A 141834-nucleotide genomic window follows, 5' to 3' on the forward strand; every position below is an offset into this window, starting at 1 on the left:
CTGTGACAATGAGTTCCACAGGTTAGTTATGCATTGTGTAAAAAAAGTATGACCTTTTATCAGTTCTATACTTGTTGCCATTCAATTTCATTGGATCTCTCTTGCTCTCATATTATTAGAGGATAAATAGGAGCCCCTTTCATTATTTTGTATGTTTTCTATCTCCTCTCTAACTAAACTTGCGTCATATGGAAGTTTTTCCATGATTTTGATTTAGGCCAGCATTTGTCTATGGACCCCTTTTTATTTCTGTAATTGTCTTTTTTGGATAGGGTGACCAGACCTGAATACAGTATTCCAGATGAGGGTGTACCATTGATTTATATAATATTTTCAGTATGTTATAATCTATTCCTTATGCATATCAACATCCCTTGCTTGTTTGACTTCAGATGTACATTGAGTAGAGGTTTGCATCGAGGCACGCACATATTACAATGATGAGGGCCATGTAAGTACATAGATAGAACACACTCAGGTCTTTCTCATGAGTTGTTACAGTTAATACCTGCTGTGGTTTATGCTCCTTTCTATTGGCTTCACTAGGGATGGATTCCCATTTTTTTTTTTTAAAAACACCTGTGTGGCTCAAATAATATCTTGAACTTTGCCATTTAGCCACATTTTTTTTTTTTTTTTTTTTTTTGCTGTTTCTTGTTTTCCTGATTCTGGTTTTCTTTAGGGCCATGCATGACTTTGTGATGCTGTTCTCATATCCTCTAGGTAGCCTCCATTCTGAGTCTAAGGATTTTAATTTCCTTACTTGTGACTTAGAGGATGATTTTTAACTAGCTGCCTCATTTTTAGAGTGCTTTGGTCTTGTGGAAATTGAGGGAAAATGGCAGCTCCTCATCTGTACCTTAAAACTTGACATTGAGAAGGTCTGTCTGCTCCCCTCCATTTCTCCCTTTAGATATTCTGAGCCACTAGAGACCATCCCTAAAGATTATGGACCTACACAGAGATACAAAAGTGACAAATGGGAAGTATCCAAATGAGAAGGAAAATCAAATCCATGGAGCTATCACTATTCCTGTTTAACTTGGTGTCTATACCTTGCCCCCATCTCTTCTCTGGACCACTGAATACTACACAGAGATAGCAGAGAAAGATGCTCTGATGTAGGTACTCTAATCACTAACCTCACACTTGGGAATGCGTCAACATGGAACAAAGTATTTTCACATGCTTTATAGGAGATTTTGTTACCCTTTTACTTTACATTTCCCAAATTGTTTGTAGATTAAATGAGGCCTCTTTCTTAGATAAAGGAGAATAGAGGAAGGAAGTGTAGTGGAGTTGATTTTAGTGTGGAGCAATGGATTTTGCAGCTGCATTTGTTGATAGTAAACTAAAAAAAAAAAAATCCTGGCTTGATGCCCCTGTTTGGCTACTTTCTTGGTGTCCAGCATAGTTTAACCCATTTCCCAGTGATCCATCTGTGTAAGACAGAATTGCAGTAACAATGCTCAATACACAAGCATCAGTAAAGACAGACAGAGGAAGAGCTTTACTCTCAATGGCTGAGCACAGTAAGAGACTGAGAAATTCATTCAAATCAGTTGACACATGTTGCAAAGCAAAAGGACATTTAGGAGTAAAAGCTAAACACTTCATAAAACACACATCTGCACGTTACTGTCATTGATAATGTGCAGCTTGATGAATAAAGATGTGTGGGTAACAAAGTATTTTGAAAGGGAGGTAGAAAATTATTTTGATGGCTGACTGCAAAGGAAAAAGCTTTTGTTTACACGTATCAAATGATAATGCTATGATGATAGGATTGGAAGACAGAGAAATTATCTTGAAACATTGGAAGGACAATGCTGCCCTGATGGAAACGGAGCAGTTAACAAGCATGTCCTAAACAGCTTTCAATGGGAAGATTTTAAATTTTATCCAGGTATCTTGGATAAGATGATTATCCTCCATATTGAAAAAGATACAGATTCTGATTCATAAAACAACATGTAGAATGCTGTTTTTAAATATCTACAATATAAGGGATCTTTGGTTAGGATATTATATTCGCCTTGATATTAGATGAAATAAATCTTTGAAGTAATTGACCACTAGTTAATTCTCACAATCCTTTTTAAAGAAGATGAACTAAAAATTTTCTGGTCCGTTACACAGTCCCACCCCTTAATCACACACTAATTTCCATCCATCTCTGTACATCCTGGTAACAGATGTGAGTGGAAAAAAAGGAAATACAGCAAGAAAATTGTAAGCATGGTATTTGCAGCCCATCTAGAAGCAGGAAGTACTAGAAATCTCACCAGAGCCACACACAAAATTTACAGCTCAGTTGTGAAGACCCAAGAGGTTTCAGTAGGTCAGGTAAAGTTCTGATAGGCCTGCAAATTTTTACTAGTTTTTATGCTTATGATATGGTGCTAATGAAGACATGATATGTCATAAGAGTGATATTTCAGCACAAACATTTTCAAAAAAGAGTTGCCACAGAAATCTTCTTTGACCATTTTATTTCTTCTAAAATACTATCCACACTGAGATCAGAACTGTGTAGCCACATGTTTAAACTGAGCTAGAGCTCAGTTAACAGAGTTCTGATCCCTTTGTGGACAAAGCCTAATATTCCTTTCCTACAGAAAGTCCACACTAAAAGCATGATAGGAGATCTCAATTATCATAAATAAAAAGTCAGATTAATTCTCTTGTGTAGTATGCATTTTACTGTTACCTGGAAGTGACAGGGTCTTGGCAAGATACTTGCAACCCGATAAGGGAGAAAACCATGAAAGAGCACTGTATATTAGTGTATTAACTCCAGTGGCCATTAAAATGAAAAGATGGTGAGTAGTTTACAGTCTCTTGCTAAAAAACATATAAAGAAGAAAAAGCAACAGAAAGCATTTTCTGCACAGTAAAGTCTTTGCATGATATCAGAATGCTCAGACTGATATGGTTATTGTTGATAAGAGCTAGTCAGATAAAGAGGCTTGGGGCTTGATCAAAAACTGCCTGTCACAATCTCTGAAGCTACCATATCCCTTATAACCTTGATATAAGGTGACCAGATGTCCCAATTTTATAGGGACAGTCCCGATTTTGGGGTCTTTTTCTTATGTAGGCTCCTATTACCCCCCACCTCCATCCCGATTTTTCACATTTGCTGTCTGGTCACCTTACCTTGATAGAACTTTTTCCCTCTGGGTTTTTTCTACCTTTTCCATTTCTTTTCTCCTTTAGGTCATTCCATCCTTCCAGCAATTAAAACTAATACTTCATAAAGATATTTTACCAATATAGCATTAATGATGTAATATTGGCTTTATGATCATACCATAAATTGTTACTCAATTCATGTTGACCTCACCCCTTTTCCAGTGCAGTTTGTCTGTATAGGTGATATCCCTGCTCCCTGACTTGTGTCTAAGGGCTTGTCTACATGGATCAGTAATACAAACTACGGGGGTGTGATTTCTAAAGTGAACCAATGTATTGTGTGCTAATTGGTCCCTGTAGTCCCTGCAGATTTGTGTATGCTTTGTTGTTGATTTTTGTTGTTGTTAAAAAAGAAGCTATATATTGAAATGTCCATTAGTCACTCTCTGCATGCCTGGAAATTCTCCAGAGACTTAGAGGAAAAGAGATCCTCCTTTTCGTTTTAAATTTTATTTACTAGTATTTAAAGTGGTTAACAAGACCATATGAATGTATTACAATTATTCCATGTGCATTGCAGGACTTCAGTGAATTTAGTGTTCCACAGGACTACTACTAATACTTCAAAGGACAAAACTGGCTTAAATTAGACAGATGCAACTGACAGTACTTCCTTGTACGTATCAGACAGGCAGTAAGTGCAGGTACAACTCTCTCATCAAAACTGCCAAGAACATTAAAAGCACACTGCAGTGAAAGTAATTTGACTGGAAATACTAAACAAAGTATTGTACAGTATCATATGGCCTCTATCTATTTACCTTTTCTTAAACAAGCCCTCCATATGATCACATCAAGCTATCATTAGAGACATGTTTGTCAATGAAGAGGTCACAGCAGAATGTCAATATAATGACAAATGGCATGTAGGCAACACTATCATTAGACTGAGCATTTGCTCTGATTTCTTCACTGACAAACATGACTGTAGGGATAGGCACTAGACCAGTGGTTCTCAGACTTTGGTACTGGTGACCCCTTTCATAGCAAGCCTCTGGATGCGACCCCTCCTTATAAATTAAAAACACATTTTTACATATTTAACGCCATTATAAATGGTGGAGGCAAAGTAGGGTTTGGGGTGGAGGCTGACAGCTTGCGACCCCCCGGAGGGGTCCTGACCCCCGGTTTGAGAATCCCTGCACTAGGCAGAGGAGGTGGAGATAATGTACACTGCATGCCATTTATCACCTCAACTAACCTGCTTCTGAAAAATAGCACAACCCATTAAAATGACACCTCTGAGCAAACATATAGTATACTCTTTTTGATAGAGTCAATTAACTTACCACTTCTTTTTCAGTTATTTCTCAATGTAGAAATCTTCATATTCTAAGGCCTGGTCTACACTATGAGTTTAGGTCGAATTTAGCAGCGTTAAATCAAATTAACCCTGCACCCGTCCACACAACGAAGCCATTTACTTCGACATAAAGGGCTCTTAAAATCGATTTCTGTACTCCTCTCCGATGAGGGGAGTAGTGCCGAAATCGACACTGCCGGTTCGAATTAGGGTTAGTGTGGACGAAATTCGACGGTATTAGCCTCCGGGAGCTATCCCACAGTGCACCATTGTGACCGCTCTGGACAGCAATCTGAACTCGGATGCACTGGCCAGGTAGACAGGAAAAGCCCCCGAACTTTTGCATTTCATTTCCTGTTGGCCCAGCGTGGAGAGCACAGGTGACCACAGATAGCTCATCAGCACAGGTAACCATGCAGTCCGAGAATCGAAAAAGAGCACCGGCATGGACCGTACGGGAGGTACTGGATCTGATCGCTATATGAGGAGAGGATTCTGTGCTAGCAGAACTACGTTCCAAAAGACGAAATGCCAAAACATTTGAAAAAATCTCCAAGGGCATGATGGAGAGAGGCCACAATAGGGACTCACTACAGTGCCGCATGAAAGTTAAGGAGCTCAGACAAGCCTACCAGAAAACCAAAGAAGCAAACAGAAGGTCCGGGTCAAAGCCACAGACATGCCACTTCTACGCTGAGCTGCATGCAATTCTAGGGGGAGCCGCCACCACTACCCCACCTCTGACCGTGGATTCCGAGGAGGGGGTAATCTCAGCCATGCCTGAGGATTCTGCGGACAGGGAAGATCAGGAGGAGGACGAGCTTGCGGAGAGCACACAGCACTCCATTCTGCCCAACAGCCAGGATCTTTTTCTCAGCCTGACTGAAGTGCCCTCCCAACCCTCCCAAGGCGGTATCCCAGACAATGAGGCCATGGAAGGGACCTCTGGTGAATGTACCTTTGTAAATATAAAACATGGTTTAAAAGCAAGCATTTTTTAATGATTACTTTGCCCTGAGGACTTGGGATGGATTCACACCCAGTGCAGCTACTGGAAAAGTCTGTTAACGTGTCTGGGGATGGAGCAGACATCCTCCAGGAACATCTCCATGAAGCTCTCCTGGAGGTACTCCAAAAGCCTTTGCAGAAGGTTTCTGGGCAGTGCAGCCTTATTCCATCCTCCATGGTAGGACACTTGACCATGCCATGCTAGTAGCAAGTAATCTGGTATCATTGCATGACAAAGCCTGGCATTGTATGGTCCCGGTGTTTGCTGGCATTCAAGCAACATCCGTTCTTTATCTCGCTGTGTTATCCTCAGGAGAGTGATATCGTTCATGGTAACCTGGTTGAAATACGGGAATTTAATGAAGAGGACAGAGGTGGCTGTTCCTACTGGGCTGTTTGCCTGTGGCTGAAAATAAATCCTTCTCTGCAGTTAGCCAAGCGGGGGTGGGAGGGGGGGGGCATTGGCGATGAGCTTTTCGCGTTTGGCTAGCAGGGATCTTCCCTGATACCAGCCATGCAGTGGGGGAGGGGTAAAGCGATCATCCCAGAAAATTGGATGGGGGGGGGGGGTTAGTTTGGTTTCTGCAGGGATCTTCCCTGATACCAGCCACGTGGTATGGGGAGGGATAAAGCAATCATCCCAGAGAATTGGATGCGGGGGGGGGGGGGAGGTTTAGTTTGGTTTCTGCTACTGCACGTTAACAGGAAAACCACAGCACTCAACGGGCTTTGCTTGTATGTGGGAAAGGAGGACGCTGCTTTTAGGAAGGTTGCAGAAGCCGAAAGACAATGGCTTACCATGGCCACATGCTAGCCGAATTCTGTTGCTCGGACCTGCGTCTGTGATCTCTAACACCAAAGCTGCAGGCACTCAATATTAAGATACAAAATGCGACCTTGTACCGAAATAACATGTGCTATGTAATGTGAATAGTGTTTTTCACCGTGAAAGAGTATAAGCATTGTTCTGTAAAATGTATCTTTTAAAATACTTCTCTCCCTTTTTTCCCTCCCTCCCACAGCTGAGAGGTGTCAGGCTGAAACGCTGGGGCTGCTGCATGATCAAACGGACATGCTCCGGCGTCTGGTGGAGCTTCAGGAATGGCAGCAGGATCACAGAGTGCCACTGCAGCCCCTGTATAACAGCCCTCCCCCCTCACCATGTTCCATAGCCTCCTCACCCAGACACCCAAGAACGCGGGGGGGCTCCGTGCACCCTCCCACTCCACCCGAGTGGACAGCCCAAGCAAAAGGCTGTCATTATTTTGAACTTTTGAAGTGGCCTTTTCCTTCCCTCCTATCCTCCCAAACCCCACCCAGGCTACCTTGTCAGTTCTCTCCCTATGTTTATATTCAATTAATAAAGAATACATGATTTTTAAATGGTAGTGATTTTATTTCCTTTGAAAGCAAGCTGTGATCGAAGGGGGGAGGGTGGTTTGGTTACAGGGAATGAGTCAATCAAGGGGGTGGGTTTTCATCAAGGAGAAACAAACAAAACTTGCACACTGTAGCCTGGCCAGTCATGAAACTTGTTTTCAAAGCTTCTCTGATGCGCAGTGCTTCCTGGTGTGCTCTTCTAATCACCATGGTGTCTGGCTGCACGTAATCAACAGCCAGGCGATTTGCCTCAACCTTCCACCCTGCCATAAACATCTCCCCCTTACTCTCACAGAGATTGTGGAGCACACAGCAAGCAGCAATCACAATGGGAATATTGGTTTGGCTGAAGTCTGAGCGAGTCAGTAACGTGCGCCAGCGACCCTTTAAATGTCCAAAGGCACATTCTACCACCATTCTGCACTTGCTCAGCCTGTAGTTGAACAGCTCCTGACTACTGTCCAGGCTGCCTATATATGGCTTCATGAGCCATGGCATTAAGGGGTAGGCTGGGTCCCCAAGGATAACTATAGGCATCTTAACATCCCCAACAGTTATTTTCTGGTCTGGGAAGTAAATCCCTTGCTGCAGCCGTTTAAACAGATTAGTGTTCCTGAAGATGCAAGCGTCATGAACCCTTCCCGGCCATCCCAAGTTGATGTTGGTGAAACGTCCCTTGTGATCCACAAGTGCTTGCAGCACCATTGAAAAGTACCCCTTGCAGTTTGTGTACTGGCTGCCCTGGTGCTCCGGTGCCAAGATAGGGATATGGGTTCCATCTATCGCCCCACCACAGTTAGGGAATCCCATTGCAGCAAAGCCATCCACTATGATCTGCACATTTCCCAGAGTTACTACCTTTGGTAGCAGCAGCTCAGCGATTACTTTGGCTACTTGCATCACAGCAGCCCCCACAGTAGATTTGCCCACTCCAAATTGATTCCCGACTGACTGGTAGCTGTCTGGCGTTGCAAGCTTCCACAGGGCTATCACCCCTCGCTTCTCAACTGTGAGGGCTGCTCTCATGTTGGTATTCTGGCATTTCAGGGCAGGGGAAAGCAAGTCACAAAGTTCCATGAATGTGCCCTTACGCATGCGAAAATTTTGCAGCCACTGGTAATCATCCCACACCTGCAAAACTCTGCGGTCCCACCAATCTGTGCTTGTTTCCCGGGCCCAGAATCGGCATTCCACGGCTAGAACCTGCCCCATTAACAACATGATCTCCAAAGCAGCGGGGCCCATGGTTTGAGAGAATTCTGTGTCCATGTCCTCATCACTCTCGTCGCCGCGCTGCAGTCGCCGCCTCCTCCTTGCCTGGTTTTGCAGGTTCTGCTTCAGCATAAACTGCACGATAATGTGCGAGGTGTTTACAATGTTCATGACTGCTGTCTTGAGCTGAGCGGGCTCCATGCTTGCCGTGGTATGGCGTCTGCACAGTTCACCCAGGAAAAAAGGCGCGAAACGGTTGTCTGCCATTGCTTTCCCGGAGGGAGGGGGAGAATGTACCCAGAACCACCCGCGACAATGTTTTTGGCCACATCAGGCATTGGGATCTCAACCCAGAATTCCAATGGGCGGGGGAGACTGCGGGAACTATGGGATAGCTATGGGATATCTACCCACAGTGCAATGCTCTGGAAGTCGACGCTAGCTTCGGTACATGGACGCACAACGCTGAATTAATGTGCTTAGTGTGGCCGCATACTCTTGACTTTATACAATCGCTTGCCAAAAATCGAATTCTGTAAATTCGGAGTAATCCCGTAGCGTAGACATACCCTAAGCATACTATTCTAGAATCTCTCTAAACAAAAGCTTTGTTCTTCATAGTCTGCAAGACTCCCTCTTCTGCTTTCTTTTCTCATGCACTGATTGAATCTGTAAGGCATAATCCTTATGATACCATAATTTAGCATGAAGCAAACTTTGGAGACAGAATAAAGAAAACCCACTGGGGCTGGCAGTAATTCAATAAATAGTGAGAAAGATATATTCTGAAAACAAAGTTTGACAGATTTGAGACACAATGAAATAAAACCACAAAAAGAAAAGCAATGGCTAGAAGGAGCATGTCCAAAGTGTTTCACTCAGCTCATATTGCACATCACAACAGCAATAACAACATCTTTCCCCAAAGTCTCACATCATCCAGTGACATTTGGATAAGACCCTAAAGTCAATGGAAAGACTCACCTCAACTTCAGTGGCATTGGATCAGGCCTTTAAGCCTCAGTGAACCTATTTAGGATTAGTTGACTAAAGAATGGTTAACATCGGTAGACAAATATTAGGATGGTTAGAAGCTAAGCTAACCTCTGCATTAATAGTAGAATGTTGATGGATGATGGCCGTGACATTCTGTACCTCGGGGGAACTCCCAGCACCCACATGTTCATCCTTGTAATATGATTGTGTGGTAGCCAATGCAAAGTTTGTCATGTCATGTATCTTCAGAAGGCTCATGATGCACTGAGCCTTGTTGTTATAGTGATGTTATAGTAATTGTTGTTACAGTAATGTTATAGGTTATAATTTCATGTATATAGTTATGAGGCTGAATATGTGCCCTCATGGCTTAAAACAAGCCCAGGCAAAAACTCGCCAAGAGCAGAGGGGCAGTTCATACCTCATCTGGGACAAACCCAGCCCAGCCTCACAGGAACAAAGGACACTGGCCTAGGCAGCAACAACGGATCTGTTGGACTCTCATGTGAGTCACCCCCCTTCCTTTGGTCAGTTTGGGACTACCAGGAGGTAATGCTCACCTGACTCTGAAGTGGGGGGGGCAAAGCCAAAAGGGAAGAAAGAACATGATAAAAGGGAAAGATGTTTGCCTTGCTCTTCCTCTCTCTTCCACCTCCATCTACAGACATCATCACCAAGTGACTGAAGCGCTGCTCTAAGGGGAGAGCTTGGTTGAAGGGCAACCAGCCAACCTGTGGTGATAAGCATCTAAGTTTGTAAGGGTACTGAAAGTGTTAAGATCAGCTTAGAATGCATTTTGCTTTTATTTCATTTGACCAAATCTGACTTGTTGTGCTTTGACTTATAATCACTTAAAATCTATCTTTGTCATTAATAAATGTGTTTGTTTATTCTTCCTGAAGCGGTGCGTTTGGTTTGAAGCATGTCAGAGACTCACCCTTGGTATAACAAGCCTGGTGCATATCAATTTCTTTGTTAAATTGACGAACTCATATAAGCTTGCAGTCCAGTGGGCATAACTGGACACTGCAAGACAGAGGTTCCTAGGGTTGTGTCTGGGACCGGAGATATTGGCTAGTGTCATTCAGTCACACAATCCAAGGAGCAGCTTATATGCCAGAGGCTGTGTGGGAACAACCCGGGAGTAGGGGTTTTCACAGCAGAGCAGGGTAAGGCTGGCTCCCAGAATCGAGGATTGGAGTGACCTAGCAGATCACCGGTCCAGATAACGCCAGAGGAACATCACAGTAAGCCTCAGTGAATCTATTCAGGATTAGTTGACTAAAGAATGGTTAACATTGGTAGACAAATATTAGGTTAGAAGCTAAGCTAAACTTTGCGTTAATAGTAGAATGTTGATGGATGATACGTTTATACTGTAAAGCTACACTTGTTACAGAATGAAACAGTGTAATAAAAAAGACACTGAAAAACCTATTGTTTTCACAAGGAAAGTAATTTGATTTGCATTAACTCAACGGAAGAGACTGCTGTGGAAGAAAAGAGTAGCAAATCAATAACTATGCTTCTCTACAAATAGTTTTCAATGATATAGCATTTCATGCATAAATATTATGTAAACAGACATTAAATTATAGCAGGAAACAAAAATGAGCAGATGCAAGAAAAAACCCTATATTTTGCATTATAATTCTACTTTTATATTGTTGCAACTGAATTACATGACTAAAGTAACAAACATTTCTCTTTAAGAGAGAGAATATGAAGCAATAGCTAAAATTACAAGAATTTGTGGACTCATCCAAAGAATATATTCCTTTGTGGGTAAACAGCAGGGCTGGCTGAAAGTTTTCTGTTGAAATTTGTTTATGATGGTGTGGCGAGGCGATGACTCACTGGCACGGCGTGTCCTGCTGGTTGTCTCGGGAATTAGCTCTTCCAACCCCGGAGTGCCCTTTGCAGGCCGGTGTCTCGCCTGTCACTTGCCCTCATGTCCCTCCCGGACCCCGGTGCCTCTTTGCCTTGGGGTGCTCCCCCTGGCAGTGTCACCACACTTTGGGTCTCCCCTCCCAGGGGAACCCCCAACCCCCTATCCCCATCCTCGCCTCAGTGACTACTGCCAGTCACCATCTAGCCCCCACTCACTGGGGCAGACTGCAGTCTGTAAGCCACTCATCATCAGCAAGGGGGGTTTGGACCTGCTGCCTTTCCTAACCCTGGGCTGCACTTCTGCAACCCTAGTACCTGCTTTAGGCCTTTACCAAGGCCTGCAGCCTGGGGAGTTGCCAGGCTAGAGCTCCCCAGCCACTCTTGCCTTTCCCCAGCACTACTCTACCTCAGGTACCCTTCACTCCCAGGCAGCCAAGTCCTTCTCTCTCCACTGCTAGAGAGAGACTGACCTAGCTCCCGGCTCACAGCCCTTTTATAGGGCCTGCTGTGGCCTGATTGGGGCATGGCCCCAGCTGTAGCTGCTTCCCCAATCAGCCTAGCCTTTTTCAGGAGCGGGGCAACTGTCTCGCTACAGATGGAAAGTTGGATTTTTGACTGAACAAAATTCCCAATCAAGACCTCATCCAGCTAAAGAAACATTCCTAGCTCCTTTATATTCTGTAGGTAATTGGACCCAATAAGTATTCTGAATCACAATGCAGAGTTTCAATGTCTGAACTTAGCATAACTTAACAGAAGAGCCCTTTATTCCTGTACAGTGTCTTAGGTCATGTCTGTACTATGGAAATTATACTAGCATCGCTATGCGCACCACCAGAAGGAGTTTTTCTGTTGGTGTAGAAATACCACCTCCCCATATGAAGTTAGCTATGTCGACAGAAGCACATTCCCAGTGACATAGCTGTGTCTACACTGGGGATTTTGTCAGCATAGTTGCAGCAGGCGGGTTTTGCATGGATGGTTCATACCCCTGACTGGTACAGCAATGCTGATGTAACTTCTCTGTATAGACCAAGAATTGCATTGGCATATCTACGCTGATATAGCAACCCTGAAATTTAGCCCCATTTTACACCCATGTGGTACCTCTGTGGTACAGTTACATCAGTACAAATTTCACTAGCGTGCACAGGCCCATAGTCTGCCATCCCACAAAAAACCTCACTCTTTCTGCCTGTTCTTTTAGTTCAGAAATATTGGATCTGATTTTGATCTCCATCACCTTCACCAGCTCTACAATGGTCTAAGACAACTGATGTCACTGGAGTCACTCCTGATTAATACCATCATGAGATCCAAACCAAGTCCATCGTGCCCTTTCTTTCTGGAGAGGTGGCAGAATCCTAACCCTATCGTGCAGGGAGGGAGAATTACAGCTCAGGTTCCATTCTCATGTGATCTCACTATTCAGGTCCTCCAAAGGTTTTGCTTTGGTCCTTCAGTAAGGAGAGAAAGAGAGGAAGACAAGCTTCACCTGACATTTCTAGTGTAAGAAAAACTTAAAAAGAAAAAGGAAAGTCAATGAGATTATCCATCATTTGCATAAAACACAGCAGTAAAAGGCAAAACCAAATTTTGGGGTTTTCCTTTGCACTTTCCTTTTAACAAAGGTCTGGTACTTAATGACCAAACAACATTGCAAATTTATGGAAAACACATTTTGATTATTTTGATGGCAACATACAACTTACTGCAAGATATCACTGTCATTGTGGTTGCCTTTGAAAAAAGCCTCTTCTTTTGATTACACATAAAATGTAAAGTCTAATTATTCAAACTGACATCCCACAGGAACCTTTATGAAAATGTGGCTTGGTCTGCAGATGGGCACAAGCACATCAGATAATCATTTGCAAGATTAGGGCCTGATCCTGTCCTGCTGAGTGCAGTGCTTGTTACCAGTGGTCTTATTGACTTCCGTGAATACTGGGCTTGTCTATGCAGTGACACTGTGCAGCAAGCTGGGGTGAAGATCTATAGCACGCTAGCATGCCATATGCTGCCTGGCTGTGTAGATCCTTCTACTGCATGGTAATGTTCCAAACAGGAGTACGTCAAAGCACACTAGAGAAATTGCTCTGAAGGGAAATTGTGACCATAAATAAAATAAATATGTCCCTGACCACACCACTTCAATTATTCTCTTTTTCTACTATGTAAGTTTAAACATTGCTATTTAAATTTGTGGCTGGGAGTGAATGTAAACCATCATCCCTGCAAATCAGGATAATTTGAGTTCTATAGTTACTCTCCATAGGTAACCCTGGATTTCATGGGCTTCTCAAATTTGGGGGGGGGTTGATTTTTTTAAAATCTTTCACCCAGGTGTCACCGCAAAAGTCAACATTTCCTCCTTCGCTACCCTGGCAAGCACACCAGTGCCTTGGGGATCTTAAAGCTAGCTACAGTCATAGACTGTTTTTCCCCTCTATGTGTACTGGCTCAAAGTCACACTGATAATGTAACTTTGACTGTCTTATGTCAGAGCAGTGTCACTCCAGTAATGTTGTAGAAAATAACTGAAATTGCCCGGGGGAAGATCAGCAACATGCAAACTTTTATTTAACAAATTTACCCCATTTACTATAAGTGGTCAAATGTATATTATAGCTTCAGTTATAGGTCCTGAAAAGGCTTAGTCCAATCCTGCAGTCTTTATTCAGGCAAATCTATCCACTCTCTAGTGATGACTGAACTCTTCAGTGCAAATAATACTTGTTACAAGCGCCCCACTTTAAATGAATGAATAGTTTATAAACAAAGCCTAATTTGATTTGACTGCATTTTTATTTGTAAATATTTGCCGGATAGCTTGGGCAAATACTTTCTAGGCTTTGGGTCCTTCGAGAATTGTTCCCTTCGAAAACTCTTATATGCATCCGAAGAAGTGGGCTGTAGTCCACGAAAGCTTATGCTCTAATAAATTTGTTAGTCTCTAAGGTGCCACAAGTACTCCTGTTCTTCTTATTGTCTGAACAGCCAAGTCATACGATATTGTTTCTGGGGCCTGAATTGCTGATTGAAACAATTTAAATATGAAACTAGTGAATAGCAAACACCACAGTCCCAGTGTGAATTTTCAAACAATTGAAACAGCCAATAATTGTGAAACATTCAGGTTAAGCGAATAGTTTCACAGACACTTGGTCACTGACTGAAGAACAAGCCCCTACAGATCATAATTAAGGTTAGGATTTAGTCATGGGTATTTTTAATAAAAATCATGGACAGGTCATGGGCAATGAACAGAAATTCACGGCCTGTGACCTGTCCATGTCTTGTACTATAAATACCCTCAACTAAATCTTAGCTGGGGGGGCTGCTGCTCTGGGGAGCCCTCAGGGGGCTACTACTGGGGAGAGTCTGGGGCACTGCTACTCAGGAGTGCCCCCCAGGGGGTCGCTGCTCTGGGGGGAGGGCCCCAGGGCCAGCAGCACTAGCTGCCAGGGGCCGCTGAGCCTCCCTCACCACTGCTTTGGCCACTGCTGGGACCGCTGCTCAGGCAATCCCCGGGACCAGCCGCTCTGGCCGCTGCTTGGGCAGTCCCTGGGGCCAATTGCTTGGGTGGCCCTGGGGTCAGCCACACTAGCTGCTGCAGAAGTCATGGATGTCATGGAAAATCATGGAATCTGTGACTTCTGTGACCTCCATGACAGACAAGGAGCTCTAATCATAATGCAGAAAACTATACTATGTCTATCCACGGCAAATATTCAGAAATCATGGTTTATAGTATTTGACCAGCTCTGCTAATTCCTGCAGGCTTTTACTGGGGGGCAATAAATGGATAGTTGAGCAAGTGAAACTACATAAGAGGAACAGTCTCAGTTTAGCTGGGTTAGTGGTGGTGGAGAGACAGGAGAATTTGATCCACGCTGCATTTGTTTGACCTACACTAGGAATTTGCTTCAGTAGAGCTACGTCTGAACATCTCCCAAGGGTATGAAAAATCCACACCCCTGAGAGATGTAGCTATACTGACCTTACCCCCAGGATACACCAGTGGTAGGTTGTCAGAATTCTGTCGACCTAGCTACCGCCTCCCGGGGAAGTGGATTACCTTTGCTGACGGGAGAAGCCCTCCCATTGGCATATACAGCATCTACACTGAAGCGATACAGCAGCGCAGCTGCAGCATTTTAAGCATAGACAAGCCCTTTACCTTTTTATGTGTGCCTCAAACAATGTATAGACAATACGTGATAAAAAATATGTCCTAGTTAAATCAGCATTGCTTGAGGTATCTATCGAACTTTTAATGACACACTGTAGAAAAAACAAAGCCCATTGAGATAGTTCTCTGAATATTATTTCCAAATGTAAAGGTCTTGCAGGTTCTCTGCCTTTTTACATGCACTGTAAATCATTTGGGTTTTGGTAGGCACTCTTATTTTTATTAAACGATATTTTGCATTCCACAACTTCCCCTTTCCTGTAAAGGGCAATGATCTTAAAATACACGCCTAAACCACTAAGCCACAAGTTGAAAAGTAAATAAGATAATACACATAAAGTCTCCAACTATATTGGTGAGACAAAACAATTAAAAAGATACAAACAGCGATTTCCCTACCCCCCCCCCCGAATTTCCCCAACACCCCCCTCACCCCCCAATTTTGTGAATTAGTTACATGCAGTGTTGCCAATTTAGTGATTGTTTGGAAATTTGAATTGAAATTGAAACATTAATACACACTTTAAAAGCATATACAGTGTATGATAAAATACGTGTATCTGAAAAAGTATAATAGATTTGAAAAATATGAACATAGACTAGCTGCCTTATACAGCTGTGGTTTTTTATGACAATGTCAGTGCATTCATTTGGGTGATGTTGGCCAACCTAATCATTTCAAATGATGATTTGTAAGCAAAGTCTAAATGAGCTCTCCCTGACAGCTAGTGATGAGCTGGGGTGGGGGAAAAGGCTTCAGGACCAGATTGTATTTACATTCACACCTAATCTACCTAGGTATCCAGCAAACAGAGTTATGTCACCCAAGTGATATATTTTGGCTGGGGTTGGGTTACAAATCACTTGAATGTGGGGGTAATGAAATGTTGTTATTCTTATTGTCTGAGTAAAAGGCAGTAGAACTGTACTTAGCCTGTGCTGATTGAGGGCATCAAGAGAGAGGGTGGGAACAGGTGTTTTGCTTGATGATCTGCCTGAGACACAAGTACTATTTGACCTGCCCCTCTCTACTGTTTAAAAACAGAGATGATTAGGCTCCATAGATAGTCTTTTGTTTTGTTAAGTGATCACTCCAGCTGAAATCACTGATAATCAGGTCTAAGTGCTTAGACCTGCTGTGGGACAGTGTTTCTGTGGAAGAGATGGCCCAGCCTGCACTAGCAGCGAGGTTCTCCCACTGAGAGATCAGCTGAAATCACTGAGAGCTGGGTGGAACCTCAAGAGACCAACTCGCACAGGTCGCAGTGGGAGATGGCAGCAGAAGGTGATGGTGCAAGGCCATTGGCAACAGAGTGATGGAGTGAACGGTGGCACAATGAACAACAGTGGCCAGAATGAATGGTGAGCAGCTGGAGGAACGAGCAAGGTGCCTTTTTGCCCCCCACCTGGGAGTTGAACTCACGTGAAAGCACCTCTGAACTCTGAGTCTCCACTGACCAAGTGGGGTGCAGTGGAGGGAAAAGTGAGGGGCACGTTAAATAAACATTTGTTTGTTGCACTATATTTTAGTGACTTTGCTCCAGAATGCTAGATTTGTGACTGGGAATGGAAACTTTTAAAAATATGTTTCCTAGTAGTCCAAGGTTTTTAAAATGTATTATTTGCCAAGGTTGTTTTCTCACATCGTTGCTAGCTTGAGAGGTCATTATATTGGGGAGTTTCTGTACTAAACATTTTTATTATTATAATTAATTTTTACATAAGAATGGCCATACTGGGTCAGACCAATGGTCTTCCGACAGTGGTCAAGGCCAGGTGCTTCAGAGGGAATGAACAGAACAGGTTATCATCAAGTGATCCATCCCCTGTCTCCTATTCCCAGCTTCTGGCAAACAGGCTAGGACACTCAGAGCATGGTGTTGCATCCCTCCCCATCCTGGCTAATAGCCACTGATGGACCTATTGTCCAGGAACTTATCTAGTTCTTTTTTTATCCTGTTATAGTTTTGGTTTTCACAGCATCCTCTGGCAAGGAGTTCCACGGGTTGACTTTATGTTGTGTGAAGAAGTACTTCCTTTTGTTTTTTTTAAAACCTGCTGCCTATTAATTTCATTGGGTGACTGCTAGTTCTTGTGTTTTGTGAAGGATTAAAAAACATTTCCTTATTCACTTTCTTCACACCAGTCAAGATTTTATAGATCTCTATCATATCCCCCCTTAGTCATCTCTTTTCTAAGCTGAAAAGTCCCAGTCATTTTAATCTCTCCTCCTGTTTCATACCCCTAATCTTTTTCGCTGCCCATCTCTGTACCTTTTCCAGTTCCAATATATCTTTTTTGGGATGGGGTGACCAGATCTTCACACAGTATTCAAGGTGTGCATGTACCATGGATTTATACAGAGGCAATATGATATTTTCTGACTTATTATCTATCCCTTTCTTAATGACTCCCAACATTCTGTTTGCTTTTTTGACTGCCGCTGCACATTGAGTGGATATTTTCAGAGAACCATCTACAATGACTCCAACATCTCTTTCTTGAGTGTTAACAGCTAATTTAGACCCCATCATTTTGTATGTATAGTTGAGATTATGTTTTCCAATGTGCATTGCTTTGCATTTATCAACATTGAATTTCATCTGCCATTTTGTTGCCTAGTCACCCAGTTTTGTGAGATCCCTTTGTAACTCTTTGCAGTCTGCTTTGGACTTAACTATCTTGAATAGTTTTGGATCATCTGCAAATTTTCACCGTTTACCCATTTTTCCAGATCATTTATGAATATGTTGAACAGTAATGGTCCCAGTACGACCCTCAGAGATACCACTATTTATCTCTCTCCATTTTGAAAACTGTTAATTTATTCCTACCCTTTGTTTCCCATCTTTTAACCACTTACTGGTCCATGAGAGAACTTCCCTCTTATCCCATGATGGCTTACTTTTCAAAAGTCAATTTAAATTAAATACATTTTTAACAAATTTTTATATTTGTTTTAGAAGTCTAGAACTTTTATGTGTAATTTGCATTATCCTTATGTTATATTTGCATTATCCTAACAAAACATTTAATTTATTCATGACTCAGTTTTTACCAGCCAAGCCACGTTCCTGGGAAGGCTCAGATGTGGATTGGCATCTTCAAGTTCATTGTTGTCTTAAGTGGTTTTTGACTGGGCACTTAATTTGCTCTTTTCTCAAGAAGCTGACCAAATGCTCTACTAGGCTAGTTAAAATCAAGCAAGCATACAGCCAATATTCCTACTTCAAGTACAAAAATGATGCACGCATACAAATAGGATTAATGGATTCAGTGGAACATAACCTTTACAGAGATATGTTACATGGCATATGCAGGACAAAACATATTCTAGTTATGTCATATATACATTCATAAGCATCTTCCATAAAGCCTTATGGGGGGAACCATCACAGACTTGAGTCTTAAAAATCTACAACAGCAACTTCTAGATTCCACTCAACCTCTATGTAGCGTTTACAGATCCCTGTCCTATAAAACACCGACAATTGAGTGGAGGAAGGCACTACCAGCAATGGGGCTGCCATGTGCTCAGGACAGAATAGAGAATTTAAACACAGAGTGGAATATCATACGACAAATGAATGAAGTTTTGACTTCAACTTCTTTTTTATCATCACTAGTGGATTGACCAGATCTTTGTGCTATGTTTCCTGGGATGAAAGAGGTAGGAATTCATCTCTTGCTACACTCAGTCACAACAGCTACAGCTGAGCGTTCTTTTTCATCATTGAATAGAATTTTGTGTTCTTAAAGAAGTCGCCTTCTGCCTGATCATGTGAATGAACTAATGAGCATATTGATTAAAGGAATGAAAGTACCGGACATATGAGAAGCCACCAAAGATGAATGCATTGCATTCAAGAAGTTCATTAACAGAGTTGTGTAAAATTATAACAAGAAACCAAGAAGGATGTAGATGTAGTGCTTCATAGAAGGCTTGAGTAGCCAACTTTAATTTGTGAGATGATTTTAAAACATGAGTTAAATCTAATAAAATGGTCATGAAACATTTTTCAGTTTTTACTATGGTGCCATACAGCCCACCTTCACCCTCATGGTTTCACCCCTCATCGGCCCTGACCCCTCCCCCAGCCACCTATAAATTCAAACACCCCCCTAATTTCAATTCCTTGGGAAAACACTGGATACAAAGCTATAGTTAAAACAAGAAAGAGCCTGCTTGGCTAAATTTCTTATTTAATTTTCCAATTCCAAGTGTCAAAAGGTGCACAATTTATACATTTCTGGGCTATTCACACTTGTTAGAAATACTCTTGTTCCTCATATAGCTTTCCCACTCAAGCACCAAAAGAATTGCTATGGAAAAGCTGTGTTCTTTGCTGAGTAGGTGCTTTCCCCTCTGCCCCCACACACTTGCTCTAATCGGAGAACATTTACCCGTAGTGGTGGTTCAAATGGAGGAATGTGACCCTTCCCTATTCCAGGCCTGCTTAATATAATTTCTTCATTTGTAGACATATGGTGCAAGTGCTTCACTGCTTCATAATTTGTAATTCAGAGGGAAGTAAAATATACAGATTGTTAAAAGTTTAACTATAAAAGACAAAGTAGGCAGGGAGATAGACAGATGGCCTGGAGCTTTTATGCAAAAAGGGCTCCCTGGCAAAACACTGTGACACACAGAGAAGATGCAAATGGCACACTACCGGTTTATAGCTCTTAGGAAGCTATGTGCAAAATCCTGTGGGAGTACCCTGGGGCTGACAGGGAAAAGAAGAGCACATAGGGGGAATCTCTTTTGCCCTCAGCACATCTGTGGGTCAGGATTCCAGTGCAATCTTCTTTGGAGTGCTAGACTAGATGTGCACCCAGCCAGTGCACCGCAGCTGCAAGGGGTTTGCTCTGATAACTTCTAGTTAGGCCCTTGGTGCTTATATCTAGGGTTACCATATTTCAGCAAGCAAAAAAGAGGACAGGAGGAGCCCCGCCCCTGTCCTGCACTAGCCCCGCCCCCATCCTGCCCTAGCCCTGCCCTAGCCCCGCCCCTGCCCCTCCCACTTCCCCCCCTCAGAACCCCCAACCCTCCCCCTGCTCCTTGTCGCCTGACTGCCCCCTCCTGGGACCCTTGCCCCTAACTGCCCCCCAGGACTCCACCCCTTACCTAAGCCTCCCTGCCTCTTGTCCCCTGACTGCCCCCTCCTGAGACCCTCCTCCCATCCTAACTGGCCCCCTAGGACCCTACCCCCTACCTGTACCCTGACTGCCCCAACCCTTATCCACACTCCCACCCCCAGACAGACCCCTGGGACTCCCACGCCCCATCCAACCACTCTCCACCCCCTGACAGCCCCCCCCAGAACTCCTGACCCATCTAAACCCCTCTGCTCCATCCCCTGACTGCTCCGATCCCTCTCCCCACTCCTGCCCCCTGACAGCCCCCCCAGAACTCCCAAACACCCCCCCCCTGCTCCTTGTCCCCTAACTGCCCCCTCCTGGGACCCCTGCTCCTAACTGCCCCCCAGGACCCTACCCCCTACCTGTACCCTGACTGCCCAAAACCTTATCCACCCCCCCCCCCAGAAACCCCCCCCTGAACTCCCGACCCCCCCGTCTCTTGACTGCCCCATCCAAAACCTCCCTGCCCCTTCTCCGACCCCCTGGCCCCCTTGTTGTTGGCCTTCGCCTAATGTCTCTGTGAACTTGCTCGGGAACGGCCTGAGCCGTTCGTCCCAGCAGGCTGGGCAGCAGTGGAGAAGGAGCAGGGGAGGAGCTCCAGACTGCCGGAGGCGATCTGCAAATGCAGAGAGGGAGAGAGAGATCTCTGCTGCGGGGGAAGAGGAGGAGGGGCTCTCTCTGGCTGTCGGAGCCCCATGTAAGTGGCACCATCCGGCCAGCTGCCCTGTTAGCCGCGCGCTCTGCATGGGGGGGAGGGGGAAGTCCGGACATTTACAAATTCCCCCCAGACGCTATTTTTAGCTCAAAAAACTGGACATGTCCGGGGGAATCCGGACGAATGGTAACCCTATTATATCGCTTTTTGAAGCAGGCTTGTTACAGGGCTACATGTTGCTCCTTTTTACCAGGACGGGGCAGTAAAGTCAACCTCAGAGTGTATCCCCCACCCCAGCGCCTCAGACCAAATGTCTTGTGTCTTCACTCACCAAAACAAGTGTGTTTTTACCACAGAAGAACTAACTACCCTGCTGTAAAAGCACCATGGAGACAAGGCGAAGGGAAACTAAGTGAGGTCAACCACAGGTGGGGGAACACGGCTGACCTTACCTAGCTAGTTCTCAATAAACCCTACAGTGCTTTCTCTCTCTGTTAAATCCTAAGTGGAGACAACTGTTGTGCATTAGCTTGCTGTAAAACTAGGCTTTGTTTTCACTGACACAAAGATAAGTCATCCTCCCGCTCTGTGTTGGCAAGATGGCTCAGAGCCCTCTGTGTGACAGACCTGGTTCTGCTGCCATCCCACCTGCATGGCTCGGTATTGTACACTGTCGTATAGGTTTTAAGACTTATACAAGCATGTGGTACAGTGATGCCTGTAATAAAGCCCCTACTTAATGGAGCTCAGATGAGAATATCAGCAGTCTACTGATCTTCCTCATACAAGTTGTCAGTCATGGTATGGCCCTGAGTGTTAGAGGTGTGTAGCATAAGAAGAAAGACAGACATTTTGCTCTTGGGAAAACTGGTGAAAAATCATGTTTTCAGCCATGTGTGGAAAAATAAAATGTTTGTGCGTTGGCTACAGTGAGGCACATGGCTTACATACCAAAGAGTTACTTCAGAGTATGGAGCATAAGCTTTATCTATAGCTGGTTTAGGCCATATACAATGTAATCTACAATGTGTCAGTAAACTGGCTAAAATCATGACTTTACATCTCAGTTCAGCGTACCACTTCCAGATATCACTGGCCTGCTCTGTGAACAGCTATTAGGGCTACACTACTAGTTACATCAGTGAAAATCCCTGGTGTAAACATACGGCACTGATGCAAAACAGGGTTTGCCCGATACAATGTATGCCAGAGTATGTTGCACAGTGCAAGCCTTGTATTCTACCAATGCAGCGGATCTTTACTGGGGATTTGCACCAGTGTAGCTACATCAATAAAAATAAAAGAGAAAACAGACTAGATAAGACCATAATGTTACTGAAAAGTGATAGATTGACCACCTTGCAAACTGAAGACCTCGAAGACTGAAGAGGCACAGAACCTGAACAGCACAGACAATGGCAATGTAATCTCTTCATTCACCCTACCTACCCATAGAATCAAAGGGTTGAAAGGGACCACAAGGGTCATCTAGTCTAACCCTCTGCCAAGATGCAGGATTTGTTGGGTCTAAACCATCCAAGACAGAGGGCTCTCCAGCTTCCTTTTGAAAACCTTCAGTGAAGGAGCTTCCACAACCTCCCGAGGCAGTCTGTTGCATTGTCCTACTGTTCTTACAGTTAGGAAATTTTTCCTGAGATTTAATCTAAACCTGCTATGTTATAGATTGAGCCCACTGCCTCTGTGGCAAAAGAGAACAATATTTCTCCATCATATCCCCCATTAACCGCCTCTTTTCCGATCTAAACATACCCATTTCCTTCAACCTTTGCTCATAGGGCTTGCATTCCATCCCTTTGTCTCTGGCCTCTGGATCCTTTCCAGTTTTGCTACATCCTTTTTATACATTGGTGACCAAAACTGGACACAACACTCCAGCTGAAGCCTAACTAGTGCTGAGTAGAGTGGTACTATTGCCTCCCATGACTTGCTTACTATGCCTCTGCTAATGCAACCTAAAATCACATTTTTTTTTTTTGCAACAGCATCGCATTGCTGATTCATGTTGAGGTTGTGATTCACCACAACTCCCAGATCCTTCTCAGCAGTGCTGCTGCCAAGTCAGTTTCCCCCCATTCTGTATTTGTTTTTTCTTCCCTAAGTGTAGCACTTTGTTCCAAAGTGCCTGAAGCCTGACCAACAGGGAGTACTTGGGTAAGGGTGAGAGTATTCAGTGTCTTTGGGCTCTCTGTTGATACTACCATTTTTTATGGTAGATTTTGTCCACTAGGAACTAAATGCATTTAACAAAGCCACCAAATATCCATCATATGATAATGACTTGACTTCACTACCAACCAGGAGCGGCGCCAGGGTTTTTGCCACCCTAGGCGGCAGCACTCCTCCACAGTAATCGGTGGCAGCTCCTCGTCTGAAGCTGCGTTCTCGGCAGCGGGGGTCCTTCCACTCCGGGTCTTTGGGGCACTTTGGCAGCGGGTCCCGGAGCGAGTGAAGGACCCACCACCGAATTTCCGATGACGACCCGGAGCAGAAGCAGCCCCTCGCCACCGAAATTCCGCAGAGGGCGGCGAAATGCCAACCCCCAAATCCTGCCGCCCTAGGCAACCGCCTAGGGTCGCCTAGTGGAAGCGCCAGCCCTGCTACCAACCCCGGTTGGAATCAAAGTTATATTCAATGACTCATACTTTTAATCCTTCTGCAAAACTCTAGTAACTGCTCATGATCAACGTTTGAAATATTTCTGCTGACTCTGCTTGTGTTCTGGGTTTAATAATCTTGGATTTAGAAAGTCCGTACAATGTTGGGTCTAGAGTACATCAGACACCTCCTCTCTCTTTGTGGCTGTCCAAGATAATCATGCTTATCCGCAACATGGTAACTAGCAGCACCCAGGTATATAGATTCTGTTAATAGCCATGATGACGTATGATATTATGAGTGCTAGATTCTAAGCTATAGAACACTATGACTGGAGATTGGAGACTATGGGGGGAAAAGTCCAAGAACAAGCAAGTGAATCCTAGGAAAAAAGAATAAAGTCTAGTTTTGTTTGTTGTGTTCTGTTTAGTGTTATGCCTCCTATCTATGTTATTTGACTTTCTATAAACACTTGAGAGACATAGTCATATCTATCTTCCGTATATTCATATTTGCCCTGTCTGTTGATTTGTCAAAAGAATGTCAATGAAATGTTTTCCTTCCTTTTTTTTTTTCAGTAATTTTTTTGTCCAGGATTATCACTGTTCTTCCAGATCTTCCCTCTTGTCATCTTTGTTCTTTTCATGATGCATATATTTATACACGTGGTGTCAGATTCTCCATAGCCATGCACACTACGTAATCATTTGTACCATTGCAAAGTAGATAGAAAACATTCATATTGTGAGTAGTATTTTACACTCATTGTGCATTCACTTTTCTCTGGTGTAAGTGACTATACAAGGTGCAGGTAGCAAAAATTCCAGTCCTTTAAATCAGTGGGAGCTTTGCTTTGACTTCATTAGCAGCAAGATTAGTCCCTTGATGTTTCTGCATGTAGTTCTTGCTTTCTCTTCCTTCCCAGTCTTTTTCTCTATCACTCCTTAAATTTCCTGAGTTATAACCTTGAATTTGTCAGGCTGAGGTAACCTAAAAAACTTTTTCTGTATGACTGATGATTCTTACATTCTGGGTGTCTTTGCTTCTTAGCTATAGACCTTTGAGCTGGTTTTGGATCTGTGCAATATTCTTATTTCCTCATAAAAATGTTCAGATCCATTCAATCACTTGAAGTGAATTTATCCATTTATTTTTTGTAACTCAGTGCAGGATGGGCTCTCCCCACGCTGTAACAGTGTCTTCTCTGCTTCATAATAGCAGTGTGACAAAACCAGAGTGTCAGTATGTCATAAAGCAGTGGAATATAACAATAAAGCTTTCGCATCAACTGGACATACAAGTAGGTGTTGTTGGTAGGGTCCCTTTGTACCTCGATATTGTGGAAGGTATCTGTTTTACACCCTTAACAGGATTACAGATTGTGTGAAGGAGCAGGAGAATGGCAAACTAGTTTATATGAAACTTGGAACATTACTGCTCCGCTGAGAATTTTACACCTCAATTCATCCAATGCCCGCCAAAGTCAATGGAAAGACTAACTGACAGCGGGCTTTAGCTCAGATTCTATATTGGCTGCCTGCTTAAGTACTTGTGAGAAACAAGCAGTTCAAAGTGTCAATGCACAAGCCATAGTTCATTTTGTAGTCTGCATACAAAAATTGGTGTGATGCAATTTTTTTTATGTAAAAAAATTTATTCTGCCGTGGGAACAGTTCACTTAAACTGTCTTTAACAGAAGGTTTTTCCAACTTCAAATATTTATATGAACAGGAATACTGTACTATATCAAACATTTTAGTAGCCCGAAGACATGTGTAAAGATCTATGTATCTGCTCTCTTAAAGGATTTGATGAGATGTGTGGAACTAGTTTATATAAAAAATAGCTAACCTGAATGACAGTACCAGCATTTGTTAGTTTTGAGTCTACAGTGCATGACCTTAACTTACCAAAATGACAGAAGAGGATGTATATTTCACATAACATGATCTGGTTTATATCTTTTAGATTTTTTTATTTTAATCCTATTACTCTCTTAGCCAAGCAAGTGAACGTCAAGTTTAACCATTGTTGTGAAAGGGAGAAAAATATCCTGTCTTATCTTTCAAAAGAGGTATAGATTTAATCTTTATAATTTCTTATATTTAATAATTCTACCTAGAAACTACATAAGTCATATTTTTTCAGCTCATATCACTAGTGAAACACCATGAAGAAAAACGAAATTTTGTTCTCTATTGCATATTATTGGTTAATTCTAAAAGTCCACTTCTGCTCTAAAAATGGAGTTCCTCATGCATTCTCTCTCTCAGTGATTTTCATACCATTTCAAGTAAAACAAAGGGTTTTTTCCTTCCTGCCATGTAAACTCAACCTGTGACCGGAGAGTCAAGTTGGATTCTTTCCTTCTCACACATCACCAGTAATAAAAGCTCTGTAGTCCCAATGCCAGTGACTCCTGTGCAGTCCAGTTGTGTTAAGGGAAAGGAAGAGTGTGTAAATGTGGCTCCTGAGGTACTGAAGGACCTTATGCAAAACAACTTGTGCAGATTCCCATTCAATGTATTGCTCACTTCTCATGATGACCTTTCAAACTATTGAGAAATACCCTTCTAATCTATTTGTGAAGTTATGGGGGCTTGGAGGGGCCACCATCCCTGAACCAGGAGTTAGAGCTGAAACATACTTTCCAAGTAATGGAGAGCAGTTAGAGTTAATTCTTTGCTGCGACCCATTGGCACCAAAGCTGGACATGACTGATATGGAGGAAATAGTGATACCACTGACTAGAAGAGCTGCATAGGTTAAATCATCCTAGAGTTGCCACTGAATCCCAGATGACGAAGCTGAAGTCCTAGGGAAATAAGTTCCTTCCCTCCACCCTCAAGAATTACTTCCAAAATCTTAAAGCAGGCCCTGATGTCCAGGTTGTATGAACCATTCCTCCCTGTTGTATCATTAGCTATTGTGGTGCAAACTGAGAAGGGGTCTTACTCCTACTCTGGGAGAAGTAAGGATAGTTGATTTAAGATGATTGTGCCTCTACCACATATACAGGCCAGGATATTGTAGAAGTCAATTTCCACCAAGAGACACTCGTTTCCTTGACTAACATATCCCCCTTTTTTATTCTGTGCTCATGGAAGAAAAGCCAGGAAGCACAGAGGACAAGGACAAGAAAAATGCATGGTAAACAGGTCTGTGCAGGATGTGGAGCCTCTGCTGAGCTACCTTAAATTTGACTCTGAAATGGGGCTCTGTAAAACTGGCAACCTGAGCTGCCATTATTATGGAATCCCACTGATATGATCTACTTGTGACAATGTACTCAGCTTCCTTTTACAAGTCACAAAGCATGGACAATGAAACTGAACTGGTCGGTTTCAATTTCTATTTATAGTCAGCTTTACTTCCTGGTTCTCTGGCACCTGCACAAGGTTGCAATATTTGAGTTGAGATCTAAAGAAAAGAAAATAATGAAAACATTATTAATACAGTTTGTAAAAAGTTTTTTTAAAAAGCCTGACTTTTTTGCCTAAACTACTTGATACTATTCCTTAGACCTTATCTACACTTGTGGCAGCATGTAAAGTACATGTAGTTACAAGCCGCAGTGAAAGGCAGAATCACTGAAACCAGTTCAGGCTCAGTCTCTGGATCTGAATTAAGAGAGAAAGAGAGCTCCACGTGTCTGAATCAGCAGTGCTTACTCAGGCAAAGCTCTGGCTGAAGTTGCTGGGAGCTGAGCATGAGTGAGGATTCACAGGTCAAACCTTTAACAGAAGCCAACTTAAGAAATATAAATTTGATGCAGAACCCAGTTAGAGATTTTTAAAATGTTGAACAATACTCCTGATGCTATTGGCCTAGGACAAATTTGATATTTAGAGTGCTGCCAGCAAAAACATTTAATCCCTGTAGTGGGCTTTGTTGAGTGAGTTTCCTAGATGTTAGTAGCAGCAAATAAGGCAACTCGGTTCAATAAACCTATAAATATATTGAGAATTATGTCCTATTTTGTATTAAAATGTAGAGGCGAATAGAATAGAGAAAACTCATAGAATTTGGTCTCACTTTATATGAAGGGAGCAGTTATAAATAGTTAATTACTTATTAACAGATGGTGAATAAATGGATAATCAGTGTCTGTAGACTCCAAGTTGTCAATACCCATCTATAACACTTTCTGTTGATGTGCTTATAGGCTTTTGTACCACAGACCACTCATCATTGTAAAATGCTCATAACGTTTTTAATTGTCTAAACCCTTTATAAACTAAGTGTACCCTTTATATAAAGTGTGACTTTTGGTTACCTCTCCAGCAAATATCTGAAAATACAGGCAAGTCTCCACAGTGATTCTTTTTATCCGTTCTGGTTCATGACAGTTTACTTGTGAGTTCACTTTCATGTTACTTTACACACAACATAGTCAAATGTTTATAAAGTCCTGCAAAGCTAAGGAAGACTTTTGAAAATTTCCCTCTCTTTATTCTCACTCCTTGGCTCTCTGATGCTCCCAGTTCTATTCTGTGCTTTGTGATCTCTGATACTTGTGGTATATGCACTAGCAGTACTTGAAGAACTGATAAGCAGTACAGGAAGCTTTGAAGGAGATGGAATTTATATTGATTATAAGACTTCTGGCCATTTAAGATATAGTTGCATAATCTTACAGGAAGTCTGAACTGACTTTTTTCTCTGTTGTTGGAAATACTTTCCAGTCCACATTACTGTGCTGTTTTCAGTCTTATTTAATCTTTAGGATGATTTATGATCTTTGTTGTATTCAACATGATGAGCTCAACTGATATGAGTACCCACGGGAAGGGTCTTTTAAAGAGATAGATGATTACAGTTGGTGACTTGTGACAAAAATCTGAAGCCAATTATTCTCTTGAGAACAACTTCTCTTTTAAATGACACATGTGGAACTTTTTATGAAAAGTAATAGACTAGATGAAAATGCAGTCTGAGGAATTTATCATCCTAATCACTCTAAGACATATTGGTGATGATATGAATATATGGTAGTAATGAATTTTTCATAGTTCTATAAATGCTGTTTGTTAGAATATTATGCATACATATTGAAAGTAAAACTGGAAATCCAGTGTTATTTGTTTTTTATTCTCCTGCCACCACAGACATGGTTTATAAATATTTAGAATGAGTGGATCAACTGCTACATTAATTCTACCATGACTCATATTTCTCTGGATATTTTGGCAGAGCCTCAAAATCCCCTATATACACTATATGTCTATGACATGCCTCAGTCTGATAAGTCAAGCGTAAGATGCAAGTCTGAGATGCTAAAGGTCCAATCATATATTCCTGAGTTAGATTACAATGAAAAGCTCAAAGTAAATTGCATAGAGTCTTATTCAGCATGATGTGCAACATAGATTCAGAGCGTCCAAGAAAGGACCATTATGATCATCTAGTCTGACCACCTATATAACACAGGCCATACAACTTCCCCAAAATAATTCCTAAAGCATATTTTTAAGAAGACATCCAATCTTGATTTAAAAATTATCAGTAATGGAGAATCCACCATGACCCTGGGTCAATTGTTCCAATGCTTGATTACTCATTGTTAAAAATGTATGCCTTATTTCCAGTCTGAATTTGTGTAGCTTCACCTTCCAGACACTGGAACATGTTATAAATTTCTCTGCTAGATTGAAAGGCCCATTATTGAATATTTGTTCCCCATGTAGGTTCTTATAGGCTGTAATCAAGTCCCTAACCTTCCCTTTGTTAAACTAACTAGATTGAGGTTCTTGAGTCTATCACTATAAGGCATGTTTTCTAATCCTTGTGCATTCTCATGGCTCTTCTCTGTACCCTCTCCAATGTATCAACAGCCTTCTTGGGCTGTGGGCACCAGGATTGGACACATTATTCCAGTAGTCATCATGTGGTATCAAGAAATCCCTCAAACATGTGTTTGATTGGGGTTGTAGGAGAGGGAGACAAAACTGAGATAAATAAAGTTAGGATACAGGAAAAAAAGAAAAATAAGACTGTTGAACCTTTAATTACTCGCCAGCATAGTCTCTCTTTTCATATCCTGCTTATAAAAAGGATGAGATGAGACAACATTTCTGATGAAAGATCATGGGACTGATGAATTACATAGCAAATATATATTATGGGATGTAATGCCAAAACAGCACATAACAAGGAAACTATGAAAATAGTTTTAACATATTCCAAGCTTCCTGAAGGTGTTTATATCTCTCTTCAGACTGATGAAAAGCCTTTCGTTATATACTCATGTGAAATATGTTCAGGGGTAAAAGTAACTTAAAGAACTTACTGGTACACAGGGCGACTGGGGTCCTGGGCAAAGGGTGGGGGAGGCTCTGGCCCCCGGAAGAGGCAGGGCCTTGGGCAGAAGGGGTGGGCTGGGGACAGATTCCCCCAGCCAGCCCTTCAGCACTGCCCAGCCTGCACCGCCCAGGGCTCTGGCACCGATTTAAAGGGCCCGGGGCTCCAGTCGCTGCTGGGAGCCCTGGGCCCTTTTAAATCGCTGGGCCCCGGGGCAGCTGCCCCCCAACCCCCCGGTCAGAGGCCCTTCTGGTCCAGTCGGCTGGGTACCAGTGGCCACCTTCTTACCAGTATGCCATATTGGCTTACTTTCACTTCTGAATATCTTTCAGCCAATGCTTAGTCTGCAAAGGATTATGGGTAAAACCAAAATCTTGTTGCCTGGGCCTAGAAGAATTACTTTTTATAGCCCAACAGAATATTGAGATTTTGGTTTTATCCAAACATGACTTTCCTCATATAAATTAATGGAACTAGTAGGAATTCTGATGTTACTTTAGATTAGTTTTATTGTGCAGTGTCTCTGCAGAAATAGTTCAACAACTTTTTATAAGCTACTGGATAGCTCCAGGGACTGGTGATGAAATGTGGAGCCTTTCACCTGTAAGAATCTCATTTGAATACAAAATAGGGCCATATTCACCCTGGCATCACTGCAGTATTTATGTGAATGTAACTCCCATTGACCTGGCCTAAAAATAGAATAATGCAGTTGTGAATAAGACTCAAAGTGATTAGACACTGGTTACTAACGAATGGCTATATTTGGTGAGCCATATGAAATGAGCTGGTATTTCAGTGTAGATCCTAGAAGAGATGCCCACATCTGAGACGTCACTTCAACACTTGGCATCCTCCAACAAGAGAAAGAGGAGTTAAAAGAACACCGTCAACTTCAAAAATCACATTTGTCTGAAATACACCTGCTGTAGCCTGAGAGATTTGGGGAAAGAGACTGTCTTTTTCCTTACTTATTTCTATGAGAAAGCATAATGATGCCCTGACCATGAGTGAGGGGGATGCGGGTGTCTGTTAAAAACACTGAAGATAAAATAAATGTAAGTATTATATTAATTTTAATTATTATTATTATTAACTGAAAGATTAGAGAAAGGACACTTTTCAGTTTATTTTCTTCGGCAGTTGACAGGTGTTTTGGCACTAATTCAGCAGTGTACTCAAGCATATGCTTAATGTTATGCTCATGAGTAGTCCCGTTGCTGAATCAGGGCCTTTGTACGCTGTCAATGCCACTGTTTCATGATAGTCAGTTTCCCCTGTTTGAAGGGCCTGCACAGACAGCAGCACTAAAAAAGAGACAGGAAACTGATGGTTAGACCGCAAACTCTTGAACAAAACAAATTAAAAGTAAGTGGATTTCAAGCTGATAGCATCTTTTCAATGGACATGGAGACTCCAACTCTACGAGGTGGTACCTCTGGCACAGGACTAGGCTACATTGGTGAAACAACGTGGGGAAGCTTCTGCTGCCCTATTTGGTGGGTACATAGAGGACGTCGAGTTCTTCAGTAGCAATGAAGACCAAGTTAATGTTTTAAGTTAATTTTCAGGGCCTTTATATCATTTTAAATTCAATCTGTATAGCGATATGAACAGGGGGAAATCAGCTAGTAGTGGCCCTTGGTTTCATTTTTGCTGCTGCAACATCTATCCTTGCCTCTACTGCTGTTATTTCTTTATCTCTAGCTGCTTCTTAGTCAGAAACTTTGGATCCATTTTAGGTAGGGATAGGTTGCTTTTGGTATCTCTCATCTACCCTTCTTCTGACACCTTCTCTTTTCTGGAATGGGTCTGTGCTTCTCTTTTCATGCTCTCCCTTCAGTATTCCCACAACTCCCATCTCTCCTCAGTCACCTATTCCTCTTTTCCTTTCAAGCAAGGAAGAGTGAATATCTAAAGCCTAAGAAGTATGAGAATTTAAAACAAAAGATGATTTGTGTTTTAGAAAGACATCAGGGTTATTTCCTCTGACTTTTCTCACACTCCCCTGCTATTCATCACTTCATGCAGGATCTCTTTATTATGTCACTGTATGCTTTCACTCAGGTAGATGAGCTACTAGGGAGAGAAATAGAACAAGAACTCCAACAAGCTAAATTGGAACATTGATGCTCCTACAGTCCTGCTATGGAGTTCAGGGGCAGCAGTTAAGAGGGACAGACCTTAGAGGAGAAGAGAGAAGCACTTATCCTTCCAAAGGATGGAGGAAATGAAAGAAGGAATATAAAACCAAATTATCAAAGATGGATTGTAAAGTTACACCTGCAATGGTGCATGCAGGGGATGGAAGGAATGAAGTAATAGCTCTTATTGGACCAACTTCTGTTGGTGAGAGAGACAAGCTCTGGGAAATACATTTCCCAGACATGAAGAGCTCTGCGTAAGCTTGAAAACTTATCTCTTATGACCAATTTCTGTTGGTGAGAGAGACAATACCTCACCCACCTTGACTCCATAAAGCTGGGTGTAAGTTTGGAAGCTGGCTTGAAGCCCCTGACAATTTGGCCCATAAAATAAAAGATTAAGAAGGGTAAGTTAAGCAAACTGTGGTTAAAACATTGCTTTTATAGACAAGAAAGTTTAAATCTGGAGGCAGCACTAATGGCTCCTAGAAGATGTAATCCACTGTACTTGAATCCATTCCGTTTTGTTCACACCACTGCTTGGGTGACATACAGTGCAACATTTTATCAATGATGTGTTCAGCAATGGCTCCTGGGGATCCCATGCTAAAAGCCTTGCCACCAAGTGAAGGGATCATTTTCTTGCCACTGATGGCGTACAGCCTTCTCTGGCTATTGCGAAGTAATCTCTGCCAGAGACGACATATCCCTGAACAGGAAGCATGCTTCTGATGAACTAGGTTTTTTGTATTTGGAATTGGCTGGATGGATTCCACCAAATGCAGTGTTTTCAACTCTTGTGATTTGATCATGACTTTGCAATATTCAGTGTTGTTCTTAAAGCTCCAGGTTGTGGAATCAAGAGATTGCATGAGCATCTCAGTTTTCAGATAAAAAAAGTTTCTAGTGCTCCTGGTTGCAGAAGAAAACTTGATAACATGAAGTGAGTGCTCCCTACAGGCTCAGAAACCAGCAGGCAACTAAAACCCACAGTGTATTTTTACCAGTCCTTACTCATGATTTTTGAATGCTTAGGGTTGGCATTCCTGAAAATAGCAGGCTCTGTCAAATATTTTCTGAAGGAGGAAACCCCTCTGCCCTCTACAAGGCCATCATCCCCAATAATAATTACCCAAATAGGCTATCCACTTTGTGGGACACACACACACAGGGCAAGCATGTTATGCAAGTGCACACACCCCAGGAGCCTGCTCCAAAGCCCATTTAAGTCAATGGGAATCTTTCCAATGGCTTCAATGAGTTTTGGACCAGGTCCTGAAACAGGTGATTTATCACAAGTGAAGGCAGGAGTCGGGGGTTGTTAGACTCACTTGCTAAGATATTAGATCACATCACTAAATGGACCCTACTAATCAGCCAGCGATGGGATAGCCACCTGGAGAACATGTTCAGATCTGGAGATGGCATAAGACACCAGATTAAGTTATTTGCTTGTTCTTTTAAATTTATCTGCACCTCACAGCTTTGGGTTTGAAAAAGCTTTGGACTTGCATGAGGTGTATATTGATTGGGAGGATTTAGAGATAATAAGCAGTTTTTGCCTGATGTATATCCCTAGTCTAAGGGACTGTCCCTTAAACCAAGACAGTTTCAGGGGGTTGTTTTTGTTTTAAAAGCAACATTATGCCCTTGGATATTCATACAAAACAAACTGCCATTGAAACCAATGGGAGTTAAACATGAGGGCAAACTGGGACTCAGAGCAGCTGTGTCCTTCAGAGCAGCATTTAGGAGAGTGAGTCATTGCACCTGCAGGGAGGGAAGGGTGAGTCAAACCAATTTTCTATAGTCCTGACCACAGACAGAAAAGGGGGAAGAGATGGCCCTTGGGCAGGGGCAAGGACAAGGAAGGAGGATTGCATTGCTTTTTTGTGCCTCCCCTAATGACAGGCACTTATAAAATTAGGAAGAACATACAGTCATCAGCTGCCACTTTCTGGCTACTTCAGTTTAAAGGGACCAACCTTCTGCCAGTCATTTAAGAAGATTATAGCTTATTGGATGTTAAACTAAAGGGTTTTAGTTCCTATAAGCCCAGAGACCCTGGAGACAGTGCAAAGTCATAGGGCCTTCATGTAGATACAGCCCTTGCCTCCTGTAGGAGGTCTGCCAATGGACCTGACTTCTGACCTGCAATATCTTCACTATGCCAGCCCTGAGCACATGAAGTGGAGAATGAGAACTGTGCCAGACTGCATAGTGAAATAATAGACAGATATCCACCAGGACAAGACCATTGAACTTGTGATCTATCCTAACTTGAATCAAGGTCTCCTCCGGTAAAGAGCTAGGTAAGCTCTCTTACTGTTCATCACTGCATGTAGTATAAGGCAGAACGCTCTGAAATAGTCATATCGATGTTTTCAAAAAATTAACTTATATCAGGGGTTCTCAAACTGTAGGTTGTGAGGTTATTACATGGGGAGTTGCGAGCTGTCAGCCTCCACCCCAAACTCAGCTTTGCTTCCAGCATTTATAATGATATTAAATATATTTTAAAGTGTTTTTAATTTATATGGGGGGGGGGTCACACTCAGAGGCTTGCTCTGTGAAAGGGGTCACCAGTACAAAAGTTTGAAAACCACTGCCTTAGACATTAATGTTTTTGCAAGATTATTTAAGTCTATAGTTATATAACTTAGGCCCCAGTTTTGCAAGGACTTAAATTTACACACACACGCATTTCTATTTACTTAAATGACATTTACATGTGTGAAGTTATGCAAATGCTTAAGTCTTTGCAAGATCAGAGACTTAGGCCTGGTCTACGAGTTTAGGTCGACTTTAGCAGCGTTAAATCGAATTAAGCCTGGACACATTCACACGACGAAGCCCTTTCTTTCGACTTAAGGGGCCCTTTAAACCGGTTTCTTTACTCCACCTTCGAGGGGATTAGCGATAAAATCGGCCTTAGCGGGTCGGAATTGTGGACGGAATTCGATGTTATTGGCCTCTGGGAGCTATCCCACAGTGCTTCATTGTGACTGCTCTGGACAGCACTCTCAACTCAGGTGCACTGACCAGGTAGACAGGAAAAGCCCCGCGAACGTTTGAATTTCATTTCCTGTTTGCCCAGTGTGGAGAGCACAGGTGACCACGCAGAGCTCATCAGCACAGGTAACCGTGATGGAGTCCCAGGATCGCAAAAGAGCTCCAGCATGGACCGAACGGGAGGTACGGGATCTGCTCGCCATATTGGGAGATGAATCAGTGCTAGTTGAACTCCGTAGCAGTAAACGAAATGGCAAAATATTAGAAAAGGTCTCCAAGGCCATGAAGGACAGAGGCCATAACAGGGACGCACAGCAGTGCCGTGTGAAAATTAAGGAGCTAAGGCAAGCCTACCACAAAGCCAGAGAGGCAAACGGAAGGTCCGGGGCAGAGCCGCAAACATGCCGCTTCTACGCAGAGCTGCATGCCATGCTAGGGGGTGCAGCCACCACTACCCCAACCGTGTGCTATGACTCCATCACTGGAGAAACACACAGGGAAGAGGGTTCGGGGTACGAGGAAGATGAAGATGAAGATAATGTAGATAGCTCACAGCAGCAAGGAAGCAGAGAAACCGGTTTCCCCAACAGCCAGGATATGTTTATCACCCTGAACCTGGAGCCAGTAACCCCCGAACTCACCAAAGGCGTGCTCCCAGACCCTGAGGGCACACAGGGGACCTCCGGTGAGTGTACCTTTGTAAATATTACACATGGTTTAAAAGCAAGCGTGTTTAATGATTAATTTGCCCTGGCAATCGCGGCCAGTACAGCTACTGTAAAAGTCTGTTAACGTGTATGAGGATGGAGCAGAAATCCTCCAGGGACATCTCCAGAAAGCTCTCCTTCATGTACTCCCAAAGCCTTTGCAAAAGGTTTCTGGGGAAGGCTGCCTTATCCCGTCCGCTATGGTAGGACACTTTACCACGCCAGGCCAGTAGCACGTAGTCTGGAATCATTGCATAACAAAGCATGGCAGCGTATGGTCCCGGTGTTTGCTGGCATGCAGACAACATCCATTCCTTATCGCTCTTTGTTATCCTCAGGAGAGTGATATCATTCACGGTCACCTGGTTGAAATGGGGTGATTTTATTAAGGGGACATTCAGAGGTGCCCGTTCCTGCTCGGATGAACAGAAATGTTCCCCTCTTTTAGCCACGCGGTGGGGGGAGGGGTGAAGTGATCATCCCCGATAATTGGGTGTGGGGGTCGGAGGGGGGTTAGTTGGGTTTGTGCTGCATGTTAACCTGGGAACTGCAGCCCCTCCTTTTACATTGCAAACCCATTTTAAATGGCCAACCCAATGGGTGCTTGGTATGGGAAATGAGGGCGCTACTGTTTGAAACCATTCCCACATGTTAAGAAGGTTAAAAAAGCCAAAAGACTGTGGCTTACCATGGCTGCCTGCAAGCCGAAATCTGTTGCCTGGCACTGCATGAGTGATCTCTCACACCAAACCGGCAGGCCCTCAATATAAGAGGAAAAATGCGACCTTGTAACGAAAACACATGTGCTGTGTAATGTGAACAGCAAAATTTAACGTGAAAGAGTGTACCCATTGTTCTCTAAAATGTGTCTTTTTTAACCACCTCTCCCTTCTCCTCCACCAGCTGCAAATGTTTCTCCTTCACAGAGGCTAGTGAAGATTAGAAAGAGAAAATGGCGGACTCGGGATGACATGTTCATGGAGCTCCAGATGTCCTCCCAAGCTGAAAGAGCGCAGCAGAATGCGTGGAGGCAGTCAATGTCAGACTACAGAAAAGCACAGTATGAACCAGAGGACAGGTGGCGGGCTGAATTGCGGGATGAACAGAGCAAGTGGCGGGCTGAAGATGATAGGTGGCGTCAGCTTGCAGACAGAAGGCAAGAGTCGATGCTCCGGCTGCTGGAGCATCAAACTGATATGCTCCAGCGTATGGTTGAGCTGCAGGAAAGGCAGCAGGAGCAGAGACCACCACTACAGCCCCTGTGTAACCAACAGCCCTCCTCCCCAAGTCCCATTGCCTCCTCACCCAGACGCCCAAGAACACGGTGGGGGGGCCTCCAGCCACCCAGTCACTCCACCCCAGATGATTGCCCGAGCATCAGAAGGCTGGCCTTCAATAAGAGTTAAAGTTTTAAACTGCAGTGTGTCCTTTTCCTTCCCTCCTCCCCCACCCATCCCGGGCTACCTTGGCAATTATCCCCCTAGTTGTGTGATGAATTAATAAAGAATGCATGAATGTGAAGTAACAATGACTTTATTGCCTCTGCAAGCGGTGCTCGAAGTTGGGAGGAGAGGGTGGGGTGGTTGGTTTACAGGGAAGTAGAGTGAACCGGGTGGGGCGGAGGGTTCATCAAGGAGAAACAAACAGAAGTTTCACACTGTAGCCTGGCCAGTCACAAAACTCGTTTTCAAAGCTTCTGATGCGCACCGCGCCCTGCTGTGCTCTTCTAACCGCCCTGGTGTCTGGCTGCACGTAATCAGCGGCCAGGCAATGTGCCTCAACCTCCCACCCCACCATAAATGTCACCCCCTTACTCTCAGAGATATTGTGGAGCACACAGCAATAACAATGGGGATATTCTTTTCGCTGAGGTCTGAGCGAGTCAGTAAGCTGCGCCAGCGCACTTTTAAATGTCCAAATGCACATTCCACCACCATTCGGCACTTGCTCAGCCTGTAGTTGAACAGGTCCTGACTACTGTCCAGGCTGCCTGTGTACGACTTCATGAGCCATGGCATTAAGGGGTAAGCTGGGTCCCCAAGGATAACTATAGGCATTTCAACATCCCCAACGGTTATTTTCTGGTCCGGAAAGAAAGTCCCTTCCTCCAGCTTTCGAAACAGACCAGAGTGCCTGAAGACGCGAGCATCATGTACCTTTCCCGGCCATCCCACGTTGATGTTGGTGAAACGTCCCTTGTGATCCACCAGGGCTTGCAGCCGCATTGAAAAGTACCCCTTGCGGTTTATGTACTCGGTGGCTTGGTGCTCCGGTGCCAAGATAGGGATATGGGTTCCGTCTATCGCCCCACCACAGTTTGGGAATCCCATTGCAGCAAAGCCATCCACTATGGCCTGCACGTTTCCCAGAATCACTACCCTTGATATCACCAGGTCTTTCATTGCCCTGGCAACTTGGATCACAGCAGCCCCCACAGTAGATTTGCCCACTCCAAATTGATTCCCGACTGACCGGTAGCTGTCTGGCGTTGCAAGCTTCCACAGGGCTATCGCCACTCACTTCTCAACTGTGAGGGCTGCTCTCATCCTGGTATTCTGGTGCTTCAGGGCAGGGGAAAGCAAGTCACAAAGTTCCATGAAAGTGCCCTTATGCATGCGAAGGTTTCGCAGCCACTGGGAATCATCCCACACCTGCAGCACGATGCGGTCCCACCAGTCTGTGCTTGTTTCCTGGGCCCAGAATCGGCGTTCCACGGCATGAACCTGCCCCAGTAACACCATGATTTGCACATTGCTGGGGCCTGTACTTTGTGAGAGGTCTATGTCCATATCAATTTCCTCATCACTCTCGTCGCCGCGCTGCAATCGCCTCCTCAGCTGGTCCTGGTTTTGCTTTGGCATGTCCTGGCTCTGAATGTACTCCAGGACAATGCGCGTGGTGTTCATAGTGCTCATAATTGCCGCGGTGATCTGAGCGGGCTCCATGATCCCAGTGCTATGGCGTCTGGTCTGAAAAAAGGTGCGAAACTAGTATCTGACGGATGGAGGGAGGGAGGGGCGACTGACGACATGGCGTACAGGTACAGGGAATTAAAATCAAAGGTGGCTGTGCATCAGGGAGAAACACAAACAACTGTCACACAGAATGCCCCCCCCCCCCCCAAGATTGAACTCAAAACCCTGGGTTTAGCAGGCCATTGATTTCACGGAGGGAGGGGGAAGCAAATGAATACAGAACAAATCTATTTTTTACATCTTAAGCTGGCAGACAACGGTGCAGCATGACTGATAGCCCTCGGCATCTTCTGGGTGCTTGGCAGAAAATACTGGGCTCTTGGCAGAAAACAGCATACTACGACTGATAGCCATCATTGTCGAGACTGCCCAGGTGCCCATGATTGACAGCCACTGCAGTACGACGACAACAGATACCAGTCGTAATATACCATCTTCTACCAAAAGGCAAGGGGCTGCTGTTGTGTGAAATGCAGCCCCATGTCTGCCAGCACCCAGATAGCCGATGAAGGCTACCAGTCATACTGCACCGTCTACTGCCAAAAGGCAATTAGCTGCTGCTGTGTAGCAATACAGTACCATGTCTGCCGGCACCCAGAGGGCATATGGTGACGGTGAGCTGAGCTGAGCGGGCTCCATGCTTGGCCTGGTATGTTGTCTGCACAGGTAACCCAGGTAAAAAGGCGCGAATCGATTGTCTGCCGTTGCTCTGACGGAGGGGGGGGTGCCTGACGACATGTACCCAGAACCCCCCGCGACACTGTTTTGCATCATTCAGGCTTTGGGATCTCAACCCAGAATTCCAATGGGCAGCGGAGACTGCGGGAACTGTGGGATAGCTACCCACAGTGCAACACTCCGAAAGTCGACGCTAGCCTCGGTACTATGGACGCGGTCCGCCGACTTCATGCACTTAGAGCATTTTATATGGGGACACACACAATCGGCTGTATACAACCGATTTCTATAAAACCGGTTTCTATAAATTCGATCTAATTTCGTAGTGTAGACATACCTTAGATTTTTAGACTGCACATAAAGTGTTCTGATGTAGTCATGTGAAAGCCTAAAGAATTTGGGATAAGTGTACATTTGCAGTAAACTACTAAGTGAGTTGATATATTACCTACCGTGTCCAATCCTATAGTCTTTCCATGTACAGAACTACTACTGACGTCAGTGTAAGTTCTGCAGTTAGATTGCAGATTCACATACAAGGAATACAACTGGTCATACATATTTTTTACTTCATCTTGACTTAAACTCTGAAATTTTGTTGCTGAAACATTTTCACACCATGGCTTTTGAACTGAAAATTAACACTTTCATTTTGGTCAAAATTTTCCAGTCTTCAGTTTTCTAATTTCAAAGAAGCTACAGGTTTCCTGCCCTCCCCAACCCCCCCCCCCCATCTCTCTTTTTCCTCACCCTAACTTTTCCTGGGGAGTGAGGCAAAGCTGTAAGGGGGAAGAGACCCAAACATTTAAAACAAAAACAAACAAACACACACACACAAGTTAACGCTATCTGTTTTTCTTCATGTCATTCAAAAGTTTTCCACAAAAAGTATATAGCATCTTTCATCCAGCTCTATTTAAGGTAGATGGAAATTAAAAGAGAACAGAAGATGCAGACTTGGGCCAACCAAGCATTTCATTGGATTGCAGTCTCTAAAATCCTATGTTGTTATTGTTAACCCTACTTAAACATATTCTCTGCTTCTCACTTGAGTCCAGTTGTTCTGAAGAAGGGCAAATCATCCTAACCCATGTATTTTAGGCGACTTTCATCTCACCACATCAGTTTGAATAATGTATGAAAATATCATGAATTCATAATTTGTCAATATTTTAGCAACCGTGTGGCATGTTGAAATAAAAGAGTAACTAAATGGAGAACTGGATGGCTGTAGGGGTTGATAAGAGGACATATAACTTGTCAGCTGCTCAAATCCAGCCCAGGTTGCTAATGAAAACAATAGCAATGGAAAGTCTTTACCATCTGACAGCTGTTTGGCTGTGTGTGAAGTGAGTCAGTGACTACTCAGATATTTTTAGAGCACCCACTATAGTTTCTAAACAGTAATATCTGTATCCCAGCCCAATTTCTCATGGACAGGTGTCCATGTCATGGAACTCACTAATGGCACCCAACAATCTCTGCTGGCACCACAGAAGAAATAAGTTTAGTATGGTGACTGAACTTCCCTCTCACTCCTAGAGTAAGTCACTGCAAGCCAGGGTTGGGACACCCAGGCAGTGGAAGGCAGTGTGATGAACCATGTTGTACCAGTCCCATAGATACTTCTAGAACATTCTTCAGGGCTGCTATTTCAAAACCTTTCACAAGCCCTGCATTTACTCAAATATATTTGAGGAAAACTTTGAGCCCTTATAACTCCATAAAATTATGAATGAGCATGTGCTCTGAATTCCCATCTTCCCAATTAGGCTCCTCTTTTGTTTTTTCCTGTAAAATATTATCAGCTTTTAGGACCTACATCTTAGTAGCAAGGCAGCAAGTTATTCATTTGTTATTCCTGGGGTCTTACTCAAAGAGCCTCATGAGCATATGGTAGCGTCTATATGCAGAGATGATGCTATATTAAATGCTTGTGATTTATTGTGTCCCAGATGTTCGCCTGCAGCTGTCACTCATACAATCCCCCTGCAATCTAATGTTCAAGGGTATAGGAGGAATAATGTGGGATCTTTCATGATCCCACCTACTGAACATTTTCCCCTCTCTCCTGGTTGTTTTTGTGCTGTAGCACAGGAAGAAAGGCATCTTCAGACTCAGTCACAATTTCTTGGAACCTGCCACTATGTCCAACACAAATTGTTACAACATTAATAAATACCCCACTGCCATTAGAGAGACAACCTGAACTAACTTTCTCACAATACAAATGTGTATTTTTTATTCTGAACATAGTTCATGTTATGAAGTTTCCTCCTCAGACATTCTCCAGCCCTTGGCTAGAGTGAGTAGGAAACATAACAATGCAATGTTTGAGTGTCAAAAGAGGATTCACTCAGAGCTTGTTAAGATTTTTGAAATTGAAAAGTGTTTGTCTACGTTTTCCATGGAGAACTTAGCCATTTTCAGCAGAAGTTTGAATATAAAGTTTTTTGGTCTAAAACTATTTAGGTTTTTACTGGGGGGAAAAGGGGGACAGCAGGGGGAGAGGTGGACAATAAAACTCAAAAGGTTCCTCGAGGAAGCAGGTACTTTTCCACAAAAAATAAAAACTTTAAAAAAAAAAAAATCTTTTGTTGAAAGCCCAGTTTTCCCATCAGATGCAGTTAGCAGAATTTTTTCTGCCAGTCCTATTTGCATTATTCAATTTGGAAGGCTTCTCTCTGGCTTAATCATAGAACTGGAAGGGGCCTCGAGAGGTCATCTAGTCCAGTCCCCTGCACTCATGGCAGGACTAAGTATTATCTAGACCATCCCTGACAGGTGTTTGTCTAACCTGCTCTTAAAAATCCCCTATGATGGAGATTCCAGAACCTCCTTAGGCAATTTATTCCAGTGCTTAACCACTCTGACAGTTAGGAATTTTTACCTAATGTCCAGCCTAAACCACCCTTGCTGCAATTTAAGCCCATTGCTTCTTGTCCTATCCTCAGAGGTTAAGAACAACAATTTTCCTCCCGCCTCCTTATAACAACCTTTTATGTACTTTGTATCAGAGGGGTAGCGGTGTTGATTTGTTTGGGCATAAGCTTTCGTGGGTAAAAAAAAACCCACTTCTTCAGATGCATGGAGACACAGATGCAGGTTTTTTACCCACAAAAGCTTATGTCCAAATAAATCTGTTAGACTTTAAAGTGCCACCAGGCTCCTCGTTTTTATGTACTTGAAAACTTATGTCCACTCTCAGGCTTCTCTTCTCCAGACTAAACAAACCCATTTTTTTTTCAATCTTCCCTCATAGGTCATGTTTTCTAGACCTTTAATCATTTTTGTTGCTCTTCTGTGGACTTTCTCCAGTCTGTCCACATCTTTCTTGAAATGTAGTGCCCAGAACTGGACACAATACTCCAGTTGAGGCCTAATCAGCGTGGAGCAGAGCAGAAGAATTACTTCTCATATCTTGCTTACAATACTCCTGCTAATATATCCCAGAATGATGTTTGGGGTTTTTGCAACAGTGTTACACTGTTGATTCATATTTAGCTTGTGATCCACTATGACCCCCAGATCCCTTTCCGCAGTACTCCTTCCTAGGCAGTTTTTTTTTTTTTTTTTTTTTGGTATGTGTGCAATGATTGTTCCTTCCTAAGTGTAGTACTTTGCATTTGTCCTTATTGAATTTCATTCTATTTACTTCAGACCATTTCTCCAGTTTGTCTAGATAATTTTGGATTTTAATCCTATCCTCCAAAGCACTTGCAACCCTTCCCAGCTTGGTATTGTCCACAAACTTTATAAGTGTACTCTCGATGCCATTACCTAAATCATTGATTAAGATATTGAACAGAACCAGACCTAGAACTGATCCCTGCAGGACCCCACACATTATGCCCTTCCAGCATGACTGTGACGAACTGATAACTACTCTATGGGAACAATTTTCCAACTAGTTATGCACCCACCTTATAATAGCTCCATCTAGCTTGTATTTCCCTAGTTTGTTTATGAGAAGGTCATAATGTTTCATCTTGTCTTCTCCCTGGACACAAGAGACTCACAATACTTGTCTCAGAATTAAAGTTTAAGAAGCCAAACTCTTGTTCTGTTGCTATGGACCCTACAACTGTTGCTACTGTCCCTTCTCTCCATAAGAGTTGGCTATTAATGGAATTACTGAGCCTCAGAAAGTTAGAGGAAGGTTAGTCCCCCCCATCCCCCTCCAAAAAAAACAAAACAACCAAAAAAAAAAAAAACACACCACACACCACCAAAAAACCCACACCAATGGCCCTGCAAGTGCAGCTCCTCATTTATTCACCTACATGAAAATGGGAGAGAAAAAACACACTCTATACTCTACGTTGTGCCTACCTACCCCATGCAGTGGTCCAAAAAGTAGCAAGTCAGCAGGAATCTTCTGTGAAGGGGAAGGGGAGCAGGCATCTGAGTCCATGCAGGGGGGTCTGCATCTGCAAACTGCAGATGTGTGCTCCAGAGGCTCAATCCATGGTAGCAAAGGCTGGCTTCAGGTGTGGGAGGGAGTTCCTTTATCGCTGCAACCAGCAACCAAAACTCCTTGTGAACAGGAGGAAGTGTGATGCATTGTTTCAGTGCTACTATATCTTAATAGAGTGGATTCTCCCCCTCCCCCCCAGTTCTTAGCCCCACAGAGAAGTTCTACACAAAGCCTACTTATTTGGGCTTTCTATAAAGATGAAAAATTTGTGTTGTATTCTTAAGGCCACTTGTGTAAATACATTGAGCATAAGAACTTCCTTGAGTGAGTGGTGGACACATTAAAATGTTCATTGAGTCAACGATGTTTTGCATGGAGCATTGTCTTCTGAGCCTGGAGCACAGAAGACAAGGAAAGGTCAAGAATAAAGGCCCCCCTCTCAGCCATGAAGAGCCAGCACAGTAGCATGAAGGGGGAGCATAGACAAGTCCACTCCGTTACTGAACAATGTAAGAAGCAGAAAAACAAACCAAAACCCAGAACCAGCAGGCCCCAGTCTGTCCCAATAGACGAGCACTACTGATGTTGCAGTATTAATTACTTAGCACAGTAACCTTGATGTGGTGTGGAAAGTTGTAGAAATACAATCAAAACAGTGCTCTTTGTATTGTGCGCTTCACTGCTGATTGCAGCCAGAGACAATGGCTGTAAGGCCACTTTGGGACCCAGTTGTGCCTGGCCCAGATATGGCTGGACAGTGGTTGGGAATGGTCTTCTCCTCCCTTTGCTGGGCCCAAACAACAGCCAGGCACAATTGCATTCTCTGTAGTCAGGAGAGCACGGGAACAGTTGCTCTCTCCATACTCCACGGCGGGGGGAGGGTGGGAAAAGGAACACTTCCCCCAAGGGATAGAGGCAGAGAGGACATAGCTCCACCTTCCCTCTGCACTGGCACATGAAGCAGGGATGGAGGAATCACAGAGCAAAAGTAGTCTACACCCCATAAAAGGGTGCAGGATTGGGTATGCTCCTTTTACATGACAGGAAGTTCTAGAAGGCATTCTAGTTACCTGATACAGAATGTCCATATGCTCTAGCTCAAGCAGAAGTTATAAACTTACAATAGGAACAACTGGGTGAAAGTCTATGGCCTTTGTTATGCAGGATGTCAGACTGAAAGATGATGATGGTTCCTTGGGGGCCTTAAAAAAAAAAATCCCCTGGCGCTCAGACTGGGGTGTTGGTGCTATACACTAGCCCCCACACAAGGCTGTGCTTTCAGGCACAAATAGGTTCTTGGAGAGTAAACGTCATCTGAGATGGGGAATAGAAAGACAATTGGAGAAGCAAAGCTATGGCTCAGAAGCACTTAAGGAATTCTCTCAGGAGATGGAGAGAAGAGTGAATATTTAAATTGAATTCACTTCTTTTCTTCCAGGCTATAACCCTAGTACTTGCACTGATGGTCACTTAAAGAGTCTGTCATCGCATCATGCATACTAGCGCTGAGTGAGAAATGTGCACAGCAGAGCATCAGAATATTGTAGGCTGGTAAATTCTCATATCCGTTTTGGTTTAACTGAAACTAGTTGAAATATGGTGATGAAATCCAACTGCTGTCCCACTCACCCAGCTGATCAACCTAGAAATAATGGCTGATGGCTCTCCAAGTCCTTCTAAGCATACATTGAGAGAAATGGGCATGACTAGCGTGTAGAATTAACAATATTTGCTCCACATTAAGTAGTTGCAAAAGCTGATATTTATACAATTTACAGATCTGAGGCAAGAATGTGGGTGGGGTGGGTTTTGTTTTGTTTTGTTTTGAAGAGCACATCTTTTAATAGGAATTAATTGAGGGAAGTCCTATGGCCTGTGCTATACAGGAAGTCAAACTAGGCAATCACAATGGTCCCTTCTGGTCTTGGAATCTGAAGTGTCACCATTTTTACAGTGAAAACAGACTTTAACCTAAAACTGAAATTCACTGTGTGTGTAAAATAAAGAATAAAAAATAGTCATGCTTTTTTGCAAAGTAACAAGAAAGTATTTATAAATATATACCACACCCACCCACCCACCCACCCATATATTTGCTAGTGGTGAGTTTTTCCTGCAGGGCTGTTACTAGTATGTCTATACTGAAAGATATATACTTGGAGATTTCATTCATCTTGTGGAAAATAAACTAAATCTAGGAATAGTACTTGAGGGTTACTTAGGGTATGTCCACACTGCAATTAAACTCCTAGGGCTGACCTGTGTCAGCTGACTCAGGCTTGCGAGGATGTAAAAATTGCAGCATAGACATTGGGCCTCAGGCTGAGTCTGGGCTCTGGGACCCCATGAGGGTAGGGGGAGAAGGGGAGTTTACACACACACAAAAAATACCTTCCACAATTGAACAGCCCCACAGCCTGAGTCAGTTGCCATGGGATTTTAATTGCAGTATAAATGTACCTCTACAGTGCTCAAGCATCTGAGTAGGATGCAGCATGCTGTTGCTAACAGCGCAGCAGTTATGCACAGTCAAGCCATGGTGCAACCACACAGAATCATAGAAGATATGGGTTGGATGGGACCTCAAGAGGTCATCTAGTCCAACCCCCTACTCAAAGCAGGACCAACCCCAACTTATCATCCCAGCCAGGGCTTTGTCAAGCCGGGCCTTACAAACCTCTAAGGATGGAGGTTTCACCACCTCCCTAGGTAACCCAATCCAGTGCTTCGCCACCCTCCTAATGAAATAGTTTTTCCTAATATCCAACCTAAACCTCCCCCACTGCAACTTGAGTCCTTTGCTCCTTGTTCTGTCATCTGCCACCACCACCAACAGCCTAACTCCATCCTCTTTGGAACCCTCCCCCCAAATCAGGTAGTTGAAGGCTGCTATCAAATCCCCCCTCACTCTTCTCTTCTGCAGACTAAATAAGCCCAGTTCCCTCAGCCTCTCCTCATAAGTCATGTGCCCCAACCCCCTAATCATTTTCGTTGCCCTCCGCTGGACTCTCTCCAATTTGTCTACATCCTTTCTGTAGTGGGGGGCGGGGGGACGCAATAATCCAGATGTGGCCTCACCAATGCCTAATAGAGGGGAATAATCACTTCCCTCGATCTGCTGGCAATGCTCTTACTAATGCAGCCCAATATGTTGTTAGCCTTCTTGGCAACAAGGGCAAACTGTTGACTCATATCCAGCTTCTCATTCACTGTAATCCCCAGGTCCTTTTCTGCAAGAACTGCCGCTTAGCCAGTTGGTCCCCAGCCTGTCGCAGTGCATGGTATTCTTCTGTCCTAAGTGCAGGACTCTGCACTTGTCCTTGTTGAACCTCAGATTTATTTTAGTCCAATCCTCCAATTTGTCTAGGTCACTCTGGACCCTATCCCCACCCTCCAGTATCTACCACTCCCCCCAGCTTAGTGTCATCTGCGAACTTGCTGAGGGTACAATCCATCCTATCATCCAGATCATAAATGAAGATGTTGATCAAAACCAGTCCCAGGACAGACCCCTGGGGCACACCGCTTGATACCAGCTGCCAACTAGACAGAGCTGATCATCACTAGCCGTTGAGCCCAACACTCTAGCCAGCTTTCTATCCATTTTATAGTCCATTAATTCAATCCATACTCAACTTGCTGGCAAGAATCTGTCCAAGTTTCCACTTCTTGTAAACTTCCTTTTTGTGTTTAAGCTCACCAAAGATTTCCCTGTTAAGCCAACCTGGTCGCTGCCATATTTGCTATTCTCTTTCTGCACATCACAATGGTTTGTTCCTGTGCCCTCAATAAGGCTTCTTTAAAATACAGCCAGCTCTCCTGGACTCCGTCCCCCCCACCCCCTACATATTAGACTCCCAGGTGATCCTGCCCATCAGTTCCCTGCGGGAGTCAAAGTCTGCTTTTCTGAAGTTCAGGGTCTGTATTCTGCTGCTCTCCTTTCTTCCATGTGTCAGCATCCTGAACTCGACTAGGATTGTAGATTGCATTGCAGACAACTTTTTATTTCAGAAGGTTGAAAAAGCTACTGGGGGGAAGTTGTTCTAGACTTGATTTTAACAAATAGGGAGGAACTCGTTGAGAATTTGAAAGTAGAAGGCAGCTTGGGTGAAAGTGATCATGAAATCATAGAGTTTGCAATTCTAAGGAAGGGTAGAAGGGAGAACAGCAAAATAGAGACAATGGATTTCAGGAAGGCGGATTTTGGTAAACTCAGACAGCTGATAGGTAAGGTTCCATGGGAATCAAGACTGAGGGGAAAAACAACTGAGGAGAGTTGGCAGTTTTTCAAAGGGACACTATTAAGCACGGCCGGCTCTAGGCACCAGCAAAACAAGTTGGTGCTTGGGGCGGCACATTTTTAGGGGCGGCATGGCCGGCGCCAGAATGCCGCCCCTAAAAATGTGCCCCAGCCACCCTAGCTCACCTCCGCTGCTGCTGCCATGGCGTGCGAAACAGCTGATTTGCACACCGCTACTCGCCCTCCCTCCCAGGCTCTCAAACCTGGGAGGGAGGGGGAGATCCCGAGCGGCCGCGGCGCGCAAAACAGACATTTCGCGTGCCGCTGCTCCCCCTCCCTCCCAGACTTGAGAGCCTGGGAGGGAGGGGGGAGAAGCGGCGCCCGCGCTGCGGCCACTCACAGTCTTCCCCTCCCTCCCAGGCTCTCAAACCTGGGGGGGGGGGGGGGGAGACTCCGAGTGGCCGCGGAGCGGGTGCCACTTCTCCCCCTCCCTCCCTCCTAGGCTTCAGAGCCTGGGGGGGGGGGGGGAGGAGGCAGGGCTGGGGATTTGGGGAAGGGGCGGAGTTGAGGAGGGGCCGGGGTAATTAAAGAAGGGGGGGGCGACCAAAATTGTTTTTGCTTTGGGCAGCAAAAATCCTAGAGCCGGCCCTGCTATTAAAGGCCCAAAAGCAAGCTATTCCACTGGTTAGGAAAGATAGAAAATGTGGCAAAAGACCGCCTTGGCTTAACCACGAGATCTTGCATGATCTAAAAAAAAAAAAAAAAAAAAAGTCATATAAAAAATGGAAACTAGTACAGATTACAAAGGATGAATATAGGCAAACAACACAGGAATGCAGGGGCAAGATTAGAAAGGCAAAGGCACAAAATGAACTCAAACTAGCTACAGGAATAAAGGGAAACAAGAAGACTTTTTTATCAATACATTAGAAGCAAGGGGAAGACCGAAGACAGGGTAGGCCCACTGGAGGGAGAAACAGTAACAGGAAACTTGGAAATGGCAGAGATGCTTAATGACTTCTTTGTTTCGGTCTTCACCGAGTAGTCTGAAGGAATGCCTAACATAGTGAATGCTAATGGGAAGGAGGTAGGTTTAGCTGATAAAATAAAAAAAGAACAAGTTAAAAATCACTTAGAAAAGTTAGATGCCTGCAAGTCACCAGGGCATGATGAAATGCAGCCTAGAATACTCAAGGAGCTAATAGAGGAGGTATCTGAGCCTCTAGCTATTATCTTTGGAAAATCATGGGAGACGGGAGAGATTCCAGAAGACTGGAAAAGGGCAAATATAGCGCCCATCTATAAAAAGGGAAATAAAAACAACCCAGGAAACTACAGACCAGTTAGTTTAACTTCTGTGCCAGGGAAGATAATGGAGCAAGTAATTAAGGAAATCATCTGCAAACACTTGGAAGGTGGTAAGGTGATAGGGAATAGCCAGCATGGATTTGTAAAGAACAAATCGTGTCAAACCAATCTGATAGCTTTCTTTGATAGGATAACTAGTCTTGTGGATAAGGGAGAAGCTGTGGATGTGGTATACCTAGACTTTAGTAAGGCATTTGATATGGTCTCGCATGATATTCTTATCGATAAACTAGGCAAATACAACTTAGATGGGGCTACTATAAGGTGGGTGCATAACTGGCTGGATAACCGTACTCAGAGTTGTTATTAATGGTTCCCAATCCTGCTGGAAAGGCATAACAAGTGGGGTTCTGCAGGAGTCTGTTTTGGGACCGGCTCTGTTCAATATCTTCATTAACGACTTAGATATTGGCATAGAAAGTAAGCTTATTAAGTTTGTGGATGATACCAAACTGGGAGGGATTGCAACTACTTTGGAGGACAGGGTCATAATTCAAAATGATCTGGACAAATTGGAGAAATGGTCCGAGTTAAACAGGGTGAAGTTTAACAAAGACAAATGCAAAGTGCTCCACTTAGGAAGAAAAAATCAGTTTCACACATACAGAATGGGAAGAGACTGTGTAGGAAGGAGTATGGCAGAAAGAGATCTAGGGGTTATAGTGGACCACAAGCTAAATATGAGTCAACAGTGTGATGCTGTTGCAAAAAAAGCAAACATGATTCTGGGATGTATTAACAGGTGTGTTGTGAGCAAGACACGAGAAGTCATTCTTCCGCTCTACTCAGGCCTCAACTGGAGTATTGTGTCCAGTTCTGGGCACTGCATTTCAAGAAAGATGTGGAGAAATTGGAGAGGGTCCAGAGAAGAGCAACAAGAATGATTAAAGGTCTTGAGATCATGACCTATGAAGGAAGGCTGAAAGAATTGGGTTTCTTTAGTTTGGAAAAGAGAAGACTGAGAGGGGACATGATAGCAGTTTTCAGGTATCTAAAAGGGTGTCATAAAGAGGAGGGAGAAAACTTGTTCACCTTAGCCTCTAAGGATAGAACAAGAAGCAATGGGCTTAAACTGCAGCAAGGGAGGTCTAGAGTGGACATTAGGAAAAAGTTCCTAACTGTCAGGGTGGTTAAACACTGGAATAAATTGCCTAGGGAGGTTGTGGAATTGCCATCTCTGGAGATATTTAAGAGTAGGTTAGATAAATGTCTATCAGGGATGGTCTAGACAGTATTTGGTCCTGCCATGCGGGCAGGGGACTGGACTCGATGACCTCTTGAGGTCCCTTCCAGTCCTAGAATTTATGAATCTATGACATGGTCACTGCTGCCCAGGTTGCCACCCACTTCTACTTCCCCTACCAATTCTTCCCTGTTTGTGAGCAGCAAGTCAAGAGGAGCATGGCCCCTAGTTGGTTCCTCCAGCACTTGCACCAGGAAGTTGTCCCCAACATTCTGCAAAAACTTCCTGGATTGTCTATGTACTGCTATATTGCTCTCCCAGCAGATATCAGGGTGATTGAAGTCCCCCCTGAGAACCAGGGCCTATGATCTGGAAACTTGTTAGTTGTCAAAAGAAAGCCTTGTCTACCTCATCCTCCTGGTCTGGTGGTCTATAGCAGACACCCACCACGACATCACCCTTGTTGCTCTCACCTCTAAACTTAACCCGAAGACTCACAACAGGCTTTTCTCCAGTTTCATACTGGAGCTCTGAGCAATCATACTGCTCCCTTACATACAATACAACTCCTCCACCTTTTCTCCCCGCTTGTCCTTCCTGAACAGTTTATACCCATCCATGACAGTGCTCCAGTCATGTGAGTTACCCCACCAAGACTCTGTTATTCCAATCACATCATAGCTCCTTGACTGTGCCAGGACTTCTAATTCTTCCTGCTTGTTTCCCAGGCTTATTGAGTTCTTGTAGAGGTGTAACGCCGACAGACCCCGGTTGTCGGTGGGCAGGATCTAACTGGGAACCTCTGGAGCTTAGTGCATGACCTAAAGGCCAACTGGCTGTTTGCTAAGGCTGTAGAGAAGACTCATTTTATCTCTAAGTGGTCTCAGTGCCACTAGATGGGACAGAGCACCATACCCAGAAGGTGTGTGGGTTATACAGGTACCTAAGATAACTAACCGATTGCCCTACTTTCTCAGTATGAATCAGGAGGCCTCCCCTGTTGTACCCTCCTCCTTGTGTTTCCTCCCAGTATCTCACTTCCCCATTTACCTCCGCGCTTGGATCACCATCCCCCGGTGAACCTAGTTTAAAGCCTTCCTCACTAGGTTAGCAAGCTTGCCTGCAAAGATGCTCTTCCCTCTCTTCATGAGGTGGATTCCATCTCTTCCTAGTAATCCTTCTTCCTGCAACAACATCCCATGGTCGAAGAATCCAAAGCCCTCTCTCCAACACCACCTGCATAATTACGCATTTACCTCCACAATTCAACGGTCCCTACTTGGGCCTTTTCCTTCAACAGGGAGGATGGACAAGAACACGACTTGCACTTCAAACTCCTTTATCCATCTTCCCAGAGCCACATAGTCTGCAGTGACCCGCTCAAGGTCATTCTTGGCAGCATCATTGGTGCCCATGTGGAGAAGTAGGAAGGGGTAGTGGTCCATATTATATGAAATATCTACAGGCAGAGTGCAATAGCACTAATACAAAGGGGATATTGGGGCATTCAGTGCATTAGTTAGAGATGGGACCCCTTGTGACGTTGCACTCCATATGTTTTATAGCAATATGTTTATAAGTGTGAATATGATGTAACTGGAATATGCTTCATGCAAAAGGTCTCTTGTAAGGTATCATTACAAAGCTTATGATCTACTGAGTATGTTCATCCTATTTGTTTGCATGTATTATTTCTATGTCTGGAGTTAGGAGAATAAGATATAAACTTGTATTACTGATGTAAACATGTTAAGTGGAAGCCATTAAGGGTGTTTCAGAATCTATGAACTGTGAATGGGTTTGTTTACCTGCAAGCCTTTCTATGTACATGTCTTCCAGCTACTAGGTAGTGACATGTGATCATGTCACCCGAACTGGAATCAGTCTTAAGCCTGGGTTTTTTCCATTTAGAAGGAGGGGTGGGGATCCAGAGAGATAAAAGATTCCCGCCTTGTGCCAAAGCTATAAAAAGGGGTGGAACAGAACAAAGGGGGTTGCCAGTCATCAGAATCCCCTAATTACCACCTGAATTGGAACTAACAAGGATTGTACCAGGGGAAAGGATTGGGCCCAAACTAGGAAGGAACCTAGTCTGTGAAAGAAGCTTATTGGAACATTTCTGAGCTATTACCTGTATCAGTTTCTTAATGTATTAGGCTTAGACTTGCGTGTTTTTGCTTTATTTTGCTTGGCAACTTACTTTGTTCTGTCCATTATTACTTGAAACCACTTAAATCCTACTTTTTATACTTAATAAAATCACTTTTGTTAAATCACCCAAAGTAATACCTGGGGGAGCAAACAGCTGTGCATCTCTCTCTATCAGTGTTATAGAGGGCGGACAATTTATGAGTTTACCCTGTATAAGCTTTATACAGAGTAAAATGGATTTATTTGGGTTTTGGATCCCATTGGGAGCTGGGTGTCTGGGTGCTGGAGACAGGAGTACTTGCTGAGCTGTTTTCAGTTAAGTCTGCAGCTTCAGAGGCGTGGTTCAGACCCTGGGTCTGTGTTGCAGCAGGCTAGCATGTCTGGATCAACAAGACCGGGTTCTGGAGTCCCAAGCCATCAGAGAAAACAAGCTCAGAGGTAGTTTCAGAACATTAGTTTCAGAACAGTCCCAAGGGAGTCTCTGTGACTGAACCCGTCACACCCCTACTCACAGGTTTGAGATTATCCCAACTTGTTCAAAGCATATGAAGGCAGTTCTTGAGGGTGTTCAGATTCAGGGTTTTGGTTCAGCACATTATAAGGTTAGGTGTCAGCAGTAAGTTTTGCAAATGAAATTCTGAACCACCAGGCATCAAGAGTATTTGACTCCAGCCCTTTAATATTAGAATAATACTAACATGATTGGAAAATAAGGTTGGTAAATATTACAGGTTTTCTTAGATGCAATGGAAACTAATCTCAGCTGAATTTGAGATTTTAGGCCCCAAGCCCCAGAGAGACTTAAGTGCTTAATTCTAAATTCCATTAACTTCAGAGGGACTACTCGGGTGCTTAACCTAAAGTCTGTGTAGTATCAGTGCTTGATATTGCAACATGAATTGCAATAACTAAAAATTAATAATGTTGCACAAGATTCTGGTGTAAATATTGAGTGACTCATTGACCTTGGTGGAGTTACTCCAGTTTCCTCTTGGTTAAGAGCAGAATTTGGTCATTTGTTTTATCTCTTTCAGAAGCGTACCCATCATAGTTTGAGTTGTATGGAAAATCATGGATACCATGTACAGATTCAAAATACTTCCCAACAAAGCATTTGGACATGAAGGACAATCTCTTGTCACTTACTTCCAAAATTTGTGAAGGCTCTCAACTGCTTCAGAAGAATTCACTGTCTGAGGTGGTGCTGTGAACAAAACAAAACAGAGGAAAATATAGTGTTATTGTACTGATTTTTGTGTGATGCTTCCATCTTGTGGCCAATGAGAGAAGCTTCTCTTTTATCATGGATTAAGAAATGCCTTAAAAATGAGGGATTTTTGTAAAGTTACACTACTGAACCAAATATGATATACTTGTGCTAGTGACTAAAATTAATAATAAATTTAAGAAATTATTAGAACATTGAGAGTTTGTAAGTAGAGCAGTGTAGAAGAGTGGACTCACCACTGGAGTGCCCCATTGAGGCTGGGTATGGTGTAGTAGCTCTTTTCCCTACCAGTATAGGGTGACCAGATGTCCCAATTTTATAGGGACAGTCCCAATTTTTGGGTCTCTTTTATATAGGCTCCTATTACCCTCCACCCCCTGTCCCAGTTTTTCACATTTGCTTACTGGTCACCCTATGCCAGTACCCCCTGGCAACAGTCACTCCAGTCCTGTGGTGGTCTCTCTTCCTGAGAGTCATTACTCAGCTCTCCAGCCAGGTCATACTTTAGTTCCACCCCTATTGGGGTAACAGAGTCCGACAAATATACACTCCAATGTCCATACAACAGGCTTGACTCTGGGCCCCAAGGTCCTCACACCCTTTTGGCTCAGAGCTGCAAGTGTCCTTATCCCTTTATATCTGGGGGGAGGCCAGGAAGGGGCTTCACACACTACCTTTTTCCAGCAGTGGATGGGGGAACCCATTACTGCTCTCTACTCTGGGTTCCAGTCCAGGGATCCTGTAGCAAGCAGGCAAGGTCTGTCTAGTCAAACCAAGCTTTGTGCTGCCTCTCTGGGCTTCTTTCCACCATAGCCTTTTACTAGGCTGTCTCCACACTACCTCTCTAGGTTCACACTTTTCTTAGAGTTCCCAAGGTTCTCCCAAATCCCCCAGTAAATCTCAAACCCCAAAGGTACAGCTTAACCCAGATTCAACCTTCTTCAAGCAAGATCTGTCACTATCCCTCTGGCTCACTCCCTGGAATGCCTCATCCTGTCCTCAGTGGCTGCTCTATGTCACTCCTGACAGACTTGCCCACCCCTGAGAGGATTTCAGGGCCAACTAGCCTTCCTCCTTTATCCTGCCAGCTGCTCCACCCTCAAGTACTAAGACAGGGACTGCACAGTTCATTCTTTGCAGCAGCCTTCTGGTCCACACTTTGTGTTTAAACTAATCACCCAGTTCCTCTCCCACCTGGGACTCATCTTTAATTAAGCCCAGCTGGCCAGCTCACTCTCCAGGTGCATTCAGGTAGCATAATTGGCCTTGCAGAGACACATTAACCCCTTTAGAGCCTGTGTGGAGTACACATACCATCACAACAATTTTCCTTTAAAACTTGGTTGGGGGGGGGAGAGTGGAAAATTATATTTTGAACTAAATGAAAATTTTCACTTTCCTTGAAATGTTTAATTTTTTTGTCAGAAAACCAAAAGTGTTTGTTTCAGTTTTTGGCAATATTTGGGGGTTTCAAATTTGTGGGTGTTTTCTCCCCAATAAAAAGCCAGATTTCTGTTGAAGAAACCCTCCATTTTCCAACTCCACATGGGGAAGAAGGATTTCTGGTGGAGCCCATTCAGGGGTTGGATCCCTGTAAGTTGTGACAGCCAGCTGTATCCACATGTGGAAGGAGTTGGGAACAGAGATAAGATAATTTGGTGGGGGTGGGAGTTGAGATAGGGCCAATGAATCTGCAGCCAATGACTCCCACAGAGGCAGGCGGTACATCAACATCAGGGATAATGGCAACTTCCGGGCTCTGTTTCCAGTTGCCAACTCCAGGAGCCATCCAGTTCCCCAAAGGGCCTTTATTGGTCAAAAAGCATACACAAGCCAAGCAGCTTTTTTCATTTTTGCCCTAATGCAGTAGGTTGATGTTGCATCTGGCTAGGGCAGCCCAGCACACAGCTTCCATAGGCAAACAATTTCAACAGCATAAGGCCATTAGAAGGGTCATCTCACCCATCCTGTCACCAGGGTGACAGATCTCAGCTTCCCTCAGTCTCTCTGGCAGGTTGGATGAATTAAGTGCTTTGGTCCTCTGTCTAGAGCTGGTGGGATAAACTTTGGTACCATGTTCCATCAGAATATATGGTTCGGTCAAAAATCAAAATGCTGTGAAAAATCAGATTGTGCCAGAATTTTGTTCAAAAAAAGTTCCAACAATGTAAAAGCCTCCTGTTTGACATTATCAGAACAAATGGTTTCAATTCTGCATTTTTGAAGTGATATTTTTGTATCAATGTTTTTCTTGTGCATTATATTTTATATAGCATAATATCATACAACATTTTAAAAACTGAAATAAAAATGAAATATTGGATTTTAGTGGAACAATATGTTTTGAATGAACCAAAAAGAAATTTGGGACTTTTCAGAATTTTTAAGTGTCTGGTTTTAAGTGTGAATGAAGTCAAATTTTAAAATCTCAAAATCATTCACGAAACAGAACTTCCATCCTCCACGCACAGTTCCATTTCTGGCCCACCCTAGCAGGACAAATAAAAGTCCAGCTACATAGTAACAAACCTTTTTGCCTTCCTGTGCTATCACCCACTGCATATGGCACATATGACCATCAAGTCCTTCAACAGATTGCAGGGGGTTCCTTCTTTCCATATAGCAGGGCCTGACCACAGTACCCGTTTAAATTAAAAAAAAAATTAAATTTAAAAATTAATGGTGATATCCCATCTCCTAGAACTGGAAGGGAGCTTGAAAGGTCATTGAGTCCAGCCCCCTGCCTTCACTACTAGGACCAAGTACTGATTCTGCCCTAGATCCCTAAGTGGCCCCCTCAAGGATTGAACTCATATCTCTGGGTTTAGCAGGCCAATGCTCAAACCACTGAGCTATCCCTCCCTCATTTGCCCTTTGGGAAAAGGTCTACTGGCTCTGTGTGCTAGGAGCAAGAGTCTCAAAAAGGAGAAAGTGGTGCTGAGCTAAAGAAGGAAGGAATGTCTGTTGATGGGGAATGACTGGGAGACGGTGTATTTGGGGCTCCAAATTTTGGTGGATCTGGGTTATAGTTAGCCGTAGCCCACCCCCACATGCTGCAGAGAGGAATTATTAAGTCAATGATATAGTAAAGTAGCACTTCTCATAACAGGTTAGAGCTTTAGTAAATAAATATCAATGACCACATACTAACCAGAGCAGGGAACAAGCTTGTATCCCATAACATGAAATATCATCTCATATCTCTGATACATTTATCATTATGTATTTAAACACCAACTGAAGAGAGCACCATGATTAATTGCAGTTAACTCATGTGATTGATTTTTTTAATTGCAATTAACAAAAAAATTAATCATGATTAATCACAGTTTTAATCACACTGTTAAACAATAGAATCCCAATTGAAATGTATTAAATATTTTTGCATTCTTTTACATTTTCAAATATATTGACTTCAATTACAACACAGAATACAAAGTGTACTGTGCTTATTTTTATTTTTTTTATTACAAATATTTGCATTGTAAAAATGATAAACAAAAGAAATAGTAGTTTTCAATTCACCTCATACAAGTACAGTAGTACAATCTCTTTATTGTGAAAGTGCAACTTACAAATGTAGATTTCTTTTGTTACATAACTGCACTCAAAAACAAAACAGTGTAAAACTTCAGAGCCTACAAGTCCACTCAGTCCTACTTCTTGTGCAGCCGATCGCTAAGAGAAACAAGTTTGTTTACATTTATGGGAAATAATGCTGCCCGCTTCTTATTTACAATGTCACTTGAAAGTGAGAACAGGAGTTCACATGGCACTTTCTAGCCGGCACTGTAAGGTATTTACGTGCCAGATATGCTAAACATTTGTCTGCCCCTTCATTTCTTCGGCCACCATTCCAGAGGACATACTTCCATGCTGATGACACTCGTTAAAAAAATGCATTAATTAAATTTGTGACTGAACTCCTTGGGGGAGAATTGTATGCCTCCTGCTCTGTTTTACCCTCATTCTGCCATATAGTTCATGTTATAGCAGTCTCATATGATGACCTAGCACATATTGTTCATTTTAAGAACACTTTCACTGCAGATTTGACAAAATGCAAAGAAGGTACCAATGTGAGATTTCTAAAGATAGCTACAGCACTCGACCCAAAGTTTAAGAATCTGAAGTGTCTTCCAAAATCTGAGAGGGACGAGGTGTGGCGCATGCTTTCAGATGTCTTAAAAGAGCAACACTCTAATGTGGAAACTGCAGAACTTGAACCACCAAAAAAGAAAATCCACCTTCTGCTGGTGGCATCTAACTCAGATAATGATAATGAACATGCGTCGGTCCACACTGCTTTGAGTCGCTATCGAGCATGGACGCATTTCCTCTGGAATGATGGTTGAAGCATGATGGGGCATATGAATCTGGCACGTAAATATCTTGCGATGCCGGCTACGACAGTACTGTGAGAATGTCTGTTCTCACTTTCGGGTGACATTGTAAACAAGTAGGCAGCATTATCTCCTGTAAATGTAAACAAACTTGTTTGTCTGAGTGATTGGCTGAACAAGAAATAGGACTGAGTGGACTGTAGGCTCTAAAGTTTTACATTGTTTTATTTCTGAATGCAAGGTTTTTTGTACATAATTCTACATTTGTAATTTCAACTTCCATGAAAAAGAGATTGAACTACAGTACTTGTAATGGGGGAATTTAAAAATACTATTTCTTTTTTTTACGGTGCAAATATTTGTAATCAAAAATAAATTGAGCACTGTACATTGTGTTCTGTGTTGTAATTAAAATCAATATATTTGAAAATGTAGAAAACATCCAAAAATATTTAAATAAATGGTATTCTATTACTGTTTAACAGCACGATTAATCGTGATTAATTTTTTTAATCGTTTGACAGCCCTAATAATTACTGAAGGAAAAGTCTATGGTACAACAATCAAATCACAATGCTTATGAGTGTCTGAAGTTGATTAATGCTGCGAAGTGTGGTCTGATTTTAAGCTTTAATTTTACGGGCTAGTGGCAACAGATGTGTGTACTGTGCTTATTAAATCTAGAGCAAATAGTCTCTTATACTTATTTCTTTTTGGCAGTTGAGATGATTTTACTCTGATTAAGCATCAGTTTATACTCTTTAAAGCATAAATCCCTGCTACAAACTGAGAGCCTGACCATGCAAAGCTTTACTCAAGTGAGTCATGAAACTCACATAAGGAAGTATTTAGGCTATGGTGCAGATCCCTTTCTGCCAACCGACTTCTGTGCAGTTCTAGCCAACTTTTACTGAAGTTCAAGAGGGAAGAAAATTCTGGTTTTTAATGTGTATTTGCTGAATTTCCAGAGAGGTGAAAATAGAACTGGGAGGGGTAGCAGCAAAGACATAAATTGCAGGATGAATACATAGTGAACCCATCTTCTTCACAGTTGGGCCCAAGCAGCAGTCTGTTTAAGACAAGCCCCCTTGTGGCAAGAGCAAAGTAAGTGAGGCCCACTGCTACTTGTACCATCAAATTAGGCCCTAGGGGATGCCTGAAACATTTTCGGGGATGTCTATGCACTGTTTGAAGCTAAATAAAGTGTTCTCTTGCTCTATGAGAATCTGATTCAACAGATAGTTGATATGGTACTCAGAGTTCATCTAATATGGGCAGAAGCAACAAACAGGAGGTTGCTAGTCTGAAATCCTGTAACTGATATTTTTCCACGCCTGGGCCCTAGCTAGCTTCCATTGAAATCTATGGCAAACTGCAACAGACTTTACTGAAAGAAGGAGCAAATCTGACAGCTGTAATGCTGGAGTCTGGAGATTCCTCTCAAGAAACGCACACAATTATATCAGTTGTACTAAGTTACGTCGTGTGGGACTATAGGCGCATGCGAGGCATTTGTTTGGTTCTAAATGAAACTGAACTTGAGACAAGCTCAAAAAGTTAGTCATCGTCAGAGAAAGTGCCAATACAGCCTTCTAAACGTAGTATCTAAAGCCCCGTATTCATCAAGAATGCTAGTGGGAAACCTCCACCTTGCAGTTTTCAGTACTATATTTTTGTTGGTTTTTAAACTTGAGGTAAAATCTTTTCCTGTGTTATGCAGCTGCCCTTGTGGAGAGAAAAGGAGAGCACAGGAAGCATCTTATCTTCTTCAGCAGCACATTCACAGATGAGCAGGCCAGGATCCCAATATAGCATTCGCTTGGGACCTAAACTGGATGAGCAGCTACCATACTGGCCAGTGCTCCACAGAACCGCTTGGTGGAGACGTTTTGCCAGCTTGGAAGAACAGCTTGGCCTCCACCTTTTTATCTGCATTCTGTAGTTGGCTAGGGTTACCATATTTTGTGCCTCTGAAAGGAGGACACTCCACGGGGCCCCGGCCCCGCCCCAGCCCCGCCCACGGCCCCGCCCCAACTCCGCCCCCTCCCCAAAGTCTCCGCCCCCTCCCCTGCTTCCCGCGAACATTTGAGTCGTGGGAAGCCTGAAGCAGGTAAGGGGGAGTGTGGGGGGAGGAGGCGCGGCCCAGGCTGTCCCCGGCCCTGGGGTGCCGGCCCTGGGCCCGGCCCCCAGGCCGACCACCCCCGGCCCGTCCAGCACTGCGGTCCCCGGCCCGGCCCGGCCCCCGGCCGAGCACCCCCGGCCCCCGGCACCGCACCGCCGGTCCCCAGCCCGGCCCCCGGCACCGCACCGCCGGTCCCAGCCCGGCCTCCGGCACCGCCGGCCCGGCCTCCGAGCCCCCGGCCCGGCCCCGGCGGAGCCCCCGAGCCCCCGGCCCGGCCCCGCCCTGGAGCCCCCGGCCAGGCACCGCACCGCGGGCCCGGCCCCGGAGCCCCCGGCCCGGCCTGGCACCGCCGGCCCGGCCCCCGAGTCCCCGGCCCGGCCCCCGAGTCCCCAGCCCCGCCCCGCCCCACCGGCGCCCCTGAGCCCCCGGCCCCGCCGGCCCCGGCCCGGCACCGCCGGCCCGGCCCCGGAGCCCCCGGCCAGGCACCGCACCGCGGGCCCGGCCCCGGAGCCTCCGGCCCGACCCCCGAGCACCCACACCGCCGGCCCGGCATGTCCCGATTTTCCCGGACACGTCCGGCTTTTTGGGCTTTCCCCCCGGATGGGGATTTGGAGCCCAAAAAGCCGGACATGTCCGGGAAAATCCGGACGTATGGTAACCCTATAGTTGGCAGGCAGGTGCTGGAATAGAGCACCTGCTACATTTTAAAGGGGAGCACTGCGTACTTCAAATGTCATGTGACACTCAAGCCCCTTGCCCTACACTCACCTGTGGGGCTCAAAATACTTTTTGTCCCTGCTGTTTCATGGCATGCAGAAAACTCAATTAAGGAAATGTCATTGACAAACTGAGCAAGTCTGATTCATTATCAAGTGATCATCTTTAAATAAGTGAGTATAGACCTCTACATAGCCTTAAATTATATATAATTTATTGAAATATAGAGATCTTAATTTACAGGATTTAAGACAAAATACGAACAGGGGCATATGTAATACATGTTGTACCTTCGGTCACGCATATCAGTTAGCCCTTCTTCAAACACTTCACAACACCACCACTTTGGAAACACTTACTTTTTTTTATTATTCTAAAATATAATTTTTGGACATTCAAAAGTGCAACAGTTAACGTGCCTGTGGATTATATCACAGTTAAAAAAATATAAAGAAAGGCAGTGATACAGCTTGTCATAAATGTTTTGGCGGTATCCTAGAAGTCTATATAAAAATACATATATACATATTGATGTATAACATCACCATATCTTACGTCCTTCATCATATAATAGGACCATTTTGTACAAGTTGCAGCCCAAATTTTAAGATTTGATTGGCCATTCAAAATAAGAAATTGTGTTTCATAGGAAAGTTTTGATTGTCATTATACAGAAGGAATTGGGAATTTCTCTTCTGGTGGCTTCTCAAAATTAAGCCATAAAAGAAAAAAAATCTGCAATGCTGAAAACATAAAACAAAACAACTCCCCATTATACTACAATCCAAATAATTTTTTCCAGGCGAGTATCTCCGGCCCCAATCCTGCAATGAGCTGTGGTTGGACAGACCCCTTCACCGGCACTGAGCTCTGCTTTCTTCAATGGGGTTCTGCAAAACAGGCTTCCATCTACATGCAACTCATCGCAGGACTGAGGGGCTTAAGCTTGCAATGGGACTAGATAGCCAGTAAATGTTTTGGTGCCGATTTAAAGCATAGGTCCAGTCCCAAGATGTGTTGTGAGATTCAGCATGAAACCAAGAAGAGGAAGGGAGACAATATAAGAATGTTACGTGATCTATCTTTTGGTATCACTGAACCTACACAACCTGATTTTCAAACACGATGAAACGTGGGTCATATACAAAAATGCTTGCCTAATTTGAACATGAAGTTATGTGACTGTACACACAAATTTGTGGTCTCAATTGGCCAGTCCTTAATTTGTAATTAAAGAGGTGCTGGGGCTCCAGCAATTAGGTACCGGGGCTCAAGCATTGTTTTTTAACTTTCATAACTGACATAGCAAGCCCAGAGGTGCCAGGGAGAAGTGCAAATGACCCTTCAGCCATCTAATACGCCATTTGTGTTTCATAGATTCAAAGAGTTTAAGGCTAGATGGGAAAATTAGGTCATCTAGTTTGACTTTCGGTATGTCCCAGGCTCTTAAATTTCATCCAGTTACCCCTGTGTTGAGCCCACTCACTTGTGTTTGACTAAAGAATAGTTTGAGTTTACCACAAGCATATCTTCCAGAAAGACATCCAGACTTGATCTGAAGCCATCAAGAGCTTGAGAATCTATCATTTCCCTTCATAGTTTTTTCCAGTGGTTAATCACCCTCCTTGGTAAAAATTTGTGCCTTACTTCCAATTTGAATTTATCTGGCTTTTGTTTGCAAATGCCTCATTTGCATCCATAACTGCATGCATGCATAGTTTGGCATGTAGCCTTAGCTATGTGAAATGCTGAAATTCAAACCTACACTGATTTATCTGTAATAATGGCAGTACTACATTTGGGACCAAATTTTGCTCTCCTCTGCGCACCCACAACTCTCCGTAATAAGTAAAGTCAAGAGGAGGTGCACAGCATTTCTGAGGGCTTAACTGGTCCTTCAAGTTTAGTTTTAATTGGTTATTCAGAATCCAGTCACTTTGTTCTGTTTAGTCACTCACTGGTGGTCCCATTTCCACATGTAATAGAAAAAAAATCCCACACAAGCTTTGAGTTTGGATCTCATTTGTGTTGATTGTGTCATCTCCGGTATTGAGCACTTTCTGTGAGGTGCTCAGTGCACTCAACTTCTACTGAGTTTAAAAGCTGAGCACCAAACAGGATTTGGCCCATAGTTGGCATGTATCTTATTTTCATCTGTAAGACTTCCAAAGCATCACGTATCAATAACACATCATATAGTGACAGCAGCAATCATAGCACATTCTACATACATATGATGTCAACAAACAAGTATTGTAGAACCAAGAGTGGATTAAATTTTTGTACTCCCTCTTTTCTAAGTGAAGGAGTCAGACCAAAATAACCAACACACTTGAAAGCAATTACTTGTCTTAGTTAGGGTTGGTAAAGATAACAGAGCCAGCTTCCTCTGTGTCTACTGAAACCTGAAAACTAAGATAATAACATGTGTTGCAAAATGATGACTGCACATTTAATCCGGAGTCTCAGGCTAAGAAACAAGGCTACCTTGTTTGCTTCCAGAACAGTTCAAATATCAAATCAGTTATTCACATTTGACCCCAAAATAAGCTCTCTTTTGAATAGATGCGCAAAATATTATTTAAACACTAACAATGATGTTGCTATTGATTAGTCATACTTCCCTTTTACAGTAACTTGGGAAACAAGGTGTAAATTAATGAAAGGTTTAAAAATAGCTTTAAATTTAAAAAAACCTCAGTAAATCAAAGGGTGCTTAATTGTTTTTAGAACATCTTATTAGGAAAGCCACTCATCCGATGCTGGAAAACTAACTCTTCACGTTTTAGAAGACACAAAGTTCTTTTCTACATGTGAAACTAGTTTTAGCTCACCAGAGCCATTATCATATTGTATACAGTCAAATACAATTGTTTCATATAAACATTTTGAATCTTAAATCTCTTTACCTACTTAAAGTTTCTTAAAACTGTGCTTTTGCTGAAGGACAATGAGTTATAAACTATACAGTTAGTGTTACTGACAGTACTAGTAGTATTATGAAAACAGCTATCTTCTATAAAGACTCACTAGGCTTCTAATACCTATTATAGAAGGCTTTTTAATTAATTAATTAATTATTATTATTCCCTTTTATTTGCATTAACTGTAAAAAGTAAAATGTTATGTAGTTCCAGTACCTTTAAGTTTCAAAAGTGGTTTTTGCGTGTACTTCATTCACGATAGTTCAGCAGCAGCTGATATTGAGATTAAGTGGCAAAGTACACAGAAATCTTGAGTGATCTCTTCTAAGTCCACAGAATATATTCAATGCACATCTCAAAAGATCCTTGAGCAGACAGTTATTTACATAATTACAATGATGACATTTTGCTGCAGTGGAAATTCTATCCATCAGAGTCATGAATGCCCTTGAAACACAAAACCGGTCTGTTTATGGCCTTTGTCCTTCCACCTATTCAAACTGCAAATACCACTGAGATGCTACTGAAGTACTACAAAAAGCAACACTGAAAAGCTGACTTCAGCATGTCTCACTCTTTCATATTCAGGATGACCTCTGTGCGCTGGAAACAAATCTCTACTTTCCTTCCATCCTTTGCATTGAAATAAAGTGGTTTTCTCTACAGAGTAAAAAGTCCTTAGATCACATGGCGAGCTTCTCTTGTGACATAGCTCAAAGATGTCCATTAATTCCATGTGAATTACAGAAAGCTGTCTTCAACCAGGTCTGAGGAATCTATTCCAATGTCATCCATCATGTCAATGTCCTCAATGGTCTCATCCTCTCGTTTGATAAAGGTAGAGCTGCTTGAACCAGTCTCAATAGCACTTTCTTCAGATGTCTGGGAACTGTAAGAGGCAAAGAAACTAGGAGCTATAATACATAGTGAAATAAACATGATATTTGAATTTCTACAGTTGATCCATTGACATGGAAGTGGATCTATGCACCGACCTTCTGGCACCTTGGGTTATCTTAGGTGATCTCTAACTACCTTTTTCTTAGAGTGATTGACATCTGGTATGAGGAAGTCACCAGAGGGTAATGAATAATTTTGGAATTCAAGACAGCAAGTTGACCACACTTTTCTGAGAATGCCTCCTGACAACTCATCCATTCAGTATTCATGAGTGAAACATTAGACTTGAAAGAAGTCCCCACCAACTAATATAGGATACTGCTATGGCAAATGGCTAATTAGAAAAATCTGGGAAAGAGAGGGAATGAGAAGCTTAAGGAAAAGATGATACAATAGAGACCATAGGTGCTTAGATCAGGCCTGGAAACTCCTGCCCCATGGTTAAAAATGACCTCATTCTAGTTTCTCTTGATAATAGTCTAAAGATACAAAAACTTGTCTCCTAGGATCTTAACTTTATAATAAACAGAGTATAAAATGAATGTAGTTAAAAACACTGCTAGCCACATTGTGCTAGATTCAGCTATCCTCATTCACATTAGGTATTTTATTTATGTATCTATTTATATTGATAAGAATCCATTGATAAGAATCCCATCCAAAGGCTCTGTCACCAATTAAAAATCACAAAAAAACTCTCTGAAATAGCCTAACCCCATTACAAGAACCAGCAGTTCTGAAATAAAATAAATCAATCCCTCACATACCTCAAACCCTGTTCCAACTCGCTCATTCTTGGAAAAACAAAGGCCAGTCAATTTTATTACGTTGGAGCAAGCTGGAAGTTAATTCCAAAGGTGAGGGGCCTCAGGGGTAACATCCTGCCAGACCCCTTCTTCTCTATGGCAGTACAGTACAAGAAAAGAGGAGGTCTCTTGTGTAGGCGATCCCAGGCCTTAATGAGTACTGGGCTCCATGGACTGCCCCATTGAAATCACTGGGGCTAGTCACAGAGAGCTGCACTCTATACCCTGACTCATAATGAATAGTACCTAACTCTACAAGTAGCCCCACTGAAGTCAGTGGGCTAGCTTTCTAGTAAGGTGCTACTCAAGAAGAGTAAGAGTATCAGAATCTGGACCAGACTAAGGTGCTATAGAAGGGTAAGTGAGGATGGCAGAATCTGGCCCATAATGTACTGTAAGCAGCAACTACCTGTGCCTGTTTCTTTTGCCAAGTTCATCTTCGGAGACGGGATCAATGTCGGGCAGGGGGATGATGTAGCCACTGTCAGCGCTCAACCTCTGCTCATCAAATCCACTCTCCCTGTCCTTTAGCTTGTCTTCATTCTTATAAGTGACACCGATGTAGGTGTTGTCACAGTCCACTCTCATGCGTGTGACCGCTGGGTGGTCGCTTTTCAGGAAGTCCAGATGAATCCTTTCATAGCTCTGAAAAGATTAATTTTAAAATGGTCTTTGATGCTGTACAAGAAGGTGTCCGCTCCTCAGCAACCTGCTGCAACTAGCTGTGCTGCGTAACTAAACCAAACCAGTAGGCACTCTGTCTTGATGTGAGCTGGTGTGGCTCTATTGCCCTAAGCTGAGCTGTGCAGGCTTATTTGAGGTGTTTTACAAGGCTTCTTTGGACAAGTGCCTCTGGCCTGATAATACACATAGGTACTAATATTTAAAAGATGGTTGGGTAGGTTTCATTTTAAAATAGTGCTTGTACACCTCTATGTGCACACCTTGGTGCACTAACATCTCTGCAGGCAAGTGATGGCATCTTTCAGATGCAACTCTGGATCCAAACAGGGAGTTGTTAGTTTAATTATTCAGTGGTGCATGTATGCCATGAGACTGGTTACCAATATTAGTGCTGGTATCAGTGGGGATCAGGGAGTACTGACGCTGCATGATCTCTCTCCCTTCTATTTTCTGTGTGCAGAGCTCTTCCACTTGCTCTCCTTCCTCTAAGTTAATGAGGAGTGACAATGAAGATCCCCATTGGTTCCCTCCCCTCCCCTGGGCAGGGAGCAGGAGTAAATTCCTCTGGCTCCTGGCAGCTACCCTTCCCCTGAGTCTACTGACCAGATCTGGCACCTTCTCCAAGGAAGGAATGAGAGAATATTCCTGAAGGCGAGATGATGAATTCCTCTCCTCTCTCACTCCATTGGTTGGGGCCCAGGAAGTGTGGTTGTATGCAAATGGGGCCAAAGATGGAGTGTGTGTGTGTGTTGAGGAGGGGCAGAAATAATGAAGAGCTCTGTGAAGAGGAAGAAGAGGGACTCAGCCATCCGTGAGTTTGCAGGGGCCCGGGAATGAGGGGCCGGGAAGTATACAGAGAAGCATGGATGATGTATGGGGTGGTAGAGGCCCAACAATAAGGGATGAATGTTGTGGGGCAAGAGGCCCAATAGTGAAAAATGAATGGATAGAAGAAGTGAGGAGCAGAGGCACAGGAGTGAGGGTGAACAGCAGAAACGAATGGAGGGGTAAGAGTGAGTGATGGCTATGGGGGAAGCAGGAGTATGTACATGTGGGGGAACCCACTAATAAATGATGGGTGCATGGAAGCAGGAGTGAGTGATAAGAGTGTGTGTGTGTGTGTGTGTGTGTGTGTGTGTGTGTGTGTGTGTGTGTGTGTGTGTGTGTGTGAGAGAGAGAGAGAAAAGGGGTCATTAGTGCCTGGGCATCAGGGTTCAAGCTGAGGGGAAGGGGTTGATGGAGGCTGAGGGAGATTATACACACAGGGGAATTGGTGCCTTTCTTAGGATTTTTAAATTTTCTGAAAAAAGCGTATGCAAATATATAGGACCAGCTCTGTGATTAACAGAAGGATTAAGATGATAATGGGCCTACAGGAAATGAAAAGTGCTGTCCCTTATGTACAGCAGGGGGGATAGCTCAGGGGTTTGAGCATTGGCCTGCTAAACCCAGGATTGTGAGCTCAATCCTTGAGGGGCCCATTTAAGGTACTGAGGTAAATATCTGTCTGGGGAGTGGTCCTGCTTTGAGCAGGGGGTTGGACTAGATGACCTCCTGAGGTCCCTTCTAATCCTGATATTCTATGATTTAAAAAGAAAAAAAATTGGTTCCCACCAGCAACCTTAGTTTTATAACCTTATAGTCTCTTATACACTGCAACAGCATATCTGAAACATTTCATTCACATGGCTTAATGACATGCTTACTGCACAGATGATCTGAGCAGCTGAGTTACAACTCCTCTGGGAACAGATACAAAATACAATGGAAATTCCAGAGAACAAACCTTCTTGTATTCGCCAGGCAACAGATTCTCCACAATTTCACTCAAATGGTAAAAAGAAGGTCTTTTCTCCGGTTCGCTGTTCCAACATTTCACCATAATCTCATACCTGCAAATAAGACAGAAACCAGTTTCATCAGCTGGAAGTTGAAAATCAACAGCCAGAGAGACAAAAACAAAATCAAGTGGAGGTAGATTTTGGTATAGGAGAAACAAAAAAGAGCATACGTACACTTCACTGGTAGCATGGTCAGGTTTTGCCATTCGGTAGCCACTTTTTATCTTGTTGTAGAAAGAAGAATCAACCATCATGCCAGGGTATGGTGTGCCACCTTAATGGTAAAAGGCAACAAAAGTGGCTCTTTTATGTTGTTTGAATACTAATAAACCACAACTAAATATATGAAAAACCAAACACCCAGCAGGCCCTCATTAAACCACAAATCTCTTCTGCTGGGTATTTGATGAGCTCAGGAGCGGCTCTATGTTTTTTGTCACCCCGAGCACGGCTTTCGGCAACGCGCCTGCGGGCGGTCTGCTGGGCATGCAGATTCGGCGGCATACCTGTGGGAGGTCCGCAGGCTGTGCCTTCGGAATCCCCACCACCGAATTGCCACTGAAACCACGGGACCAGGGGACCTCCCATAGGCATGCCGCCAAAGGCAGCTTGACTGCCACCCTCGCAGCGACCGGCAGGCCGCCCCCCACGGCTTGCTGCCCCAGGCTCGCGCTTGGTGCGCTGGTGTCTGGAGCCGCCCCTGGATGAGCTGGAAATGGAGATTGGAGTCAGGGTTTAGGATGATGCTCAATTCATGTGTCTAGTTAATATTTTCTGCATTAGATGCTATCTGAAATTTTGGAAAGCGCTAAGAGTGTGAGCTAGATTTCGGGGGGGAGTTGAGCTGGCTTTTCTAAGTCTCTTTAATCAATGTACTGGATTTCTGTACTGGATGTTGTTCTTTTTAAATCTTGTGATATGTCAGGAGTTAGGGATTGATGCTCTAAATCTGAAAATTAAATAAAAAATAATCCATAATCTCTGCTGTCTCTCCATCTCTCGACAGAGATGTAATAGCAGGACACAGTAGTGAGGTTTCATTATTACTGTGATTATTGATTGCTTGTAATGCCCCAAGGCCCCAACTGAGATTAGAGATCCATTTTGCCAGGTGCTGTAAAAACATATGTTAACGTACTGGGAAGGTTTTGTTATTTATACAGCGTATGCTACAGTATATTTTACTAGTACAATACCTATTTTTTTTATTGGCTTTTACTTGTCAGCGGATGTTTTATATGTTTTTTATTGTAAATGTATATGCTGGGCGAAAGCTCTGCCTGTGAAAAAAATTGGATTAGTATTGTTATGCTAGAAGTTATCAATATCAAGTGGGTGTTGGCCCTGAATATTGGTTTACCGCTCAGGCCCAAAAGGGGTAACACTGTATTATGAAATGTTATCAGAATTAAAGCCAAACTACAGTTGACAAAATGAATGAACAAAGTACGTTTCATGATGCATTATCCTTGATTATTTTTATTTCATTTGTTCACTTTGGGCAATATTCTGCCACTTTTACTGACATTGAACAGCACATTACTCCAGGTGGAGTCCCATTGGAATCGATGGGCCAGTCAACAGCTCAGCACTCAATAGAATCCACTCCACGTGTGTTAGTCTGGCAGAATCTGGCCCTTTATAAAATTCAGTTATTCACAATGGCTCTCCTCAGGACTGGCGTGAGTTGTTGAGGTTCTAATGTACATCTTTGGAACCTGTTCTTCCATAGAACCATAGCATGACTTTAATGCTCTGTGTTTGTACAGCACCTAGCACAAAGGGGCCCATGACTGAGGTTCCTAGGGGCTTCTGTAATACAAATAAATAAATACACATGCCAGAGCTCACATTACTGTCCTGCAGAAAGAGAGCTTAATATGGTCAACAGTTTATGTGAAATGTCTTTTAGGAACAATTGTAACAGGCCCTACCTACAGAAAAATCAATCTGCAATATTTGTGAAGCTTATTATGCTAGGAGAGAGAAAAGAAAGACAGTGCAGTGGTCCAGGTACTAGCCTGGGGTTGGGTGGCCCAGGTTCACTTCCCTGTTCTGCCACAGACTTTCTGGGTGACTTTCGGCAAGTCTCTTAGGGCTTCTCTACACTGCCACACAGTTCAGACTATGGGGGTGTGAATAGCACTGCTCACCAAAGTGCTGCGCTGTAACTCCCATGTGTGGATGCTGCAGGTGCAAACTAAAAAGTTCCTATTTCGTATTAATAATTAATGTAAGCATATATAGTGATGGTGCTTGGATACTATAGATATGGATGAGTTAGGACTACCTGAGAGAGAAATTATACTGCAATGATCTGATTGTATTTGAACACCACTATCCTCAGAACTGCCCCACTATGTGTCTTAGGCCCTCCGCTGCAGGATTACATTAATGCAACCTAGGAACCTTTTAGTTTGCACCTGCAGCATTCCTGTAGGGGAGTTACAGTGCAGCACTTTGGTACATTGCAGTGCAGTGTAGACATAGCATTAGTCTCCCTGGCCCAGATCAAAGGTATTTAGGGCCCCAACTCCCACTGATTTAAAAAGAATTTAGGCACTTAAATACATTTGAGGATCAGGGCATCAGTTGCCCATCTGCAAAATGGGGGTTATAATACATTCCTACCTAGGGTGACCAGACGTCCCGATTTTATTCGGACTGTCCCGATATTTCCTTGTTTGTCCCGCGTCCCGACCGATGTGCGGTCGGGACACTGGACAAACAAGCAAAGGCTCCAGAGCTCAGAAGTGCTCGCGCGCCCCCTCCCACCCCCGGCCCTGACTCCACCCCATCCTTCCCCCATTGGCTCCCTCCCCAAATCCCCGCCTCTTCCCCAGGCTCACCATTCCTCCTCCCTCCACAAGCGCTGGAGGGAGGCCCCGGAGACGCAGGGGGAGCGCGGGGCCGGGGTGAGTGAGAGTCCGGCCTGGCCCCGAGCAGGCAGGACTCAGTCGGGTGGTAGGGAGAGGAGGGGGGCGGCCCACGGGGCCAGGCGGCAGCTGTTCTCCCCCCCCCCCCCCGGGCAGCGGGACTCGGAAGCAGCCGCTGCTGCAGCTCCCACTGCCGCAGGGGGGAGAAAGCAGCTGATGGCCAAGCTCGGCGGCTGTGGCTGCAGCTCTGGTACCCAGGCCTGACCTCTCCCTCCCCCCCGAGCCCGGGCCTGCTGCGGGGACCCAGCAGCGCGCACGCTGAGCCCAGCCCCTGGCCAGTCGCATCTGGGCTGCTGCCCAGCTGGTGCAATCCCGCGGCGGCCCCGGGGCGGAGGCATCGGCAGCCCAGGCCCGTTCGTTCCCCTGCAGGACCCGAGCGGGACGGGGGGGCTGGGGCCTGCTGCCCCCACTCCGGGGCCGCCGCGGGATTGCACCAGCTGGGCAGCCAGCCCAGACGTGACTGGCCAGGGGCTGGGCGCAGCGTGCGCACTGCTGGGTCCTTGCAGCAGGCCCAGGCTCGGGGGGTTCGGGCCCGGGCGTCAGAGCCACAGCCGCCGAGCTTGGCCATCAGCCGCTTCCTCCCCCCGCGGCAGTGGGAGCTGCAGCAGCGGCTGCTCCCAAGTCCCACTGCCCAGGGTGGGAAAACAGCCGTCGCCTGGCCCCGCGGGCCGCCCCGCTACTCTCCCTACCGCCCCATTGAGTCCTGCCTGCTTGGGGCCAGGCTGGATTCTCACTCACCCCGGCCCCGCGCTTCCCCTACGTCTCCAGGGCCTCCCTCCAGCGCTTGTGGAGGAAGGGTGTGTTTTTTTGTTTTTTGCCCCGCCCCCCCGCCCCGCGCCGTGTCCCGATATTTGGCTTGGGTGATCTGGTCACCCTATTCCTACCTCACAGCAGTGCTGGGAAATTTTAAAAGATTGTGAGAAGCTCAGGTACTAAGGTGCTGGGACTGTATAAACACAGTTGATAGATGTGCATCTGTTGCTGTTTTAAGAAGTATTTATGTGACAAGCCATTCTAAAGCTTAACAGTCTCTGCTCATTTTAAGGGATATTGTCATGTGGTGAGCCTGGGGCTGTTTAATAGGGATTACGCAGTTATAGTCTGCTCTCATCATTGTAATCTCAGGCAGACTCACCTCAGCCAGTCTCTTCCTACCAGACCGGAATGGAGTCACTGGAATGCCTGGGGCAGCTGTGCTTTGTGCTACGCTGCCCCACCTAATGGCTTCTGCTGCTTGGAACTGCCAGTGCAAACAGCCAGCTCCAGTAGCCCGGCTGCCCAGAGCATGTTTGCTTTGAGCCTCCCTCAGCCTAGGAAAGTTTCCCAGAGCCCAGCATGCAGTCTGCCCTTCTCCGTTGGTCCAGTAAATGGAAGTAAATGAGACGAGGATGGCTTTCAGCTCACTAGCAGCCAACTCAAAAGTCAGCAGTAATCAACAGCACCAGCCTTCAACCTGCCCACCTTGTCATAAACCAGTATTGTCAGTTCTTTGGGACAGGGACTTTCTTTTTACTTCATGTCTGCATAGCACCTTACACAATTCACCCCTGTAGTTTGTTGTCACAATAATATTTATAGTTCTTATTTTAATGTAGCATGAACTCAACCAGCTTAAGTACTGCATGTAACGAAGTGCTCATAGTACATACCAAGAGAAAATATCTCCCACAGCAGAATGCCATAAGACCAGACATCACTTAATGTTGTGTACAGATTGTCAAAAATGCTTTCAGGTGCCATCCATTTCACTGGGAGAAAAGTCTGCAACAAAATAAACATATCAATCATTACAGAAATCCTGCTCAATACAGCAGATGTATCATTTGACAGTAGGAAGAAGGTTTGCCTTAATAAATGCACATTTGATAAAGTAGTTAGTAATATTTTTTATTCAAGGAAATATGAAGAGGTTACAGGATTATGAGCAAAGTTTCTACTTACTCCTCAAAATAACGAATCCAGGAATACCTGAATTGCTAAATTATTAGCAAGTGACTCAGTTGATTTGTGGACATGATATGGGAGGTACACCGGTGATATGCTTATGCAAATGTGTCATTGACTGCTATATTATGCTACATCACAATGACATTCCCTTAGTAATTCATCCAGTCACAAAACTTGCCAGTTAAAATCTCACCCTGCAAAATACTAGTTCTGGCCAAGGACTTTTCATCTTTCAAACAAACTTTGTGAAGTCATGTGAATTAATTGAAAAAAAAATTGTTTCTCTTTTTTTATCCAACTGTCCATTAGTGTAACCAAACACTGACTAGAAGAACTTTAACGAGAGTATTATACTGACACTTATCATCTCAATTAAATACTGAAATAAAAAGATTAAGCAAGTACATACGCTGCCTTTGGAGACATAGTTGGAATCATGCATGATGTCTCTAGCCAGACCAAAGTCACAGATCTTCACAATTTTTCCTTGAGCCAGAAGGACATTACGAGCTGCCAAGTCACGGTGCACACACTGCATGGAGAGATCATAAGTCATTTAAAGAGATACCAATTCCCACGAAGGCCCATTTCCTTTGGAATGCACTATCCCCTCCCTGAAAAAAACCCAAAATGTGTTGACCTTGCAAGCGCAGTTACAATTGGACCACCTATTGAGTCAGCATTCAAGAAGGGCAGTTGTGGGATGGGGTGGGTCTTGTCAGCTGGGACAGCGTGGTGTGAGAAAGCTCTGCTTTGCAGTCGATATTCTGACTGGTGGCTGACATGGTGTAGGGGAAGAAAAATGCTGCTGCTTTGGTTTTGTAATCACTTTTGTCTTGTGTTTCTAGTTAATGGAGAGGGTGCTTAGACCCCTAAAAGGACATTCTTTCATGTTGTGGTTTTTAAATCCAAAGAAGACTAGGCCATTTCTGTTTAGTTCCTCATGGCACTCACATTTTTAGAAGCCAAGAACTCCATCCCCCGTGCAACTTGGTACATGAAGCTTAGTAAATCCAGCAAACTGAGGCTGTCAGAATTGTCGTCAGAAAGCAGGTTTTTGACTTCTGGTTCTGTTGAAAAAGGCGGAGGGAAAATATGCTTGTGTTATAAAAGTGTATTCAGGTCATGAAACCAGTGCCCAGTTCTTTCTACCTTCTATGCTTCCGAGGTGATGACTTTAGCAGAGGATCATGGCCCAAAACCATCTTTTCAGAATAAATAATCCCTTTGCATGTTTGCATCAGTCACTAATACAGACTGCATTCCTTAAAAAAAGAAAAAAATATCCAATACTAAATATAGTTTTTGTTTGTCTTCTGTATATAGACTTTTTTTTTTACAGAGGATTGTAGAAATCTAAGTTAGAAAGGGCTACCTACATTATGTGGATTGTTCTTACTATTCGACATGTGGTTAGAAACAAGACATTGGTTTAGAGATGGTAACGCCATTAAAACTTTTGTACATTTTTGACCATTTCAGTTTTGCTGAGCACTGTTATGTTTCTCAGCAAGTATGCATTAGGACATGTCCAGTACTGTCACTGGAGGATCAGGAATTCTATGGCAATCATTCTTTTTTTAATAATAAAAAATAATGACAGCAAAGAGCAGACTGGGCTATTCATTTACCCCTGGTGGCCCTGAGCAAAGCAGCAGTGCACTCATCTGCCAACTAACTCTGGGTCTGCAAATGACTCAAGACCTCAGGCCTAGAGCCAGAAGTGAGCAAGCCTCTTTTGGAAGCAATGCGTTGAGTTTCTGAGAAAAGGGGAAAGGAATGGGATGCGTTGCCCTTCATCACCATCGTTACATAATCCAGAAAAGCATCTGGAATTTTTTTCCTTTTCATAAGTGTCAGTCAATGAAAGTGGAAACAGAGAAAGAAAAATTATTAATTATGAATTATTATTAATTATTACTGTCACATTGCTCAGAATCTTGCAAAACATACAAAAGTAACACTCGACCTACACTGCGCAACTCCAGCTACGTCAATAAGGCCCGGCTTTACTAAGCCCTGGCTGGGATGATTTAGTTGGTGTTTGTCCTGCCTTGAGCAGGGGGTTGGACTAGATGACCTCCTGAGGTCTCTTCCAACCCTAATATTTCATGAACGTATCTTAGGTCGAGTTACCATGGGGTCTACACCGTGGGGCGTTGACAGGAGAAACTCTCCCGGCGACTTCCCTTACTCTTCTTGTCAGGGGTAGAGTACAGGGGTCAACTGGAGAGCGAACTGCTGTCGATTTGGCGGGTCTTCACTAGAACCGCTAAATCGACCACCGGTGGATCAATCTCAGAGCATCGATCCTGGCTGTAGTGTAGACCTGCCCTGAATGTCACCATGTTATACACCATGGCTGCTGAGAACTTCACAGCAGAAGCAGCAAAGATAAAACTCCATTCTTCTTGCTCCACAAGCATAGGTACCTATCACTTGAGCTAAAGGAGAATCTTTCTCCCTGGTAAGCTGTAGGAGGCTTGCCACAGATATTGGAGTAGTTCTAATTCCTTCCACTGGAGGGCAGATGTAACACATGCATTTCTGAAAGAATGGTTTTTAACAACAATGAATGCAGTTACCTGACACAGATTTTTTCTTATATGAAGCAGGCCGATCATACATTGATCTCTGGATATCCGAATACTTAGAACCCTCCTTCCGTTCCAGCATTGGCACATACTGAGTCGTATCAGCTTGTTTCATGTCCATGTATTCGCCATTGTTTTCAAAGGATAAAATGACATAACTGAAATAATAAACAAAGACAATATTGCCCAGTGATTTGGTTCATATTTCACATGGCATCTTCATGGTTCTGCATCTGGGTCATAATTCATTGTGATATAGTTCATGTCACTCTGATGTACAGAAGTATAAAAAATTACTTCTCATGGTAATAAATAAAACCATGCCCAACATTTTCAAAGCTGAGTGCCAAAATTAGATGTCTGAATATGGATATAGGAGTCTAAATATAAGTTACTTGATTTCCACAAATGCTGAGCACTCACACATCCCACTGAACTCAATGGGAGTTGCAGGAACTCAGCTAATATTACTTCCTGTGACATTTATTTTAAATATTACAGTTGATCAAAGTATACCATTCATTCAGACAATTTTCATAGGGCCCAGTCCTGCCAAGAAAACCCATATAGTGAAGCCAATGGGGCTATTTGCCTAAATGAAGATTTTCATTGTAACATCATGCCCTTAATTGGCAAACTATAATCCTTTTTGTCCTTTCCCACCTTCTTGTGCTTTCATCAGCTGGGTTCATCCCAAAAATGTCCAAGTCCTTCTTTGGCTTTTCTGGATGTTGACTCAGGAAATTATCCCTGTTTTTATGCAGGTAGTTTACCAAATCCCCATAAAAGCAGTATTCAGTAATGATGTAAATTGGACCTAATGAAAGAAGGCAAAATAATACCTTGATGATAAAAATATATATATCACTGAAAAGATAATGGAAAACCAAATATACAGGGGACCGAGTGTTAAGGATTATGCATGCCAGTATGTTGAACTGGGAGTATAACTACTAGCATGTATAGGCAGTTTTATCAGGCATCCATTTACTCACATTTATTTTAAAAAGCACTTGCTCAACATATAGACTATGCTAAATACTAAATTTTAGTTGCTTGGAACGCTCTAATTTGGGGTGGTTACAGGCTCGATTTTAGTTGCTTGGCAAACACTGATTTTGTGTTAGACAAACCTACCTGATTTAGTACAAGCTCCTAAGAGATTCACAATGTTCAAATGAGGCCCAAGATGTGTCATTATCTTCAGTTCAGACATTAGTGCCTGTTTTTCACTGGATCTAGCTGTGGCTGTCAGAAAAATAAATAGTTCAGTTAATGGTCAATGATCCTTGTTCTTGCAAATGTTAATATCATTCAGTTAATACAAATATTGAATATGAGATATTGCTTGGTTGGTTTAAACATTTACACAGAGGCCTCTTAAGGAAGCCTTGGCACTTTATCTGGTGATAGCATTTCTGAAGGTCTAATGAGAATTACTGGTCACTAATAAAGACTCACTTGACTCAATTCACTAGTGGGCCCAATCAATTTGCCCTTCTTTGTGGTACAAAGCAGTCATAATCCCAGGTTAGCTGACCCTTTGGGGATTCATCCATGGGTGGGCAAACCTCCAAGTGGCACAGAGACCAGTGCTTAATTTGTAATGAAAGAGGTGCCAGGCTCAAGCAATTAGGAGCTGGGGCTCAATAATGGTTTTTTTACTTTCATAACTGACATAGCAAGCCCAGAGGTGCCAGGGCTATGGACTACCAAGCCTAGAGGTGCCAGGGCTATGGACTACCAAGCCCAGAAGTGCTGGGGCTTAGCCCTGGCAAGCCCTGGCACAAATTAAGCACTGACAGAGCCTCTTTGGAAGCTCCCTACTGAGCATCCCTACTCCCTGACAGCACCCACTGGCTGGAATAGCCCTTAGGGGCATTGGGCAGCTGGAACAAAGTAGGCAGTCCTGCGGCAAGTCTATTTTATGCAGGTTCAGATTGGCAGCCAGACAGCCGTAAAATCAGGGGCCCACAATCCTTTTGTCCAATCCCTCCAATCTTGCACCAATCAATCTGGCTTGTAAGATTTATATCTGCTAACACCAGACCACTATGCTCATGTCAGAACACCACTATGAGAAATACTTACAAAAATAGAGATATTAGATTCCAAAAGTTTATTGCACTTTTTACCACTAATGTAGCTCTTTCCTGTGTGAAGAATGACCATTACCACATTTATGCTGTAGACATTAATTTTAAATTTCTTTTAAAGTCATTGGGTCAGCTCCTCAGCTAGCATAAGCTGATTTAGTTTCAAGTGATCTACACTACCTGAGAACCTGACTGAGTCTACTTAGTTGCACCATGGTACCATTTTAATCTGTTCAAAAAGGTTATGATTATTTATCCTTTTCCGAACTTTCTGAGTTATCATGATGTCTAAGCCAATGCAATTAAAATATAACCTTCTAATATGTAGGGAGAAATTAAGACAATGCTAATAATCCTGCATCAGCTTGAACCAGCTGGCTTGGACACTGACACCATGAAGATCACTTACGTTTCAGCATTTTCACAGCTACCTTCATCACTGGTTGAGAGCGACTTAATCCATATGCAGTTCCTTCAACTACTTTCCCAAACGCGCCCGAACCAAGGATTCGACCTGCAGACAATAGAGTTTGTTATTCAATGAACAGTTGCTGATTGCTTATCTCAGTTTCTGCTGCCATTGCTCTTTATGTAATGCTGCTGGTATGTGTTCCTATTTATGCAGAATGAGCATACTTGTTCATCCAAAACGATTTATTATTACTGTCTACTCCTATCACCAACAAAAAAATCAGTTAAGCAGAAGAGGACAAGAAATGAAAAAGAATTGCTTGAATTAAATAATATTCCTAAAGAAAGACAAGTAAACAAGAGGACAAAAGCACATTATTAATCAGCTAGTAGGGCAGGAGATGACATCACTGAAACTCTGTTTCATTCAGAGTTGTCCACTACCCTAATCCTTCGTCTGAACACTTTTAACTATAGAACACTGATTTCCTAATGTCTAATCTGAATTCTCTGTTCCAAATTCTGCTGTGGTGTAACTGACTTCAGTTGAGTTGTGCCTGCTTACCCCAGGACTGAATTTGACTCTCCATCACTAGTTTGATGCCATTACTGTCATTAGATACCATGTCATACAGAACTATCAATCTAAAGGATAATCCAGCAGAGTGCCTTAGACCCTTATGTCCACACTAGCGATACGATAGATTTGATGGTGATACCAGCTCAGTTTAAGAATACAAAAGCAGGGACTAGCAACAATCTGAGAGAATTTAAAATACATGTTGATTACACCTGAGGGGAAAGTCCTCTGAAGTTTAATATACAAATGTGTTTCATATGCAGGAATAGATTTTGTGGCAGTTTCCAAGTGCTGTATTAACACATCCCATGTTTAACCCACTTTATTCTGCCCACAGATCAGTTCAGACAAAAATTGTTGATTAGCATATTCTGTCTTCTGTTGTGGATTCAGTATGGGGAAGAATTGTGTATGGAACTGATATGAAGGCTTGAGGCAAACTTTTAATGAAATATGCAATATGCAAAAAATACACCCAAATTAGTACATTCCATGTATTTCATAAATTCCAGATGTCAGTATGTGATCACATTCCTGATGCACATTTTTTTTTTACTACCAGTACAAATAAAAGGTCATCCGGTTTCCGTTCTTGTCAGGAAATACAATATTACAACTTTTAATGTTCATGCGATCTATACATATCTGTCATATGTTGCACCTGCCCTCTCCTGCGCTTCTGGAGATGATGCGTCTGGAGAAGCTACTGTTTATCTTAACCATAATACACAGTACATGGCCTATCTATAATTAATAGACCAACTCCTATATGAAAATTCCAGCCAAAAAAATGCATGTATCACCAAGATAGACAGGAAAGATGGGATTTTCAAAACTGGTCAGTGCTGGCCTAACTATATTCCTTCCTAAGGTCTCTCACAACTTGGTTACAAAACAATATGAGAATTTTTTTCTCTCAGCTTCTTGTGCACCAATAGGTTCCCTTACCAGTCAGGATGTGAGAATCTTCCTACAAAATTTCCACCATCCTGAGTGTGTAATTTAGCCATGAAACATTTTCAGATTGCAGATCTGTGAACCACATGGCAGGATGCAGCCCCTTAAAACATGTTGCTGATGCGGTTTCATCTTGTCATCTGCACTCTCCAATTCCGCCCACAATCCTATCGTAAAGTGAGCATGAGAAGTGCTTCCCCCTCATTGGCATCTCAGCTAAATCTGGGGGTTTGTGGAGAATGGTGAGAGCACTTCCTGAATGTCAGGGATGCATTATTTCCCCTTTTCACCCCCTCTTCACATATTTTTTAAAGTCCTGCCCCCTATGTCTTTTACACTTGCATTTTGATATCAAGTGGGAATTAATTGCTTAGAGCTGGATGTTGCATCTGCCACAGAGCAAAGCTCCTTATGCTCTTGGTACAGAGACATTGACTGGCAGCCCCCCATTAGACTATACATTTTCTTTTATTTTTACTATAAAGGTGCCAGAGGAACACCCCTAGAGAGTGAATTCTTCTATTTCTCTACATGGACAGACAGCAGGGATAACAAGCTTCTTCATACTGAAAGAGAGGGCCATATCAACGGATGAGAAAATGCCTCAGTTCAGCCTCCATCCCCATTTGCTCCTCCGCTTCTCTGGTGAGATTGCTGAAGAGAGGGGCCATTTTTTGGCAATTCTAGGCCAATTTCTGCTCTATGGGGCACAAGTATAAATCTGGTAAGTTACTGAACTCAGCAGAGCTGCTCCAGACGTAGACCTGTGAAATGGAGACTATTCACTTCAATCTGGACTGTGACAATTAACTCATTTCAAATCCAACCTCCAAATGGTAACACAGTCACTGGCATAAGATGTTAGTCTGTGATATTGCCTAATAAGTGATAGACTCTGTAAGCCATATCCAGTCTTTTGAGCTATTTAGGGTCATTGATTTCAATGGAGTTTTGTGCATGAAGCAGCTACATAATTGAGTTATTAGGCTGTTTTTTAAATAGGACTGTCAATTAATCACAGTTAACTCACGTGATTAACTCAAAAAAGTTAATTGCAATTAAAAATTAATCACAATTAATTGCAGTTTTAATCACACTTTAAGCAATAGAATACCAACTGAAATGTATTAAATATTTTTGGATATTTGTCTACATTTCCAAATATATTGATTTCAATTACAACACAGAATATACTGTACAGTGCTCACTTTATATTATTTCTTATTCAAAATATTTGCACTGTAAAAGTGATGAACAAAAGAAATTGCATTTTTCAATTCAACTCATAAAAGTACTGTAGTGCAATCTCTTTATCATGAAAGTGCAACTTACAAATGTAGATTTTTTGTTACATAACTGCACTCAAAAACAAAACACTGTAACACTTTAGAGCCTACAAGTTCACTCAGTCCTACTTCTTGTTCAGTCAATCACTAAGACAAACAAGTTTGTTTACATTTACGGGAGATAATGCTGCCCGCTTTTTTACAATGTCACCTGAAAGTGAGAACAGATGTTCACATGGCACTTCTGTAGCAGGCATTGTAGGGTATTTACATGCCAGATATGCTAAACATTCGTATGCCCCTTCATGCTTCAACCACCTTTCCAGAGGACACTTCCACGCTGATGACACTCGTTAAAAAAAACATCATGCATTAATGAAATTTGTGACTGAACTCCTTGGGGGAGAATGGTATGTCTCCTGCTCTGTTTTACCCTCATTCTGCCATATATTTCATGTTTTAGCAGTCTCAGATGATGACCCAGCACATGTTATTCATTTCAAGAACACTTTCACTGCAGATTTGACAAAACGCAAAGAAGGTACCAATGTGAGATTTCTAAAAATAGCTACAGCACTTGACCCAAGGTTTAAGAATCTGAGGTGCCTTCCAAAATCTGAGAGGGACAAGGTGTGGAGCATGCTTTCAGAAGTCTTAAAAGAGCAACGTCTCCAACGCAGAAACTACAGAACCCGAACCACACAAAAAAAAAATCAACCTTCTGCTGGTGGCATCTGACTCAGATGATGAAAATGAACATGTGTCAGTCCGCACTGCTTTGGATTGTTATTGAGCAGAAACCATCATCAGCATGGACACATGTCCACTGGAATGGTGGTTGAAGCATGAAGGGTCACATGAATCTTTAGTGCATCTGGCACATAAATATCTTGTGATACCAGCTACAACAATGAACGCCTGTTCTCTCTTTCAGGTGGCGTTGTAAACAAGAAGCAGGCAGCATTATCAGGCAGACTTGTTTGTCTGAGCGATTGGCTGAACAAGAAGTAGGACTGAGTGGACTTGTAGGCTCTAAAGTTTTACATTGTTTTAATTTTGAGTGTAATTTTTTTTGTACATAATTCTACATTTGTAAGTTCAACTTGCATGATAAAGAGATTGCACTACAGAACTTGTATTAGATGAATTGAAAAATACTATTTCTTTTGTTTTTTAGAGTGCAAATATTTGTAATCAAAAATAAATATAAAATGAGCACTATGCACTTGTATTCTGTGTTGTAATTGAAATGAATATATTTTAAAATGTAGGAAAACATCCAAAAATATTTAAATAAATGGCATTCTATTATTAAGAGCACGTTTAATTTTTTTAATCGCTTGACAGCCCTATTTTTAAATCTTGTTGATAGTCTGGGAATGAGAGCAAAGCCATTAATAATGTGTCTGTCTGGCTTCAGCAGTCAGAGTAGCACTGGATTTTTAATAAGACTATTGTGGCAAATCAGTGGCCATCTAGGAGATCATGGGTGTCACTATGTCACACACTATGGCCATTCAGAAATCCACAGCAACAGCAGGGATAGAACTCAAATCCTGGTACTCAAAAACACTATTCCCTACCACTTCAGGGAAAGAAGAATGTCAGTTAGCGATTAGCAGTGGAAGGCCTATGACACATAGCAGGGCAGTTCTGATTATATCCAGCAGAGGATAGTGGTGTTCAAACACATTGATCAGATCATTGCAATATAATTTCTCTCTCTCAGGTAGTCCTAACTCATCATGTCTATAGTATCTAAGCAACATCACTATATGTTATTTTCACAGGACAGGGTTCCCTCCCCTTGGATTTTTATTGCAAACAGTCCTCACACACACCAGTGGCAAATTCAACACCCAGTGCTTTATTTACAATGTGCTCTATAAATGTTTGTTCCCCACAGCATAACTTCTCCCCAAGTCTTCATCTACTACCAAGGCACAGGGCAAGGGAGAGCTCTCATCTCTCTGAAATCTTAGGCTTCTTTAGCTTGAAGGCACAGCCTTCTACCTTGGGCTCTTCCTGTCTCTCTCTTTTAAGGGTAAATTCCAGCTGACAAGCTGAATCACCCAGCTAATTAGTTAATCTCTGAGAATTTAAATTATTACCTCCTCAATTTACCCCAGGTGGGAATGCTTCCAAAGAGCAGGGAGTGGTGAGTCAGCTTGGGCTACTCACACTCTGTCACTGTAATACATTGCGGGAACAAGAACAAAGCAAAATTGTCAGTGTGACCTCAATTTATTGAATTCCAGTCAACTGAAACTCCAGTAACCTAAAGCAGACTATGGTCACCTAGCATGGTATTGCACTCCAGATACCACAAGCCTGAAAGCAGGTAGAAGGATGCTGGCTGGCTTACACAGCTAGAAGAGGAAATATACACATTAAAGGAACAACACCAGTTAAGCCACATCCCCAAATTTTCCTAAAGGCTTTGGATAACTTTTAAGATCTTCAGTAACTTACTCCATTTGGGGTGGGGGGGAGATCCCATCATACCAGTAAAATCAATGGGGTTCACTGGCATAAATGAGGGCAGAATATGGCCCATATGATGAAACTGCCTCATAAGAAAGATATATATGCTGAATGTATATTCAGCATATCAAGAAAAATACTTGTGCTATCCAGATTGCTGTAAGAACAAGCAGTGCCATTTTCTAAAGTTAACCTTCCGGAATTTACTCATAAACAAGAATGCATTGAAGTAAACTGATGCTGATGAGTCAAAGAGAGACAAAAATTACTGTGGTGGACTGTTAACAACCCAATTCCAATAATTGTTTTATACACATAATTAAAGCCAGGGATGTAGTCAAATAATTCCCATAAGTATCCACCAGGGTTTGGTCTGCAGTTAGCAGAGCAAATTTAATTAAATGAATTTATTTCTGAATCAGAAATTCCTTGTGATACATTCACTTGAGAATGAACAGAAATCCTCTCTCTGGCAAGAACTGCTTTTGATTATATTGACTCACACAACAGGAAATAGAAATAGAACATGTTTTGTAAAGTGTATAAAAAAATACCTTTCATGGTTTTCTTCACTTAGACTCATAGACTTTAAGGTCAGAAGGGACCATTATGATCATCTGGTCTGACCCCCTGCATGCTGCAGGCCATAAAACCGTCCCTACCCCTTCCCTGGACTCTGCTGTTGAAGTCCCCAATCCTGTTTTTAGTGACTTCAATCGGCAGAGACCCTCCTGCTAGAGATCCCTGCCCCATGCTGCAGAGGAAGGTGAAAAACCTCCAGAGGCTCAGCCAATCTGCCCTGGAGGAAAATTCCTTCCCGACCCCAAATATGGCGATCAGTAAGACCCCGAGCATATAGGCAAGAGTCTCCAGCCTGACCCCTGTTAGCCATTATACTATTTACCTACCATTGCTTGGTTTTCCTTGACTACTATGTTTTACCATTAAACCATTCCCTCCATAAACTTATCTAACTTAATACACTTGTTTGTGTATTATTTGGTGCATAAATACCTCCATAATGGGGATGTTAGAAATGCTTAAGATGCTATAGATAGACAGGAGAGAAAGAGAAAGAGGCAGGCAGGCAGACAGACAATTATTTATTATATCACGCTACCCAGAATTGTGCTGGGTATTTACAGGTCATCTATAATGATATGAGAGCCTTGCCCTGAAGAGCTTATAATTGAATTCCACATGAGACATGACAAAGAGACAACAAAACAGTAAAGCAGGGGTGGAAAGAAGAAAAGCAGTGTTCACAGAAAGAAGTTTATGTGACAATGGCATTTGACATCATGGATTTATAGTTTTAAAATATTTTAATAAAACTGCATAACTACTTCCAGATTACATTGGGTCTCTACACATAGAACTATAAATGTCTTATAAAATAAAAATGTCATTGCTGACTCACTTCTTGTGGGCATCTCAGCAGAAGTATCGTAAGGCGGGAATTTAGGGAGGGAAGGAGAGGCTAATGGCCTGACAAACCTTTTGGGGAAGGCACTATGTGTGAAGCAGTGTGGAAACAGGGTGGAAGAGGGATATAGGAGACACTAAAGTATGGGGCTCAAGGCAGACATCTCTGGTAGAGAAGAGTGGTCAATGGGTAGTGTGAGGAGAGAGACAGGCAGATAAGTAGGCAGGGACAGTTCCACAGACCCTTGAAGGCAAGGACAAGGAGCTTGAACTTGAGGCAGTGAAGCAGGGATAGCTAAAGGAAAGAGTGAAAGAGACAGTGACAGTTTTGTAGGGTCTTGAGGGGAGCCATGTGGAGAGAAGGAAGGCCAGAGACAAAGAGATTACAGTAATCAAAAAAGGAGAGAGCTTTGCTGTCTGGAAAGAGAAAAATTTGGATCCTCGAAATATTATGGAATAAGCTTGGATGTGAAAGGTGAAGGAGAGGTAGAAGTCAAACGTGTTCCCAGATTTCAAGCCTGGGTGTCAGGGAAGATGGTGATGTGACAGAAAAAGGAGAAAGAAGAGGATTTCGGAGGAAAGTCAAGGATCTAAGATAGGTAGGTAGATAGATGTATTTTTGTTGTATTCAGAATAATTTTCCATGAAAAATCTGTTTGTTTGTTTGTTTGTTTGTTTGTTTGTTTGTTTGTTTGTTTGTTTGTTTGTTTGTTTGTTTGTTTGTTTGTTTGTTTGTAAAGATTCTGCAGCAGCACAGAACATAATGGTCATCAGCTATATTGCCAACCATGGCCAAAGAGATTCACAGTTGTCCTTGGACTTTCTGTTCCCAAATCCAAAGCTCCTACCAATGCCACTAAAGGAGAATTTCCATTAACTTTAGTAGTATTAGGGTTTATATGGTCTGTGGTCCAGACACTAGAGGGTGACATAATCAAGCACACTTGGGCATGTCTGAGCTTCTGTCCAGTACAGGGCAGTGGTACTTATATAGTTGCCAGGGCATTCTGATTTCTAGATGTTTTGCAAGACTTTTCTGGTTTTGTTTATATACCAGCTTAAGAATTCTATTAATACTGGATGGCATAGAATTGTCGTGGTCTGATCATTCCATTTAGCAATATAGAAAGTTCTTTCTATATAAACAGACTTTATCTGCAACAGTTTGGCTCTTCACAGAGCTCACTCAATGGGTGCAGGTCAAGAGCTCTGATTCCCCACATGCATTAAATCAACGTCTTATCTCTACAAAAGAAGAGGATCTCAAAGTTCTTACCAAGTACTAATCCATCTCTAGGAAACTCCCATCTTGAGTCATAGGGCAGTTGCATTGGGTCCACATAAATGTACTCATGGCCATCAGGGCTGATAGACTCAATTACTCTCCATCTTATCTCATACTTTGGTTTCTGCCATACACAATAAATGAAACATAAATTGTCAGGCTCATGCCTGATTTAAGAATGGGTCAGATCACTAATTCAATTCAGTATAGAAATTACATATTTTAAGTTACCTGTTTCCATATGATGACCAGGACAATCAGTGAAATAATCACAATCACTATTAACACTAGGACTGCTGCAGCCACAGTTAATTCTGATCGCAATGCTGTAGTAAAAGAAAAGGCCTCAATTTAGATTTGCCTTCTGAATGCAGAGGGATGTGACAGAGGCCGGAGTTTGTAGGTGACTGTAAGACTCCCATCTCCTTTGCCATCAAAGTTCTTGTGCACTGCAGATGTGAAAAGTGCAGTCTCCAGAGGCAGGGGGCATTAAGTCATTCACTGCCTATAATAACCCTGCCTTCCTATTTCAGGAACAACAGTGGTTGCCTGGAAGAGACTTCCATGGCCATTAGTAACTAAAATGAAGAGCTGGATCATGGAACCACATAATATGGGAAAGATGGATTCAGAATTAAGACCTGGAGAATAGCTCTTGCTCAAATGTCTGGGGAAGAGCTGCCAAATCTGTTTTCATCATTATTTACTTTCAAAGAGCTGGTGTTTTACCTATTAGACATTCACACTGCATAATAATTTCCAGATTTGATTGGGTTTATTTGAGGGGGAGTTTGAAATGGCTATTTAAATCTCTCAGGAGTGACAAAGTTAACTCACTAGGAGCCACAAGCTTCAGTTCCCGAGTAACGGCACCAAGAGTGTTCCTCGCCATGCACCGTACTACCAGGGTTTCTTCTACCTTTTGGAAGGTCACCTGGCTTTTCACCTGGTCCTTATCAACCCGATAAGCCTCCATGTGTATATTTGAGATGTTGTTAGTCAGAAGTATCCATGAGGTATCATTACTGCATCTGCAGAAATAGAATATCCATAAATATAGACATCAGATTTATGGATGGATAAGCAAGTGTAAACAAAATGAGGATCACCCTAAGCACCCTTTCCCTACTCCCTTTCTCTGGTAAGAATTATTTTAAGGACCAAAGATGTGTAAGTATATACCCACTTCCTAACAATCCTCTGGCTCCCCTCCTCCTAGAGCCAATGAATTTCTGATCCCTACCAGCACTACCACCTTTGAAGCGCTAGTAATGGAGCCCCGCAGGCCTGGCAGCTCACTGTTGCTTAGTCCAAACTTTGCATTGCTCTGGGGCTTTCTCATTACACCCCAGAATTCATGGCTGGCCTCTGAAGCCCCAGTGCTCCACAAATCTCTTTGGGACAGAAGAGAGGGGGAAATCCCATACAGTAGCATGAAATGTGGGTATAACGACAACAGAAAGTATCTGAGGTTACCAGGGCTGCTGGGCCCCACCAGGCTTGTTGTCTCTCTGTGCGATTGTCTCCAGAGGAGGGGGAGAAGGGGTGACCCCGAAACTAGATCAACAAATGTGAGGGGATTAATTAGTTAACATTTCTATAGCACTTTGAATGTAAAAAATATTATTATCTGCGGTAGGCTCAGTTGCAGGAAGAAGGTGGATGGGGGAGTGTGAAAGGGTTATGGGATAGGTTAGTCTGCTCAGGAGATGGCAGGAAAGCCTCAAAAGATATGTGGATAAGCATCTGACTTACTCATCTAAACTTCCCTGCGGCTCACTCATCACTAATTAGGTACCACATTTTAGAGAAACCTGTTAAATAGGTACAGCATATGTGTTCTACAGGACAAAATCAGTAGGAATGATATTAACCCCCACCCCATCCATATGCTGATGAAGCATAAACAACTTGTCACTTTGGCAAGACAAACCAGAATCATAGTTTCCAGAGGACTGATAAGGAATGTGTGTCACGAGCTTAAATTATGTTGGTCAAGAAAAAACGTTCACATATGGAGATAAAGGCACATCTGTTTTTCTTACTTTTTAATGTCCTTGCAAATCAGCCATTCCACGTCAGGGAAAGGCGTCCCTTTTGCCAAGCATTGGACCGTCTGTCCCCCTCCAGAGCCGTGGTGATCCACCAGTTTTAGAATTGAAGCTGAAACTAGAAGTGAATTGAAAAGCGCATGTTAGAATTTCCCCCCTTTATTTGGGTTAGAATTACAAATGGCACAGGACAGACGTTTACAATTGCTGTCATTTGTCTGACCAGCCTATTGCTCTGCTCCTCAGGGAATCCAAGTCTGGGTCCTAAGCTCTTGGCTTGCTCTCCAGACTTTGATTTTCCCCGGAAGGATATGACTAACTCAGATTGACTTTGATGAAAGTTACTTATATCCTGCGGGGCAGAACGGGGCTCAAGCTACAGCACAGTCACAGAAGGGGGCGCTGTGGAAGGGGTGTGCTTGGTCCTGGGGCACAGAGGGAGCATGAGAGCCTCACACTGCTCCTGAGAGACACCAGCTGAGTGGCAATTTGGATGTCTCTGACTGGATGCAGAGAAAGCCTTATCCTTCCCTACTCAGCCTCATTTGAGAGCACAGGAAGAGTAAAGATGAAAAATACAGAGAAAACCAGAGGACCCCGCTCCCACCCACCTCCCAGAACTCAGCCATTTAGCAATATCCCTATTACTATTACTTATTTGTAACATGGGAGCACCTGCAGGAAGCAGCTGAAGCTTGGCCCCTCAGGAGCCAAGAGGACTTTTCAGGTAGGGAGGGAAGAAAGGGAGAAGCAGATACCATTTTCACAGGAGGAGGGAGCAGAAAGCACCCAGCACCTCAGTGTGGCTCTGCTCCTTTCTCCCTTCCCTCCTTGTGAAAATTGGGTCAGGCTACTCTCTGCTCCTTCCCCTTGACATCCATGCAACACCCAGCTTAGACAGGGGAAGAGGTTGGGGTAAAAAAACCTCTGGAGTTGTAGAAGGAGCAGGTGAGGCTTGGGAAACAGCAAGTGTTGGGTTGGGGGAGACAGAATTGATGTGGGAGCTGGGTAAGGGGCAGAACTGATGTGGTGGCTGGGAGGTAATTAATTGCTGGCTGACGGATGGGCAGATATAGGGCTGATGTAATTAGTTAGAATGTTGGGGTCTGGGGAGAAGCTGGACGCTCCACACCATCAGGCAGCCAGTGAGAACTCCTGCAGAGGGGACCAAAGTCACCTCACTTTATAAATTTGGGAGAGTTGGCGACACTGTAACTGTCACACACATACTGGCATGGAAGGGCGAGTTCAAAAGTCAAAAGGTAGACCAAAAAAGCCACAAGTAAATTCATGATTTTGGTGGATCTGACTCATTATTTTGAACTTTTGGGACTGGCAATACTGGAAATATTGTTTCCACAATGTGCTTCTTCTGCAGAGGATGATAAACTGTATAAGTGTGGAGTGGCAAAAAGTGAACTGTTGTTCCTAAGGGTCTTACCTGAGTGACCAGTCAGTACAATTGACATATCGGTAGGAACTACTCTTGGAAAACACCAATCCAGCTCCAGCCAATCAGCTAGTATTGTGCTAGTAAGCGACATGGCAGGGAAGCAGCCAAACTAATTTGCTGCTGAAATCATAACACTTAGCACTCTTCGTCTTCAAAGCAATCCCTTGTGAAGTAGTTTAACAAATGTCCTCTCCATTTTGCAGAATGGAGTAACTCAGGATAGCCAGGGAGATAAAACTACTTGCACAAGGCCACTGAAGAAGTCACAGTCAGGATTAGAACACAACCATTCCTGGCTTCCAGGCCTTTCATTCTAGTAGATCTGTAGGTTAGCAGGACACCTGGTGCTTAAATGGACTTAAGTCTTTGCTGTCTACGGCTACCTCTGCCCAGTCCAATAGGGTTCTTGATATGCTTACCTTGTATTAGCAACGAGAAAGTATAACTTTTAGTCTCTTCTCCATTTTCAGCAACCAAAGTATAATCTCCACTGTCTTCTTCCTTGGCCCGAATCAGTTTTAATATACTTTGGACCCTATAGAAACAAGAGATTTTACAAAACATAAGAATAAATTAATCCAAATAATTTTAAAAAATCAAGCAATTTTTAGTAAAAAATCTATATATTTAATGTAGGTATATGGTGACTATAATATAGTGATACTTTGCATTTCTATAGTGCTCTTCCTGTCAAAGTGCTGTTTAAATGTTAATTAATTCTCTAATATGAGAAACACGCAAGCATTATTATACCCAACAGGGATTTAGCAAGGGCATTGATGTGATCAAAATGATGACCAAGAGATTATTTTGGGAGCAGCATTTTGGAAAGACTGGAGAGGGGCCAGGATAGTATCCAGAAGACAGCACTGTAATAAGATTGGAGAAGGTTGCAGTAGTCAAGGTGGCAGATGATCACAAGTTGGACAAGTGAATTAGCTCATAGGATGGAAAATGAGGAAGTTTTTTTGATATATTTGGCTGCTGCTGGAATGAAGTGTCTAGTTCTGGTACAAACAATTCAAGAGGGACATTGATAAATTGCAGAGGGTTCAGAGAAAAGCTTCAAGAATGATTAAAAGATTAGAAAACACACCTTATAGTGATAGACTCAAAGAGTTCAATCTATTGAGCTTAACAAAGAGAAAGTTAAGGAGTGACTTTATGATAGTCTATAAATATCTACATGTGAAACAAATATTTAATAGCGGGCTCTTTAATCTAGCAGAGAAACGTATAACATGATCCAATGGTTGGAAGTTAAAGCTAGACAAATTCAGACTGGAAATAAGGTGTAAATGTTCAACGATGAGAGTAATTAACCACTGGGACAATTTACCAAGGGTCATGGTGGATTCGCCATTACTGACAATTTTTAAATTAAGATTGGATGTTTTTCTAAAAGATCTGCTCTAGGAATTATTTTGGGGAAGTTCTATGGCTTGTGTTATACAGGAGGTCAGACAAAATGAACACAATGGTCCTTTCTGGCTTTTGAATCTATGAATGTTGTGTAGGAAGCAGCAGTAGAATGCGGAGGGAAAGAGGAAGAAGGAATCAAAGATGCTGCCCAGGTTACGTTTGTAGGTGACAGAAAAATGATAACATTGTCAACAGCAATGGAAAATAAAATAAGGGCACAATGTGTGAAGGAAAAAATATGAGCTTGGTTTGGTTTGATAATCTTGAGTTGACTGCAAGCCATCCAAGCTGAGCTATCAGAGACACAGTGAGAGATATGAGAATGAACCATAATAGGAGAAGTATATCTGAGAATTGCCACCAGAGAGATGATAGTTAAAATTATGTAAGAGAGTGAGGCTACCCAAGTATAGGGTATAAAGGAGAAGAGGATGGGTGAAAAGAAAGAGCCTTGACAGACTCCAATAAAGAGGAGGAGTGGTAATGCAATGCCCCCAAAGGAGACATTTAAAGAACAGTAAGTAAGGCAGGAAGAGAATCAAGAGGGGACAGTGACATGGAAGTCCACAGAGGACAGGATGTCAAAGAGGAGGTGATGATGAAAAGCTATAGCAAGGCAAGAAAGATGAGGTTGTATATAATGTCTTGATTTTTCTCACCAAATTCTAGTCATAGATTTGATAAAATGAAATCACAAGGTTTCTGGAAGAGAAATTCAGATTGTCACCTTGGCAAAACCTTTCTTTACCTTGTCTCATTGATCTTGTTTGCACTGGTAACAATCTCTGTAAGATTCTCAGTCAGAGTCACATTGTCCTTCAGCCAGAACATTTTTGGAGCTGGGTACGCCTGCACATCCACTACAAAATTTTTGACCTCATGTAAATTGACAGCTTCCAAAGGGCTAAATTGGGGGTCCAGATGAATGAATCCTTTATCTGTAAATGATACAGATTCACATAAATAATGCTACTTGCTTTATTTCAAACATGGTATTTGCCAGCATGCTAACAATTTTTGGACACTAGAATTAGACTGTACCATGAACTGTAATGACTACTCTCTTATTTTCTTTAACCTCCTTGGTTGCATGTCGGGCCGTACATTCATAATCCCCGGTATCTTTCACTGAAGCCTCAGGAATGGTCAAAGTGTAAACCAGCTTCTGGGAGGGAACTTTAATGTCATCAACTTTTATCACACCTTTTTCTTTCTGTGTTTTGGAGAGAAAAAAAAATTATTTAAACAACCCAGCTGCAGGACATAAATACAGTATAAAAGAATTAAGATTCCATTTGAAGGATAGCAATGAAAGATTTACTGCTATATGGTCCAAATTCCATATTCAAAAGGAATGGCTTAATCAGTTAGGGACAAATTTTCAGACATGGATGCAGCAGGTGTGCCCATAAGAATATACAATTTTAGAGCCAACTGCCAAAGGGTGAATAGGTTAAAAACAGCATATGTTGTGCATTTGGAGTAAAGTATCATCTAAAAATTAGGTGGAGAGCCTAAAAGAGCATTTTACTGCTAAAGCAAGCTAAGGGAGTGTATCCTTTGACTCTGGTGATGATGATGTTGATTTTGGTTCTGAATATTCTTTGATCAGTTCCCACAAGGTGAGGATTCTTAATATCTTTTTCCTGACAGATCATACCCATTTCCTAGTTCCTACATTAATTCAGTGTGTGCTAATTCTGAGAATAATTCATTGGCAAGGGCAGGGGGGGAGGGGAGGTGTTCAGCTGAGAATAAAAATATTCCAAAGGGAAGACAGCACATTCATATTGAGGGATGGGAACCAAAAATATGTTGGGGATTGTGTGAAACTAGAATGATTGGCAGGAGACTGAAGTTATGAATTGTAAAACTGAAATAAAATGAAACCTTCCTATATGAAGTAATTTTTTTTTCAGGCTCTTAATTTTTTTTAAATGAAAGCTGCATTTCTAGGTCACAATTATTCTGCAACTTTACAATAACCCACAATTATCAGACCTTTTACACAGCAGCACACCTGCACTTTATGTGGAGCACTGACTATAAATGGGATTTCACTGAAGAGAAACCTTCACTTCAGAACACACGTTATGAGAATTTGGGACTGATTCTCCTCTCATAACAGGTTTTCATTAGTGTAACTCCACTGACTTTAACTGAGTTACTCCTCATTTACACCAATGTAACTGAGAAAAATCAGCCCGTCTGAGACTATGACTTGAAGAGGGTCATTTTAGAGTCAGATTCACTTCACCACCAGTGTTGTATGCAGACATTTTGACACATTTCCAGAACATTCCATTTTTGTTCCACCAGACTTTCTAAAGCACAAATTCACAGAGATTTTATTCCTTCAGCGCTACAATCCCACTCCCTGATAACTTCTTATGCTCCCAGTCACCCCTCATCTCCTTTGAATACTTTGCATTCTTACTAACATGAATTCTAACACCTGATACTGATTTTCTATAGTGATAACCTGAAAATAAAAGAAATGGTTCTGTTTTCTCTCTTCCTCTGTCCTCGTTCTAACAATGAAGCGCTGACCCCTTCACATCCCCATATTCCTCACCAACTGATAACTACAATTATGCAGAAACAAAACGAGATATTTACCACTTTCCCTGGATAATTCCACTGTAAATTAACCACCTCGTTGTCAAAGACCACACAAGTTACAACAATCGTTTCGCCTGTTTTATATACAGTTTTAAGGGCCTCAATCTCAACTGGCAGCTCTGAAGTAGCTGAGGGAAAAAGAAAGAGAGTGTACCAAGTTTAAAAACCATGTGCAGTATATGAATGGTGGACTTCAAGGACTAGATTCCAATTTCGTTTACGCAATTATGGTACAAGCAAGAAGAGAATCAGGCGCAATATTTTTACTCTCCTTTAAAAACTGAAAAAGAGTACCTTTCAAAATGTAGATGAAAAACTGATCTGACTTGAACTCCACTTCTTTAACAGTTGTTTGGCATGTGTATGAGCCTGCAGGAAAATTTCCTAGGAAGCCTTGTTTGCTGTCATAATAGGCATATACGACCTTGGCTTCACTGTTAACTAAAGCTACTTGAGCATTAGGATCACTTGTACGACAAGGGATAATGGTGGAATCACCATCTTCTACTAGGATGAATTGATCCTCTGGTAGTAGAGGAACGAAGGGTATATCTGGATCTGTAAAAAAGATATGTATTTTTACATTATATCATTTTTAATGTGTCCATAGTACAAGAATGGAGACATTAGCAGATAATTATGCACCTTGATAGAAATGAATATATTTTGTTTCTTTACTTTTCCAGCAATTTCCTTTATCATATGTAAAACCACAACTATGTTAAAGTCACTCACAGAGTCGACACACTCTCACCATAATGACATTTGCCATCTGATGAGACATGTAAGAAGACATCCCAGTAGTCCAACTAGTAGTCAGGATCTTAAGTAACAGAAATGTACCAGTCTGGGAAGTTTAAGGCCTCCAGGAAAGAGAAGTGTTATTATTTCCTTTAGATGTGGCTCTAGTGGAGTTTTCCTACAATGCTATTCACAGGCAAAAGGCAAAAAGCCAGAAAACCACTAATGTTTAGGTGTGAAAATTGTTGCCCATTCCTGTGGGATAAAATAAAAATGAAGGGCTGAACTCTGCCTTTTGTTATGCAACCCCACTAACAACAATTTCCAGCAAAACTTTCAGGGTAGAAGTCCCATTTTCCAGCTCAGGGACCTTGATTTATATTTTGGATCTACATTAATTGACACACACAAAAAGGAGATTAGGCTGCTTAGAATAAATGTCCTGGCTTTCACTGGTGTAAACCACTGTGATAGAGGATGAATAGCCCAAGGACATATCTACACCACCACTTTTGTTGGTATAACTTAATTTGCTCAGAGGTGTGAAAAAACACCCCCATGATGGAAGCACTGGTGTGGACAAGCTCTCCTGTCCGCAGAGAGCAGCTACACAAGCTGACTCACCACTCTGTGCACTTTGTAAGAGTCCCCACATGGGGCAAATTGATGAGACAATAGATTAAGTGCCAGGTGATTAACCAGTTAACAAGGTGATTCAGCTTATCAACTGAGGACAGTGAAGAAAGAGACAGGAAGAGGATGAAAGGGCTAGAGAAGTCCATGATATCAGGGAGGTGAGAGCTCTCCCCCCTCACATCCTGTGTCTGGAGAAAGCAACAGAGGGTCCTGTGGCACCTTTGAGACTAACAGAAGTATTGGGAGCATAAGCTTTCATGGGTAAGAACCTCACTTCTTCAGATGCAAGCTTATGCTCCCAATACTGGTGCCACAGGACCCTCTGTTGCTTTTTACAGATTCAGACTAACACGGCTACCCCCTCTGATACTTGTGTCTGGAGAAGAGGTAAAAGCCTTAAGCTATGGGGAACAAGTGTTTGTATAGCACATTGTAAATAAAGCACATGATGTTGAACTTGCCACAGGCGTGTGTGATTGTAGAAAGGAATCCAAGGTGAGGGAACCCCAGTCTCCCCATTCCAGTCACCCATCATTTCCTTCTTTTATTCTAATTCCTTTTCAACTGTAATCTTAGAGCCTCTGTAATCAACGGTAAGAGTTCCTGAAACATTCATTTTATAAAAACCACTTTTTAATGTTCCTCTCCCTCCTTCTCTTCTGCTTCATCCCTCCCACCCTCCCAAAAAATAAAAAGTATTAGAAACCAAAGACATTGATTGGATTGGTTTTCAGCTAAATTAGTTAGATTGTTATTTTAAAATGTTTCTATCTACGTAGCTGATTCTATGTATTTCTATGTGTCCATCACCATGGTACCTCGGTGTCATTAACTATGGTTGTTCCATGTGGTTTCTCAAATTATGAGGCACAACCATAAAAAGGCAAACAAATCCCCAATATTTTTTAAAACCAACACAATGTACCCCAGTTCCAATAGCCATCCAATCCAAATTTGGTTTAAAATCTAATTGCAAAACATACCCAACTTTAAAACAACGGCTCTGAAAATGATCATAATCTGCCACTTCTAAACACACAAATAACTGCTGCAAACCTAAGAGCTTGTGAGCCAAGGTTCATCATCAATTTTAATAATGGGAGTATAACACACTGGCAGGCTCCTTGTAACAACAATCCAAACACAGCACTATAGAACTCATATCCACTCAATTCGGTACATTTGCTTTCCAAATGTAATTAAAAACAGAAAGAGGCTTCACTTAGGTTTTTTTCCTGCTTGTATGGCTATTACATCCTTATGTAACAGTCATAAAGCATCCTGGTTTTAAGAAAGAAATTTGCTTTCCCCCACAGCCCTCATAATTGTTTGTAGGGAAAGGAATTGCTTTGCACAAAACAAAAACAAAAAAAGTTCATGGTGGAAACAGAAATTTTCCTGAAAATTCTAAAATTAGGTGAAAAAAGATTAACTTTTGCAACAGTGTCAGCTGGCTCTTTAGTGAGAGGAAAAAACTACAAGATGCCTATGCCTTGCAGATCTGGTAGGCTCAGGTCTAGGGGACTGTGACAGAATGTACGCCTGTGTCCACACCCTACCCACTGTTGTAATAATCTTTGTACAAAGTATGCCTTGTAGGGTATCATCTGCAAACTCATTTGCTAGTCAATATTCTCCTGATAAAATATGTGTGACAACACTGTAGGTGAAGTTATAAGATTCCACTGTATGGTGATCTTAACACATGTTCCAAACTGAGGTTGGCAAACTTGTCTGTCTCAAACAAAGGAACGTGCACTCTGATTACTTTGCATTTAAGCAATAAACAAAGTCATCAAGCAGGAAGGGTAGACAAAGAAACCTCAAACAGGTAAGAAAAAACAGCAGGGAACATCCTTCTCCATAGATTTTTTGTCTCCTGAATCTCAGCTGGAAATGTTTTCCAGGAGGGGGACTAACACTATAAAAAGAGACAAACACCCCAAAGGAATCCCTCCTCTCTTCCTCTCTCTCTCTCTGTTCACTGCTTAACTACATCAGAAGCAGGGCCAGCTCCAGCTTTTCTGCCGCCCGAAGCAAAAAAAAAAAAAAAAAGCCGCAATCGGCAGCGGCAGTTCAGAGGCAGGTCCTTCACTCCTACTGGGAGTGAGGGACCTGCCGCCCCGAATTGCTGCAGGTGCCGCCCCTCTCCCTTGGCCGCCCCAAGCACCTGCTTGTTAAGCTGGTGCCTGGAGCCGGCCCTGACCAGAAGGGACACAGGAAGCAGCCATTGAACTGGCGAAGGGATCCTGGCCTAAGAAGTTTGGTCAGTAAGACTTCTGGGAGCATGTGGTGAGAAAAACATTGCTTTGAATGTAACATAGTTTAAGTTAGGCCCCAGCTGCATCTTATCTTTTCCTTATAACCATTTCTGACTTGCATTCACTTAAAATCTTTCTCTTTGTAGTTAATAAACTTGTTTTATCTAACCCAGTGTGTTTAAATGGATGTGTCTGTGAAATTCCATTTGAGGTCACAAGGTGTATGCATATTATTTCTATTAAAGGAATACAGACTTTGTATGGATTTGTATTGTCTAGGAGGGGGCTGGACAATACAAGACATACATTTCTGGGGGGAAATCTAAGACCTGGAGTGTGCTGAGGTCACTCTGCAGTATAACCAAGGCTGCTGAGGCCAAGGAGTGGCCGGCTGTGCAGCACACACACATACATGGCTGGGAGTGACTTGCATGCTGGAGGCTGTTTGTGAGCAGTCCAAGCTGGAGGCTACAGCAGCAAAGCAGTGTAAAGGGCACCACGGGTTAGAGGGCAGGGGTGACACAACTACTCATTAGTTTGGATTGTACCCTGGTACATCACAGGAACATAAAAAAAAAACCTTCTTGAAGGAGTCTTCTGATATCTGTCTTCATCTTCCTTGTCCTCGAGCTAATAGTGAGCTATTGCACTATCCAGCAGCATCATTTTTGTAGTGGGCCACTTAGAACTGACTTGATACTGAGGTATAAAGCCCACAGGCTCTGCCCATGCTTCAATAACTGTCTTAAGAACAAGTGTTGGTGCTGCAAGTTTTTCATGGTAAATGTAGAGGGAAATCATGGAAGAGTCATGCTAACATTGCATGTTATGGTCTATAGAAAACCCAAATGCTATTGCAAAACAGACTTCAAAGTTTTAGGGCTCTTCACACAATCTCTGATACTGCCTCTTTCCCCTTACATAATCTTTTTGTAGTCCAGGCATCTTTTTTTTCCCTTCACAAACATATTAAAGTTTTACAGGGTGACTTGCAACCTCTTTTCTTTTCCCTTGTTTTCCTGTACTGCTCTTGCAGGCTAACACTCAGAATGCTCACCGCCAGTCTACCAGTCTGGTACTTTGTGTCCCTGCAGTGCTGTCTCTAATCCCCTGTTTCCCAATAGAACCCCAGGCAGTCCTGTATAATGCTTTACAAAGGCTCTCAATAAAGTTTGTAAAGCCATTTATCTTCACATCCACCCACTTGCTCCCCCATCCACCCACTCACCCTCCTGTGTCCCACACCAAAATCCCCAGATGTCAAATGTTATAGTCTCTTCCTTTTTAAAGACGTTGGCATTCGTGGATTCATGTGACAGTCAGTCATAACTCAGCCAGTGACTCCTATTACAGCCATGACAAATAGGTTTAATAGACTTTTGACTCCAACCTCAGAGAATTGGCAGACAGAAGGACATTCTATGACATCCCTACCCCCCAGAGTGTGTGGGGGAGGAGGGGACGAGGTGGGCACTTCTAAAAGGGAATGGGAAGATTACCAGGTGGGGTGATGTTCCCTGAGATCCCTGTTGAGTGGTGTTCTTATTAATAATAATATAATACCTAACTCGGTAGATTCAAAGTGCTTTATGAAGGAGGTCAGTATCATCTCATTTTACAGATGGGGGAAACTGAGACACAGAAGGGACGTGGCTTGCCCAGGGTCACCCAGAGGGCAAGAGGCAGAGCCGGGAATGAAACCCAGATCTCCTGGGTCATAGTCATGTGCTCTATCCACTAGACAACACTGCCTCATTGTTTTTGCCACTGTCATTTCTTTGGGTCCAATAGATTTTTCCACTGTGCATGAGAGGAAGTTTGGGGGCAGGAAAGGCAGGTCTTGCTGTGAAAATTGTGGCAAATGATGCATGAAAACACCACATTATTTTGCCAGACTGGCACTCACTGCCATTTCTTGTTTCCACTTCTCTCGTGACAGGCGTTCCAATACAGCTACATCTTACTAATCACCTTTGAGTCCTACACCCTGTAAATATGTGAGCATCCGCCTGCACTGCAGTTCAAGTTTTCTATCAACTAATACATTTCCACACTTCAGATATTTAAAAGTAGCAATATATAGCCTCTGAGCTATCAGTTCAAATCCAATTTAGGTCAATAGAGACCAAGAGCCATTGCCATTCATTGACTATATAGTGGTATTCATGAAGTTAGTTGGTCTCAGTACAGGTCCCAAAGAACACATTACACAAGCCACCACCAAATAGTTGGCATTAGTGTTCCCCTGGTTGGAAGCCTTAGCAAAGAAGCCAATAGGCATGGAGACAACTACGTACAGCGTGCACTCACAGAGCTGGTCTCCATGTCTGAATTGAGGTATCCACTGGGAGAGCACTGCCTTTTTCCTGCGCTTTGTGGAGAGAAAGCTTCAGCTTCCAAGACTGTCAATTCATTACCTTTCATGAGAACTAATTCATACCAAACAAAATCAATGTGAAGAGGAGCATGCCCAGCCCAGATCAAGAGGTTGCTCTCCATTTAAATGCTTAATAGGATCCTTGATATTCCTACAGAGCAACCCAGGCAAACCTTTCTGCTGTAACACAGCATAACCCACTCACCAGGCACATAGATGTAGATATCCTTCCCCTCCACCTCCCCGTCCTCCTCTTGAGTATGATTGTAGTAACAAGTGTATAATCCGGTATGAGCAGCTGAGGCATTCCCCACTTCCAGCAAAGTCACAAAGAGACCACTGTTGTTCTCTTCATTTCTAATGTCTATTCTGTGGCTTCCTTCAGCCATTGGGTATTGCCAGGTCACTTCGCTGTCTCCAGAGCATTTCAGAGTAAACGAGGCATTCAGTTGCACGACCATTTCATCTCTATTCGGAAGAACAGTCGGCAATGGAAGCTGGCAGAAAGTTAGCCATGGTCCTGTCAAAGGAAATGAATAAGTAACCAGTTACTAAGCAGAACATGCTCACCACATAGATGTGAGAAAGGATGAGTGATTTATCTATAAAACAGCCATGTTTATGGACAAACCAGACATACTAATCTCCCTGTAAATGTGCCCTTTTGAAAGCAGTCACAGCATTTCCCTATAGAGGGCAAAATAATTCCTCTTTGAACCTCTCAGACAAAATACTGTTCATTTCAGTTCAGTCCGACTTTCATCAAGAAATGAAAGACAAAGAGTTTAAATTAGCGATGGCTCTCAACCAAAACCCCAGATCCAAACAGCCCCAGACTTTGGGAGCATTTTGTGCTAGATCAACACCTGTATCTGAATATTACAGCTGACCTCTATTTCTGCAATGGGCTACAGAAGTAGCCTGGATCCAAACTTTGGTTATGTCTCCACTGCAAAAAAAAAAAAAAAAAAAAAAAAACCTGCGGCAGCAAGTCTCAGAGTTTGGCTCTACAAATTTGGACTGTGCTATGGTGCTAAAAATAGCCATGCAGACATTCCAGCTTGGGTTTTTAAGCCCACCTCAAAGCCCAAGCTCCAGCTCAAGCCAGAATGTCTATGTGGCTATATTTAGTGCCATACTGTCAGTCTTGCAAGCCCAAGTCTGTAGACCCAAGCTCTGAGATTCACTACTGTGAGTTTGGGGCTTGAGGGGGGAGCAGTTGCAGTGTAGACATACCCTAAGTGGCTCAGGCCCACCTCTAGTTGAAATGTAGGGAAGATATAATCAAATATAACCATAACTCATTGAACAAGATATTGTAATGGAGTGCTTTTAATGTGCAATCTGGATTTACAAGGCCAGGTTCTCAGGTTTGGGCAAGTTGTACTTTGGCTGGCCAAAGGCTGGCTCAGTCCCCACCCTAAGTGAGAATCCCACCCAGCACCACAGCCCCCGAGACCCCAGAGAAATCATCAGGGAGGTAGATAAACGATTTGTATGCCAGAGGACCAACACAAAGCAGGTTTAGTGGCGCCAAGGACTGGGCCCATCGTGGTCTCTGTTCTGCTTCTCAAGCCATTGCAAGTATTTTACCTATATTAGCTAGTAATGCTGGCCTTTTTTATATTTGGCACTTTGAGGCAAAGCCTGCCCCGCCTCCCCATTTCCTTCTGTTGATATGGAAGGCCTGCTCGCCAGTGCAGTTATGTTAGGGTTACCATTCGTCCGGATTTACCCGGACATGTCCTCCTTTTTGTGCTAAAAATAGCGTCCGGGGGGAATTTGTAAATAACTCAAAATGTCCGGGATTTCCCCCCTCCCCCGGCAGAGCAGAGCAGAGCGAGCGGCTGGGAGGGCTGTAGGAAAGTCACGGGCTGGACTCCGGAGCAGCTGTAGAGGAGCTCCGCCCTGCATTCTGAGCCGGCAGCTCTCCCCTGCAGCCCGGCTCCGGCAGCACTGTGCAGGGCCAGGGACCGGGTTTTGTTGTGCTGGGGAGCGCAGCCACGTGTACGGCTGGCACAGAGCCCAACACCCTGTTCTGAGCAGCAGGGTAAGGGGGCCAGGGGGCAGGAGAAGGGGCAGGGAGGTTCTGGAGGGGGCAGTCAAGAAACGGGGGGGGGGGGTCGGGAGTTCAGGCGGGGGCTTTTGGGGGGGAGTGGAGAAAGTTTTGGGCAGTCAGGGTAGAGGTAGGGGGTAGGGTCCTGGGGGGCAGTTGGGGGGGTGTCTTAGGAGGGGTCAGTTAGGGGGAAAGGAACAGGGAGTCTTAGGTAGGGGGTGGGGTTCTGGAGGGCAGTTAGGAGCAGGGGTCCCAGGAGGGGGCAGTCAGGGGACAAGGAGCGGGGGGGTGGGGGGCTGGGAGTTCTGGGGGGGGAGCTGTCAGGGGGCAGGAGTGGGGAGAGGGATCGGAGCAGTCAGGGGACAGGGAGCAGAGGGGTTTAGATGGGTTGGGAGTTCTGGGGGGGGCTGTCAGGGGGTGGGGAGTGGTTGGATGGGGCGTGGGAGTCCCAGGGGTCTGTCTGGGGGTGGGGGTGGGGATAAGGGTTGGGGCAGTCAGGGGACAAGAGGCAGGGAGGCTTAGATAGGGAGTGGAGTCCTGCGGGGCAGTTAGGGGCAGGGGTCCCAGGAGGGGGCAGTCAGGGGACAAGGAATGGGGGGAGGGTTGGGGGTTCTGGGGGGACGGGAAGTGGGAGGGGCAGGGGCGGGGCTAGGGCGGGGCTCCTCCCGTCCTCTTTTTTGCTTGCTGAAATATGGTAACCCTAAGTTATGTGGCACAGAGTAGGAGGATGCAGGGATCCCACCCAGGCAGCCTGCACTCTGCTGCACATCATGGAACTCTGCTCCCATGTGCTGCTGAAGAAACTCTGGCGGGAGAGACGTGGCATGACTGGTGCATCAGCAGTGACACAGATCCACTGGCCAAACCTCTTCCCTCCAGAGAGAGAGAAGCAGCTGCAGAGGTTACTATAGCCCTGAGGCTGCAATAGTACCTTCACGGTGGATTCCATTCCCCTCCACCAGGAACTCCCTTGTATCATATCCATTTAATTGGGCTGCTCACAGGCACCAAGCTGTGATCCTTAATCAGTAACAAAAGATGGACTGTCCACAAAAATATGAATATTTTCAGTAGATTTAATCACAGGCTTGGGACTGTGTTCCTGGCAGCTTTTATTATAATTAATGTCAGAAAAAAAGAATTTACAGCCGCTTAACTGATCATCTGTGCTGTAATTCATGATCACTGATCACACTGAAAACAAATCTATCTGAAACATTGACTGTAGCGCATTGATTTAAGCCCAGATTTACAAAGGAGAACGAATGAAGCGACACAGGGAATTTAGGAATGTTACCTGTCAGGAGACATCCCAGGAGCAGGAATGTCCTTGGGGAAGTACCCATCACTGCGGACAACTGAAACAGAAAAATAGAAAAGCAGGAAAAAGTAAAGTTAGTGAACTAATTGATAAAGTCAATGAGCTATTTGCAGTGCTTCTGACTCCATCGCCAGTTTAGGAGTACATACTGCATATTGCATACAGAGCTCTCTCCGGAAAAGGATATGGACACAAATTCTGCACTCATGGCCCAATCGTGCTGAGCACCTTCTGCCCACAATCCCTACAGCACCTTGCAGAACTGGGCCCATAATTACATTGCTCTATGCATGGAGTAACTCCACAGAAGTGAATGAAGTTGCAATGGAATTACATCGGTGTAACTAATGGCAAGATCTGGCCTTTGGACTGCTTACAAAATGGGATGGTAGCAATTCTGAGAGAAAGAGTATATTTAAAACCACTTTCTATACTACAAAATACCATCATCTGCTAAAGTTCTATTTTACCACTGTATCTACTCTTTAGCTTGTTCAATAAATGCATTTGTTTCATTTAATACGAATTCCCTTGATCAAGAGACCTTCTATTTAAAACACACGCTGAAGCTCTCTGGTAAAACACAAGAGAGAGCACAAGACTGCAGTTGTGTTTCTACAGTACCTCTTTTCTCAAGCAGCGTGAAGAATAATGGATTATTTGGAGTTTTCTGGCCTTCTAAGCTATACAGAGCAAATTGCCATAAAACAGCAGGCAGTGTCCAAGGGGTAATTGCAACAAATAACTGTCTATCTACACTATATCCACGGGATCTCCTTTGTCCGCATGCTTATTGACCCCCTCAAAGAATTCTAGTAGATTGATGAGGCATGATTTCCCTTTACAAAAACCATGTTGACTATTTCCCAACAAATTATGTTCATCCATGTATCTGACAATTTTGTTCTTTACGATTGTTTCAACCAATTTGCCCCGTACTGAAGTGAGGCTTACTGGCCTGTCGGTGCCAGGGTCACCTCTAGAGTCTATTTTAAAACTTGGCGTCACATTAGCCATCCTCCAGTCATTTGGTACAGAAACTGATTTAAATGATAGGTTACAGATGATACTTAGTAGTCCTGCAATTTCACATTTGAGTTCCTTCAGAACTCTTGGGTAAATACCATCAGGTCCTGGAGACTTATTACTGTTTAGTTTATCAATTTGTTCCAAAACCTCCTCTAATTACACCTCTTTTTGGGTCAGTTCCTCAGATCTGTCACCCAAAAAGAATGGCTCAGATTTGGGAATCTCTCTCATATCCTCAACAGTGAAGACGGTCTTTCCTGCCTCTTGCCACATGTGGAACAAACATATAAAGCAGTGTTGCAAACCAAAATGTGTTTCATACATTGTGAAGGACTTGAGCAGTGTGGTGGCAACATAAAGATTTACAAACTACACCTCTACCCCCATATAACGCTGTCCTCGGGAGCCAAAAAATCTTACCACATTATAGGTGAAACCGCATTATATTGAACTTGCTTTGATCCACCGGAGTGCACAGCCCCCCCACCCCCCACTTCCCCCCGGAGCACAGCGTTAAATCCGAATTCGTGTTATATTGGGTCGCGTTATATCAGGGTAGAGGTGTACCAGCTAAAGGAACATATGCAACAGCTTCAGAAATTCAACAGACAGCATTCCAGCAAAGACAAGCCATTCAGCCTGATTTTGCAATTAACAATAATGGCCATGTGTTTATGTATCTGCCTCCCACTGATAACAGACTCTGGGACATCAAAGAAGTCCTCTGGTTTCAGCCTCTTTTCTCACTTTTATCACATTTATATCCTGTATTTCTTTAGATAAAGTAACCCACTGTACATCTTTAAAGAATTCCCATACTCTGCCTTATTGATTTGACTGCTAACAGCTCGCGTTCCCCAAGACAGTGTTACCCATACTGTCTGCCAGGTTTCCTTTCGCCTTTACAGATAGAAGGATCTCTTACCACAATATATTGCTTTTATGGACTATTCATTGAAAACAATGCAGTCTATAAAGAAATAATGTGGATCTTATTCTTCCCTTACCCTGATGCAAATCTGGAGTAACTTCACTTGAAGTCAATGAAGCAAGTGATGCTGGTATAAAAGCAGTATAAGTACATGGAGAATCAGGCCTATAATACCCAGTGTAACTATGGGTGATGACACTATGCTGTGACATAGTCAAACAACTTAGCTACCATGCAAGCCAATGGGAGCTAAGTGCCTGAATCCAATGCAGCAATGTAGGGATTTACTAAATGTTCATTGACAGACTGGCTGCTCTTTGAGATCTTATTCCTTTGATACCTTCCATCGATGACATATTAACCTATGGGACAAGGTCCAGAGGAACCTACAGCAACTGAGAAAGAGAGAATAGGGATACACATATGATTCTTCATCATGATTCCAGTTTGAATGGAATTGCACATTGTCATGCATCTAAAGAACAATGCCATGCCAATGGGTTCTTGCATATGCTTGCTTTGCCTGTTTGCCTAACTCAGTGCCAATACTTTAGGCAAACTATTGGTGGGAGTAAGTATATTTAGCTCCAGCCTCTAACTGGGCAAAAAAAATTGTCTCATCCCAGGCAAGAGAAAGAGTTAGTCCATCCCAGCCCTCCATGCTCTTTATTTTAACTATTTTCATTTAGTCCGCTTCAGTAAACACCCCAGGTTCAGTTCAGAACACCCCACGAACCTAATCCTTATCTGATGTAAATTGAGTCAATAGAGCTACACTAGCTGAGGATCTGGGCCAAGGTCATAAGCACATGTGCAGTGTATGCATAAATATGGTGTGATTCTTCATTCCTTGGACACCCACTGATTATAATGGGAATAGGGAGGCATGCAAAGAATGTTAGATCTGGCTCAAATTTCCAAATTAGTCTGCCAATATATATAAAGCAGAGTGTATAGAGTAAAGCAGTAATTGTATTTATTTAGATTTGTTAAGTGATCTACATTAAATGTTAATATTTCAGTTACTTATTTAGATGATACTAAATCATGAAAGGAATATAATCAAAATCTTGATTTATAAGGACCTGGTATGCCAAACGGTTGCTATCAAGTACAATGCTTACCACCATGAGAAGTTCCATTGACTGTGGTGTGTAATTCAAAACAAAATTTGGTAAAATTTGTATCCAGAATGTTGTGAACCTTGATGGAAAAATCCATATAGAAAATAATGAGAGACCCAGTCATTCATTCTGCACATGCTAGAGGGAAAGCACCAGCACTATGGGGAGGAAAGAATGATATTAATCTTTCATTCTGTCATAAATTAGGCAAAGATCTTCACCAGGAAAGTAAAATTGTATATCCATCGTTAAATTACAGAAAATAGCCTCATTTCCCATTTGGTACCAGTCACCTGCATTTAATCCAATTGGCCACATGATGGCAGTGTTGATCCACACTAATGCAGCCAAACTGCATTTCTTTGGCAGAAAGGAGCGTCAGTCTCAGAGGTGGTAGATGGAATTTGAACGACTCCAAGTCTCCATGGATCAACTTGAAACTGTCATTTTATACGGAAATTATTTTAACTTCATATGAGCAATAGTCTTGGTAAAAAGACTTGATCCTGCAACGTTTACTCACACCTGCAGTACTAGTGGAGACTGTTGCAGAAGCAGGTCGAAATACTATTATCTCTTCAGGTTTTGGAAACATAATGATGAGATTATCTTAATTTGGGAATGATTTTGATTCATTTAGTGCAGGTTCTCCCTAAAACTGGCTTCTCTGGGGAAGCTCTGAGCTTTTCCAGAAAAGGCTGGATCAAGGTAAGAAAAAGGAAAACATTGGATGAAAATGGTGTGCTTTACTACGTTGATGTAAATATGTGGACATTGCCCCCTGTAACTTTTCTTAGTCATTGGCTCCTTTTGGCCGCCCCAAGCAGCCAAACAAACAAACAAAAAACAAAACAAAAAAAGCCACGATCACGATCTGCGGTGACAATTCGGCAGAAGGTCCTTCGCTCCGAGCGGGAGTGAGGGACCGTCCGCCGAATTGCCGCCGAACAGCTGGACCTGCCGCCCTTCTCCGAAGTGGCTGCCCCAAGCACCGGCTTGGTAAACTGGTGCCTGGAGCCAGACCTGAGTGAACAATAGCAAGTTCTGAAGATTTCCATGCGTGCTAAGAGGAAAGGACAACGCAAACCAAAACCAAAAACACTTCTGTGTCTGTCCACTTAAAATACACTAGCAAAGTGCAGTTTAAAATTAAATATTTTTTCTTAAAGAGAGGGTTGCTCTACTGCTCCTTTCAAAATATTTACATTCAGGGTGGCCTGAATATCTCTCCTGTACCACAGCAAAGTAACAGTTATTAAATATCAATTCTAACTCTGTATTAAGTTCTTACAGTGTGTCCAGCACTATACAGGACACACAGGCAGCAATATCTGTCCCAAAGAGTTTACAATCTAAGACCCTCATCCTGCAGTCTGATGAATGGGGCAATCCCCATGTTTAGCCCCTTTGACTTCATAGAGAGAAATAAAGCTTTCCCCTTGCAGATCAAATTGCAGGATCAGGGTCTAATTTTTTAAAAAGAGACGACAGTTTAAAGTGGGAAACCCAAAGGAAAGTTTAACTTGAAAGCCTGGGGGTGGGGGCAGGAGGTTCTGTCTGTTTGCATTTTAAGCTATTAGCACTTTTGGGGGGGGGTGCAGTGAGGCAGTCTTCGGAAAACCCTGCTCTTTGAAACAGCTGAAACAAACCTCTTTGGCTCAAGGCCATCAGAGTATGATATGCATCCAAACCCTAGTTTTGACCCAGAGTACAATACAAAGAAAATGAGGTTGAAAATGCACCTTACTACATCCTGCTTTCCTTGGTACCAAAATCTGTATAAACCACCCTGCTGTATGAAGATCTCTTTGTAGCCTACACATCTGGTGACAAATAATAGCAAATATGGCCCCAATCCTACAGTCAGAGCCACGCTGGCAGAGTTCTGTGCGTCCCCTCCCCGCACACACTGATGTAATTGCAGAAACAGAGCCATCATTTAAAAGTAAGATGACCAGGGGAACCTGGTGTTTGGGGATTCTGAAATTCCCTTGAACTTTTTACATATACTTTCATGCTTCTTGACACTTTATCAAGTTTTTGGACATATTTCTCTTCATTCAAATCATTGCTTAGCCAGGGACATTTCTTTAAAAAAAAACTGAATAGAAGCTAAGAATGAAGATGCTTGTTTGAAGATCATACTTCCCTGATTCTAGGGCATTTTTTTTAAAAGCCAGATCTCCATAGTTCAAATTTTGCTTGAGCCAAATGGAAGATGAACCTCAAAATCTTCGATTTCTGTCCTAGAAATTGTTTTTGTCTGATCCTGTCTCTGAATCCACTGACACAGCCCCTGAGTCTGGCTGGAGTGACATTGACTTCAAGAGGATTCTGGGTTGGTGCAGGGAACTGCACTAGTAAATCCCATGCCAGGATCGGCCCCTGAGATTGGAAATTCTTGCGGTCAAGAACCATAGGCCTGATTCCTCAGTGTGTTGCTCCCGCTTTACAGCAGTGTAACCCCATTGAAATCAAGCAGTGGGACTAACCTAAGGGGACGGTACTACTCAGACACAGTCTAGAATCTGGCCAATATGCCGTAAACATCGTAGGACTCAGGCGGTAACCATAAGAATGACTGCTAGGGGGCAGTACAACACTGCAAACGGCTTTTGCCGAGCCCAGCCTGCCCCAGATTGGATAATCTACTCCTGCCTCTTCCCATGGGAAAACATTGTCTGGCATCATCCAGCCTATCCACCACCTCACACCACACAGGCACCAGCCCTGCTCTCCGGCGCTAGCCGTTTAGCTAACGCCTCGTCCCCCACTCCCTCCCCAGAGCGCTGCCGAAAGCAACCTCAGCACTTCTGTTAAACCAGGCCGGCTTTGTTAGCGGGGGAAAGTTTCTCTGGCTGCCTTTTTTTAACTGTCGATGCTAACAAATGGTGAACGGTTAGGTATGTTCTCGCCACCTACATCCCGCCCCCAGCTTTATGGGAGGAGGCTGAGATGTTTCCCTTATGCACACACGGAAACGTATGGCACTAATTGCTGGCAGGGAAAAAACTGCAGAATCAACATTCCTATAGATTATATATATACACACACACACAGCTGAAGGACGGAGCTCTGTAATTCTTCCCTTCCCCTCCTCCCAGACCTGACTCAGATGAAGAGGCCACTAATTTCCTTCTCTCCCTATGGGGCGCAACCAATTCTCTGCGAGAAACCAAGGTTTGAGATTTCAACCTGGAGGAAACTGTGTCAGATCCATCAAACCATTCTTCTCCCCAACTCCGCTCTCACTAGGTCACGTTAAAATTTCAGTGTGGGTTCAAAACCAAAGTACACACACTCACACATATGGAAAATTCCTGGGGAACTTAATAGAGATGAAACCAGTAAAGTCCATGGAAATTGAATAGGGTGCTATGAAAACTACTCTAAAACCCCCATACATTTCAATAAAAAAATGATGTCCTTTATTTGAACAAAAATCCTATGTCGGGGAATATAATTCTGGATTACATTAAAAAAACCAACCGTGTGACCCCTTTCTGTTAAAGTCTACAGGACTTTGGCATTATGGCTTGGATGCACATACACATACACAAACAGGACTCAACTGGGAAGCCCAGTCAGTCTCCATTGCCAGAGAACAACTGGACATTGTAAAGACTGCCTTGATGTTATCAGTTTGTTTAGTTTGGGGGGGGGCGAGGAATGTTTACATTCACACTTTCAAACTCCCTGTTCTGTTTTTTAAACGTCTGGCTAACGCTTGCCACTTATTGACTGACTCCGAGATAGTGAAGGCCAAATGATGTTAGGGTACCCCGAAGCGAAGAAAGTCAACACATTTTAGGGAATCCTTATCTATAATGTTTACCATATTGGAAAAAGCCGAGGGAGCTGAGAGTTAGCGAGAAAGGATTAACTTAAAGAGCCCAAGAACAATGAGAGAACCCAGCAGTGACGTCAAATTTCAGCCACTTCGCTATTTTCATAGGAAACAATAGCAAGACCTTTGCCAAGCTGAAGCAACAACCCTTAGGCGAGCCAGACAGAAACGAAACAAGAGGTGGGGAAGAGCCCCACAAAATCGGTCTTCACTGGGGTGAGTCAAATGTTTTCCAAGCGCCACATTTCCTTGATCTGTCGCGCTTGTTCAGAACTTCTTTTTCAATCCCCTCCCCAAGTCTTAGGGGCCCACTTCAGATACGAATCCTAGGCCACAATATTCCATGTACCAGCAGATCTCCACAGCGGCTGTGGGGAATCTGCAGGGTCCCCTAAAGCCGCTTTTCCGGGGGGCTTGAAGAGGTTAGGGATTCACTCTGTCTATGCAGGATGCCCGGTCTTCTAGGCGATCCGAGGCTGAGGACTCCCCTGCGCAGATAAAGGCGTCCACTAGGGATAGAGGGAAAGAGTTTCTCCCTCTGCCTGACCTCAAACCTTCTCAACCCGGGAACGCTCCATGGCTGACACACGACGCAGTTACAGCTGGACGCGCTCGGTGGGGCGAGCGCAATCCGCATTCCGCGGACCACCTGTCTGATGAATGGGCACGGAGAGAGAGGTGTGCACGCCAGACATTTCACTCCCAAATCTGCTCCCGGGGATGCAGTTGTTTGCAAGGCGCTCTTCGCAGGGATTATTGGACATCTAGGTGGGACGTCGCCAAAGCAATTGGAGAATTTGCATGTGGTGGGGTTGAAAACTCCGGACAGAAAATAACCCTGTGATCCAGGCAGCAGCGCAGTTAAAGCGATGTTTGTCATTGTAATTACCTCACAGGAACTAAAGGCAGCACGCTCTCCTCTGGGATTTACCCCAGTCTCTGTTCCCAGACGTGTTGCTGAGTCTTGAGGGCTGGTGCTGGCTCCTTAGATCCATCCATCTTGCTCCAAAACACGGTCCAGCCCTGTTCTTAGGAGTGTCTACTCGCTTCTGGGTCCCAGTCCAAAAATGTTGAGCAATGCAGCAAAGAGCCAAGAAGCCATTGCCTAGTCGTCTCGGGACTTTTCCAGGGGACTCCAGCCTGGCAGGGTCAGCAAGTTTCAACCTCAGCGCCCGACAAAATCCAACCAAACACCTCACAAGGGCTGATGGTCCCTTACACTCCCTGGGCACAACCCAAAGGGCTCGTCCGTCTGGGCTGCGGCGGGCTGCCAGGGACGGGGCAGACAGCTAGGGGATGCTGGCAGCTCTGTGGCTCTGGCATCGCACGAGGAGCGCAGCTGGGTGTGTGTGAACTGGGACACCGCCAGGTAACAGCCCAGAGAGCAGAGTTCAGCTTCCCCGCTTGCAGGGAGAACGGAGAGCGAGGTGTAAAAACCGCCGGGCGCAAGGATCGGGGTGGGGGATGATTTGCCCCTGCAGACACACAGTCCCCCGCCAGTGGAGGGGGCTCGGGAGGGGTAGGAAAAGACGAGGGAGGGACAATGGAAGAGAGGGACGGCAGATCGGACCTGATGGAGGGAAGGAGGGCTAGATAAAAGCCAAGGGGGGATTGGGACCACGGCGACCAAGGGAGGGTCCGAGAAAGACCCTCCTCTTACCTCCGCCAAGCCCTCTCAGCTCCCCGCGTACGCTGCCCCGAAAGCTGATCCGAGCTCCACGGCAAACTCGCCGCTTCCCTTCCAGTTACGAGATTCCTCCGCCGATCCCTGTCTTCACACAAAGGGCTTCACTCCAGATTGGCGATAGAGGGGCGCGGGATCGCTCCCAGCCCGGCGGCAGGAATGCGGCGCGGTGGCCCCTCCGCCCCAGCCCAAATGTGTTTGTCATTAGCGCAGCCTTTCCGCCAGCGGGGCAGCCTCGTCCAGACAGGGGCCCCGCGTCCCCCGAAGGGTGGTCCCCGGCTGCCGCCCCCCCAGTCCGGACTGTCGGGGGCCCCTGGCCCCACCACTCCCGGGAGATCGCTGCTCTCTCCCCTGCCCCCTGGCCACTCGAGCTCCTGTTCCATCCATCTCCGGAGCCGAAGGGGATCGGTGATACGTGTCCATCCTTCGCTCCTCGACCAGTGCCCTCGCTGCCTTTCTCGGGGTCCAGCGAGTGCCCCGACCTCGCCCGCCCCCCGTCTCCATCCAACCCCCCATCGCCCATCTCCACAGCCCTCTCCAACAAAGCGCGCTGCCTCCATTCAGAGCGTTCTCACTGGAGGGGGAACGCGTCACCTTCCCGGGACAAACCACCTTCCCAGCCCTAGCAACTCCCCGTGCGAGCCCCCCAAGGAGGGAGCTGCCCGCCGAGGAGCGAAAGTCTCCAGCGCCCTTTGAGTCTCAGGCGCAAACTTCCAGAGTTAGGGTTTTCAGCGAGGATCCCCTGAGATGAGCCGCCCCCGTGCCCTGGCTCTCCAGTCCACACAGGGGCTGATCCCCAGCAACCTTCCATTCCTTGGATCCGGATCGGCAACGTCCACTGGAATGAGCATAAAAAGTGGAACTCCCCCCCCTTACCTTCCCGTTCACACGTTAATCCGCAATGAAAAGTCTAGAGAAAGAGTCAAAAATATGTCCACGTCCTCTCTGACTTTTCCTCCTCCTCCTCCTCCTCCTCCCTCGTTCCCTCCAGTTCAGACTGCAGTGCTCTCAGAGACCGCGTCTTGTAATTGATTCGATGTTAGAGTCCATCCTTCCAAAACTAATCATTTGCTTTAAGTAAATAGCTGTCAGGAAATGAGCCCCCCCCCCGCCCCTTCAGAATAAGAGCCGCCCTGGTCCGGTCCGCGCCTGAAGCCCAGCCTCCAGCGGCTCTTACGCAGGCAGGGGGGCCAGTCAACCTCCAGCCGGGGAGAGGAGGGGCGGCAAGTGGAGCCATATGGCCGGGGAATGGGGGGCGAATTTGAGAGTTTTGCACTGCAGGGGGAAAAAGTTTCCTGAAAACCCACCGTGTTCCCAATGGCACGAATGAGCTTCCCTCCACACACGCTCTGGGCAGGTGGGCGGCTGCTTAGGCTGGGGTCCCTCTCCCAGTGTCAGGGCATGGATGAAGAAGCTGAGATGGAAATGAATTGGTAGCTTAGTGATGTCTTTGATGCCCGACTGAGCTGGGGCTTGCTATAGAAAGGAGGATGGATGGATGGCTGTGAAGCGCCTGGCACTCACAGATAGAGGCGAGCTCCTGGTATTTATGAATGAAAGGAACAACGAAAGAGAACGCTGTCCGAACCCTGCTCTTTCACACGGGAGGATCATGTGCTCTAGCCCTCTCTTCCTAGACTTGCTCAACTTCCAAAGCCACCGCAAAGCATTAAGGAGCTTGGACAGACATTGCAGTCGAAGCCTTTGGGGTTTGAATGGCTCGGTTTAGAATAGTCTCCGGCCAGAGCTTTGATCCCCAGCCGGGAGATACACGTATCTCGTCGGGCTCGATTGTTGCTATTTGCTGGAGATAAGTGTGTGTGGAGAGAGAGAGAGAGAGACTGAGATGTAATCGTGGGAGTCAGATGGGGCTGCTCTTCGTTTTCTGGCTAGCTCCTACGAAACGAGGCACAGCGAGCACAGCTTCGTGCCACTGGAGTTATTCAGCTGTTGGGTGCGAGGGGGCACTGCAGCCCCAGGAATGGGAGCTGAGGTGCGTTTTACATCCCCTTCTCCAGGGCAGAACTTGGGGTGGGCAGGGGTGCGTGCTGCCGGGGAGGGTGTCCTAGAGGAATTTATGTTAAAATTGCGTCCTCGGTTTTTTTTCTGCACAGCTTTCCCTTTTTCCCGCCTTGCCTTTATAGGCGCTCGTCCTTCGTTCGCTACTAAACAAAAGAAGTTTGTTCTCAAAGTCATGCAATAGACTCTGGTGGTTTTCTCCCTCCCAAACGAAGGAGAATTGGTCTCTGAAGCGCAAATCCCCCGAAGGGACTGGGCAGCGAGAGCTGTGAAAGGCAGGGAGTGTAATCGTATTCAAACTGAGAGCCCTCTGGCTGCGTTTGCAGGGTCCCCCCTCACTGGGTTGTTTGGTGCTCCCAGTGCCTGCAGCCTTTTGCGTGTTCTCCACCAAGGCATCTTCGGCTTGGGTGAGTGCACAACCTCACTATTGCTTCCACATGTTCCTTCAGGAAATCATTGGAGGCAGATATATGAACAGCCCCTTGTTCGGAATGCTAACAGGATACCGTAATGCTTGTAAATAAATACCAGGCTCCAATCGATCAGCAAGCAAGGAAAAATATAAGTAGCTTGGAATTATTTTAGCTACAAGGTTACAAATGGCCTTGCTCTTTTATCTGGTGATGGAGAGAGGAAAAACAAAGCCTCTAACGAAAATGATCAACCCTGCATGGTTACAAGGGTTTAAATAAAAGTGAAATTCGGAATTTTAAAACAAAGCTCACATCAATCACAACAACAAGGAGTCTGGTGGCACCTTAAAGACTAACAGATTTATTTGGGCATAAGCTTTCGTGGGTAAAAACCTCACTTCTTCGGATGCATCACTCCAGGATCGCAAAGAACTCTTTAGTAGCTTTGCAAAGTAGCTTTGTTTCGGCTGGGATTTATTTGCGTGAATATCGCCTGGGTATTAAATCCCTAAAACGATGAAGGGGACATCTGATGCTGTAGTGTCCGGACCAGATGTGAAGGGAGAGCCACTCTTGCAAAGAGAGAAAGAGAACAGAGAGAAAGAAAAGAAAGGAATGTTCCTTCTGGTTGTAATTACCTGTCTAATTTGAATAATGCTTTTGTTATGATCATTAACAAACATTCGCTAACTGCTTCCATGTGGGATCCCACAGCGTTTAGAGAAAAAGTAAAGGCACCTTAGCAGTACAGTTCTTTGGAGGATAATCTGGTATTTCGGGACCTAGCGTCTTAATTACTGGCTCTATCAGCCATCTATAACATGAAATATGTATCTAGCGCCTCTCCTCCCTCAGGGTAAATACAACGTGGCTAGTTACAAGCCATAGGCCCTGTCCTGCTCTCACGGAAATCAATGGCCAAACTCCCTTTGCCTCCAGCTGAGGTTAGGATCGGACCCAACGTGTACACGCCTCCGAAGCAGGAAATACCGCTAATAATCCAGTTTGTATTGACTCTGTTTCTGGCTTGTTGCAGGGACCGGTGCCTGAAGTTCGACATTTTCAGCCGTTTATCTTATCAGTCACCTAAGTCACCCCATTCATTACCCAGGCGAGCTGACTCCAGCCCCCTCTGTGTCACTCGCCCTGCATGGCTTACACAGGGAAGAGCGAGACGCCCTTTCCATTCTGTTGTTCTAAGATCCTACAAGATTGTTGTACAGAGTAAAGCAGGGGGCCATGTGTGGTCCCCAGCTTAGAAACAGGGCGAGAAACCTTCCCATTTACAAGGCTGGGTGTTTATTATTTTTTTCTTATCTAGGTATCTGGTTGATAGAAAGCAGTGGAGATGCACACCATATGCGTGCCTTTGGCTGGAGGGCTCCGTTCTGCCCCTGTTACTATTCCGGCCGCCTCCGGGCCATTTGCTGGGGGAGAGAGAAAGAGAGAGAGAGAGACCCCACTGTGCTCCTGTCCCACTCCTCTCCGTTCCTCCACTTATTGTGCTGAGAAACAGGCTTGGGAAATGCAGGGATCCTGTCACTGATCACTGAGTCGTGCGGGGCGTGCAAAAACATTGATGAGGTGGCACTCCAGTGTCACATGTAGCCCACTTTTGCAAGCAACGGTGAGGAATGGACGTGAAGCACGAGCTTGGGGGGAGGGGTTGAGGTTAGCGGAGGGAGAGAAGGAACCTGGATGGTTAAGAAACCAGTTTCAAATATAATTCAGCATCTGGATATTTTCAAACAACCCCACCCCCCCAGCACTGTGGTTCCCCATGGCTTTGCCAGAATCAGCCTGTTTAAGGGTGATGTGTTGAAACAAACCGTCGGTCCTCCTAAACAAGCCCTCTCCCCCCAAACACGGCTTAAGCCGTTCACATTCCTTCCCCGTTCGGCTTCTGTGAGAAATTTTCTTATAATTCGAATTCCATCCAAGCGCAGCTGGATTCGGATTCATTTCGCAGAGCAAAGAGAAAGCGTTCGGCTGCTTTCCTTCGCTGCGCATCGAGCAAATAGGTGTTAACCCCTCCTGTAAGGCTTTTGGCCCTACCCCACGTGGTTCAAATGCCCCCCTTTCTGTTACAAACGCTTCCAACGACTTAATGGCAAGGGCAGTTCAGCCTGAAACCGAGGGCATTGTGCTCTCGGGGGGACTTTCTTTCCCAGACTGTTTATGTGGCAGACAGATGGGAGCTTCGCGTCTTAAACAAAACATCGGGAGCCCAGCTGACAGGGCTGTTGCCTCAAAGTACATGTTTACACTTCAAACCTATACTTCAGCGTGTGTATACACAGCAGCGCTGGCCCCGCCAGCAAGGCAATGGTAGATCTTATCCACAGATCAGCTCGCCAGTGCTTCAAAGCCCAGATCTCGTGGTGGGTCCAAAAGCGGAGGGGAGGAATCCACATGGAAAAGGGGGTAGCCGGGGAGTGAGGTTGAAACGAGCAGCGGTTCCTTGTCCAGAGCTGCTCATGTGGTCTGTTTATTGCGCTGGGAGCCTTCAAGCTGCCTCTCTGGCCCCCGCAGCGCTATTGGTCCCCAGGAGAAGAAACAATTTGCTGTAAATAATGACCCTTTCCTGCGCGTCCCTCTGGCCCAGGGGCGAGATGGGTTGAGTTTAACTAGCTGAGCTATTAGGCAGGCTAATGGTTTGTTAATTTGGATCCCTGTCCTCTACTGTAGCGGGACAGAGCTCGCTGGGCTCCCTGGCTTTTATGTGTGCCTTCATGCCGCCCTCCAAACCTGGCAGCATCGGATCGGGCACTGTTTTTAACGGCCTTCATTTGTACATGGGGTCGGGATCAGATGGAGCGGGGATGGAGTCCTTTGTCTCAGCTCGAGGAGGTCTGGTTTTAATTATCCTTACCCATGTTTAAGCATTTACAGCATGGACTTTGAAGCATTGTGCTGACCGATTTCATCTAAACCCCTCCTCTTCCCCGCCCTACCTTTGTGACTATCTCCTTGAAGCTGACACTCTTTTAAAGTCAGGGACACGCATCTCTTGTACTTTTCCAGCTAACTTTGCTTATTTCCCGATACGCTCTAAGGTGGCGAGCTACAAGGAATGAACTAATCAATCCCTTGTTTTGACCTGGCTCCTAAATAAACGACCGCTTGAATCTCGTAAATCGGATCTGTGACTTTTCTGCACAGAGCCTGGCCAAACCTTGCTAAGCACCGACACTCAGGTTGGCACGTCTGGTGCACTCCCAGCTGTAACCACAGTTACCTGCGGCCGAGTAGCATTCAGAAAAGTGAGAACTTCTTCCCTACTGTAGAAAACATCACGGAAATGACTTTCCAGCCCGATCCTTAAATTCGAATGCACCCGTGAGCAGCATGTGCATCAGCGGCCACAGGAAATGGCTTTTGGGAAATCATTTTTGATCCCCGGCCAAATGAGCCCTACGAGCGAGAAACACTGAAACCAAATTCCCTCGCGTCTCGGGACGTTTTCATAAGCAGCCTGATTTCCACGCGTCTGCAGCTTTTGCTCTGGAATCGTTAAACCACTTAGCATCATCAGAGGTTATTCGAGTCACTTCAGGACGATTTCTTAAAGGGCTGCTTGAAAGGCTAGGAGAAACAACCGCGTTTGGATTGGGTTGGTGTATTGCCCTCCCCCCCCCCCCCCGCGATGTCACCTTTAGTTTCAAAGCACAAATCTTGTTTCAAGCGTTGAACTGGGAGAAGCGCCCCACCAACCCCCCGAGAAGGGGGCTTCTCAACGCCTCCACTTCTCGCCACATTTGTGGGTGGGGGGCACAGCAAGAGGGTTCTTATCCCTGCCAGACTAAACAACTAGCCGAGCAAGTAAATCAAGCTTCCCAGAGACACTACACTGGCCGTTGTGAAGACAAAAGCAGAGAGGAGAAAAAGAAATCCAGTCCTCACCTCGATTGAGTCTGACAAGGCTAGCCAGGCCCTCTGCTGACGTGCACACATTTACAGTCTCCCTGTGATTTTTTTTTCTTCCCCAACACCAGTTCCACTCAGTCTGTTTGTTCAACATAATTTGGCTTTGAATAGCAGGGATCCAGTGACACTGCAGGGGAGCTGAGCCAGACAAAAGAAGTTAACGGTTAGTTCTCCCCCCCCCCTTCCTCCTACCTTTATTTTTATTCACAACATTGTTGGCTAAGGTAGTTGTGCCCAAAGTTTTTCTACTGAGACTGCTGCAGCAACGTGGAGATGTTTTACTCATTGTTGCATTTGGCTTTTAACATTAAAGGATGTCCCCCCTCCGCACCCTCCCCAAAAAGGCTGAAAGCTTTATTCTCTGAAAACAAGCTTTGTTTTCCTTCGGCTCCTGCCCTGGGTGTTGACTGTGGCAGAATAAACAGGCTGCTCTGGGCCTGAAGCAGCCCTAACCCAGTTTAGGGGTGAGGTCATCCAGCCCAGAGAGGCAAGGAAAAACTGACTCTTTGATATGCTCGCTGGAGCAGTCAGTATTTCCATAGGTCCCCCGTGCCACTTTTCACCACTTTCTGCCATTAGTTCCTAAGTGAAATTGCTTTCCTCGGCCTTCTTAAGAGACAGACAAACGCATATCCTCATATTAGTATTTATATTACAATACTTAGAAGCCCCACCCAGGATTGGTGCACCAACTGTGCCCGCATAGCAAGAGACAGTTCCTGCCTGGGAAGAGTTAACAATCTAATTAGCCCAGGCAGGCAAATGATGGGAGGAAAGAAGCACATTATTCCCATTTATACCCGGGGGGGCTGAGGCACAGAGAGATTTGCCCAGGAAGGCTGTGGCAGAGCTAGAAATTGGTACAGAGTTAAATGTACCGTTGGTAGATCAGATAGATGGATAGGGTAGGACACAGGTATGAAAAAGTCAACGAATGTCCTCAAAAGCAGGGGAGAGGGACATTGAACATAAAAGCCTCCAGATGGCATGAGGATGAGCATTAAATCCTAACGATCTGGGGTGTGTTGTTAGTCAACGAAAGGATTATTAATCTGCGTGCTATGCGACTTTCAAAATATCACGGTATGAACATCTGTTAGATGGTTGGGGAAAAAACGTCTGCAGACTGCTGCGGCAGTAGTAGTATTGCACAATGTGGGCTGGGGCTTGTTGTTGCAAGAGTTTAGTTGATATGGGACGCTTTCAAGCAATTTGGAGGAGGTGTCTGCACTATTCTTAAAATCATAGTAACTCCCTTGTGCCTTCATAGGGCGGGACAGTTAGAGAAGAGTAAATCTTGGAAGAAATGTGTAATCTGTGAAACACTGAAACATTTCCTGGTGGCTACAGTTAAAACCACTAGAGGGCACTCCAGTCCAACAGAGAACTCAACCTCTTTCAAGGCGCCTGGCAACAGACCAAAGTGACATTGGTCAAATTCTGCATCGACAATTCAAATTTTACGTTTGTACATAGCATTGCCCCCGTCTCGCTGAAACCAACTGCTGCCTCTATTCACTACAACAAAGACAAATACGACTCCTACTTAGGAATCTCCATCATGAATTCTTCTCATTTGCAGCCAATTTTATTTTATGAAGATTTTCTGCTTACTGTTGCAAAGGATGCTGGTGGTTTCAAACAGGCTATATAATGTAGGTGTGAATGTGAGCGCTTTGCTGGGAGACGACCCAATGCAAAGCCGTTGTCTGAAGGTATTCATATGCCTTGCTACACTTTAGAACTGTTTTTTTGTTTTTTTGTTTTGCCTCTAAAAAATATTCATTTTGGAATGAACTGTTAAATATTCATAATGCCCCAAGACAGTTCATTCCTAAATGATTGATTAACAGAATTAGATCTGTTTGGTCTATCAGTGCTTTCTGCATCTGATCATGAAAGGAACCTACCTTTGTTCTTAGTATTGTATACATACTCGGCAGTGCTAATCTGAGGCCGGTCAGATTCACTGCATGTATGACATTCTGCTGATAGCTCCCCCAGGGAAGTGGCAGCAGGGATGAAGGTGGCCCAATGAAGCAGAGGTTAAGGCCCAGATCCTCCACTGGGGTAGATCCGCACTGATCCACCCCAGCTGACAATCCCTCTTAGTTGCCATATTTAATTATGGACAGAATTCTCTTAGGCTTTGTTCTTTTAAAAGTCTCCAGTCTGTTCTATTTGAAATGTTTTCAGTCTACAACAATTAATGGATTACAACAGCAAATCAATGTTGCCAAATTCAGACAACGTTGTTTATGCAGTTATTGACTATCAGTACCATTCCCCTTTACAGCCTTTGATACGGTGAGATCTGACAACGCCTTGCCAGCTCCGTTCCTAGATAGGAAACCTGAAAGGAACATCCAGCTGCTGCAGGAAGTTTTTTTAACCCAAATTATATTTTGAAAACTAAGCACTATATGAATTAGGCCAGATTATGTTCCCTTGTTTAAATCTGGTGTAAATTCATTTAGCTCGGTGGAAATATTCCAGATTTAAACTGGTATAACAGATAAGAATGTGGCTGCCCTACATGTCTTTTCTTTGGCAATAAAACCAGAGATGTACTGCAAAGACAAATAATTCAAAACAGAACATCATTTGGGAGCCCTTTTATTTAACATATGCTATAAGGGTTTTAAAGACATTTATTCTCTATGGTAGCAGCATTTTTAAATGTTCAGTTTGGTTCCAGTAACCAAGTTAACCCTTGAGAGCAGAATATGTTTCAAGTAACTGTGTGCACATAAATATATCATTCTGCAGGAAGATCAAATAATGTAGAAGTAATTATTTAACTAAATTCATTAAAAAGAATATCAAGGATCCAATTGTTATTTTAGCACAAGAACAGGTCACATTATGATTGGCTGGGGGTTGTCATGTGATAAAGCAGCACATTTCCTTCTTCTAGCTACGAGTTACATGCAGGTCACAATAGTCCAAAATATTTGGCCTACATTATTAGAGGTGGCTAGTAATTTTGGGTGCCCAGCTTGACACATTTGGAAAGAGCCTGATTTTCAGAGGGCATTTGCTCAGTAACTCTGAAAAGCAAGCACCTCTACCGTGTCTCAAGTTGGAGCTCAAAAACTGAAGCACCCTAAATCACTAGTAGCTTTTGAAAATGTAGGCCTGCCTACATAACTCCCCATGTGTCAGGATGGCACTATATCTTTTAATGGCCACCCTGTCTGATATCAATGTATTTGTTTAGCTTATATCACTGATATAAAATCAGCTTATCATAAATTTTTGGAACCCCAAGATGTCTCTGGGCTTGATTTATGTAGCTGAGTGGTGTGTTCCAGGCAGGATTTAAATTCTCAGAGATTATTTCCCAGAGCTCCCCATGCCCCACCCCCATTTGGGGCTCCAGGCTTCAGCTAAGGGTGTGTGTCTCGGAGCTTGAGGATTGCCGGGACTGGGGGCTTTAGCCCCACAGGGGGAGGGAGGAGAGCAGGGGCTCCCACAGGTTTGAAAGTATTTACTGGAGCAACACTTCAGATAGCTCCATCTGAATTTAAGCCCTGGTTCCAGGGCTAAAGTGTTGGCCCCGCTGAAGTCAATAGGATATTTGCCGTTGACAAGAATGGGGCCAGGATTTCACCCCAGGTTAATAGGAGTGTCTTAAAGGTGGGCTGCAGCAGGAAAGGGGAGGATTAGGTTTGTACCCTTAGTTGTTCTTTATGATCTATAAAGGAGGCCTGAAAGATTTGTTTTAGGGGGGGGTTAAGTGGCAGGAGGAGAAGAGACATTTTGTTTGTTTTTTTAGCAGAAACATCAGGACTATTAAGTCTCTTCATTCCTCTTTTTGCTGCAGGACTCCTTGTGGCACCAGAGAACTGAAATGGGTGTATTCTCAGTGATCAGTTAAAGCTGAACTTTTCACAAAGTATCATTTACCCCAGCTGTTTGCTGTACCTTTGAGTTATAACGCTTAACCAGACAAACTGCCAAGGGATTTCTTATAGTCTGAGAGAGGAAGAGATTTCTCATCAATTGCTCAGGCTTCCCTCTTGTTACTGTGATATCAAAATCCCACTAGTTAACAACTCATCCATAGTCTTCTATGAAAAACAGGGTAGACAAGACCTGGATGTCTAATGTAAAAAACAAACCTAAAGAAAGGTAGTGTCTTGGTTCCCTTTGAGGGGAGATTACCAGTCTGAGTGAGAAGCTGCAACAGAATACAGCACCTGTCAACTTTTCAGAATTAAAAAGGGGACAGTGTATTATACAGCATCCAACTAGAATGAGGTCAGACAAATGGAGGCAGAATGGCTCAAAGGACCAGAGAGAAAAGTGTTCTGCAGTGCTCTGGTACCAAAAAGGAAACATGTTGGCAACATTCACAAAGCAGGTTCTAGGGGGTACCCCATATTGTATGATCACAGCCTCTGGCAGCTGTGAGGCACAGGTCCCATACCTACTGCTGTAGTTAGCAGCCTAAGTCTATCTATTGGTCCCTCCTCCTGTTTTCCTGTGTGAGTGTCTTGGGAGAGAGAAAAAAAACTCCAGCCCCCCTCTTATTCTGCTAGCATATTCATGCAAGAAAAGTAATACATTTAGCCCTATAGGTATCAATGAAAATGAAAGACACTGGAAATTGGGCCCGTTATGTATTCAAGAGGCATTTCCAATGTCTTTCAGTAAAGACAAATTCAGGGCTTTCTTGCTGCTATTCATTTTTACTGAAAGAAACTGGAAATAGGTATAAAAACACAATGAGCACAATTTCTTTCAGCAAAACTGAATATAAAGCCATTCTGATTTGACAGTGTTTTACACACTTGCACTGGGATATAAGACTGTGCATGGTGCTAAGTGTTCTGTTCCAAGTTTGTACTACCTCAAATACCAAAAAAAGGATGTTACTACAGCTCATAATATAGATGTGAAAATTGTTAGAAGCTGCACATAGACATATTTGATAGCAGGTGTTATATTAAAATCATAGTATCAGGGGGTAGCCGTGTTAGTCTGTATCTACAAAAACAACAAGGAGTCTGGTGGCACCTTAAAGACTAACAGATCTGTTAGTCTTTAAGGTGCCACCAGACTCCTTGTTGTTTTTATTAAAATCATAATTCGCCTTCACGGGGCTGGTGCCCCAAATGAGTTTATGATGCCCAGTATCACGAGTTTCAAAATGGAGGTAGCATTCAGTCAGCCTAACAAACGGAAAGATTTAGGGAATTGCTTTACTCCAAAGAAAATATGTCAGTAGCTGTACATATAGGATTGGTTGGCAGTCTGATCCTAGCGTTCCAACTTCAGGATCAGACCTGCGTTTGTTATTAATGTCACCAGTGTAAACACTGGAAGTCAGAGCCATGGAATTTTGCTTGTGTGTGGTTAAACTATATAGGTAGTTACACAGTTTCAATGGACAAACGTCATTGTAAATATGTAAGAAACAGAGTGACTTCTTTTTCTGGGAGACAAATGGTCCCACAGCACACTTGCACCTGTCAGTGCCCCTTAATTGCCCTTTGCCCTGTGCAGTCGCTTGTTCAGAGTGCTTCTAAAGAACGCCCTGGTTCTAACTTCTTTTCCGTATGTTGGTGTTTTTTTTTCATTGCAGCCTATCCCAATATTGACTTAGGAAAGAGGAAAGTTAAAAGTAACTTGCTCTGTTATGGTCTACAGCCCACTGCACAGCTTTGCTTTAGGATCTTGAATGGCAAACATTAGCTTAAACCATTATTAGCATCTAAATAGAGATAAAGGTCAGAGGAGGAAAACTGGGTGAGGCAGTCACCTTGTGTACATACCACTCCATCAATTACTTTGAAACAGAGAGTAGAAGCCGGATGACGCTGGATGCCTTTTAAGTCTCTCTCCGCAACGTAGGTTATTCTGCATGAGAGATGCGGCAAACTCACTTTTCGCAAATGTGTCAGGTCTCAGGGGTACTGTAGCTGTAATCACTGGATACCAAATATCAGGGGGTAGCCGTGTTAGTCTGTATCCACAAAAACAACAAGGAGTCTGATAAAAAATCCACTTCTTCAGACCCATGAAAGCTTATGCCCAAATAAATCTGTTAGTCTTTAAGATGCCACCAGACTCCTTGTTGGATACCAAATAGGGATGCTGATGCTAGGGCTAGTCCAGCTCTTTTCAGAGCTCTCTTCCCTTCCTCTGACACCCATTATGCCATCCTCACCCCCCACAGCTGCCCACCCTGGTCCACAAGTCCCTGAGCAAGAGGTAGCATATGGGGAATATCAGGGCGTTGGAGATGGTAATGGGAAGGAGCCAATATGTAAACGGGAGGGAAAGGGGCTAGCTGCGGTGGGTGGCACAGTTCTGAAGGTCAGTAAACTTGGGCTTTGTCAGACCACCAGAGAGAGAGTGTTTCACAGCTGGAAGCACTCAAACAAGGAGCCCTCCACTAAGAATATCCTATCTCTAACCTCCAAGAGTGCACATCTGGAACTGTCAGCAACAGCATCTCAGACTAGCTCGTTATTACAAAGTTGCATAAGGCCAGAGCCAGATGGGAAGAGTTGTTCCAAGCGATGCTGGCATACCGAAATTAAACCAACTGCTTGATTTGGACCCAGAAGCAGATGGGAAACCAGTCAAGCACATGGAGCATAGGTATAATGTGCTCGTGGTAACCCACTCTACTGAGCTCTCCAGTTTGTACTCTCTAGAGCTTCTGAGTTGTCTTCAAGGGTAGCACCAAGATTTACTGCAGTAGTCAGGCCCAGATGTGGCAAACATGAATGATTATGGAAAGGTCTCCTTTCAGCAAGGAAAAGAACATATCAAAACCCTGAGCTGCCCATAGAGGTGAAAAGATGGCAAGAGCCAGTGCTTCAACCTAGGATTCCAAGCCCTTAGTGGGTTCAAAAATACCCTGAGACTCTGGGCTTTTTTGGCAGGGAATATATGTCAGCACAAAACAGGACCATTACAGGGCTCTTCAGTTGCGTTAGCCTGAACCCTGCCTAGACATACAGAGGTAGCTTTGTTAAGTTTCTGCGAGGCTAGATAAGCACCAGTCCTGGAGTTGGAGTGTCATTCTGGGGGCAGACAGAGAGGTATTATATGGAAGCACTAGAACCAGCCAAGGGAAGCACTAGGACCAGCCAAAGAGAAAACTTAGGTTTATATTTCTACTTTTTGACAGCCTAGGAAGGGGGTAAGTCTGGACTATACCCATGTATCTATTCTCTTTGCATCAGAGTGGGAATGCCATTGGTTTACATGTGATGTCAGGAGCTGGATCAGCTAGCCTCTGCACAACTGAGGAAAATGGGAGCGATCCGGCACTGGAGGACAGAACGGCAGAAACAGCAGCTGGGGCAGGAGCACCAGCAAGCCCAGGCTGCAGCCCAACAGCAACAGCAGGAAGAGTTCCAGGAAAGGCAGCAGATCCAGGCTGGAGCACAATAGCAGCAGCAGCATTCCTAGAAGCAGCTGTTTTCCAGACTATTTAATCCAAGTGCACCATTCCTATCCAAGAACAGACCGGAAGATGACCCAGCAACTTATTTGATGGCTTTCAAATGGGTAGGTACTGCTGCTCAGTGGGAGAAAGTCTTGGACTACATCATTGGCCCTTATTCTGATGGAAGTGGTACGAGTGGTGTATTAGGGCCTGGATGAGGATGCAGTTACAGATTATAAACCATGAAAACTGCTGTTTTGGAGCAGTTGAGAGTCTCTGTGGAGCAGTACTGACTCTTTCCAGGTAAGCCCTATTCTTGTGTATGCTTGACATGTGATGGAGTGGCCAACTGCTTGACTCAAGCCCAAGATCCAGGTAGTGGGGAAACTAATGGATATGATGGAGCAGTATGCCTGGGAAGGCGCAGACTTCATGAAGTAGCAACAGCCATCTACACTGGCAGCGGCTATGCAACAAACCAAACTGAGGCTGACTCTCCAAAAAGACTGCCATTAGCTACCATTTAGAATGGAAGAATAATCAAATAGACAGATGGATGAACCATTGTGCAGAAGTATGAAGTGACTGGGGACCCCAAGAAAGTTCACAGAGACTTTAGGGGAGAGCCACTAGCAGCCCCATATGTTTTGCTTGTCGTAAACAGGGCCACATGCAAAGATTCTGCTTCTTGATGGAGCATGGATTATAGGGAGATGTGATGTCTTGCTTAGGACATGGGATACGGGGAACCCAAGGGATGTTCTGTGCTTGTGTATCTGAGAAGGTGGAATGGATCTGGCCATTGGAGTATGTCCAGAGGTGGTCAAGAATAGAGATGGAAAAACAATTTCACAAACAATTTTGAAATGTCAAAGTTGTTTCTGGTTCACAGGGTTCAATATTCTGTATCGTTTGTTTTAAATTTGCTGTTTGTTTAAAACAAACATTTTAATTTCTATTGCATTCAGTGGTGAAAAGAAATAATGTGGAAAGCAAGAGAAAGGGAGAAAGGGGGAGGGAAATCAAAAAACCTGAAGAGTGGAAATTGTTTTAAAAATGAATTTTTTGCTTTTGATGAAAAAGTAGAAAATTTTGAAGAAAAAAAAAAGCTTTTCGTGGAAGCTTGTTGTTTCAAAGAGAGGCCAATTTTAATAAAAAAAAAAAGTTTCATGTGAAAATTTTTGACCAGATCTAGTGCCTAAGCAATGGTGTATGAGGGCTTGCTCAGAATGAAGCTACTGCAGAAAGCATAACCAGGGACTCCTGGACGTATTCCTTGGGTGTAACCCTATATGAGTCGTGGTCTTATGGTCCCTCTCCACATGGGATAACTCATTCACTACCCTGGATAATTCTGTTGGGGAGGGAGTGGGAGAACTTTTGTACCCTTCTGAGCTCCAGAAGTTACTTAGGGGGTCATGGAACCTATTCCTGACCACAAAAGGAAATGCCACGCAAAACAACAGATTTTCTGGTAGCAACATAGAATTTTTGGCACTGGATCCCCTAGTGTTATGCAGAAGAGAAACAAGGATGGCATCCATGGGTGTTACTCTGGGAGGGAGGTATTTAATAGGGTGGCAGATTCTAGGACTTTGCATTGGGTTGAAAGGATCTTCTGTTGAGCTGTCATAATGTCAGGACCTTGAACCCTGCATACAGATAAAGAGGTGTTTTTGCTGAGTCACTCCAAGGTTAAATCAGGTGAGTCCAGTTAGAGGCAATCCAAGAGCATGAGATGGGTTTGAGACTCTCTCAAGCAGAGGGAACTAGGGCCAGTTGCAATAGCCAAGCACAGTGAGAAAGCATAGGCAGATATTAAAGTTTTCTTTTTGTTATTTAAATTAATAAAGGCAAAGGTATAAATTTAGACTATATTCAGTATATTACCCAGGGTCCCAGCCATATCATACACAGACACAACTGAAAGATACACTCATTAGAAACAGAGCAGGATTTTACTTCGAAAGTGAAATGCATCAATTAATGTTTGTAGCCAACTCTGTGTAGAAAAATACATCAAGGGTCTGAGTCTTCTCTCAGTTACATTGGTATAAATAAGGAATAATTCTGTTGAAATCCAAGGAATTACATCAGGAAGAGTTAGTTAAGTGAGAAGAGAATCAGATCTTAAATGTCAGAGCATTTTCTCCCAGGCTACAGTAATCACATATGGTATCTTTTTACATTTGATTATTAAAAATTGGCAGGACATTTCAGCAATAAAACAGGGACTGAAACATCTGCAAGGACAACATGAGGTATAACACACATTATGCACCATGAGCTATCAAATGTCTGAGCACATAACATGTCCAAAAGGTCAGGTTTGGGGAATAGTTAGTAATGTTCTCATCACACTTTTCTAGGCTCATGTGTTAGGAGTATAAATGGAAAGGAAACAGCTGTTTTTGGGAAAGAGCGAGAATTTTGTTTGGGAAAGGTACAAAAAAAAGAGAGCCAATTTTGTCTGATTCCATTTGAAGCATGACCCATTCAGCCAGACTGTGTAGGACGCTTTGATTTGAGAATGTATATGTTATATATATTTTGTGAGGGAGAAAAGGAGACAAGGAAAGCATAAACAGTACAGCCCAAAATTCCAGGAAGTGAAACACAACAACCTCATCTCATAGTAAAAACAAGGAGATGCTCTTTGGGATATATCTTAAATCTCAAAGTGTTTCCTATCTCTCAGAACTAAGACCATTAGCTCAGATTCTTCAGATCCCGTGACATGATATGTTTATCACCATGTTTTAAACAGATATTTACAATGATCTTATGCATTCAGTCCAAAATCAGGAGCAGCCTCCACAGGTTCAGAAGCTCCTCAGCAAGGAAAACCTGTGTGGTTCCATTGCATGGGTTTGGTGGGACAATGGCTCCACATGGTCTCCACATGGTCCCCCTACATGGGAATGCACAGGGAGCATGGCTGGGAATCCTTTTCTGCTTGCATCTTCCCTTCTTGCCCCACAAGGGCCTTGTGAGCCTACTCCATACACTGCACACACGTAGGCTCCATGAAGTAGCTCCACAGCCTGGAGTGAGGGTGTGGTGGGGAGGTGCTTTATGTAACAGATTTGTTAATTCTTCTGAGTGTGCACAACTATAATATTCATAGGGCAGGACTGAAGAAAATCCTGGCCTATATGGCTATCAAATATATATATCACATGCTATAGAAATACTCATCAATAAATATAAAACATTGTGGCCTGGAGTAGACACGCCATGCATGGACTGTCACCCTCTCATGTGTATGTGGGGGTTCAGCTACCTCTGTGACTACCTGTTCCTTTTCTCTAGACCTTACAGAAGATGCTTCATGGCCCAGGGTCTATACAGAGGAGAAAACAGGGACTAGGGGTAGGAGGAAGTAGTGGACTGACTAGGGGAAGGACAATGCACACAACCTCCAACTCCAGTCAGTAAAGATAACACAGCTTGAAGTTGTGTGGTCCTTCTGGCAGAGCACTCCCACTAGCATGCCAGAGGCAGCCATGGCCAGGAGAGTCTCCAAGAGCACAGCTGCCATTGAACTATACTGCTAAGGAACCAGGGAAGAAGGGCTGCTGAGAATCAGAGCTGGTGCAGAAGGACATAGTCAACACACAGATGGCCCTGAGGCTCCCCTGAGACCTGCCAGTTTGGGGGTGAGACCTCAGCCTTCTTTTTTGAAGAGGGGTACAAACCTCACCCATCACCCCCTCCTGCCCCCAACAGAATAGTGTGTGGAACTTTCCATGAGGTGATCTGCACTGATATATCCTCCCCCTGAGCCATCTGCCTAGGATTTCAAACTGGTCTGACATTATCTAGCTATTTCCTATCTTTTAGTAAAGTAACTGCTGCAAATATGCTGTATTCTATGGAATGCATCATGCTAGCAACATCTGAAGCTCCTCACACAGCAGTCTCATAAAAGGATTATACACAAGATCTGGTGGAAAGGCTGGGTTTGCTGTTATCATGGAGAGGAACAAGGCAGATAAAGAAAGTTACACAAGTTCCAGGCCACTGTTAAAGCTAGAAGGTCTGATCCTGATGCCCATGGAAGATGATAAAAAGACTCCAGAGGGTCTTCAGAGAGTTTTGGATCCTTAGTCCTTACACCATTTTATGCTGATGTAACTGCTTTGGGCCTGACTCTCCACTTCCTTATACCATTTTGACTTCAGTGGAATCACACCAGCTTAAAACTGGTGTAGCTGAATGGAGAACCCGTTGTATTGTCTTCAATGGAGTTACTCCTGATTTACATTGATTGAGAATCAGCCCAATGTGATTGCGCCTGCAAAGGTTTCACAAGAAACATAATAAAGGGGGAAAGATGGCATTACTCAGAGTTAATGATATTTACAGTATCTGTTTCTTGAAAAAGAGTTAACATTGGGCAGCAGTAGCATGTGCAACTACTCTTCTTTACAAAAACATTATTAAAATGGAACTAACCGCACAAGAACGAACCAGGACCCTAAGAAGCATTTAGATAAAAACTTACCCCTGTATATTAAACAGACATTCTTTCCACTAAACAAGATGTAGAAATATGTCATGCTACCTGGAGCATGGATTAATAATGTATCAGTCTTTCTAGCACACATGTTCACACAAACACACACACACACACACACACACTTAAAATGGGCATTTTTTCCACATTCTGCACTGTGGAAGTTGTCCACAGTGAATGAAGGTTGGGGAGAAGGTGCGATAACTAATAATGGGATATTCACTAACTGCTGACAAAGATGCACAGCTCACAAAAACATTAGTTTTCCTCATTTCCTTGCCTCACAAATTCAGATCTATAAACATTGCATAGAACAGTTTGTTACTCTTTAAGGGCTTGATTCTGCTCCCACCTCAAGTCAATGGACAAACTCCCATTGACCTGAACGGTGTAAGACCAAACCCTAAAATGCCTTCACAATTGGCATTAACATAAACATAAGAACTGGTCAGAAAGTGGTAACTGTTTTTCCATTTGTTTTGGATTTGTTTCCAAAAATTTGTTGTTCTGACAAAAAAAAAAAAAAAAGCGCCCAGCCCATAACAATGAAAGCCCATTTTTCCTCCAATTTTTGGTTTTATCTTCTCCCCATTCCCTCATCCCCCCCTTCCTTCTCTCCCCACACCTTTTATAGCTATATACCTAGGTTGTGTTTATTACTTAGTGCTACTCTGCTTTTAAGTTGTGGCTACAAATGGCTACATCCTGAGCTCTGTTGTACTAATTTACATGGAGTAGTGGGCCCAAAGAATAAAAGGTGTTAACATGACCCTGTCACTATCCAACAGGAAACAGTTTTAAACAAGGCTCGGGGTTTGCTATATAGAGATCTCAGCCTGCATAGTCCCATGGAAACACACCATTAACAATCCTTTTAACCTTTTATTGAAAGATACAGAAAAGAAAAAAAACAGTTAAAGCATTTGAAATGTAAAGTATTAAATAAGGCTTTCAGTTTAACAACAACATAAGAACGGCCATACTGGGTCAGACCAAAGGTCCATCTAGCCCAGTATCCAGTCTTGTTCCCTTTAGCTGGAGAGTGTCTTTAGAAGGAAAATGCCCTTCGTTTGACAATCTCTGATAATAATAACCGTCCTTTGTGGGGAAAAGAAAAGAGGTTAGTTGAGATGGGCTGGTGCTGTTGTTAAAGTCTGATCCCATTTCCTAGAAGACAAAACAAGACAAAACACACACACACACACACACATACGAGGGAAGAGAAAAGCACAGTGAAGAGAAAAACTGCAGCTTCTATCTCTGGTGTTGACTTTCACTTGCAATCTCCCTAGAGGTCTGCTCAGGTCTAAGGGTATGTCTACACTACGAGAGTAGTTCGATTTTACTTAAATCGAATTTTTGGAATCGATATTGCAAAGTCGAACTTGTGTGTCCACACTAAGGACAGTAATTCGACTTTGTGAGTCCACAGTAACGGGGAAAGCGTCGACATTGGAAGTGGTGCACTGTGGGCAGCTATCCCACAGTTCCCGCTGCCCATTGGAATTCTGGGTGGAGCCGCAAATGCCTTCTGGGTAAAAAAATGCCTCGAGGGTGCTTTTGGGTAACTGTCGTCATCCGTCCATCACTCCCGACCTCCCTCCCTGAAAGCCTGAGAGTAGCACAGACCTCTCAGAAAGCACGGGACCCAGCGCCGAGGACATCACGGTGGCAATGGGTCATGTTGATGCCGTGGAACGGCGATTCTGGGCCCGGGAAACAAGCACTGAGTGGTGGGACCGCATAGTGCTGCAGGTCTGGGATGAATCCCAGTGGCTGCGAAACTTTCGCATGCGGAAGGGAACTTTCCTTGAACTTTGTGAGTTGCTGTCCCCTGCCCTGAAGCGCAATGACACCCGGATGCGAGCAGCCCTGACTGTCCAGAAGCGAGTGGCCATAGCCCTCTGGAGGCTTGCAACGCCAGACAGCTACCGGTCAGTCGCGAACCACTTTGGCGTGGGCAAATCTACCGTGGGGGTTGTTGTGATGCAAGTAGCCAAGGCAATCGTTGATGTACTGCTGTCAAAGGTAGTGACCCTGGGAAACGTGGAGGCGATCATAGATGGCTTCGCAGCGATGGGATTCCCAAACTGCGGTGGGGCCATAGATGGAACTCACATCCCTATCCTGGCACCGGACCACCAGGCCAGCCAGTACATTAACAGAAAGGGCTACTTTTCCATGGTGCTGCAAGCACTGGTGGACCACAGGGGACGTTTTACCAACATCTACGTCGGATGGCCGGGCAAGGTTCATGACACTCGTGTTTTCAGGAACTCTGGTCTGTTTAGACGGCTGCAGCAAGGTATTTACTTCCCGGACAACAAAATAACTGTTGGGGATGTGGAGATGCCTATAGTCATCCTCGGGGACCCAGCCTACCCGCTAATGCCCTGGCTCATGAAGCCCTATACTGGCGCCCTGGACAGTGAAAAAGAACTCTTCAGCTACCGGCTGAGCAAGTGCAGAATGGTGGTGGAGTGTGCTTTTGGCCGTCTCAAGGGGAGATGGAGAAGCTTACTGACTCACTGTGATCTCAGCGAAACCAATATCCCCATTGTTATAGCAGCTTGCTGTGTGCTCCACAATCTCTGTGAGAGCAAGGGGGAGACCTTTATGGCGGGGTGGGAGGTTGAGGCAAATAGCCTGGCTTCTGATTACGCCCAGCCAGACAGCCGGGCGATTAGAAGAGACCAGCGGGACGCGCTGTGCATCCGGGAGGCTTTGAAAGCTAGGTTCCTGACTGAGCAGGGTAACCTGTGACTTTTAAGTTAGTGTACAGAGAAGCTGAACCTGCCCCCGTTTCTTTACCCAGTTAATGTTGACTATCCTCTCCAGTTACATACCCCCTTCACCCCCTTCCAACACACGTTTAGAAATAAAATCACTTCTACTTTGTTAATGAACACCGTTGTCTTTATTACTGTTTTCGCGGGAATGTTTTAAAACTGGGACGTAGACTGTGGTGGGGAGCGGGTGTAGTGTACTGACGCAAATGAAGCTTCTAAACTCCAGGATTGACAGGCTCCGCTGTGGTGGACTGGTTGTTTCAACGGAGCCTGTCACCCCTCCTGATCGGGACTGTGTGTATGGGAGGGCGATGTGACTTTGTGGCGGGGGGAGGACGGTTACAGATCCCCTGCTGTGTGGCTCTGTGATCCAGGATAAGGACCGCCGCTTAAGATCTGTAACTGCCCTCCCCCGCCACAAAGTCACAGAGCAACCCACCCCCCACCACATAACATGAAAACCACCTCCCAGACTGACCAGGGTAACTAGTCACTGCACTGTGTATGTGCCCTGCTGCTGTACCTGCCCCCACCTATGTACCCTGCCAAAGGTGACTGTCCTGTCCAATTACCAACCCCCTTCCCCCCCTCCTCCAAAAGAACATGATGGAAACAGTAATTAACAGAAACGTATTTTTTATTATCAACTACACATGGAACTGGGAGGTGAAACTTGGACGGGGGCTTGTGTGAGGCGGGAAGGAAAGAACTTTTCAAATTTTGGTGAATGAGAGCCTTCTACTACTAGAGCTCTCTGCAGGGGTGGAGTGAGAGTTAGCACGGACTCTGCCGCCCCTCCTTCTTTGGACTTTGGGTGAGGGGGGTATGGGACTTGGTGGCGGGGGAGGGCGGTTAAAGATAGACTGCAGCGGGGCTCTGTCCTCCTGCCTCCGTTCCTGCAGAACATCCACAAGGCGCCGGAGCGTGTCCGTTTGCTCCCTCAGTAGTCCAAGCAGCGTTTGATTCGCCTGCTGGTCTTCCTGCCGCCACCTCTCCTCCCGATCCATGTTTGCTTGGTGCATTTGGGACAAGTTCTCCCGCCACTGGGTCTGCTGTGCTGCCTGGGCTCGGGAGCAGGCCATAAGCTCCGAGAACATGTCCTCCCGTGTCCTCTTCTTCCTACGCCTAATCTGTGCTAGCCTCTGGGAGTGTGATGCCAGGCTAGGTTGTGAGACAGTCGCAGATGTGGCTGTGGGAATGGGAAAAAGGGAGTGAATTCCTCAGAAAGATAAATGTAGTTGTGAACAAAGAACATAGTCTTTCTCTGTGAACAAGACCATGCACAGCACCTATCACATGCGCACTCAGCACAAGGTCGAATTCTCGGCCTTCGCATTCAGTGCCTGGGGTCTTGCACAGCAGATTTGAGAAGCGGGGCAGGACACCGGAATTTCTGTAGCAGGCAGACATGGTAAGCCGTAGACTTGTGGCAGCTTAAAACTTTAATATTAGCAATGGCCTCATTTCACATTGAAAGCAATGTCAGTCCCTGCTGCCAGCAATCCGGCAAGCAGGAACTCTGCCCCTGTCCCACCCCCTCGCGGCTGTCCCCGGGAACGATCCCTGTAGGCTGCCCCTCTCCAGCCTCCACCGCGTGGCCGCAAACCAGCGGTTACAGTTCTGTAAAGGAATGGGCAAGCAGTCCCAACACTAACATTCCCCTACCTAATTCAAAGCAGGTCACCATGAGCGACATCACCCTCATGAGGATCTCAGCAGCGAGAAAGAAGAATGCTTCGGGAAAGCCTCAAAGACCAGGGCCGTATGCCGCCCTGCCGTGCAGAGCAATGATTCCCAAGTACTTGATTGTCTCGTGGCGTGGCAACGTGTCATACTACGGAGGACCCAATAAGGCCGCTCTCCCCAGGAACCTGATGCAACGGCTTTCCAATTACCTCCAGGAGAGCTTCATCGAGATGTCCCAGGAGGATTTCTGCTCTATCCCCGACATATAGACCGCATTTTACTCTAGCTGCACTGGCAGTGACTAAACAGTAGAGCGGCTTGGGCAGGACAATCATGCTAAACCGGACATTGTTAGATTTTTTTTCAATAGTTGCACTGCCCAGGACTGAAACGTTAAGCGCCTAGGGCAAACTAATCATGAGAAACCCATTGTTGTTTTGGTTAATATTCCTGTTCTGTTACAAATAAATGTTTAGATGTTTACAACACTTACTGGCTGATCCTTCCCCAGATTCTGTGTCCGGGTTAACGGCTGGGGACGGTTGGTAGGGATCTCCTGTAAGGGTGATGAAGAGATCCTGGCTGTCGGGGAAATCAGCGTTGTAAGCGCTGTCGACTGCCTCGTCCTCCTCATCTCCTTCCTCATCTTCCCCGTCCGCTAACATGTCCGAGGAACCGGCCGTGGACATTATCCCATACTCAGAGTCCTACTGTCAGTGGTGGGGGTAGTGGTGGTGGCCGCACCTAGGATGGAATGCAGTGCCTCGTAGAAACGGATGTCTGGGGATGGGATCCGGAGCGTCCGTTTGCCTCTGTGGTCTTCTGGTAGCCTTGTCTCAGCTCTTGATTTTCACGCGGCACTGCGTTGCATCCCGGCTGTATCCTCTCTCTGACATGTCTTTAGAGATCTTCTCATAGATCTTTGCATTCCGTTTCTTGGAGCGCAGCTCGGAAAGCACGGACTCATCGCCCCACACAGCGATCAGATCCAAGACTTCCCGATCAGTCCATGCTGGGGCCCTCTTTCTATTCTGAGATTGCACGGCCATCACTGCTGGAGAGCTCTGCATCGTTGCCAGTGCTGCTGAGCTCGCCACGATGTCCAGACAGGAAATGAGATTCAAACTGGCCAGACAGGAGAAAGGAATTCAAATTCAAATTTTCCCGGGGCTTTTCCTGTGTGGCTGGTCAGAGCATCCGAGCTCGGACTGCTGTCCCAGAGCGTCAACAGAGTGGTGCACTGTGGGATAGCTCCTGGAGCTATTAGCATCGATTTCCATCCACACCTAGCCTAATTCGACATGGCCATGTCCGAATTTAGCGCTACTCCCTCGTCGGGGAGGAGTACAGAAGTCGAAATTAAGAGACCTCTATGTCGAACTAAATAGCTTCGTGGTGTGGACGGGTGCAGGGTTAATTCGATGTAACGGCGCTAACTTCGACATAAGCGCCTAGTGTAGACCAGGCCTAAGTTTTAGGCCCAACCCAGATCTGACCTGAGCAGGTGGAGTCATTTTCCATCCCAACCCCAAACCTGAGTCAGCAGCTACCCAGACTCCTATCTGTGAGGTCAGCTCACCTCGCCGGGCCCATGGGGTTGATGCAGCAATGGCTTTGTGTGTCCATGGCTGTGTGGCCCGTTCCTCTGCTGTCCGCCCACCCCCGCTGTGCTGTGTGTGTTGCAAAGTGAGAGGCACTGCCAGTCAACAAAGTCACCCAGTGCAGCAAGGTAACAGAGGCTGGCAGAAGCGGGGCACACAGCCACCGCACCAATCCCCCAGGTAGGAGGAGAGCTGTCCCAAAGCCAAGAGGATCAGCTGTTTTCCCACCTGACATCAGCACTGGTTTGATTTGGGAAGCTCTCTTGTTATTAGACTAGAAGACCAACAAATTCTGAAGCATGGAATGCGGCCATATGGCCAGCGATCACATGGGCACAAAAACTTTGATGGTGCAATAAGGTTGCCATTGATGGACATAAACTGAATATCCAGCCAGACCTTCTTAAGCAATTTGTCAGACATCAATCCAGGTGGTCCTGATACTCAAGGAGTCCACATACCTTTGGGATTTGCCAGGATGATGATGATGGAAGTTGTGTTTTCAAGAAAATTAGGAAGTTTGAAGAGTACTATATCAGGAAAGTTATAGTATTTTCAATACATTATGTAATTTACCTACAACAGCAACAAGGGGAAGATGACTTTACCAGATATTTACATGATTTTGTCCTTAATTGTACATAAGAACTTAAGAACAGCCATACGGGTCGGACCAAAGTCCATCTAACCCAGTATCCTGTCTTCCAACAGTGGCCAATGCCAGGTGCCCCAGAGGGAATGAACAGAACAGGTAATCATCAAGTGATCCATCCCATCACCCATTCCCAGCTTCTGGCAAACAGAGGCTAGGGACACCATCCCTGCCCATCCTGGATAATAGCCATTGATGGACCTATCTTCCATGTATTTATCTAGTTCTTTTCTGAACCCTATTATAGCCTTGGCCTTCACAACATCCTCTGGCAAGGAGTTCCACAGGTTGACTGTGCGTTGTGTGAAGAAATACTTCCTTTTGTTTGGTTTAAACCTGCTGCCTATTAATTTCATTTGGTGACCTCTAGTTCTTCTGTTATGAGAAGGAGTAAATAACACTTCCTTATTTACTTATTCCATACCAGTCATGATTTTATAGATCTCTATCATATCCTCCCCTTAGTCCTCTCTTTTCCAAGCTGAAAAGTCGCAGTCTTATTAATCTCTCCTCATACAGAGGCTGTTCCAAACCCCTAATCATTTTTGTTGCCCTTTTCTGAACCTTTTCCAAACCTTTTCCAATTCCAATATATCTTTTTTCAGATGGGGTGACCACATCTCCACACAGTATTCAAGATGCGGGCGTACCATAGATTTATATAGAGGCAATATGTTATTTTCTGTCTTATTATCTATCCCTTTCTTAATGATTCCCAACATCTGTTTGCTTTTTTGATTGCCACAACACATTAAGTGGATGTTTTCAGAAAACTATCCACAATGACTCCAAGATCTCTTTCTTGAGTGGTAATAGCTAATTTAGACCCCCATCATTTTACATGTATTGTTGGGATTACATTTTCCAATATGCATTACTTTGCATTTATCAACATAGAATTTCATCTGCCATTTTGTTGCCTAGTCACCCAGTTTTTAGAGATCCTTTTGTAGCTCTTTGCAGTCTGCTTGGGACTTAACTATGTTGAGTAGTTTTGTATCATCTGCAAAATTTTGCCACCTCACTGTTTACCCCTTTTTCCAGATCATTTATGAATATCTTGAATAGTACTGATCCCAGTACAGAGCCCAGGGGGACACCACTATTTACCTCTCTCCAGTCTGAGAGCTGACCATTTATTCCTGTGCTCTGTTTCCTATCTCTTAACCACTTATCAATCAATGAGAGGGCCTGGAGGTGCCATATTAGAGATGTGTTTCCATGCTCATACTCACATCAGATGGACTTGTGTTCAAAAGCTACTAATATTTCTAAATGTACAACATTTTACTATAGACCAATTCCCCAAAAGGTCACATAACGGCATTGAATTTGCTTCATTATAACTTTTAATCACCATCTAGTTATAATGTTTTTGTTTACAGATCAATTTAAAAAAAACCTGGTGTCTGATAGTGCCCCCTTTAAATAGTATGTCCTGCTTTTTGTTTTTAAAAACATTCGGAGACGGGGGTGTTGCTCTTCTGTTGATTTTTATAAAGTCAGCAAGGAAGAAACTGATTGCTTACCTGTCTATACATCAGTGAGGCAACTAAAAGTAAGAAGTGGATTTTTAAAAAACAGAGAGAAAAATGTGCTGACTTCTTTTGGGATACGAGATGTTGCTTGTCACTATAATAGGTACATATATTTATGGACACAAGTATGATTAACTTGGAAGCCTCTCTTTAAACTTTCATTTCAGGAATGCTGTTTCTCTAACTCAGTGTAAGAGATTCCCATAAACTAGCAAAAAAGATGTTGCACAATTCTAGTCCTGTGGTTTTCATCCTTTTTCTGCAGTCTTTCACTTCAGAACAAAGGGTCATTATGGAGCTCCAGGAGTAAATCAAGTTGTTTTTGATTGCTATCTAAAAGAAATGAATGGAATACATACAACAGCATTTGAAGCCAAATGAAAAAAGATACATGCTATAGTATTTTAATACTGTACCTTTATATAGATATATATTTTTAAACAGACCTTTTCCCCACAGCTTTTTTAATTTCCTTAAAAATCAGCTACTTTATTAAGAACAGCAGTGCCCAGAGCCACCAACCAAGATCAGGATCCCATTGTGCTAGCCAGCATACATCTACATAGAAAGAAAGAGTTCCTGCCCCAAAGAGATTACAGTCTAACTACATAAGACAGATGGTCAATGGAGTGAGGGCAATGTAAATTTCATATTGTCCATCCAATACTCCCATTATAAAAATATTTTTACATCAAGTTGTAAGGCAGTGAACCCAATAAATCTGAAAATATGCTAAGTCCTATGGGAACCATATTACTTTTCTTGGTAGGTCAGATTTTGCACCGCAGAAGTCAGTAAGAGTTTTGCCACTCACTTCAATAGGAGAAAATCAGGGGACTTTATGTTGTCACTTTAAATGACAGTGACCCAAACTGATCATACTATTGGAGTACATTCATTTTTCTCTCATCAACCAGATATTTTACTGAGTAGTTTAATAAAAGGAGTATCACACATGTATATAGTAAGCTAGAAAGAGATTCAGCTCATATTTATAATGGTGTAAATCAGGAGGAGTAACATCACTGTAACATCAGTGTCACTGAATGGAGAAACAGGCCCCACTAGTGAGAGAAAGTTGCAGGTGTACACTTACCTGTTCTTTATTATAAATGACTCCAGAGGGTTTCTAGTCACTTGAGAACCTCCTTAAAGTAAACATCTGTTCACATTTATATTCAACTGTAGTATATTTTCCATTTTTTGGCATTTAAAATATAGTCTCCTTTCAATTTAAAAAAAGCATGTGCTTTTCATACTCATCATAAAAAAGCTTCTCTGCTCAACTCAGCCCTGATTTCTAGCAGGCGATACACATCCACAAATTCTTCTGTGCGGCAGCAGAGCTACAGGAAATAGCAACATTTGTAAAGCGGATACAAAGGATGCCAAGAAATCCTCCTGATTTGGAAAATATGCCAGTAAAGTTCCAATCCAGGGCCCAATCCTGCAGCTCTTAATTGTAGGAGTAGCCCCAAGGAAGTCATGGTCAGCTCAAAGTCAGTGTCAGTAAATGGAACAATTTGATTAAAAAGTGCATTTTAGCGTTTCACACGGTGTAATTTCAGCAACACTTCAGCCTTGGAGAAGGTTCTTCTAGGTAAAAGCTCATGTAAATGAGCAAATGAGTAAAAATACCACAACCCAATATCCCAGCACTATTTGCTTGTTCTGGTAGCTTGTAAACTCGAAAGCTGAATAAATAATGTAAGAAATAGAAATCACACCTCTTTAAGGATGGGACCACCACTTTTCCTACAAACACGCACCTTTTAAGGATATGCTTACATAGTATTTTGGAATCATGGGAGCAAGCCTGCCAGCCTGGGTAAACCGACTTGGGCTAGCAGGGTCACGCTAGCACTCTAAAAATAGCTCTGCAGACAGCACTTTGAAGTTGTGGGTGAAGCCCATGCTGTAACTGCAAAGCACTGTCTACACAGCTAGTTTTAGAGAGCTAGCACAAGCCTCACTAGCAGGCTAGGTCTGTCGACCTGGGCTAGTAGGCTCACTCCCGTGGGCTCCAAAATGCTGTGTAGACATACCCTCTATTGTACTCATTCATCCTGGCAATCTCACTGCGGTGCTGCTCCGTTTGTACATAGCACCAAGGAGCATCTGCACAGGGCTCAAATGCCATGGATGCACCTGACTGCATTAGTTATCCAGGCAGTGGAAAACCATGCAGGGGAACTCCTCATCCTATAGGGCACCTGGACAAGGTCTCCATATATTGTCATATGGAGAAATGGGACAAGTGCATGGGTTGAGGTCATGGCCAAAGGGTTCACGCACAGTGTTAATGCACAAGCGCCAACCTCCATGGTGCAGGAGGGCAGTGGGCTTCAGCCACTGAACACCCATTAGCTAGTACCTTACAGTAAGCAACCAGAAGCTAGCTATGTGAGATTGCTGCAGGACTTAAAACAATCTCTAATAAAAGAGAAGATGAAATTTTAATAGGGGACTGTAGTAGTCTCGGCCGAGGTTTGGCCCTCAGCAGGGCTGTGGGGTATCCCACCGCCTCGCTCTGGTCCGCCGTCAGTCCTGGTCCAGCGGTAGTGTGGGACAGCAAACACACGGTTAGGGGCTCAGGCCCTTAAGCAGGGGCTGAGCCAATAGGTCAGAAAAAAACCCCGGCCCTCAAGCAGGGGCTGAGCCAATAGTTAGGGAACCCAGGCCCTTAAGCAGGGGCTGAGCCAATGAGCAACAGGTCCCAGCCTCTCTAGGCCAGGAGGAAGGGGAAGTCTGCCACCCAAAGAGTGGGTGGCAGGGGGGACGCAGGCCCTCCCACTCCACTGCATCCCAGCCCGGGGGCCCTAGCAGCGGCGGAAACTCGCTGCTGTCAGTGGGGATCCCGGCCGCAACACACTGACATAGGCTCTGGCAGTGCTGCAGCCAGACTGGGGTCGGCTGCCCCCGGGCTACTTCCACACTCCCCCTTGTAGGGTACCTGGGCCGTACTAGTGTCCTCGGTGCTCTCCACCAGCATCAGTTCCTCCAGGTAGGTAGCAAAGGGTACGCTCGGCTCCTCCTCGGGATAGCAGGAAAGGGGCAGGCTTGGCCAGCCCTCCTCAGGATACCCTGCGAGGGGTAGGCTCAGCTGGACTGGTGAGTCAGCAGGCCGGTTGCGGCCTACTGCTGTCTCCCAAGCGGGAGCTCGGCCACAGACATCTGCTCTCTCCGCCGGCTTGTTCTCCACTGAGCGCTGCAGGTGGGCTTTTATACTTCCGGGTCGGCGCCGTGACCTCTGAGGGGTGGGCGCCGGACCCGGTGGCTCCGCCCACATTGGTGTTAGAGGAGGTTCGGCCCTCAGCGGGGCATCCCACCGCCTCGCTACAGGGACATTCTTCTCAACTGTGGTGTTTCTGCCACCATCTTCTGGAGCATCGGT

At 44.1% G+C, this 141834-nt stretch overlaps 1 protein-coding gene and 1 long non-coding RNA gene across 5 annotated transcripts; both read right to left on the bottom strand.

Annotated features, from left to right (window-relative positions):
- Nucleotides 1–25650: 25650 nt before the first annotated feature.
- On the bottom strand, nucleotides 25651–55153 carry LOC135983974 (uncharacterized). 3 transcript variants are annotated; one of them, XR_010601860.1, is made up of 4 exons: nucleotides 54670–55153; nucleotides 53914–53971; nucleotides 43745–43922; nucleotides 25651–27012 (listed from the first exon to the last, which is right to left on the bottom strand). It is a non-coding gene; the product is annotated as an uncharacterized LOC135983974 (long non-coding RNA). The 3 variants fall into 3 exon arrangements; XR_010601861.1 differs by having other exon boundaries at nucleotides 43745–43944; XR_010601859.1 differs by lacking the exon at nucleotides 43745–43922.
- Nucleotides 55154–61521: 6368 nt separating this feature from the next.
- PDGFRA (platelet derived growth factor receptor alpha) lies at nucleotides 61522–112918 on the bottom strand. 2 transcript variants are annotated; one of them, XM_005299106.5, is made up of 23 exons: nucleotides 112765–112918; nucleotides 103250–103310; nucleotides 100102–100416; nucleotides 94176–94439; nucleotides 93879–94009; nucleotides 92301–92472; nucleotides 92008–92197; nucleotides 90257–90372; nucleotides 88379–88502; nucleotides 87171–87364; nucleotides 86565–86659; nucleotides 86325–86457; nucleotides 78315–78419; nucleotides 76947–77057; nucleotides 76473–76626; nucleotides 75801–75967; nucleotides 74170–74285; nucleotides 73625–73747; nucleotides 72918–73029; nucleotides 68507–68606; nucleotides 68278–68383; nucleotides 66217–66452; nucleotides 61522–64990 (listed from the first exon to the last, which is right to left on the bottom strand). In XM_005299106.5, exons 2-23 carry the CDS (start codon nucleotides 103296–103298, stop codon nucleotides 64843–64845), a joined length of 3261 nt encoding a protein of 1086 aa, XP_005299163.1. In that variant the 5' UTR covers nucleotides 103299–103310; nucleotides 112765–112918; the 3' UTR covers nucleotides 61522–64842. The 2 variants fall into 2 exon arrangements, with proteins under 2 accessions (XP_005299163.1, XP_005299161.1); XM_005299104.5 differs by lacking the exon at nucleotides 112765–112918 and adding an exon at nucleotides 106358–110155.
- Between the last annotated feature and the right edge of the window lie 28916 nt (nucleotides 112919–141834).

Source organism: Chrysemys picta, chromosome 5, assembly GCF_011386835.1.
Source record: "Chrysemys picta bellii isolate R12L10 chromosome 5, ASM1138683v2, whole genome shotgun sequence".
Classification (NCBI taxonomy): domain Eukaryota; kingdom Metazoa; phylum Chordata; order Testudines; family Emydidae; genus Chrysemys; species Chrysemys picta.

Excerpts from the sequence above, each read along its gene's own strand:
- PDGFRA (XM_005299104.5), bottom strand. Across the intron at positions 94,440-100,101 it reads TATCTACATCTATGTGCCTG|ATCCAGATATACCCTTCGTT; the intron begins GTGAGTGGGTTA and ends TCTTTTTTACAG. Across the intron at positions 73,030-73,624 it reads ACTATGTCTCCAAAGGCAGC|ACTTTTCTCCCAGTGAAATG; the intron begins GTATGTACTTGC and ends ATTTTGTTGCAG.